General features: G+C 38.1%; 7 protein-coding genes across 7 annotated transcripts; 2 read left to right on the forward strand and 5 right to left on the reverse strand.

The window, feature by feature from the left end:
• Positions 1–28,507: 28,507 nt before the first annotated feature.
• On the reverse strand, positions 28,508–32,427 carry LOC111916003 (3-hydroxy-3-methylglutaryl coenzyme A reductase 2-A). Its single transcript, XM_023911636.3, has 4 exons — positions 31,381–32,427; positions 29,580–29,761; positions 29,158–29,504; positions 28,508–29,058 (listed from the first exon to the last, which is right to left on the reverse strand). Exons 1-4 carry the CDS (start codon positions 32,346–32,348, stop codon positions 28,816–28,818), a joined length of 1,740 nt encoding a protein of 579 aa, XP_023767404.1. The 5' UTR covers positions 32,349–32,427; the 3' UTR covers positions 28,508–28,815.
• Positions 32,428–34,145: 1,718 nt separating this feature from the next.
• LOC128132412 (glycerophosphodiester phosphodiesterase GDPD5-like) lies at positions 34,146–34,939 on the reverse strand. Its single transcript, XM_052768968.1, has 4 exons — positions 34,928–34,939; positions 34,623–34,817; positions 34,364–34,519; positions 34,146–34,265 (listed from the first exon to the last, which is right to left on the reverse strand). Exons 1-4 carry the CDS (start codon positions 34,937–34,939, stop codon positions 34,146–34,148), a joined length of 483 nt encoding a protein of 160 aa, XP_052624928.1.
• Positions 34,611–36,350, reverse strand: LOC111915951 (glycerophosphodiester phosphodiesterase GDPD6). Its single transcript, XM_052768969.1, has 7 exons — positions 36,282–36,350; positions 36,121–36,228; positions 35,895–36,032; positions 35,615–35,812; positions 35,335–35,518; positions 34,928–35,196; positions 34,611–34,817 (listed from the first exon to the last, which is right to left on the reverse strand). Exons 1-6 carry the CDS (start codon positions 36,348–36,350, stop codon positions 35,078–35,080), a joined length of 816 nt encoding a protein of 271 aa, XP_052624929.1. The 3' UTR covers positions 34,611–34,817; positions 34,928–35,077.
• Positions 36,351–38,313: 1,963 nt separating this feature from the next.
• Positions 38,314–47,086, reverse strand: LOC111915971 (probable plastid-lipid-associated protein 13, chloroplastic). Its single transcript, XM_023911601.3, has 5 exons — positions 47,069–47,086; positions 38,955–38,999; positions 38,645–38,861; positions 38,516–38,568; positions 38,314–38,432 (listed from the first exon to the last, which is right to left on the reverse strand). The coding sequence occupies exons 1-5, from the start codon at positions 47,084–47,086 to the stop codon at positions 38,340–38,342; spliced, it is 426 nt and encodes a 141-aa protein (XP_023767369.2). The 3' UTR covers positions 38,314–38,339.
• A 25,991-nt stretch (positions 47,087–73,077) lies between these two features.
• On the reverse strand, positions 73,078–74,406 carry LOC111915950 (uncharacterized). Its single transcript, XM_023911580.1, has 6 exons — positions 74,237–74,406; positions 73,962–74,153; positions 73,770–73,881; positions 73,691–73,702; positions 73,447–73,545; positions 73,078–73,170 (listed from the first exon to the last, which is right to left on the reverse strand). Exons 1-6 carry the CDS (start codon positions 74,404–74,406, stop codon positions 73,078–73,080), a joined length of 678 nt encoding a protein of 225 aa, XP_023767348.1.
• A 21,617-nt stretch (positions 74,407–96,023) lies between these two features.
• Positions 96,024–98,048, forward strand: LOC111915970 (citrate synthase, mitochondrial-like). Its single transcript, XM_023911600.2, has 8 exons — positions 96,024–96,287; positions 96,376–96,418; positions 96,603–96,666; positions 96,702–96,820; positions 96,931–97,062; positions 97,235–97,285; positions 97,555–97,838; positions 97,916–98,048. Exons 1-7 carry the CDS (start codon positions 96,226–96,228, stop codon positions 97,684–97,686), a joined length of 603 nt encoding a protein of 200 aa, XP_023767368.1. The 5' UTR covers positions 96,024–96,225; the 3' UTR covers positions 97,687–97,838; positions 97,916–98,048.
• Positions 98,049–110,698: 12,650 nt separating this feature from the next.
• Positions 110,699–112,825, forward strand: LOC111916002 (AT-hook motif nuclear-localized protein 10). Its single transcript, XM_023911635.3, has 4 exons — positions 110,699–111,407; positions 111,859–111,911; positions 112,000–112,131; positions 112,218–112,825. Exons 1-4 carry the CDS (start codon positions 111,011–111,013, stop codon positions 112,614–112,616), a joined length of 981 nt encoding a protein of 326 aa, XP_023767403.1. The 5' UTR covers positions 110,699–111,010; the 3' UTR covers positions 112,617–112,825.
• Positions 112,826–144,179: the final 31,354 nt, after the last annotated feature.

Below are 144,179 nucleotides of genomic sequence, written 5' to 3' on the forward strand. Positions count from 1 at the left end.
TTTGCTTGTTTTCCGCTTTACTTCATAACACTTAAAATTATATATATATATATATATATATATATATATATATATATATATATATATATATATATATATATATATATATATATATATATATATATATATATATATAGAGAGAGAGAGAGAGAGAGAGAGAGAGAGAGACATTAAAAATGAATTGGTTGGTACGGTGATACCATGATATTTAAAAATTCACACCGTTATGGTACTACGATTCAACTGGTACGAAACTATTGAACTAAACATCTTGACTGTCAAACATATTTCTACCAATGTTTTTGGTTCACTTGATAATGTATTGATTGATTTTTTTGTAGTATATATTTGGCATCCCTAGTTATTTATGTTTCGTGTCTTCTTTTGTCTTCTTTGGACAACATTGATTACGCTCTGGATGCCTAAATAATTTAAGCTTTTAACTTTGTCAAAATGAACATATTATAAACAATGAATATGAAAATTGTTACAATAGTCACCCAAATGTTGTTTTACATCGTTAAGTCTTATATGTAAAAATCATTTAAATTTTCAAATTCATGTCTTTTGTTATTATTTTATTGTTTCGATATTAATATTTTGGTTCTAAACAACGTTAGACATGACTTAACGGTACTGTCAAGTCTCATGTTTTTTCGAGTCGTGATAAGTCTCGCCGTTCGTAAGACGTGGCTTAAGGCGGAAATTTTGTATATAATTAATAATTTTATATATATTTTCTATTAATTTTCATATATATATATATATATATATATATATATATATATATATATATATATATATATATATATATATATATATATATATATATATATATATATATATGATTTAAGGTGACATTTTGTTAAAGATTATCAGTAAAACACAAACCTTAAAACCATAACGTGCGGTGACAAATTCATAACAAACTTTTTGAAACCTTCATAACAAACTTTTTGAAACCTTGATTAATATTATCCCAATATTCTTAAATGATATCGTTCCTCTTGAAAATTTTATAGTTACATAGCCCATGCTATCATTTTAAGGACCTTGTCCATGGTCCATCATTAAGTCTTGCCGTCTTGGGTCAGTAACGTTTTAGCTGGGCTTCTACAGAAAGCATTTTCTTGCTCACTTGTTGTCCTTCCATTAGATTTTAGAGTAAGAACCAACAGGTGCACAAATTGGACCAAGATTTTTTCGTATTCGAAAAATATTTGATTCGATTTTTGTTAAAATCCAACCTTGAACATCCAGATAGTCTATATTTGAACTGGAGGATATGAGCCGGTTGTAAAAAATTGGCAATTGGATATTTATTTCGGATTTTTATCTGGTTTTGAAAAATCCAGATATTTATTTGAGAAAAAAATCACATAATTTTCATACAATATCCTAATAAATACGACTTTAAATCCAATAATTTTCAACCAAAAGTCTGAAAAAACCTCGACCAAGAATAACCAAAATCCGATATTAGAAATTTAGTCATATCCGATCCGGATTTATCCGACTTTTGTGTACCTCTAGTTAGTTGTTTATTTAAAAAGTACCATATATTTCATTTATATATACAATCCAACTATACTACTATTTGATGAAAATACATCTTTCATTTATATAGTATGCAGATAGGTTAAGTAAGCCTTACGTAGTTACGTTGCTTGTTTTCTTCATTAGTGTTTTTGTCTTTTTAATTAATGTGACTAATCAAAAGTTCGGAAAAATATAGCCCTCAATACTATATCTGATATAATATTATTTCCAAGAGTGTTATGAAAAGTACTCCATTTATCTGAGAAAGTGAAAGCCCATTTTCATTTATTTTGAAGTTTCAATACTTCAAAATTCGTTTTCTTGTACCCTTGTCGGGTGATCATCTAATTTGTGATGCTAATAAATACATGATTGTTAAATATTTGTGTCTGATCATATAATTTGAAAAATATTTAAAGTATAATGTGAGTTTACCTATGTTTTCTTGCAATTGATGCATGCTTATGATCAATGACAATCCGGACATTCCTTACAATTTATTTGTTGTATTATTTCGAGTTTTGGGCAGAGCTTTGAAACGATTGCTAGAATCAAACCTATATGAGAGTTAACGAGACCAATTAAGGTTAGTGCCATTTAAAATCTAGCCTTTGTCATCAAGTTTAGTGTTGTAGTTGTCTTTTTGTTGTTCTTATATGATTTATTAATTATCATAATTATAATACATTTGTATAAAACTAATACACTTAGACATTTCATAAAACTAATAGACTTAGACATTTCTGTATTGATCTTTCTTTTGATGGAATTTTACTAACCGATCAAAAAAATAATTAATATTTTGAATATACGTCCAAGTCCAACTACCCTGTCAATTTTTCGTTAATAGGTAACATGTTATACAATTATATATATATATATATATATATATATATATATATATATATATATATATATATATATATATATATATATATATATATTGAAAGGCGAAGTTTATATTAAAAGAACGAGAAACAACGAATGGATAATCAACAATATACGAAAATAACAAAAGACACCAACATCGAGACATTACAAGTCTTGAACAGAGATAACCACTAAGAAAAATATACAACATCAAACTTTGGCAACGAACTTTGGATATATGTGCAACATCACCAGAATCCATGTCAACATCAAACTCTAATAATAAAAAACCAACTAGATTAGTCTTTTTCGGTTGAATTGAAACAACCGCACGTTGATGTAATATTATAGTTAGTAGTAACTAATGTAGCATTGAGTTTGATCATAATTGACATCTTACTTTGACCTTGAATCGAGACAAAATGATCTTAAAACATCACCCAATTGTTACAAGGCAACATAACATACAGTACCAATAGAAATCCTACAAAAATTCATGTCATTTAAATATGGCTATGGGTCATACGCGGCAACCAGTGTAAAATGTGTTCTTTACTTTAAAGAAAATCATTGTCATGATATTTATGAAACTTGTATAAGCATGTGGAGAAAATTTGTGTTCTTTTTAGCCTTGATTCGATCACATACAAAAATGGTTTGGATAAAACAAATTTGTGGCATTGTCTTCTTTACCATATAAACATGAAACGTGTCGCCAAACTTTAAGTGGATGAAATTTTGGAATCATTTCAACAGAAGTCTTATGATGAATGTGAATATTGTCTATTAGGAAATATGACAAAAGCACCATTCATAGAAAACTATGAGTGGAGCAATGATATGTTGAGACTAGTACACACTAGTGTATGTGGACCGTTTAGATAAACCACTAGACATGGTCAAAGATATGTTGTCACATTTGCAAATGATTTTAGACGGTATTTTAGGTTCCTCTAATTAAACATAAGCCTGAAATCTTCAAGATGTTGAATACATTCCAAAACGAAGTAGAGAATTAACTAAGTAAAAGGATTAAAATTCTATGGTCGATAGGAATGGTGAGTATCTTCGTCAAGAGTTAAAGGAATTATAGAATTGTCTCACAATTAACTCCACCCGGATCACTGCAACATGACAGTGTAGCAGAGATGAAAAAAATAACAATACTTTATATGGTTCGGTTCATGATGATTCACATTATGCTTCCAATCGATTTGTAGGAACGTGCCTTAGAAACTCCTAAAAGAGTCCTAAACCTTGTACCGATAAAGAAAATTTCCAAAATACCCTCTAAAATATGCAGTGGTAATAAACCATCACTAAAATATTTTAAAGTCTAGGGTTATGAGTTATACAATTCTTCATGAAGCTTAATACAAACTAGAACCCAAATCAAAGAAGTGTTGAATATCATAACATATCTTTTGGATAGTACTTTACTGAGCTTGTGAGAACAAGACCTCTGTCACTTGAAGAAAAATCTTCCTTGAAAGGAGTTTGTAACACCCAATTTCAGGTATGAGTTAAATTATTATTTTTGAGAAAACTTAATTGACCACGACGTAGTGAAGAGATCACCAAGACATGACATTTCTGCATGAAATGTCTGTTTCATTTAAGAAGCCACAACATGGTGATGTTGGATATGTAAAACCCTAATTTTTGGGCTCAAGGCCCTATTTAAAGGAAGTGATGGTTAGGGTTTCCCCCACCCTTAGCCTCCATCACCTCATAAAGTATTATTGAGCAAACCCTAGCCCCTTGCAAGTTTTGTGTCACAACCAGCATTTTTAGCTAGGAAATTCTACTCCCATGTGAACATCAACTATTGTAGGACTTGCACTGTAAGTGAATATCATGCTATAAGCTAACCTGAAATCATCCATTTGAATCCAAACTCTTGATTGAAGTTCAAAACCTAATACAATACATCTCATATGTTCAGCTAAGGGTTGAAAACCCTAAAAATCCCGGTTCAAGCTTTTTATGGACTAGGATCCTATTATTGGGCCTAACAGTAAACTTTCAATTGGGCTATTTTGGGCCAAGAAACCCGATTTGGGCTCGAACTGGACCCACATCCATGAAACTAAAGTATTTTAGGTCATGTGGGCCTATAATAACTCATTTTATCACTAATGGGCCATGATGGGCCGTGAATGGTTTCATAAGTCCTAATGGGTCGTAAACTATATTCATGGGCTTCATTGGGCCGTAAACCCTTTTACCTTATCACTATTGGGCCGTGAACCCTCATAAGGGCCCAATGGGCCGAAAACCATCAACATAGACCTCATAATATCGAAATCAAGCAAGTAAGACCCAAACTATTTCCTCTTTTCTTTTCTTCTCCTTTATCCTCGGCCCAACTATGTAAAAAAGGAGAAAGAAAGGGAGAGATAATAAGAGAATATAAACCATGACACCTCAATGTTGCATGGTGGTCATCCATGCACAATAACCACCATACAACAAGGTAAATCCCATGTATCTATGCAAGATTTTCTCTCTCCCTCTCCCCTCTTCAAACTCACGGCCATAAGGCCTCCCCACCATCACTCTTCACTTTCAAACTCCACATTTTCTCTCATCTTTTCCTCTAAAAACTCAAAGAAATCCTCTCATAATTCCCTTCCAAAAATCGTGAGTGTGTGTGGGTGTTCAAGAGTTCCACACCAAAGATCCCAACTTGGTAAGTTCTTGCTTAACTTTATGGTTTAACTTCAAGGTTACACTAAAAATCTCTTCTTAAACCACTCTCATTTCATGATCATATTCTTAAAACTCCTTAGAATTCGAAGATCTCCTCTCAAGAACACTTCAAAGGCCGAGATTTTCTCACTTTCTCACCAAAACCGAAATCATCAACCAAAGTGAGTTCATACCCCTCTATTTTCGATTTTTACTTTGTTTTGGGGGAGAATGCAAGTTTTTTGTGTAGATCTATGTGTGTATGCATGATTTTGTGTGCTTTTCTAGTTATATATGTGTTTATGTGGTAAAAACTTCATGAACTAAGAGGTCCACTAAAAAGATGATGATATCGGTATAACATAACACTCTTTTCAACATATCTCACAAGAAAAAGGTTTGAAATACATCAAGAATACTTGAATCTAAGAAAAACTTCATGAAAGGGACTAAAAATGAAAAAAAATGACAAAATAAATTTGTTTATGTAACTCTCGGCTAGTATGTGGTTCAAAAGGAAATTTTTGCTAAACAATGGCTAAACTCGACATTTGAAACCTTTTAGGGACTAAAAATGTAAATATTTTTATAAATGGGCCTCATTTGGGTTTCTCATGGTTTTGGGCCCAAAATGGTAATTTTTGGTCTTTTGTGGGTTAAATTGTCATTTTCAAGAAAGTTGTGTCAAGAATGTAAATTTTTTATAAAAAAAAAAGGGGGCCAAGATTGCAAAATTATGAGCATTTGGGCCAAAATATGAAATTTTCTATAAATGGGCCGAAAATGTATATTTTCACAAAAATCAAGCCAAAAATGATATTTTTGACAAAATTGAGTTAAAAAAGTTATTTTTACAAAAACTAGCCTTAAAATACAAGTTTTGTCCAAAATGGGGCCACAAATGTATTTTTACTAAATAGCTTAATGGGCCAAGAATACCAATTTTTACAAAAAGTGGGCTTTTTACGCTATTTTAGTAAATATTGAACTAATAATAGCAAAACAATAAAAAATGAGCTAATTTTATAATTTTCATGATATTGGGCCTTAGTGACCCATTTACATGCTTGATAGGTCCTGAATACTATTTATATGCTTAGTGGGCCTCATGACCCATTAACATGTGCGACGAACATTGGATACTATTTGCATACTAATTTGGGCCTATAAATACCTTACTTGTGAAATGGACCTTAGATCTCCTTTTACATATATTTTGGTCCCATGTTATATAATCTCGTTCCTTTTGGGCCTGAAAATGACTTACATGTTTAGTGAGCCTTAGTGGCTGCTTACATGGTTCATTGAGCCCGGAGTGAGTTTTATATGCTTCTCTTCGCGTAAAATTCGATTAAGGATCTAGTGAGATGTATCGATTGACACCTATTGTGTGTACGATCGTAGCTTGTGGTTACAACCAGAGTCTCTTGGAGGGAGAGCGGGGGTTTGTGTATAGATCTATACGGGGATGACACCCCACACCTGAGCTGTTCGCTACAGTTAGACTACATCAGTCTAGGGTGAACAAAATCCTTATTCTATTTTCCTTCGGCATTCAACAACGCCAAGACAGGCGAATTTGTCATTAATTAGCATGGTTCTAACGACTCACTTAGAAGAATTAATGTTATGAAATTTACGGGAGGCCATTCTCTTTTCTCTTTGGATTACTCATGAACATACTCACACTGGTACTCAACCTCGAGGGTTGGTATGGCAACATTCTCTTTTACAGACAACATAGGGTTGTCTGGGGATATTCTCTTCACTTACTTTTGGGATTCTACTAAACAAAAACAGACATGCATTAATACCAGATCGGACACAAACACACAAAACTATTTTAAGAAAATACAGGATTTTCTTGTGATTACAAAGTTATACAAATCATTTTCTCAAAACATGCTTATGAACTCACCAACATTTTTATGTTGACCTTTTCAAATTAACTTGTATTCTCAAGAAACCGCTGAAGCAGGTTGAGCTGAACAAACTAATGGATGTTTTGTATTATTTTGTTTCATCAGACTTTAATTATTTTGGCATGTAATATTCAAACACGATACTCGATGTAAACAATGAATGTTGTTATATTACATGTGTGGTGATGATGATGTTATGTTTTAATTATATACTTTGTGATGATACTTCAAGGATAAAGTCACGCACAAGCCCCCGGACGTTTCCGCCGTCTGGTTCGGGGGTGTGACAGATTGGTATCAGAGCATTGTTTATAGTGAACTGGCATATCTAATCATATAGGATATGCAACTCTAAATACATTGGGACTAAAACACTCTGAAAAAGATGCTACCTAAGCATGCATTAAAACTATAACACTAAAAGTCTCTGGAGGAAATTGAACACCGTGACTAAACCCAGACAGTTATGTAGTCATATTGGGGATAAATATAGCCTGATTAACTATATTTATTCAAAATATGACCAACGGCGTGGAGTTTGGTTTGGTCGCGATTGTTTTGTCTGGACTGTGCCGCGACATGGTAGTGGATTTTGACTAAATCAAGTAGAATGGCCACGTTGTGGCCATTGGTTGTGTAACGCTCGATTCCCAGGTAAATTCCTTAACACCTAAATATTTATTTTTTTGTGCATTATGTGTGTACATTGAGCGTAAATAAGGTACGCACGTTGTACCTTGTAAGTCTTGGACACAAAGTTAACCCTCCCAGTACGTTGGGCGTACCTAGAGTATGCAGGGCGTACTTGATCCAGATACTAAACCTAAATTTAAGGGTTTGGACCCTAATTAAACACATTATAACCCCCAAGAGCTCTTTTATGACCAGCCTCCTTCGTTCCAAAGCAGCTTCCACAAAACCTTAATCCATTTTTAGAGACAATTGAGCCTTGTGTGTGTTTTGGTAAGTGTTTGGTGCTTATTGAAGAAGAAGAGCTCATTGGAGGAGGGTTAGTTTGCTTGGAGCTTTAAGATACATAAATCTCTTCACCTTTGCAAGCTTCTGGAGGTATAAAACTTCAATCTTTATGATTCCTTAGCTTAGAGCTAGATTTGGGATTATGTTTGGTATGATTTGGTCCCTTGGTTTGGTTCTTGTGAGTATAAGTTACTCCAGATTGTATTGGTCATTCATTGGTATTTATGGAGTAGAATCATAAAAATGGGACCTTGATTGTTATGCTTCTTCCATGCAAGAGTTATGGTCCATTAGAGCATGTTTTGAAGTTAGGGTTTGGTTTTGGGCTTTATTAAGCCATGCAAAGGCATAAAGCCAGGAACTTAATGATCTTGGACTTTCTTTAGAACTAGATCTGTGATTTGGACATTTCGACTTAAGGAATTAAGTGCATAATATGATTTTTGGTCTTCAGGGGAGTATGCGGGGGGTAAATTCGAGTACGCTCAATGTAATATGTTTAGTCCCCGTCTTTTCCCTTGTTGATAGAACCTATACGTGGGGCGTAGTGTAACGCCCGTGTTTCTAGGCTAAGCATTAATTTAATGGTGTAATAGTTAGGGTCAACACTTATAACCTACTTTGAAATAATAAATAGGAATTATTTGAATATTATTGGATTTTATGTGCCTTATATTTAATTATAAGATATAATAAGTTAAGAATAAAAATAAGCGTCAAAAATAAAATAATATATAGGTCCAATATCTATGAAGAAAGTTGTAGTGGTCGGGACAAGGATTCCAAAGATATAAAGAATGCTGAAATCCGTGTTATAACGAAGAAGATATGACCTGTCGAAGTTTTGCGTCAAAACCGACACGACACTGGGAAACATAAAAATTTAGTTTATTATAAACTACTTTTTATCCTTAGGAGTCTAAATGAAAGTTGTAGTGTATGTCTCCACCTACGTGTGGATCTAAAGAACGTCGAAAACGGAGTTCGTATGCAAAAGTTATGGCCTTCCGAAGATGCAGCTGACAGATTTGACTGAACTCACGACGTGAGCATCAAAAATTCACGACGTGAGGAGTCAACAGACACTAATCGGAGCTAGAAAACACGTGTTAAGGCTATGGGATGACTCATGGAAGTTCACGACGTGAACCTATCATGTTCACGACGTGTATGTCCCCAGAACACCCTATAAATAGCGATCAAAGCTCATTCCATCCTTACACCAAATATTCCTTCTCTCTCTCGTTTTCTGAAGCCATTCCGCGTCCCGAGCTCGACAATCACGAGCTGTTGACCGTTTTTAGATTCTATCTACTCTCGCTACTAAGGTGAGTGCATAGTTACTTTCATCTTACACATAGATATAAAGTATTTTATATATTATGTGATCTATGTGCATATTATCTGTAGACTTGCTATCTATGCTGGATGAATGTTTTTATACAAGTTTTAAATGATTTAAATTGTATGTATTTTATATCTACAATAATGTTGGGGTAAAAGATGGGTAGATGTAATAAGACGATGTGTGATAAAATGATGAGAGGCCTCGATGTTGTTGTTGTTGATCCAGTCATCTAGCGGAGTATAGATAACAACCACGGACTCTTCTCGACAGTCCAGTGGAACGCTGGCAGGCTCGCAACCTGTAGGTGTTGTGAACGATGTGTTCATCGGTGTACTCCATCCCCCACATGGTTGCCTTTAGGACATTTATTGCTAAGGACATTTATTGTGGGTTGAAAACCCTATGTGCTCACCAGGCTCCCAAGCCTGGCCCACTCATTTTTATGTATTACAGGTAGTGGCGCTCGAGCATAGTTGTGATGTGTTAAGATGAGGGATTACGGATATAGGCTTGTAGATATGAAATAATGTAGTAAGGCTTATATTGTATTGTTTACACTTATGTACTGTATCGAACATGACATCCTGAGTCTTTTAATGAAATACATTTCTAAGGAAATGCTTTTGATAAATCTTTATCATATTATTGTTTTGGACAAATTCCGCAACTCTTTTATTAAAAGGTTACTCTGATTTTGAAATAAAGTGTAAACAAAACCGGTCTTTTCTGGCCGTGAATTTGGGAATGTCACACGTAGCCTGGTGGTACGCATGGCATACTCACCAAATGGAATTTTAGGCCTTGAACTCGTTATTAATGGGTTGGGTCATTGATGGGCCTTAGGTCATTATGGATTTGGGTCATGGTTGGATGGGCCGATTAAGAGGAGGGTGTAATGGTCTTTTACCCTTAGTATGTTAGATGATAATCTGTACCATTTAATATGGGTTATTACCTTGATTATTTATTAAGGTTAATTCTAGTTATGTTCAGTCTGAGGAGTCGCTGTAGCAGCAGCCCGAGAGTGTGATTTGTCTATCTTCGGACTGAGGTGAGACTCCTCACCATACTTATAGGTCAAAGGTACCAATTCTAGGCTACTAGATTATGTTGTAGGATAGTAGTGATCTTTGTGAAACTTACTGATATACTTACATGTGCTTGTTGTCTTCATGACTCTTGCTAGTATGATTATATGCTTAGCTGTAGGGGGTGAAATAGACTTGTACCAGTTGAAAGATATCGAAGGAGTCGGAAGGGACTCAAGGGTGAAATAGACATGTACTTGCTTTAGCATGATATGTACGGTATGTGGTATAGGGGAACTCACTAAGCTTTGTGCTTACGGTTTAAGTTTATGTTTCAGGTACTACTAGTTCGAAGGCGAAGGGCACAGCCTGATCGCAACACATCCAACCATGTCTCCACAATTTTTTTTGTGTGAATTTGGGATTTGTACTCTGATAAGTATTTTCACATTGACATACTTTGATGTTTGATTTGAGATATCAGTTGGATTTTTGTTGATTTAAAAATGAAATTTTTACTTATAACTTTTAAGTCATTACAAGTTGGTATCAGAGCATTGGTTTGAGGGATTCAGACACACTCTTTGGTGTGTCTGAACTCAAACTGAGGATTTGGTATAAAAAATTCGAAAAAAAGAAATGATTTCCTAAAGAAGATTCTACTAGAAAGAAGGGGTACGATGCATGCAATCGGTCGAGCTCAAATAAATATTCCAAAAATACCCATTCATGTTTATTTGATTTAGTATGTGAATATGTGAATATCATGCTAGATTAGGGCTAAGGATTTGTTCATGGTTTGTATGATAGGAGAGATTCCTTGTATGTTTACTATATGATGCTTGCTTTGTGCTATTAGGAACCACTACTAGTGATGGCTGACTATCAAGCACATATGCTAGCTTACGTGTTACAGAAATTAGATAATTTTAGAAGGTTAGGTTTAACTCTGTTGTGCAACTCTTGTTTGTGTCCAACTGTAACATTCGGTTCAAGTGACCAATGGTCAAGTTTAAATTTCAAGGTTTTAACCCTACTCACGATGTGAGGTATGTATGTCATATCGTGAGTAGGTTAGTGCAATCGTGCACCATCTTTTGGGCTTACAAAGTGAGGACATATGGCTCACGACGTACGCCCATCCTAAGGGGAAACCCTAATTTTTGGGGGTTTTACTCCGTATTTAAAGGAAGTGAAGGATATGTTTAGCCCACCCTCAGCCTCCTTGCACTCCCCTTTGAAACCTTAGCATCCATATTTGATCTAGAGCTTGTTGTGGTTATTTTTAGCTAAGGATAAGAAGAGGAAGAGCATCTAGCCCATCACTTATGCATTCAAGTCTATCCATCAAGAATTCTCACACCTTCTTGACCTTTTGTGAGTATCAAGTTCATTTCTTTATAAGTCCATAAGATTAGATCTAGGTCGTTATGCTTAATCTTTCATACATAATATGATGTAGTGGTTGAAATCCATAAAGTTGCCAACTTCATGGATCTATTGTGTCATAGTTGCTAGATCTAGAATATAATTGAGACATGCATGTCCAAAAAGCCATGATTTTTATGAGTTTTAGGACTCTTGCATGAGATTTGGTGTCGTTTCCTTTTTTTTCCCTAGTTAGTGTTTGGGACATGCATGTCCAAAAAGCCATGATTTTTATGATGTACTGAAGCAAATAAGAACTTTGAATCAGAGCGTTCTCACGATGTGAGCACAAGGGGTGTCACGACGAGAGGATGGTATTCCTCGACTGTTTTGACTTATTAAGTCACGACATGACCATTAGGGGTCACGACATGACTAATGATTTGTGGGAGTTTTGAGTGTGGATTGATTTTGACTTTTACCAACGTTTGACCACGTATCACCTAAGGGTATTTTGGGTATTTTGATTTGTATTTGAGATTGGCCATTATTGATAAATATGTAACCGGTAGAGCTGATATCCGGAGCAGTGTCCTATTCAACAATCTTTTTAGACTAAGAGGTGAGTTTGCCTTAATGTACTCGTAGGTCGAAGGAACCAATGTCGGCCCACTAGGTTATGTATCCTGGTATATAGGATGATGTTATTTTGGTTATATGATAGATTAGTAGATATGTATGATTACATGTATTTGTTGGATATGTGCTTATGCTTATCTGTTGTATATGTCAACATATTGTGGAGAGGTTGAGGCGGTCCTGCTTTGTGTTAAAGGCCAAGATACCTGAGGCGGTCCAGATAGGTTGTAGGCCCTACGAGGCGGTCCAATCATTCTGAAGGCTCGAAGAGCGCTCCGGGTAGGTTGGAGGCCCTGCGAGGTGGTCCAGTCAGGCTTAAGGATCATCTTTGCATGCTATTGTTTGTTATGTTGTGTGATGATATTTTGATGGTACTTTCAGTTTATTTTTTTTAGGTACTTTAGAGGATCATGGGAAAGTGAAGGCCTGATCGTGCATATCTTCCTGTTTTTATGAACATTGGATCTTTGGATAATCTGATTTTGATTAATACTTTTGAAGCAATGGTTTTAATTGTGGACACTTTATGGTTAATGGTTTGTTTGAAAAGTTAAAATTTATTATGATTTTTGGGATGTTAAAAGTTGGTATCAAAGCCTTGGTTTGAGAGAATTGGATAAATATCTGTGTGATTCCAAACTCAAACTAAGGAACTGCAAAAAAAAAAAAAAAAATTAATGGTTTTCAAAATTGTTTTCAAAAGTAACCAAGGAAGGATGAGATGTGTACGATCAACCGGACCAAGAAAGTATACCCCAAGTTACCCGCACTATTATTTAATATAATGTTTATGGTAGAACAACATGCTAGTGGTAGGCTAGGGATCCTCATGAATTGTATGATAGAATTGCTTGATGTATGATGTCTGATAGCCTAGGAATGCTTCTTATATGAAGTTGACATCATTACTATAGTCGCTTAGTGTATACATCATAGTTGTACATAACTAAGATTTTATTCAGTCAATTATTTTTGGTATGCTAATGTTTATGATTATGTTAGGTACTTTCTTAGTGAATTCCTTGCCCGCTCTTGTGCTATTTGACTCGGGTGTGAGTATGTCCTCTGTATTTTATACCTTCAGTAGAGGTTTTGATATGACTCTTGGAAAGTTAGATTGTTAGCTGCAGGTTTCTATCGCCAACAAACACAGGGTTTCTGCATCAAGTGTTTATCAGGGTTGCGTCTTGGAGATTTTTGGGGTGCCTTACCCAATTGATTTGATTTGGTCGATCTGACCAACATCGAGGCTGTGATGGAGTGGGAGATTCTAAGATCCTCTTCTTAGATTCAAAGTTCCCTTGGTTTAGCTGGTTTTTATCGGAGGTTTATCAAGAATTCTCCAAGATTGCAGTTCCATTGACAAGGTTGACAAAGAAGTCTATTACTTTCCGTTGTGGGCCTGAGCAACATGCGACGTTTCTGACTTTAAGGCAGAAGTTATACGAGGCTCCGATCTTGACCCTGCCATAGGGGTTGTGTGATAGCTTATGGTTTGAGGCAGCTAAAGCCTCATGAGAGGAATTACGCCACTCATGATTTAGAGTTGGGGGCAGTGGTTTTTGCCTTCAAGATTTGGCAACATTACTCGTCTGGGATTCGTTGTCTCATTTACACGGATCACAAAAGTTTGAGGTATCTGATGGATCAGCCAAATCTGAACATGAGGCGGCACAGGTGGCTTGATGTGGTAAAGGATTATGATTGTGAGTTCCTTTATCACCCGAGGAACGCCAACATGGTGGTTGATTCCTTTAGCCGCAAGGCGTCTGGTACTCCCATTAGGGATGCTTGTATGAGGATGACGGTGATTACCCCATTCTTATAGTAGATTCGAGAAACTAAGATTGAGGCTATGAAAGAGGAGCATCGGAAGAGTGAGCACATAATGGATCAGGTGTCCTCTTTTGATTATGATAGTCGAGGATTGTTGATTCTTCATCAAAGGGTTTGGGTTCCTTATTTCGGGGGTATGCGTCATATTTTGATGGAAGAGGCACATAAGTCAAAGCTTTCTATTTATCCAGGAGTAAAGAAGATGTATAGAGACATCCAGATCAATCATTGGTGGCCCTTCATGAAGTGGGTTGTAGTGTGATATGTGGAGAGGTGCTCGACTTGTAGGAAAGTCAAGGTCGCGCATCAGCACCCTCACGACAAGATGGAGTCGTTGGGTGTTCCCGTTTGGAAATGGGAGGAGATCACGATGGATTTTATCATAAAGTTATCGTGGATCGCACGAAGTGTGGATTGGATTTGGGTCATCGTGGATTTATTGACTAAGAGTGCGCATTTCATTCCTATTCAGGAGAGCATTTTCGTGGTGAAATTAGCGAATGTCTATATCTGGGAGGTTGTTACATGGAATGTTGTTCCAATCTCAATGGTTTCAGATCGGGATGTTTGATTCACTTCAGGTTTTGGAAGAGGCTCTATGAGGAGTTGGGTACTCATTTGCATTTCAACACAACTTTTCATCCATGGACCGATGGTTAGAGCGAGCAGACTATCCAGATCTTGGAGGATATGCTTCGGGCATGTATGTTGGATTCTAATGATAGTTGGGATACGTATCTCCCGTTGGATGAGTTTTCTTACAAAAACAGCTACCGTGACAGTATTAATCGACCTCATTTTGATATGCTCTACGAGAGCAAATGTCGAACCCTGATTTGCTGGGGTGAGGTTGGTCAGCGAGTTATGGGTAGCACAGAAGTGGTGCTCTGGACTATCGAATTGATCCAGTAGGTAAGCAGGAGATTGTAGACCACTCAAAGTCATCAGAAGAGTTACGCAGATAGATGTCGAACCAATCTGGAATTTTAGGTTGGGGATATGGTCCTCCTGAAGGTGTCACCTTGGAAAGATGTCAACAGGTTCGAAAAGTGGGGCAAGTTGGGCCCAGATATATCGATCATTTCAGGATTGGAGCCCGAGTGGGCAGGGTTGCTTATCGTTTGGAGCTATCAACAGAGCTGAGTCAGATTCACAACACTTTTCATGTCTCTCAACTATGGAAGTGTTTGGTTGATGATTCTGTAGAGGTTCCTTTAGAGGATATTCAGGTGGATGAGCACCTGCATTACATAGAGATACCGAGTGCGATCCTAGATAAAAAGATGAAGAATTTGAAAAATTGGTTTTTTGGTTTAGTGAAGGTGCATTGGTAGCTTAAAGTTGCCGACTTTATCAGTTAAGACCTCCCTAAGATTATGATTTATGAGTTGTACATTTAGTCTTTCGGTATTAAGAGCTTAAAAATGGAATTTGGCATCAGAGTAGTACGTTGGGTGTAACCCTGGGGTACGCATGGCATAATGTGTTTTCCCCCGTTTCATTCTTGGTGGTAACTTAGTACGCATGGCATAAAAAGAGATTACACATGGCGTACTCCCAGAAATACTCTTGGGCCATTTTGGGGCCTTAGGCCATATTTGCATGGGTCCAACTTGGAAATGGTAAAATGGACTTTTACCCTAGTAATTATTAATTAGGGTTGTTTTTGGTTATGTCCAGTGTGGGAACCTTTATAGTGGCAGCTCGAGTGTGTGACTTGTTATCGTCGGATTGAGGAGAGTCTTCTCGTAGTATTTGCAGGTCAAAGGCACCAATGTCGGCACATTGATTTATGTTTATATAATGCTAGCTATCTGTGTGAATCTTGCATATATTGTATGTGTTTGTATGTATATCGGGTGGGTCCTGATGAATGTGTTAGGCGGGGCCCATCACATGTTACAGACATATCTGTACCGGGCGAGACCCAATGCCAGGTAGGGCCCATTTTATGTATGGTATCTGGTATTTGAGGGAACTCGCTAGGCTTTGTGCTTATGGTTTATGTTTAATATGTTTTCAGGTACTTTTGGTTCGAAGGGGAAGGGCCCGACATGATCGCATATCATCCAACCGTGTTATGCATTTTATGATTTTGGATTGTACTTTGATAACTATTTCTATATTGACATACTTTCATGGTTTTGAAATGAATGGTTGATGGTTTTGGTTGATTTACAACAAAAATTTTCAGTTAGTATTTTGGGGACGTTACAAGTAGGTATCAAAGCCTTGGTTTGACGGATTCGGGCACACACTCAGGTGTGTCTGAACTCAAACTGAGGAATTGGTAAAAATAAAAAGATTTTCTAAAGGGTTTTTATGTATGAATTTTTTTTACCATGTATTTCAGGACGTTACAGAGTTGATATCCAAAGAGCCCGATTGATCATGAATAAATTCAATAGTTAACCAACAAAGAACTTGATGTTGGTACTTAGACTCAACAAGAGGTTATAGAACTTGTTGAGCCTCAACAAATAGTTGTTCGGGAACTTGACACACAAGCACCACCTATCCATAGGTCTAATAAAGTACGTATTGTACCAAAAAAATGTTTTTTTCTAAATTAAGATGAGTCTATGGTATATTATGGCAAGCCTACCAACTATTAGAAGATCAGGAAAAGCATAAAGTATGTTAACTAGGAATAGGAAATGAAAGTGAGAGGCAATCCATGCATTATAATAAAGTATTAGACCTGGTTTATTAGTCACGTGACTATAACGTAACCAAGAAAAATAGGTTTTCAAAAGAACACTAAAATGGAAAAGAAGTTACACGTATAGAAGCCTTCTTGTGGAAAAGGGTTACACATAAACTCATGTATGTACTTGGAGAAGGATGTAAAAACTACTTTCTTTTATGAAAGTTTAACCGAGGATGTGTTTATAGTACAATCCGATGAGTTTTGTACATCATAAGTAAAGTGTGTAAACTCCATAATCCATTTATGAATTTAATCATGCCTCTCATGAATGGAGACTTTGATTTAATCAAAGAGTTTGGTTTTAACTGAAGCAAAGGTGAATCATGTATATACCAAGGATAGTAGGAGCATTGTAGTCTTCTTTGTCTGTATGTGGATGAAATAATCCTCATGAGAAGCGAAGTCCCTACTTTTCAAAGTGTATGATCTTGGCTAAGGACATATTGTATGAGGAACATGGAAGAGTCTATGTACATTTTGGGTATCATGATATATATATATATATATATATATATATATATATATATATATATATATATATATATATATATATATATATATATATATATATATATATACGTTAGCTAGTCGATTGTTGGGATTAATTGGATAGGCAGGGATTAGTCAGAGGATTAAGCAGGGACCCTAAATCGCTAATTCATTGAATTTAAAAAAATAAATATGACAAAAATCATAACAAAGATCGTAAATAACCCTATTATCATAACAAAATAGGTTAATATGATCAATACAACACTAATAATTCTTCAAGTGTTTCTATTGACAAACAACTTATTCAAAATGTTAAATTTTTATCGTTAGCTACCGTTTCGCTCATTTTGTAGTCAAAGATTAGTCACTAGGCTTCTTCTATTCGATTGTGTGTTGCCTAGAGACTAATAGGAGATTAATCGGTACCTAGTCGAGATTTTAACAACATGGATATATATATATATATATATATATATATATATATATATATATATATATATATATATATATATATATATATATAAGTTGTTTAGTAATATTCATACATGATATCCTGAAGAGATTCAACATAAAGGACTCCAAAAGAAGATTATACTTATGTCTCATTATTTAAGATCAAGTTGAGATATGTGTCCTAGTTCTACTAAGAAATTGGATATTAGCTATGGGATCAATCATATATTCCATATTATGTACAAGCCCTGATGTGTTGTATGCCTCAAGCATGATGATTCGATATCTAGACAATACTAGGCTTGCAACCTGTAGGTGTTTGTGAACGATGTGTTCACCGATGTACTACATCCCCCTCGTGGTTGCCTTACAAACATATATGGTTGAGGAATACCCTTAGCAGTAAAGTCCATCCCGATGATGATCCTTAGGCTAGGTGTTTAGGGATGTAAAGTGAGGATAACAGGAACGCGTAATCAGGGTTATTATTGGTTGATGAAATAAATTTATTGTTGGTTGATGAAATTAATAGATTTTATTATTATGGGTTGAAAACCCTATATGCTCATCAGGCTCCCAAGCCTGACCCACTTAGCTTTCTGTATTACATGTAGTGGAAAAAGAGCATAGTTGGATGATGACGAGGGATTTTGGATTATAGGCCAGTAGATGTAAATAACTGTTGTAAGGCCTATATCGTATTGTTTATGCTTTTGGTCTGTATCGGAACATGACATCCCGAGGTTTTGTAATTTAATGAAAATACATTTCTTTAAGAAATGCTTTGATAAAATTTTATCATATTTTGTTTTGGGGACAAATTCCGCAATACCTTTTGAAAGATTACTCTAATTTTATTTTAAAAGCATAAACGAAATCGGTATTTTTTGGTCGTGAAAATAAGGATGTCACAGTTGGTATCAGAGCATTAGTTTAAGCAAACTAGGAATTTGTAGGATTACTAGACTTAAACTTAGAATGCTAAGTGATGATCGTGAGATAAGTGTCTGCCATATTTTAGACACGAGCACTAGTATATTTTAGGAAAGATGCCTAAAATGTTTTTATGTGCTAAATGCTATATGTTTGCCATATATGCCATTATTTGTTTGGATCTATGGTCTGTTGTCGACCAGATCTGGACACCTTATGTGTTCAGGATTCTAAGCGTATGACTACGACATTAGAACTAGCATTTGTAACACCGTAAAATTTCAAACAATTTTTCACATTTTAAAAACACTTTATTTCACAATATTATCAAACTCATTGTTTCATATATCCAAACATAAGTCAAATCCCAAGATCATAACATATATAAAACTCCGCGTGTGTGTGTATTGATCCTCACTAGTACCTAAAACACATAACACAAAACACTGTAAGCACGAAGCTTAGTGAGTTCCCCAAAATACCACACATAACACATACTATCCACTCGAGGCTATAACTTTGTGGGCCCCTGGGCCCTAACTCTGTGGACCCTCTGGTCCTAGCTCTGTGAACCTTCCGGTTCTAAATCTGATATACTCTGATATACACACAACATAAATCACATAGAAATAATATCGTGCAACACATCACATAAATAGCATACAATAACTCTGTCACATAACTCTAATTACCACTCAAAGTAAGGTATAGTGAGAAGACTCACCTCAGATATCTCAGATAATATCTCGCTCGCGTATACACTGATCTAGCCTCTGCCTAAAACATAAACAATCATCTCAATTAATACCGGCTCTCCAGGCTAGGCTAGACTCTCTCTCATGTCCTCTAAGAAGGCTAAAAGACTATTTTACCCTTCAAGCGGTCCACAAGTCCAATTGTTGACCAATCCCTAAAAGTCAACAAAAGTCAACGGTTAAACCTTGACCAGACTCGTCGAGTGCACAAATGTGACTCGGCGAGTCCATGTGTGTCCTTCACACTCCTGGTCCTCACTTAACTCACCGAGTCGACCCTCCACTCTTCAAATCATCACTAATTGTGAATCGCAGGACAACCAGTCCCAACTCATCGAGTTCGAATCTTGACTCGGCGAGTTCAGTCGTGAACTCAAGTCCTCTAGATCCCCTCTGACTCACCTAGTCATTTCCTCAACTCAGCGAGTCACCAACTGCGTGATTACGGGGAACCTACTCTTACTCGTCGAATCTGTTCTTGGACTCGGCGAGTTCATGCCATGCTCAAACTCAAATGACCTTCTGAGGTCAGATCTGTTCCTCTAATCCATAGATCTGACCTTCCCAAGCATGATAATCACGTAAAGTTCAGAACTTGGTGCTCATGCAAAGGCCTAAAAACTCTATTTGAAGAAAAAACCTCAAATATGACATCCTAAGCTCATGTCTCCCAATATCAATCATAAAGATCAAAGGGTTAAGGTCTCTGGACCTCTTTGGATCCAGATCCAAAGCCTTAATACGTGAGGGGACCAAATGCTCATCAAATCGAGCCTTTAAAGGATCTAGAAATCCCTAACTCCAAAGGTTAACACCAAAACTGAAGAAGGATCGAATCTATACCTCAAATATGAAGTCCCAGGCTCTGAAATCTACAGAATAGCACCCTCTTCAGCTCCCTCTTGCCTTGGTCACCTTCGTCTTGCAAGAGCACCAACACAAGGATCAAAAATGGCCTCTCCTTCATCACAAACGCTCTAGCTCTCTTAGGGTCTCTCTCTAGGGTCTGGTATCCGCAACTGAAGGCTATAAGGGCCTTTAAATAGGTCTCAAACCCGAGAATTAGGGCTTCACTTAACAGCGTGGACTCGCCGAGTCCACGAGTCGACTCGTCGAGTCCGGTCACTAATCCGGATAAGAACTCGCGATCCTACTCGGCAAGTCTAAGCATCAATTCGCGGAGTTCCTCCCCAAACTCAAAATAAATGAATAATATAATATACATGGGGATCCGGATGTTACAACATGTAACGTTTTGGAGTGATAAGGAGAATTTAAATATCTATCACAAAGAAAGATCAAAATGGCAAGAATCAGAAGTGGAGCTGGAAATGCAAATAGAAACCAACAACCTCAACCCCAAGTGATGGAGCAGGTGCCTATCGCAGAAGCTACACCAAAACCAATCACAATGGCTGGAGTACAAGCCATGATTCGGGCAATGATAGTTAAACAAAGGGAAGAAATGAGATAACTATTGTTGAACAACAGGAATGAACCTTCAATGCCTGTTGAACAACCTAAACTAAATGACGATTAATCAGAGGATGGAAATTACAGTAGATCTGTTGGTCAAACTGAATTGCTTGTGGTTAGAAGGAATAACCAAGACGACGGAGTCGAGAGAAATGGATACAAGTACAAAGACTTTATGACTTGCAAGCCGTTAACTTTCACTGGAAAGGAAGATCCTGTCAGAGTAATGGATTGGATCTCGGAGATGGAATTAGCCTTCATGACATGTGGTTTTCAAGGAAAGTTACAAATCATATTTGCAGTGCGTCAGCTCAGAGGTAGTGTTGTTCGCTGGTGGAACACTCTGGGGAAGACCCTAAGCCCTAATGAGCCACTACAACTGACTTAAGCAGAGTTCTTGGTGCATTTCAAGCGCAAGTACTGCTCGGCCCAAAATCTGCTTGAGCTAGAGAACCAATTTCTTACATTAAAAAAGGGAAGCATGTTCATCGATGGATACACCAATAACTTCACAGACAAAATAGAGTTTGCTTTGCGTATTGTCCCAGGCGAGCTTACAAAAATCGACAGGTACACAAAGGGACTTCCATGGGGGTATGCAGTGTCAGTGCGTCAGACACTTACTCTGGAGGCAGCTATTTGGCATGCCAAGTCTGTTGAAGAATTGATCAAAGGAAGAGTCGCCAACATGGTTGAAGTTGGCGAAAAGAGAAAGTTTGAAGGAAATTTAAGTTCCAACAAGAAGAGTAAGTTCTCAAAGTTTGGTTCGAGGATATTTGGAGGAGGAGCTGAAGCTAAATGGTGTGATAAATGTAAAAAGAAACATGTTGGGAAATGTGGCGAGGAGGTCACTTCTTATAAATGTGGAAAGCCTGGGCATTATGTCAATGAATGCACCTTCAATAAGAAAGTCTATTATGGGTGCAACGAAGAAGGGCACATTTTGAGGGACTGCCCGAAGAAGAAAGAGGCAGCAAGGCCCAATCTCTTGCCAAAGCCAAAAGCCAGAGCTTTCCAGATGACATTGGAAGCCAATAAGGATGCAACGGATGTTGCTTCAGGTACCTTTCTTGTAAATGGATTGCCTGCCAATTTATTGTTTGATTCCAGAGCGAATTACTCCTTTATATCACATAGTGGAGGACTAGCATTACCTATAGAAAAACTTGATGATGCCCTTATTGTAGAAGTTGCTAGTGACAAATTCATACATGTTAGTGATTGTATTAAGAATATTGTCATCGACTTGAACGAATATGAATTCCACGAGGAGCCGTTACCCATTGAGTTGAATGATTTCGACATCGTACTAGCGATGAATTAGCTTAGTGCCAATGATGTCGAGATGATGTGAAAGAAAAAGATAGTGAGGGTAAACCCGCCTGGAAAAGAGTCATTAATGGTGTACAGAGACAAGCGCAGAGTAAATTCTGGAATCATTTCCCTAATGAAGGCCAAAAAAATGTTTGTCTAAAGAATGCACCTCATACTTGGCGTTCGTGATAGATGCCAAGAAGGAGAAGAAGGAAATGCAAAGCATACCAGTGGTGTGTGACTATCCAGAAGTTTTTCCTGAAAATCTTGTTGGATTTCCCCCTGATAGACAAGTGGAGTTTTGAATAGACTTGTTACCAGGAACAACACCAATATCGAAAGCACCATACCGATTAGCACCGATAGAGATGAAGGAACTTATGACGCAACTTCAGGAATTGTTGGAAAACGGTTTCATTAGACCTAGTTCATCACCCTGGGGAGCTTTGGTGTTATTTGTAAATAAGAAAGACGGGAGCATGAGGATGTGCATAGATTACAGAGAGCTGAACAAGGCAACAATAAAGAACAAGTACCCATTGCCAATGATTGATGACCTGTTCGATCAGCTGCAAGGTTCGAGCTATTTCTCGAAGATCGATCATAGGTTAGGATATCATCAGATAAAGGTGAGAGAGCATGATATTGAGAAACTGCATTTAGAAAAAAGATATGGACACTATGAGTTCTTGGTTATGTCGTTTGGACTAACCAATGCTCCAGCAACATTCATGGATTTAATGAACAGGTTTGTAAACCATTCCTCGATAAATCCGTGATAGTGTTCATAGATGATATTTTGATTTATTCAAAAAGCAAGCAGGAGCATGACAATCATCTGCAAGAAGTGTTAGAAGTTCTGAAGAAGGAGAAGTTGTATGCAAAGCTCTCCAAATGTGATTTTTGGATTCAAGAAGTCCAATTTTTGGGTCATGTAGTTAACCAAGAAGGGATAATGGTTGACCCAGCTAAGATTGAAGCTATACTAAAGTGGGAACAACCAAAAAGTCCCACAGAGATTCGAAGCTTTCTGGGATTAGCCGGATATTATCGAATATTTATCCAAGGATTTTCTTTGATAGCTGCTCCATTAACAGCTTGACCCACAAAGGAGCTACTTATACTTGGGATGAGAAGCATAAGGAAGCATTTGAGAAGTTAAAGAAGAAGTTGTGTGAAGCACTGATTCTTTCTTTACCTGAAGGAGTTGAAGACTTCGCAGTTTATAGCGATGCATCTGGAGTTGGGTTAGGTTGTGTTCTGACCCAAAAGGATAAGGTGATAACATATGCATCGAGACAATTGAAAGAACATGAAAAGAACTACCCCACTCATGATTTGGAGTTGGTAGTGGTAGTATTTGCCCTAAAGATTTGGAGGCATTATCTTTTATGGCAAAAAGTGCAAACTTTTCACTAATCATAAGAGTCTTCAATATCTCTTTAATCAGAAGGAATTAAACATGAGACAATGATGCTGGCTAGAGTTGCTTAAGGATTACGACTGTGAAATACTTTACCACCCTGGTAAAGAAAATGTTGTAGCTGATGCTTTAAGCAGAAAAGTGAGCATTGAAAATAAAAGGCCAAGAGCATTAAAAATCGAAGTTGTCTCAACGATTGTGGAAAGCATCAAGAAAACTCAAGAAGAAGCTTTAAAGAAAAATGACCGAAAGGAAGAACATTTGGGCAAAATGTTAGTGTTCGATACAAACGGTCAAGGACAGAAGGTATTCCAAGATAGGATTTGGGTACCTAAGACGGGAGGAATAAGAGATCTTCTGATGGAGGAAGCTCACAAGACCATGTACTCGATTCATCCCGGCATCACGAAAATGTACAGGGTTTTGAAACCCTACTACTGGTGTACGACGATGAAGCTCGATGTTGCAAAACATGTGGCCGAGTGTGTGACATGTGTGAGAGTTAAGACACAACATCAGAAACCGTATGGGAGTTTAGAACCTTTACCTGTACCCATGGGTAAATAGGAAGATATCATCATGGATTTTGTGACTAAACTGCCAAAAATAAGAACGGTCACGACATGATTTGGGTGGTCGTTGATCGGTTTACTAAAAGTGCACACTTCATAGCAGCCAATGAAAAATGGTATATGGATAAACTTGCAAATGCTTACGTAAATGAGATAGTAAGACTTCACGGTGTTCCTTTAACGATTGTATCAGATCGTGATAGTCGTTTCACGCCAAGGTTTTGGAGAAGTATACAAGGGGAATTGGGTATGAAATTGTGTCTAAGTACATCCTACCATCCAAAAACCGATGGTCAGAATGAACGACCGATTCAAACATTGGAGGATGTGCTAAGAGCAAGTACCTTGGAATTCCAAGGTAACTGGGATGAACATTTACCTTTGGTAGAATTTTCCTACAATAATAGTTTCCACTCGAGCATCAAGATGAAATCTTATCAAGATTTGTATGGACACAAGTGTCAAACGCCATCATGTTGGCTTGAAGCTGGAGAAAAGCAGTTTATAGGACCCGAGATAGTCCATCAGACTGCTGAAAAGCTGAAAGTGATTAGGGAAAGGATGTTAGCAAATCAGGATCGTCAGAAGAGCTATGTTGACAAGAAAAGACAACCAATAACATTTGAAGTTGGAGATTCGGTTTTACTTAAAGTCTTGATGTGGAAGGGACTTATAAGATTTGGTAAGAGAGGAAAGTTGAGTCCAAGGTTTATTGGACCGTTTAAAGTTCTTCAGAAGATTGGGAACCAAGATTACAAGCTAGAACTACCAGAAGAACTAGATGGTATTCATAACACTTTCCACGTGTGTTATTTGAGGAAGTTCACGGGAGAAGTTCCCGACATAATTCCAATTTATGAATTAAGGTTAGATGAAACAAGAGGTTAATTGAAGAGCCAGAGGCAATCGTTGACCGTAAGACTAAGAAGTTGCGACGCAATATGGTCGATTTAGTGCTTGTGCGATGGAAACATACGAATGGGTCAAATCTCACCTAGGAAACGGAGAGTGACAAGATGAGTCGCTATCCACATTTGTTTGTTGATGTATGATTCCGGGGACGGAATCCTCCTAAAGGGGAGAGAATTGTAACGCCCATTTTCTAGGCTAGGCATTAATGATGATGTAATAGTCTAAGTCAACATTTGTAATTTGTTTTGAAGTAATAAAAATGAATTATTTGACTATCATGTGTTTTATACTTAATTATTATAATTTAATAAATTAAGGATAAAAATAAGCATAAAAAATAAATGTTAGATAAACCCGATATCTATGAATAAAGTTGTAGTGGTTGAAACAAGGATTCCGGAGATATAAAGAATACCGAAATCCGAGTTATAACGAAGAAGTTATGACCTGTCGAAGTTTCGCGACAGAACCAGCACAACGCTGTGTGACGTAAAAAGTGACTTTAAGATAAAGTTATTTTTAGCCTTAACGATCTAAATGAAAGTCGTAGTATACGTTAAACCGAGAACATGCATAAAAAGAATGTCCAAATCTGACTTCGTATGAGGAAGTTATGATTTTTCTAAGATTTGGCATTACAGTATGCAGCCCGGAACTCGAATTATAGATCGAGCGATTTTTAGCCGACACAACCTAAACGAGAATCGAATATCTTGTCGATAGTAGTTTAACAATAAAAAGACAGACGAAAACGGACGTCGAATGAATTTTTAACGGACTTTTCCTGTCCCGGCCTGTTAAAAATATAACTTTAAAAATAAAGTCAAAATTAGCCGACGGAGTCTAAACAAAAGTTGTAGAGCACGGAATCACATATGCGTGTATATAAAGAATGTCAAAAATGGAGTTCGTATGCAAAAGTTATGAATTTTTGAAGTTTGAAAAATCGAAGTACGCCAACGTACTCGAAAGCTAGGCCTTGGATTGTCCACGTCGCCCTTATCCTCGCATGCAACACGTATCTCACACCTTTGACACGTACGAAGCCACGTATCACGGTACCCCCAGTGTACGAAAGCGTACGCCCAACAAAGAGCCTTGCAAGGCAGTACGCCCCGCGTACCAGGAATTACGCCTAGCGTAATGAGGAGCTTCGGCATTCTATAAATGGGGTGCGAGGCTGCTCGAGCTATGTTTACAAATTTCACACTTTTACACCTTCTACTTTCTTTTTAGCCTATCCTAAACCCCCAAAGCCTAGGGTACCATCCTAGCACCCGAAGAAAGCCCGAAGCACCGAAGTCTCCGAGAAAAAGAGTTTTTCGAGTCAAAACTCTACCCGCGCAGAGCCCGATTTTTGAGCAAACCTCCCGATTTTATCGAAAAAGATTGTTTTAAGGGACGAAGTACTATCCAATCACCATCTTATCATGTGAGTGTGTAGTCACTTTCATCTTACGCATAGATATGATGTATTTTCTATAAAATACGTGTTATGTGTATATATATTGTTTGTTTATTTGAGATAGGTGTTGAATGGATGTTTTATATAGGTTTTAAACTGTATATGTATTTTTATCTACAAATATGTTGGGTAAAATATGGGTAGATGAAATAGTTGATATGTGATATAATGATGAGAGGTCTCGATGTTGTTGTTGCTTCAGTCATCTAGCAGAGTATAGATGACAACCACGGACCTTTCTAGACAGTTCAGTGGAACGCTAACATGCTCGCAACATGTAGGTGTTTGTGAACGATGTGTTCACCGGTGTACTCCATCCCCCTCATGGTTGCCTTACGAACATATATGGTTGAGGAATCCCCTTAGCAGTAAAGTCTATCCTGATGATGATCCTTAGGCTAGGTCCCTTGTGATAGGTGTTTAGGGACGTAAAGTGAGGATAACGGGAACGGGTAATCAAGGTTATTGTTGGTTGATGAAATTAATAAATTTATTTATTGTAGGTTGAAAACCCTATATGCTCATCAGGTTTTTACGCCTGATCCACTCAGATTTATGTATTACAGGTAGTGGAACAAGAGTATAGTTGGATGATGACGAAGAATTTTGGATTATAAGCCAGTAGATGTAAATAACTGTTGTAAGGCCTATAACATACTGTTTATGTTTTTGGTCTGTATCGGAACATGACATCCCGAGGTTTTGTAATATAATGAAAATACATTTCTTTTAAAAATGTTTTGATAAATTTTTATCATATTTTGTTTTGGGGACAAATTCCGCAATACCTTTTGAAATATTACTCTGATTTTATTTTAAAAGCATAAACGAAATCGGTATTTTTTGGCCGTGAAAATGAGGATGTCACAACAAGAGAGGAAGATGAGTGTGTAGCTAGGAGAGCTGCTACTTATGAACCTGATAACTTAAGCTAGCTGAAAAGTATCTAAAAAAATCTTTTCTTTTCGACCTATGGTTCAATCAAAGCAATGAATTGAGCAAGGAAGTAGGACCTTTTTACCTTGGTTGTGAGTTATTACTGACCCCTCTCTGTCTCTCCCCCGCGTTGTGAATGAAGTGAGTAATTTGTTGGTGCTCAGGTAGTGTTAACAAATGGTGGTGGGACTTAAAATATGATGGAGTTTTTTCAGTTGCTATCACGAAAAGATGGATTGATTATGATATACTTCCTTTTGTAGATTCTCATACCAAGTAGAATAGTTTTGTCCCTAGAAAATTGGATATTTTTGTTTGGCGTTTCTTTTAAACCGTCTCCCTATTAGAGAAATTAAAACTTGGACAAACGTGGTATTTTTAATTGGTTGGATGTTTATCTTACCGATTATGAAAATCCTAGAGCTATTTTTTTACTTCATTTATGGATATTCTTGTTCTACTAACAAGAAACTTCTTCTTGATGCAGTGGTGTGTACTACGATGTGGATTAATTGGCAGTTCAGAAACGATCGTCTTTTTGCTGCTAACAAGATAAGAAAGAGCGAAATTATGGATTCCGTCAAGGAATTTTCTTTTTATGGTTTTGTAACAGGAATAGTAAATGTTCTAAAAATTGGGTTTGTTGGTTGTATAACCCTCTTGACATTGTGTATTTTCTTTTATCTTTTTTTATTTGATTTTTTTTCTCTAGTGTCTATCTAGAGTCCTTCGTGATTTTGGTATTCTAAACAGCAATTTTCTTTTAGGTTCTTATAAACATTTTGTTTCAAGTTTTAACTTGACGCTATATATATATATCCAAAATAAGTAATCAACAAGAAACACAGACCACAAATGAAGAAGATAATGCAATAATTCACAACCAACATTGAAAACCAACACCATGCTACATATCTGTATATATAGCCCTGATCTCCTTCTCCCCGGGCAACACTATTACGGCCTCCATCACCACCGTCGTCACCTTTAATTATACACCTACGAGAAGAATGTTTCTCATGGCATGTTCATGAAAAACAAAACAATAATACTACGTATTCTTTGTTTTTCATCTCCAAATTAATCGCGTTTTGTGTGACAACTTTTATTACAAATTCTTGCAAATACAACATAAACCACAAAGAACATGAAGGACTAAGTGGCTAATTTGGTCATATCTCTGGTAGATCTATTGTATTTCATGTGGCTCTTGACAAGCTGCCCAGCTGCAATTGCCGACATCAAAGACAATTCCCCAGCAAGAACTGAGCCAGCTACTATGGTGGCTAACACCCTTGCGTTCGACCCTGGTTCTTCTTTGCTTGCACCTTTCACTCCCAATAGATTCAAGCATGCTGCCTGTGATGCCAACTGTGTCCCTCCTCCAACTGTCCCAACCTGAAATTTTCATTACAATTAGGGACATTCATAATTAAGCTCTCACACACACATTCGTATATAAAGTGCATGCATGCATACATGCATGCAAATGTATACCTCAATGGAAGGCATGGTGACAGAGACATGAAGGTCTTTGCCATCGTTAATGGCTTCCATCATAGTGATGCAGTGAGAACTCTCCACATTCTGAGCTGGGTCTTGACCGGTGGCTATATATATAGCCGAAACTATATTGCTAGCATGCGCATTGAACCCACCAAGTGCACCAGCCATGGCGGATCCTGTCAGATTCTTGACCATGTTCAACTCAACCAAACTAGCCACGGTCGTTTTCAGCACCTTCTTCACCACTTCTTCATTGATCACAGCCTCACAAACCACAGACTTGCCACGCCCTTCTATCCAGTTCACCGCTGCTGGTTTCTTGTCGGAGCAATAGTTTCCTATACATATGCCAAATTTAGTAAATATATGGAGACATGATCACATGAATACGTATTGAAAGAAAATTTGAATACCAGAAATTCCCATAACGTCCATGTCGGGGTAATCGGTCTGAAGGTAATCAAGAACATTTTGGACACCCTTTGAGACCATGTTCATCCCCATGGCATCACCAGTGATGCAGCAAAACCTAATATATAAGTTCTTGCCAGCAATCGCACATTTGATGCTTTGTAGTTTGCCGAATCTGCTAGATCTGTAAACAAGATGATGAAATTTTATTTTCTTTGTTTGTATTAGCAAGTTAAAATCTTATAAATAAGTTAGAGAAAAATATCCTTTTGTAATTGGTAAATGATAAATATTTAGCAATTACTCTAGGTTTTGACTAACTCATCATTTCTTTTCTTTTTTATGTGAAAAGAGACAACGTGTGATCACTAATTACTTACATGTTTTTCTTCAAAAAAAATGATGAACGTGAATTATTCGTGTCTTGTATATGCATGAATAATTTGACTAAATAGGAATATTTAAATAGTCGTAAAGCATATTGGATTTACTTTAAGAATAAAATATTACAATAATATGGATACAAGTTAAAGTACTGCAAATTGACTTGCTAAGTCAAGAAAACGCCACAGAGTACTAATGCTCACCTACTGACCCACCAACCCCTACTTTACACTCCACTCTATAGAATTTCTCATTTCTTATTATTTCAAGAAACAATAAATAAAACATATGATATGATTATGATTAACACTTTAAAATATGAGATATTAACTAAAAGAACCACACTTTAAATTAATATTAAAGAAAACAATCCTAATATTTTTTTTTTCTCAAATGTAACTGACTTTTTCGAAATTGATCATTTCAAATGTAATGTTTCTGATAAAAATTAAACTAACAAATCTAAAATCCGATTACAATTTTAAATTTTGAAAAATACTTCATCTTTTTTACCAAAATTTTTAAAAAAAATATAGCAAATAGGAAGTATATAGCATATACGATACAATGACTTGAAATTAATCATTTTATTGAAAATTACATTTTAGATATTAGTAAGAGTTTTTTGAAGAAAAAAGTTTATGCATACGAGAAAAATACACATTATATATAGTTTTAAAAACAAATCCCAAATTATCCATTTAAAACATATACAATCATTCAATGAATAAAATTCTTTATACCATTGTTAGATATCACATTGACATTCAATGGATTTAAAGTTTAATAATCATTAAACTTTTCAATAAGAAAAAAAAAATTTAATTCTTAAAAATTTACTATAAATTATATTTTATAATATTTTATTGAACTTTATAGAATTTAATACATTATAAAAAAAATTAATAGAATTATATGAATTGTAGAAAGATGATGTGTCAATTCATTGAACTATATAGATTTCAATGCATTATGGATGTTCTTATAACAAATTGGTTACTTTTTTCGAAACACAAAAAACTTGATTATTTGTGTTATTCTAATCATTTATAATTGTTGTTTAATCAATATCCCTTAAATTATTATATATCTATTAATACAGAATTAGGAAAACATGGTTTAATAAGCTTTCTTGCGTACATTTACTTAAATAATTATGTCTATAAGTTAAACTTGTCAAAATAGTCAATTATATCACTATTCTTAAAAACACAAATCATCAAAAGCTTTAAATGGAGATCATATAGTTAAAATAATATTAAGAATAACGTTGATATCAATCAAAATAAACGTCATCGATATCTTAAAACGATCGTATGATTAGAATTGAGGAGTAATACTAATATCTTTTTTTCTCTTAGAAAGCAAACCAATAAATAGATCAGTAAGGTAATCGTAAAGGAGAGAATGAATACTGACTTGTTAAATACGACAGCAAGAGTGTCGAAGTTCTCCGGATCCTCCAAGAAAAGCTTCAACTCCGCCGCCCTCTTGGCACTGCCGAACCTAACCACCGGCGCTCTGGTCATCCCGTCTCTCAGCAACATGCAGGTGGCACCACCCGACACATAGATAGCTTTGCATCCTCTGTTGGTGCTAGCCACCAAACACCCCTCCGTCGTCGCCATTGGCACAGAAAACTCTGCTCCATTAAGCAGCAATGGCCCTGCAATCCCCACCGGAATCTGAATATACCCCACCGGCATCTCGCAACACTGTCCTAATATGGACTCGTAATCAAACCCTTCAAGTGGCATCCCAGCTAAGGATTTTCCGGTGATCCTTTCAAGAGCTTCCCGCCGTACCACCGCCGCACGCTTGCAGTCACCCAAATTTGACTCAAGAGAGTAGGAAGGGATGGAACCCGCCACCACCTTCTTTATAATCTCCTCGTTCTCCTCCGAGTTGTACTCAAATGTCGGCGGTGGTTTCTTCCTCTCCACCTCCGTTTCTGTCGTGGGATTGGTTGGCGAAATGTGTGGAATCAACGCCTGCCCACATGGCTTCACAGGCTTATCTTCCTCCATGTTATCATCTTCGATTATCCATGATGCCGGAGAAGGGCGGAGAATGGATTTTATGAAGTCGAAACCGAAGAAGCCGAGGAGGTAGATGAAGGAGGCGAGGAGGGAGACTAAAGCAGCCATCTCCGAGAAGGTGACGACATGGAGAGGAGTGGAGGTTCTAATCTTCTCGCGCCAACGTTGAAGGAGGAAGTACATGACAGAGAAAAACATGGTGAAAAAAAGGCCATTTGTGAGGTAAAGTGGGAGTGGGAGGACGTCGGAAGCTTTTGCTTGGTCATTGTGCTTGAGGAATTCGCCGGAATCTTGTTGTTTTAAGGATCGTTGGAGGTGTCGCTTGACTGGACGCCGGCGAACGTCCATTTTTGCGGTGAAAAAGGCAAGGACGGAAGGTGCTGCAGCAGAAAATGGTTCGAGTAGAGATGGTGTGAGAGGAGAAGGAAAAGCATAGAAGGCTTTCTTATAGAGAAGGAAGAGTAGCGCCAGTGTACATCCACGACTCGTGTACCACGTGTAAACATTGGAACTATTACTTTTTTCTCTAAAACTTCAATAAAAATATAAATTAATGATTAAACGTTATAAATATTGTTGCATAATATATATATATATATATATATATATATATATATATATATATATATATATATATATATATATATATATATATATATATATATATAATAAGAGAAAAGTTATATAAAACTAATTATAGCTAAAGTTCTTTTTATTCTACCAAAACATATATAATTTTTTAAAAAGAAAAAACCAACACTATTTTTATTTTTATTTTCAAAAAATAATCAAAATATTAAGGTTGCGTTTAGTTACAGAAAAACAATTTTCATTTTCCGTTTTTTGTTTTCCCTTTTCGATTTTCATTTTTCATTGAAAAATTTAGAAAACGCGTTTAGTTAAACTTATTCATTTTTCATTTTCAGTTTTAGAAAATTAGAAAACGTGTTTAGATGTGTATTTTTCTATCGGTTTTCATTTTTAGAAAACGGTAGCGGTGGTAGGGTGTGGGTGGGGGCGGTGACGGTAGCGGGTCGACGGCAGTGGTTGTGATGACAGGCGATGGTGGTGGCGACGACAATTGTGTCAATGGGGGTGATGGCGGCGGCAGCGGTGGTGGTGGTGGTGGTGGTGATGGTGATGGTAGGTCGCTGATTGTCGTGGTGGTGTTGGGTGGGTGGAGGTGCGAGTGTGTGTTTGTGGGGGTAAGTGTAGGTTTGTGTGTGTGGGTGTGTGTGTCTGTGAGGGTGGGGGTAGGGGTACACTACAAGAAAAATCCTAAATAGCTACGGAAAATTACTATGCAATCAAAATCCGTTGCTATTTTACTACGGAATATACTACGGAACGACTTGTCGTAGCTATTTTGCTACAGAAATGGTTACGGAATTGCATTGTGTAGCTAAATCTTAAATAGCTACGTAAAGTTGTTACGGAATCTAAATTCATAGTTATTTTACTACAGAATATGTTACAAAATGGTTTGTTGTAACTAATTTGCTACGAAAATGGCTACGTAATTGCATTCCGTAGCTAAATCTTGAATAGTTGCTACGGAATTAAAATCCGTAGCTAGTTTACTACAAATAATGCTACAAGCTTTTTTGTTGTAGCTAGTTCTCTATGAAACCTGTTACAAAGTCCATGTATGTAGCTAGTTGGCTACATAATTGGCTACAAAATAAAAATCCGTAGCTAGTTAGCTATGGAATTAGGATCCATAGCTATTTTACTAGGAAAATTTGCTACAAAATAAAATTTTGTAGCCAATCTATTATGGAATTTGTTACAAAAAGATGAATTTACAAAATAGCTACGAAATCAAAATCCATAGGTATTTGGCTACGGAAAATTCCGTAGTCAAGTAGTTACGAAATATGTTTCCGTAGCAAAATATAGAAGATTATTTAAAAATATATATTAAAAATTCACAATTATCTTTGAAAACTCAACAACAAAATAAAATATTATTTTTAATTGTTTTGAAATTTTAGTTATAACATAATTTCTACATTATAAAAAAAAAAGAATTAAAATGTTTATTTTGATTTTTTAGTTAAAAAGGAATTATCAAAGGGAATTGCCGCATAAAATTTGTTTCAATAATGTTTCAGCTTGTTTGAATAACTTTTCATTAGGGGCAAATTAGTAAATCCAGTAACCCCAATTTACTTCCTCCCAAATTAGAGGTATTTTTGCTGAGTCCAAATTAGGGGAATTGTCGAACATGTACTTGTTTTCGTTGCGAAATGTGTATGGGTGCACCTGTGAGTACATTGAAGAGGTTAATTTTGACTTTTTCGAAATCAAACGGACAAAAATGTCCGTTTTTTCTGCAAACATAAACCCTAAAAACAACGCACCTGTAGATTATATGCGTGTGCTCTATCCACGAGATCAGTCGGCGTTTCGATGTAGTTATCTTTCACGGGAACAATTGTATCCTTCCATGGGCCAATTCCGATGACAAATTCCCTGATATAGTTGAAATAACGATCGGAAGTGATTTCCTGATACGTCTGAAAATGAAGACGATAGAAAACCGGGTTCATTATTCATTCTAGAGATGCACTAGGACCGGGTCGGGTCAATGGTCAAACATGGTGTGTCCTGGGTTCTTACGTCCACGTCATCAATGAGAAAAATCTTTGGTAGATCGGTTTTGTTGTGGATATGAACAAGTGATGATGGGGCAAACGACTGAATAAAACAAGGCTGTTTAAGCCATTCTTTTGACATATAAGAACCTTTATATCCATACTTCTTAAGAATTTCCACAAAAACATCTTCAAATCTTTTCCCTTTTGGCCATTTCACCTGTTAACAAAAATCAAAGTATTAACTTTAATTTCATGAACCCAATGTATTGTTTTAAGAATACGAAAATAAAATTAAAAAAATAATTAAGAATTTATATATAAACTCACATGTTGGTTCATCAATACAGGGTTTTTAATTTCAGGATATATTCCAACAATCCTCGGTGCATTTATTGCAATTTGAATGTACTCTTCGAAGGTTATAATGGGAAACTTACCTGTTTATGGGCATAACACAATGATATGTTAGAATAAAAACTATCTTTTTAAAGAATTTTGATTAAAAAATAAAGGTAGCGAACCATTATATTGCTGATCACGAAATGAAAACCTCTGTTTTGCCCTCAATGTTTTTAGTTCTTCTAATGTAAAATCAACTGCAAACACTCAAATAATTAGCATCCTAATTTATGTGTTATAGCATCCTACTTTCATTTCTTTTTATTATACTAAAAAAATCAATGAAAGTAGGTTGCTAATTTTAAGATAAAAATTGATGTTTTAAGGAAACATACATATGAACAATCCAGTCATGTTAGCTCCTTCAACTTCATAGGTTCTTTTTCTATCTGCAAACTGTATATGTTCTAAAACATCGGTTGTGTCATCAAGAATAACATCATGGTGACACATAAGAACATCATTTTTGCTAACTAAAATATCCGTTTCTATGAAGTCTGTTCCTTCTTCAATTGCCCTCTGTAGGAAAAAAAAATTACCCAAAAGTTATAATATAAAAATTGTAGTTAAAAACTTATAACTATATTTTTAAGATGTATGGTATAAAACATGTACCAAGTAAGAAGGAGCAGTTTCTTCTGGGAGTTCTCCATTTGAACCCCGATGTGCAACGTTAAATGGACGAAAAGTTTGTAGGGGCATTTTCGTCTTTTCATCGTGACTTGGAAGCGGGTAGAGTGGCCTTGAAGAACATCCGATAAAGAGTAGAAGAAAAGTAATGATGAGATCTGTACATGTACAGATCAAATTATTCTATTAAACTATATTTTTAGAGAAAAAGGAAATTACAAAATCTAATAAATAACTTTAATTTAAGAATCTATACAAAATGTACATTAGAGGCAGTGCCTCCGGGACAACAAGAAAGCAATATTAGACCAACTGAAAGAGATGGTGAGAGCCCCAACAATCTGCTTATTATGAATCCAAAAGTTGGCATAATTATGTACTGAGAAGCACATCCAAAGAGTATCTACAAATTACCAAACTACCCATGTTACTTAATTGCTAGAACAAAGAGTATCTACAAATGTTGTATAAAATCATAAAAATCGACAAACCGCATGGGTTGAATCTTGAGACAAGTTTGAACACCTTTTATATTTTTCAAGATAAACGTAAAAGTCTAGAAAGAAAGCATACCCAATTACATAAATTGCGTTATAATCCTTTCATTCCATAAAAAGAAATGAACTTTGACTATTCTAAAAAGAATGCATACCTCAATGCTGAACCATGCTGCATCCGCCCCGCCCAAAGGCCCAAACGGGACCACAACTAGCTTTGGCATTTTTATGACTCAGCGGTCCAACAAGCCATCCGTCAAGCTGCTGGTGATATGCGGTTGATGAACCCGGTTTCCTTGGTTGAAAATCACTCCGTGTGTAGAACAAACCTGGTTTGCTTCCGAATAATGAAGGATCCGTTCATATTTGGATGGGTGATGAAGATATACTTGTGCCTGTGACTAAGCTAAGTGATGATGATGATGATGATGGGCGAATTTTGACCTAATTCTGCATTCCTCATTCCTAAGTTCATATTTGAATAATGAAGGGTCGTTTTATTGCTGTTAATGTCGATCGTGACCTGCCGCTTTTTTAGTCGATCGTGACCTGTCGCCGTTGCTCTCGGAAAATTGGAAAATTGTCGATCTCAGAAAATTGGAACGTACTATTGTGCAGTATTCAATTGGCTAAACTTTTTCTCTTTACTCATTATTTTGACCTAATTCTACATTCCTCATTCCTCAGTTTCCCCCAATCTCCACTTATGCTGTTATCGATCGCTCTATAAGTAGATTTTTCTCGATCGTCTTTGTCCTACCAGGTAACATTCTTCTTTGTTCTTCTGTATTTATTAGCTGATAATTTCACCTTTTTTATGAATTTGTTTCGCTTTGATTATCCTTTTATTTCGCTTGATTCTATGATATCTATATACATATAAGCTTGATTGAGAGTTAAATTAGGGTTTACATTTTGAATTCTTAATAATCAGCCAAAATAATGAAAGTGCAACAGGATAAAAGATACAAGAACAGAGAGCTACAAATCATGCGTTTCCGTTCTTACCAATAAGTTTTGTTCCTCATATCCCATAACTGCATGCCAAAAACAAATGTAAATTGCAAGAATTAAGAGCTTAAAATATGGATATGCATAAACAAAGGCACAATTCATAATCATTACCCTTAGTTAAGGTGAATTATCACCCAGTTTTTCTCAAGTATTTTTGACTTGTGCAAAATGAACAATTTAATAGAGAACTCAATGAACATAATGGTTCCTAATGTAATGTACTCTAGTCTCTTAATAAAACCTTTGAAGTTGTAGTTGTAGAACATGAATGCAAGCCAAAAGCTCTTGATTCTCTTTTCTTAGAACACTTTGTTTCTCTGTTGCCTCTTTTATTACAGCTTATATTATTGGATTACAGCTTATGTTATACGTAAAAGTCGTTGGTCTTATAAAACTAGATGTTAACTTATATTATTGGATTATATAAGTGGGCAAGAGGCCTAGTTAACTGATTTAGGTTAGGGCTTGGCCAGAGAATGGTTAAAGAAAGGCTCTATTAATAGAGGTTCGGTCCTAGTTGAAGAATACGCAGACACTAGTTAACTAGAATTTAGAGGTCATGTGGCTTTTTACAAGTTTTCCCTCAAATATTTTTGACTTGTGCAAAATGAACAATTTAATAGAGAACTCAATGAACATAATGGTTCCTAATGTAATGTACTCTAGTCTCTTAATAATACCTTTGAAGTTGTAGTTGTAGAACATATTCTGCTAATATTGTAATGCATAACCTTAGCTTTGGTGTATGATATGATCCTTATACTTGCTCTCAAGGCTTGGAGTTGTTGGGAAGTACTTGTTGTATTTGCCAATCCATGAGAGCACTTCAGTTTTAGGCTTTTTAGTTACATAAATGGAAGAAATCTTTGATGGCTCAGTTGCATAAATGTTCCAACATAAGTCAATTCTAATGAAATATGTCAACGACCTACTAGTATAGGCTATAACTGTGTCAAACATCATAGCTTTTAACTTTTTATTTAGTGATTACTTGTTGCAGTTTAAGCTATTTTTACAAGAAAAAAAAGTAAATTTCAACCAAATTTATATCTATTTTTCACAAATTTCCATCTCAACGACTTGTACATACATTTTGTTAAACATAAAAAGTTTATGACCTAATAGTAATATTTGGTTTACAATACCACATATGTAAAGCATCATTATCCTTCATCCTTGCATTATTTATGTTGACTCGGTCAACTCTCATACTCTTGAATAGGATCAATAGGAGATTGATCCACATCCAATCTCGTAAGAACTTCCGGGACCCCACTTGTGTCTCTTAATATCTAAACAAACACAAACTCCATTATAAAAATCTTTCAAATATAATAATAATTACATTGCAAGTATATACATGCAAACAACTTACTAGAATCTCTTCATCAAGATAAGAAATCATAAGCATCCTCTGAAAAGCCCCATCTGAATCATTCATTCATTCATTCAATAAGACAACAACACATTCAGACTTATAAAAAGAAAAAGAAAGAAAACTGACTTAGGGGAAGTCTTAATCCACCAGAAACAACCTCTTTAATTGGAGATGGAAGTTGTTGCATGGTGTTAAGTGCTTGAGTTAAAGCCCCTTTTAGTTGTTCTGGAATTGTCCCTTCATCAACTGTTGGAGTTTCAAGGACTCCTTCTATATATTCTTCTTTTATTCTAAGTGGCCCTTCAACTGTTAACTTTGTGCTTATAATAAACTTGTTTTCTGTCTGCAGTGCATATTCATATTCATAAATCATATATTATATATTATATATAACATATAATATAGGATAATAATTTACAATAATATATTTTGTTACCGCATTCAGAAATTTCATATTTGCAGTAATCTTTGCATATCCATCCTTGCTTTTTGCCATGTTACACACTACATAGTGTTTTGGAACGATGATAATAAATCAATGATTACTCTGTAGTTGTAAGTAAATGGGTAAATTATCAAATTAAACCTCAAGACTTTCAGTTATGTCAGCTTTTGAGTTTTTATTGTTGTCTTATGTTTTTGTGATAGACTTTCCTGTTGAACCTGCCTTTTTTTTCACAAAGTAGACAACAAAAAGGCTGAAAGTCCAGTGGAGAGGCTTACTTGCAATCTTTGTTGGTAAGGATTTGTTAAATGCAGCCTGATATTGTGAAACTTGTTTTTAATTTTGTAATCTTCTTTTGCGAAGTTGTTTATCATAGTAGTTGTTGGATGCTATGAATCCTTGGGGTAAAATTTTCAAAGAGTTTCTTTTGACATGTGTCCTTTTTTATGTTTACCAGAGTTTTTTCATATGCATTTGGTGTGTGATCCGAGCTATTTTCTTAAGCTTGTGTGTATCTTTGTGTGAGAATGGGAGAGTAGAGCTTTTTGTGAAAGAAGAAAGTTTGCTTGTTGGAGAAATAGGAGAGATGATCAATGTATATAGGAATCCCTTAAAATCAAGTCAACATATAGAGTGATAAAATAACAGGCTTGTGGGAATTATTCAGAACATGAATGCATGCAAAAGTACATTGTTATTTTAAAATAAAAAGTCGTATGCTTAAATTTTCAGTAAGATATTTCAATGATATTTGTGAACCTAAAGATTTATAACTTCCTAAGTTTTTAAAATTTCAAGAAAGATGTCACAATTCTTATTAAGAGAAACATTGAAACGTAAGCAACATACAAATGTACGTTTCATAAACAAACTTACCGATGATGCAAAATTTGTTGGTAATATATCATCATCATCCCATACCACATTATCATTTGTTGGTACTGTATCTGCCCCAACATTTGTTTCACATGTTGGTACTATGGGTGCCACATCATGAACACATGAATCATCCACCCAATCATCCTTGCCTACATCATCTAACCAATCATCTGTATCTAGATCTGTCCAATCATCTACACCTGCATCTACTACATCATCTATACCTAGATACACAACAAATGGTAGTGAATCGGTTGAGGAAAATATTGGCATTCAACATCAAGGGTATTTACTTGGATCTACTGGACTGGATGGGCGTCTATATATTGGAGTGCGAGATAAGGAGTAAGTTAAAATACTTACATTTTTATCAACATTGAACTTCATGATTTTTACAATGTTGTTAATTTTTTCGTTTGTAGGTTATTTCCTTCGGGCCCATGATCTTCCACTATCTATGAATCCTTTGGTGAAAGAGCTGATTTAAACGGGTATAGTTGGGCAACTTTAAGTAACAAGACAAAACTCTTTTATTGGGACGAGTTTCATGTATGTATCTCGTTTATGCAATTATTAGGTACTCATTAACTAAAAAACTCATCTATATATTTTGTATTGTAGAAAAAGTGCCATTGGGATGATGCAAAAACTTCGTTAGTCCAAGCTTGTTGGGAAAATAAGGCAAAGGAAAGATATAGACAATATATCTACAATATAAGCTCAAAATGGAAAATGTCGACTCTAAAAAAAACAGTTAATATAACATCAGAAGTGTGGATATCCTGGACTGCAAGATGGAATACTTAAGACTTCAAGAAGAAATCAGAACAAAACAAAAAAAATAGGCGTAGATGTGTAGCTGATGGACAAGCCCTTTCTACACATACTGGTGGATCGGCTTCTCATTCCAAGATTGCTTCTGATTTAGTAAGTACTCATTTAATTTTATATTATATCAATCTACTTTCATTTAATTTTATCTAGTTCTATTTTGATTTTTATAAGGACTAAGCCTAAATGCATAAAATAGCAATCTACTTTCTTTTAGTTTTATATTATAGCATTCTAGTTCCATTTTTATATTTAAAAGGACTAAGCATAAATACATAAAATAGTAATGTACTTTCATTTAGTTGTATGTTATAGTTTTTCTAGTTCCATTTTGATTTTTAAGAGGACTAATCCTAAAAAGTATGTTATTTTATTTTTCATTTTTAAAGAGTGGAGTCTAAATGCAAAAAATAGCAATCTATTTTCATTTACTTTTGTATCATAACAATCTAGTTCCATTTTGATTTTTAAATGGGTTTAGCCTAAAAGTAAGTTGCTGTTTTTTCATTTTTAAATATCTAAGCCTAAATGTAAAAATAGCAATCTACTTTAATATTGATTTTTTTTGTATATATGTAGAAGAAGCTTTGGGGACATGATCCAGCACACCATGAACTATTCTTGTATACACACACTAAGAATCATAATGGAGTGACTTTTTTAGTTGACAAAGCTAAAAAAATTCATGTAAGTTTTATTTTTAATAATTTCATATAAGTTTTATTTTGATTTTTTGTATAAGTTTTATCTCAACACAATTATAAAATTATAGGATGATTTTATGGAAAAATGTGATCGGTTGGAAGCAATAGGAGAGGAAATTGATGAGGACAAACTATTTTATGATGTTGTTGGGGGACATGATCGAAAAAAGAGATTATATGGATTTGGCTCATATGGAAAGCGCATTCGTTCTAGTAAAGGATCTTCTGAAATGCATCGCGAACAATACGAGGATAATAATGCTGAGACAAAAGTCGAGATTGAGAATTTGAAGAAGTTAGTTGAGACGCAACGCGAAAAATATGAGGATATTCAACAAAAATATGAGGATGTTCAGCAAAAATATGAGGATGCTTAGAAAAAGAATGTGGAGTTTCAGCAGAAAAATGTGGATGTTCAAGCAAAGTTTGAACAACAACTCGCACAAGCAATGAATGTCATTAACACATTGAGTGAACAGGTCAAAAATTTTATTAATCAATGATAGAATATTATGTATTGAATAATGTTTTACGTTAAATTTGTAGCGAATTTTGATTTTGAAATATGTATCTTTTGATGTATTGGATATTTCTTTTAGTTTCTATAGAAATACTTTGTTATTTTTGGTTTTATATTAATTGTATTTTTGTAAATTGATATAATAAGTCAAATTAAATAACCGAATTTTATAGAAAAAATGGTATGGAACGATTGTTATGGAATTGACTACAAAAAGGTTGTTACAAAATTTGCTACGGAATGAATGGCTACGGAATTTGTTACGGAATGAATAGCTACGAAATTTGCTACGGAACAATTAGCTACGGAATTTGCTACGGACCAAATGGCTACGGAATTTGCTACGGACCAAATGGCTACGGAATTTACTACGGACCAAATGGCTACGGAATTTGCTACGGAACAATTAGCTACGGAATTTGCTATGGACCAAATGGCTACGGAATTTGCTACGGAACAAAATAAATACGGAATTTGCTACATAATTCATTATTACGGAATTGTGATGGAAGTGTGTTGTAGTTGAAATGCTACAGATAGATGTCATAGCAATGGCCATAGCAAAATTGCTACGGAACTATAATTTCGTAGTTAAACATTTTGCTACAAGAAATTTTACTATGGAATCTCATTGGCAAATTCCATAGCAACTTCCGTAGTTATTTAGGTTTAGCTACGGAATTACATCATTTTGCTACGGAATTTTTCCGTAGTTAAATCGAAATTTTCTTGTAGTGGTAGGTTTGGGTGGGTGTGGTGTTTGTGAGGTTGGGGTGGGGGTGGTGGTAGGTGTGGGTTTATATGTGTGTGGGTGTGTGTGTGTGGGGGGGGGGGGGGGGGGTATGTATGTGTGTGTGTGTGCGGGTGGGTGTGGGTGTGTGGGGGTAGGTATGTATGTGTGTGTGTTTGTGGGTTGGTGTGTGTGTGCGGGTGAGTGTGTGAGGGGTGGGTATGTATGTGTGTGTGTGTGGCGGGGGGGGGGGGGGGGGGTATGTATGTGTGTGTTTGTGTGTGTGGGTGGAGGTAGGTAGAGGTGGATGGGGTGAGAGTGCGTGTATGTTTATATTTTAGAAAAAATTTGGAATTAGAAAAATGTGGAAAACAATGATTATCAGTTTTCCAAAAAATTTCAACATCTTTGTAATTTTAGAAAACGGAAAATTTTCATTTTCTATGAAAAATTTAGAAAAATAGACGAACTAAACGCATTTTCAAAATTCTCATTTTTCTTGGAAATTTTTTTCCGGAAAACGGCCATTTTTTCCGCAATTAAACGCACCCTAAGTCAGTTTCCCAATTTTTCGTTGGGCACAATGCAAAATTTTATACCACAATGTGAGATGGTCAGTGGTTTAAAAACCGGTTCGAACCGGGAACCAAAGTTGAGGGCGGTTCGATTTAGACCGGTTTTATAACGATTTTCTGACCGGATTGAACCGGCCAGTTTTGAGAAAAACCGGTTCAACCGACTGATTTGAACCGGAATGGACCGGGTTGAACCGGACATTCTTAGATTTTTGTGTTTGTTTTGGGCTTCTTTGTTTGATTTTGACTTCTATAATGATTGTTTTATATGTTGTATTCTATTTATGTTTGTAATACTAAAAATATGACAACTTTTGTAATCAATGTATGTAGGATAATTAAAAACATATAAAAATATAGAATCGATTTGACCATCCGGTTGAACCGATTAAACTGATTGAACCAGAGAACGTCACCCGACCGATTCATTTAGAAAACCGTTTTTTAAAACATGGGCCTTTTGAAATGAGAACTTCGAAGAGGTCCTGCAAAATGCAATAGAAGGCATGAAAAAAAAAATTGTTTTGTCATTTTGTAGTAAGCACTGGAAAAATGAATACTACAAAATAGGGATTTCACATGGTATTGTAAAATCTTCAAAAAAAAACACTGCAAAATACGGGATTTTTGCCATTTTTAATTATATATTTTTGATAACTTTTGTCCATTTAAATTAACATATAATATTGTTTTTTTGTACTACTATAGTACTATATATGGTTGTTTGTAAAAATAGTTACTTCCCATGACACTACAAAATAGAGACGCTCTTGTGCTTTTAACTACATTTTTTTTTTGGAGAATCTTATACATGTAAGTGTGGATTGGGGTGTTTTTGCATGCATAAAACGATAGGTTTAGTTTTTTCAAACAGTTCAATTTTACAGTTTTTCATACATTACAGTTTCTGTGTTTTTTTTTTTTTTTTTTTTTTTTTTTTTTTTTTATTATTATTTTTTTTATCTCAAGTAGTCACTTGTATGGTTTTATTTGGAATAGTGCATTTTTGTAAACCGACTAAATCGTTATAGTCCACAAACACAAAAGTCACAAATAGTCCAATTTTATTATGAATAGCCCATTCTAGCTCACAAACACAAATAGCCCAATTTTACATGGACCAATCTAATATGCTAGGTAGCCACTAGACTAGATCTTTATAGGGGCTTGAATTCGATCAACAAAAAAAATTAGTTTGATGCTACGAATATTGAAAGAAGAGATTGGAAAGATATATAAGCCAAAAGCTTAGCTTGAATTAACCAAAAAGAAATCCTAAGACTTGAGGGTGGGGTGCACCAAAAAGAAATCCTAAGACTTGAGGGTGGGGTGCAGTAACATCTATGGTTTATCATGGTGGATTTGAGGAATGCTTCCATCCTACGGTTTGAGTTGCGGTTTAGATGCATGTGGCTTGTATAGGTGCACTTCCTTTCTCCTTTGAAACCTTGGAACCATTTAACTTTATTGTCTCTCCTCTTTTAAATGTCTTTCTTTTTTTACTTCATATATATATATATATATATATATATATATATATATATATATATATATATATATATATATATATATATATATATATATATATATATATATATATATATATATATATATATATATATATATATATATATATATATATATATATATTAGAAATATTTGAGGCCTGTGCTAAGCATGGCGCACGAAGAATAAATTGGATATTTCTTTAACCTTTATGTATATAGTATATTATGCTAATAACCAAAAAGTGATGGTACAGCTAAAAATAAATGGATGTTCAATGTAAAATGCATGAATTGAAAATGAAAATAGAAATATATTATTATACTAATTAACAAGTACATCAAAAGGTGATAGTTCTCCACCATTTGCCTCAAGTGTCTTGGATCAATTTTGTTGAATATAATATCACACCAAATCACAAAGGAATACTATTTTCAAATAAAGTGACAATGATTTCAACTATCTGAAAAAAAAAGCTCATGATTTACTTGCAAACTTTGAAGCAAATATGAGAGTAAAGTACAAAAATAGTCACCGTGCTTTCTGATTTTACCATGTTTAGTCCAAAAGTAAACCATTTTCCGTTTTGGTTTTTATTTCAAGGTTGTTTGTTGATTTTTTTTTTCTCTTGAACTTTCTGATTTTGGTCCTTATTTCAATGTTACATATAGTTTTGGTCCTTATTTTAAGTCTGAAGGGACCGAAATCGATACAAAACCCTAAAAGAATGACCAAAGTAACAAAAAGGTTTCAATTTTAGTCGAATGATGGTAAAAATCAAAAAGAGATTGGATCATTTTTGTAATTTACTGCAAGTATAACTACAGTTACCTTAACACCACAAATAGAGTATACAGTGTATACTTTAGGAAGCGCCTGAAGGCCATCAAAGGTCTATCATATTTTCCTGAATTTAGGGATGTCAAAAACTCCCGTGAGACCCCGTTCTTGTGGGGGCCCCGTCCCGTTTGGAAGATTTTTTTTTAAAAAATCGTGAGCGGGGGCGGGGGTGGGGGCAAGGTTAACCCCCGTTTTATTTTCGGGGGCGGGGGCGGGGGTAGGCAATCACGCCCCGAAACCCCCATGGGGACCCCGTTAATAAATTACACATATATTTACATATATTAATTATATAAATATAATAAACAATAACATGATTTTGAGTTTCCAAAATTCATCAAAAAACATGTTTTTAAGTTGTTAGTATAATTTTTTAAAATGCTATAACTTTTTTTATTTTTAATATGTAAAATTCTACTATAAATAATTATTTGTTACCTAAAACATAGCTTCTTTTAGCCTAAATAACAACTTCTTTTAGCCCAAAAAAAAGTAGCCCAAAATCAATCGGGGGCGGGGGAACGGGGACGGGGGCGGGGGTAATAAAGGGAATTCTGGGGCGGGGGCGGGTGTAGAAAGGCTGAACATTCTGGGGGTGGGGGCGGGGGCGTGGGAACGGGGAAATTTCGGGGGCGGAGGTGGGGGATGTACTCCCCGTTCCGTTTGCCCCCGTTGACATCCCTACCTGAATTAAATATTTGCTTTGATTTCATTCATCGTAATCATAATGATTTGGCAAGGCTTGGTGATTTTGTAATTGAAAATAAATGATGTGTGGAAATTTACGATTATGCAATAATTGAAAATGATATTAGCATAACTATTATCATAATTATACACATTCACTTGTGAACCACACAATTAAATTGATTCAAACACACACCCTAAACACCTATGTTTGAAATCAACAAGACAACAACTTACATTTCACCCTGCCCCATCATAAATATTATGGGGTTCTTCATTAATATATGGTCATATAATAGTTTTCCTAGGAGGCGTGAACAACATAATTAATAAGCAAAAATTTAATTGAAATAATATCAAATCCCTTTATTATTATGAATATCTTATCTTACAAAAACATTTTTCACAAGACCAACCCTTTACTGCTTATGAGAAGAAAATTTGATTTAAAGATGAATATCAATGAAAGACAATTAAATAATTAGATTCATAATCTAATAGGAAGACAAATAGGCATCGACTTAACGGTTGGTGTAGTCTAGTGTAATGATTTGACACCGCATGAAAGATATCAACATTGTTGGTGATTTGTTGTCATCAATATTATTTTTGTTGACCAAAGGTGATCTTAATAAATATTAAACAAGTAAGGAAGGTGTGGAGTACACATTTGTTTAAGTTTGATCAAGTTTTCAAAGTACACTGTCATTTAGGGGCGAAGCCCCTAAACGAACGGGGGTCCGGGGGCAGCGCCCCTGGGAGTAGGGTCCAAGGGGCAGAGCCCCTGGTTGGGGTCGAAAATTGTATTTTCAGAGAATTGACCATTGTTTGACCCTTATCCAAACTTCCATTTTATGTCAGTTTTTACAATTTATGACAGTTTGAAACTGTCATATGACAGTTTTCAGACAATGACCATAAATTCGGTTTTTGGTCTCATTTTCTGGTACAGACGAAATTATCATCAAAGCATTCTAAATTCTTGTCTCCCTAAGTCTTATCCGATTAAAGGATATTGGGAGTACCAACCAAATGCTTTAATCTGAAAGTGTTTTACACAATTCTCAGAATTCCAAGCCTTACTATACCCCAATTTCTAACAAACATCTTTCAACAAATTAACCCCTAATCAATTCAAAAATTTATAACTCAAATATCAACCAAGAAGAAACTAATCAGTTGTGATGTAGTTATATAAAGGATTGTCTACAGCCAATGAAAAAAAACTAATCAATTGAAAAGAATGCACCAATAATAATCTAATGAAACAAAGAAAAACCTTCACAAGGGAAATAATTATTAGAAATTGATTTAAATGAGAGCAAAATTGTTGAACCTGGATGGAAAGGGATCTTATAGACCTCTTCTCTGCTTCCGACCCTGTCTTAGAGTAGTTAAAGTCGGCGAGGAGATGAATTGCTGAGAAAGATAAAGTAAAATGTGGAAAAACAATAAGAATTAGAAAAAAATGGAGCGGAATTTTAGAAAGTGGAAGTCAGAGCTACCGCCTAAGGGTTTTATTCATGCACATGACCTGAAATGCCAACAGTTTGGTCCCAAACAAGTTATTGGACTTGGCAAAAAATTTAGATTTTTGAGGAAAAGATACAAAAGTTTACGTTATTCATCACATATCCATCTTACTGTCACACATTCCTCACCATTGAAGACAGATCCTCTGCTGGAGCTTTCTGAAGACATGTTGGGTTTTTTGTTTCGTTTTTTCAACACAGATCCATAAGTTAAATGAAGGAGTTGATTGTGGTTGGATAGAAAATGTAGGAGTTGATGAATGTGAAAATCAATTGCAAAGGCTTGGTGGTTCTTTCTGCCCGCCAAGTGTTTGATAAAATGCCTGAATGAGTTTTTCAAGTGTTGTTGCCAATTTTCGACTCAAGCTGATGTAGAGATTCTATCTGGTGTGGGTTCCATTGTGCATCACTTTTTCTTTTGGGTAAGTGCTTCTAATTTCAGGTCTCACCTTGAGGCTTAATTAAATTTTATTTGTTGGTTTATGGCGTCCTCTCAATCCTTTGAGAGCAGGACTTAGCTGTAACAACCGTCAATTTTCAGTCAAGTCAAAGTCAACGAAAGTCAACAAGTCAAACCGGTCCACTCATTTTGCCGTAAGTACTAGAGCTTATGATAAGTAACTCCTAAACAACTCTCTATTCTAACGAGAGATCCTAAATCAAAAAGTGCGTACACCTAGATCTCCTTAACCTTAAACTGAGGTACGTGGCGAGCCAAACCGATAAAACAATGTCGCATACTCATCGGGAGTATGCAAGATCCTTAAACAAGGCGTAACGGCCTTACGGACCCTGCATTGCAAAGCCGAACACTCAAAAAGGTCCCCAATGAAACCTCCCTCAATCGTTTTCACTTTATCTCTCTCTATGAGAGATCTCTCCCAAATCTCTCTAAGTATGTGAAATCTCTCCCACATATCTCTTTGTATGTGAAATCTCTCCAAGTATGTCAAATCTCTCCCAAATCTCTCTAAGTATGTGAAATCTCTCCCACATATCTCTTTGTATGTGAAATCTCTCCAAGTATGTCAAATCTCTCCCAAATCTCTCTAAGTATGTGAAATCTCTCCCACATATCTCTTTGTATGTGAAATCTCTCCAAGTATGTCAAATCTCTCCCAAATCTCTCTAAGTATGTGAAATCTCTCCCACATATCTCTTTGTATGTGAAATCTCTCCAAGTATGTCAAATCTCTCCCAAATCTCTCTAAGTATGTGAAATCTCTCCCACATATCTCTTTGTATGTGAAATCTCTCCAAGTATGTCAAATCTCTCCCAAAGCTCTCTAAGTATGTGAAATCTCTCCCACATATCTCTTTGTATGTGAAATCTCTCCAAGTATGTCAAATCTCTCCCAAATCTCTCTAAGTATGTGAAATCTCTCCCACATATCTCTTTGTATGTGAAATCTCTCCAAGTATGTCAAATCTCTCCCAAATCTCTCTAAGAACGAGGAATCTCTCTCAAATCTCTCTCGAAATCTCTCCCAACTTTCTATAATCACTCGGGGCATCCCGACCCTCGAATTTGGCGAAAACAGCCCAAAAACGGAAGTCTACGCGAAAAACGGACCTTAGGAACCGAAACCCCTCTTAGGAACCGAAACCCCTCTAAGGAACCGAAACCCCTCCTGATGAAGAAGGCTGCTGATCCGAACCGAAGGTACTGTTCACTAACCGAACCGAAGGTACTGTTCATTACTGTTCACTACAGTCCGTTCGGTTCTGCCATTCTCGCTTCTTAACTCCGAACCGAAGCTTCCCTGCTGACCCTTCGGACCGAGCCTTCGGACCGAGGCTTCGGACCGGACCCTCGCCCTTCGCCTTCGCTCCTTCTTCTGGCTCGCGCCTTCGTTTCCGACTCAGCATCAGCATGGACTGAGCCTCGGCCTAGGACCGAGAGGTCTCGCTGGAAGCTCAATTTCTCCCGGTTTTCGCATAGTTTTACGTTTAAAGCCCGTTTTTAATTATTTTAACGCGGGGTTTTCACCCAAAATCATATTTTAACATAATAAACCCTAAATATTCACAATTTAATCATATTTTCATAAAAAACTTTATTTAAATATTAAAAGCAAGTGGGTAAAGTACAAAGAGATGGAGTGTTGACTTTGCTTTACTTTATGACGCAAGCAACCCCCATACCCACTCCATGACAACCCATACTCCTCCCCACCATACCTTGTACCTTTTACCCCTTTTTACAAGCCATCCTCACGTTTTTGAGAGCTGGATAATCATCCTCTCTTCTCATTTTCTCTCATTTGCTCTCATTTCACAAGAAGATCAAACTCTTTTCTCTCTCACTTTCTCTCTCTAGAAATTCGAGATTCAAGGGCTGATCTTGAGTTTTTCCTCCACATTTGGTAAGCATAATCCATTTCCTTTATGATTATCTCAATTATTTCCACCCAAATCATGGGTATCTTACACAAACTCCATAATATTTGTGTTAGAGCTTCAAATCTTCAAGTGATTCTTCAAGTGTTCTTGGGTTGAACACTTCTCTTCTTCAACACTTACCTACTGAAAACACTTAAGGTGAGTTCATACCCCTACATTTTCACGTTTTCTCAAGTTTTTAGGGGGGGGAATACAAGTTAAAATACTTAGAACATAACTACATTTTCTAACAGCTTTCATCAGAAAAGTTTCACTCCATTCACGGACTGTTTTGGACATCTTAAATATTTTTGTTTTCAAAACTGTTTTAGGTGCATGTAGTTCCACTTCTTAGCTTTAAAATGACTACTTGCACATCTCCATACGATTTTTCTACAATTTATGGTGATTTTTACAAAACTGCCTATCATTTCAAACATCAATCCGGACCAGTCTGTGATTATGGACTTTTTCACCCAAGTTAGAGGTCATTAAAAATCATAATAAAAATTATGAACAAACTAGACTCATTTTCCAAACTCTCAGAAGTTACAGAACCTGATTTGGACATTTTATGATTTTTCTACAATTTTTCCAATATCAGTTACAGAAAAGGTTATTAACAGAAAAACATTATAAATTTCATTTCACCTTGTAACATGTTGAGCAAGGTATACATCGTTATGTAATTATGTGTAGTTGCAATATATGACAAATTTTATATCCTTACATAGACATACATTAGAAAACAAATGGAATTACACCTCCACAAGCAGGGGAAATATATAAATGACATTACGAGGCTATATCCATTATAAATATAAACATTGGTAAATTATGACAAGAAGGGCCTATGCTCACTACCCTTACAAACAATTGAGAAACTATAATAGGTATAGTTTAGGGTTACTTATATAACAAACACATTATTTAAGGTTTTACACATACAAAAGATTTATTGCCACTATGGACAATTTAGATAAACTATAATAAGTATAGTTAAGCCATTATACCCCCCCGTAAACGAACGCGTTAGCTATAATCGGTATAGTTATGGTAAATACATATTATAAACAAAGTAATAAACTATAATAGGTATAGTTTATGTTTCATCTACCCTAGGAACTTAATTACAAGAAAGGAATTCACCATCACTTTTGATAAGCTATTCATATGCATAGTTCAGGTTCCCTAATCCCTATCACTCCCCGGTGAACTATGATATGTATAGGTTACACTCACCATCACCACCACTTTTGATAAGCTATTCATATGCATAGTTCAGGTTCCCTAATCCCTATTACTCCCCGGTGAACTATGATATGTATAGGTTATATTCACAATAGATTTTCGTATGGTTAGACTTCAACTATAATCGTTGAGCGTATATGCTTGAGTCATACAAGAATTTAGTCTGGATTGGCTTAGAATTGGTGGTGCCCGCCTCATCTCCTGTTCCTCGTTGGGTTGTGGACCTAGGGCGGACCCACTACATTCGACGTTTTATCTAACTTAAATCTTCTATAACTTATATATGCTGGACGATTATAGAGGAAATCTACGGGTCAATCTAGGGTTCATCAACACATCATATAGGAATATTCTGTTTACACCTAACTAAGAAAATATTGGATTTTCTGGATACATATCCTATCGCCTTTAAAAAGGAAAACGGTTTCTACTCCAAACAAAACACTTATGAACTCACCAACTTAATTGTTGACACTTTTCAAAACTACTTGTATTCTCAGGAAATCAGTGAAACAGGAAAACTTCAGCGCTTTGAGGATGGGACGTTAAACCGTCAACAATTTATTTTTATTTTTATCATCACAATGTAATTGATTTTGAAACATGTAAACATATACTTTGGTGTAACTTTTTCAATTATATTTATGATGGTTGTATTTACTTTGAGCACTATTATACATGTTGTTGTGATACTGTACATGAAGTCCTCCACCCCTGGACGTTTCCGCCATCCTTGGTTTGGGGGTGTGACATTGGCCGTGTCCTTTTTGGGGGTTTCAATGTTGCCCAAGTGGTATTGTTGGAAGTAAAGGGATTTCCCGTATGATATCTCATCTCAAGAGCTTACACCTCCATACAGATGAACGCAGAGCTATGTTACGGGAGGTTATTACTTCTGACATTAGATTGTTTATGTCTGTGGCAGCAACTTTGAAGGAGTTTGGTCAATGGATATGTGGGGATTTCATGAAGCTTCATGCCCTGAGTCGTTCATGTCACCACCTGGGTGGCTTGATTAAATTTATTGATGAGGCTGATGACATGAGCATGCATATCGTTGGGATTCCAAAGCCGCTACCCAATGAACCGGAAGCCTACCTCAATGATGGGTTGGTGATGGATGCTTAACTACTTGATCGTGTTTTTAAGCTGCCTATCACCACTGTCAAAAGCATCCCTCATAACTGTCGTATGGCTTTCTCTCAGGCTTTGAAAGCAGCCCTTTCCAAAGTAGTTGCTCATCCCGCATCCGTTGGAGCGTGGGTTGCTCTATTAATTCTTCCTAGGTGTACTCTTCAGGTACTCAGGCCCAAGAATAGGCAAGAAAGTAGGTCTGGCAACAGGAAGTCTTTGCAACATCGTAATATCTTGAGCGCTTTAGCTACTTGGGGGATTGAAGACGGTATCACCAAGCTAGTTAAAAACTTAGTTGGCAATGCAAGACTGGAGCAACAAGATAAAAAAGAAGAGTACATTCAGGAGAAAAGAACTCCGGGCAGCACCATTTCCAGACAATGTCTTCGTAAGGTTGTCGATGGACATTTTACAGCAGCAGTGAAAGTTTTATGTTCTTCGGGGGTTGCTCCATTTGGGGGTGATACCACGAAGGCATCGGAGGATAAGCATCCATACAAGCTACCGCCTTCCATGCCCAACACCATATTTTCAGAACCTCCCCTAGTAGTGGATGTTGACAATGTCCTTGGGGGAATTAAACCCTTCCCTAAAGGTACCTCGTGTGGGAGGGACTGGTTGAGAGCTCAACACATTTTAGATGCCCTTTGTGGAGAAGGTTCGGCTATAGCCAAAGACCTCCTGCGTGCTATTACTTCTGTGGTTAATCTATGGCTAGGGGGAAGATGCCCTGCGAGCTTGGTGGAATTTGTTGCCTCTGCTCCTCTTATGCCGCTCTTAAAACCTGACAAGGGAATACGACCTATTGCAGTAGGTACTATATGGAGACGTTTGGTTTCCAAGTTGGCCATGAAAGGGGTTGGTAAAGAAATGGCCAAATATCTCAATGATTTTCAGTTCGGATTCGGGGTGTCGGGTGGCGTTGAGGCCATTTTATATAGCGCCAATAGGTTGTTGAGTGAGTGCCACGATGACAAATCTCTCTCCATGCTTACTGTGACATCCCCAAAATCTCGGCCAAAAAAGACCGATTTCATTTATGCTTTTTAAAACATTTTCAGAGTAAATCCCTTTGATTTTAAAAGAGATGCGGAATTTGTTCCCAAAAACAAAACATGATAAAATAGATATTTATCAAAACATTTCATATAGAAATATGATTTCATTTCATGATCAAAAGTCGGGATGTCATGTTCCGATATAGATCATAAAGCATAAATGATGATATTACAAGTCGTTCAACAAATATATACATATGCAGACTTGTAAACAAAAATGACTTGATGATTCGCCCATCTTAAGCTCTTGCGTCACTTCCTGTAATACAATTAAACTGAGTGGGTCAGGCTTGGGAGCCTGGTGAGCATATAGGGTTTTCAAACCCACAATAATTATATTTAATTTCATCAATCAACAATAAACCCGATTACCCATTCCCGTTATCCTCACCTTACGTTCCTAAAAATAACGTCTATTATAAGGAACTTATTTCAGGATTTTCATCGGGATAGACATTATTGCAGAGGGGCTTCCTCGACAATAAGTGTCCTATAGGCAACCATGTGGGGGATAGAGTACACCGGTGAACACGTCGTTCACAACACCTACAGGTAATGAGCCTGCTAGTGTTCCACAGGACAGTCTAGAATAGTCCGTGGTCGTCATCCATACTCTGCTGAATGACTAGAATAACACCAATAACACCGAGGCCTCTCATCTGTTTATTTCACACCAATTATCTACCCATGTTCTACCCAACATATTAGTAGATAAAAATATACATTTTTATACATTGTTTAAAAACTTGTATAACATGCTTTAATCAATACATATTCCACATAACAGATGAGGCATACACACATAACACGTATTTCATAGAGAATATACATTCACACATATAACCACAAAATATATACACGTAGCACGTATTTTATATTAAATACTTCATAATATTGCGTTGGAGAGAAAATAACTACACACTCACTTGATTAGAAGATGATTCGACAGCACTACGGCTTATAGAAGTAGCGTCTCTCCGTAGATCTGGAAGATCTTCACAAAAACCGGCTCCTCGCGGGCAGGGCTTCGGCTCGGGAATAACGCTCTTCGGGATTCTCGGGGCTTCGGATCTCGCTTCGGGGCTCGGGAATGATACCGGGGCTTCGGGGTACAATCGGCACGCAAAACGAGGCAAAGGACTAGAGAGAATGCTGAAATTTGCAAAGGAAACTCGGCTGCTTCGGATCTCCTTTTATAGGTGCTGAACCCTCGCACGTACGCGGGGCGTACGAGGCTACGCGGGGCGTACGCCTCGGTGGTCGTCAGCGCTTACGTCATCGGTCCATCTACGTCATTGCATACGACTCACTACTCCATAGAACTCGAGTGCCCTACGCTGTACGCGGGGCGTACAGCAGTACGCGCTGCGTACTTCGGATAGACCGCCTCATCCTTCTTCGGATAATATCGGAGATAAAAATAAATATTAAATATTTATTAAAATTCAAAAATTCATATCTCCTTCATACGAACTCCGTTTTCGACGTTCTTTATATCCACGCGAAGGTGAGACTACGCTCTACAACTTTTATTTAGACTCCGTCGGCTAATTTGAATTTTATTTTTATTAATTATTTTTAGAAGGCTCGGACAGGTAAACTTTGTTATAAAATCATAACTTCTTCGTTCGACGTCCGTTCTCGCCTATTGTTTCATCGCTTCGCTACTAACAACGAGATCTTCGATTCTCATGTAGATTGTTTCGGCTAAAAACCGCTCGATCTCAAATCGAGTATTCGGGCTGCATACCGCTACGTCAAAACTTAAAAAAATCATAACTTCCTCATACGAAGTCAGATTTGGGCGTTCCTTTTATGCACGCTCTCGGTTTAACGAAATCTACGACTTTCTTTTAGACCGCTAAGGCTAAATATCACTCTAACTTAAATTCATATTTTACGTCACTCGGCGTCGTGCCGGTTCTGCCGCGAAACTTCGACAGGTCATAACTTCTTCGTTATAACTCGGATTTTGGCATTCCTTATATCTCCGGAATCCTTGTTTCAACCACTACAACTTTATGCAAAGATATCGGGCTTATCTTACACTTTAATTTTGACGCTTTATTTTATTCTTAATTTAATTACATCACATAATTAAGCAAATAAACACATAACTCACATAATTCACAAATTCACAAATAATACATTTTATTATTTCAAATTGGGGTTACAAAGGTTAACCTAGACTATTACATTGCTAAAAATGGCAATCCCAGAAACACGGGCGTTACAATTCTCTCCACCTTAGAATGATTCCGTCCCCGGAATCACACACCAGCAAACAAATGCGGATAGCGACTCATCATGTCACTCTCCGTCTCCCAGGTGAGATTCGGCCCATTCGTGTGTTTCCATTGGACAAGCACTAACTCAACCATCTTACGTCGCAATTTCTTAGTCTTTCGGTCAACGATTGCCTCCGGTTCCTCAATCAACCTTTTGTTCTCATCGATCCTCAACTCCGAAAGTGGAATTATGTCGGGAACTTCTCCCGTGAAATTCCTCAAATAACACACATGGAAAGTGTTATGAATTCCATTCAGTTCTTCTGGTAGTTCGAGCTTGTAAGCTTGGTTCCCAATCCTCTGAAGAACTTTAAACGGTCCAATAAAGCTTGGACTTAACTTTCCCCTTTTACCAAATCTTATAAGTCCCTTCCACGGCGAGACTTTAAGTAAAACCGAATCTCCAACTTCAAAAGTCATCGGTCTTCGCTTTTTGTCAGCATAACTCTTTTGACGGTCCTGAGCTGCTAACATTCTTTCCCTAATTAATTTCAACTTTTCAGCCGTTTGATGGACTATCTCCGGTCCCATAAACTGCTTTTCCCCAGCCTCAAGCCAACAAGACGGCGTACGACACTTCTGTCCATACAATGCTTGATAAGGTGCCATCTTTATGCTCGAGTGAAAACTATTATTATAGGAAAATTCTACCAAAGGTAAATGTTCATCCCAATTACCTAGGAATTCCAAGGTACACGCTCTCAGCATATCTTCAAGTGTTTGTATCGTTCTTTCACTCTGACCATCAGTCTGCGGATGGTAAGCTGTACTTAAACACAACTTGGTACCCAATTCCTCTTGTAGACTTTTCCAAAACCTTGAGGTGAAACGACTATCACGATCCGACACAATCGTTAACGGAACACCGTGAAGCCTCACAATTTCCTTTACGTAAGAATTCGCAAGCTTTTCCATAGACCATTTTTCATTGGCTGCTATGAAATGCGCACTCTTAGTGAATCGATCAACGACCACCCAAATCATGTCGTGACCATTCTTTGTCCTGGGCAGTTTAGTGACAAAATCCATAGCAATGTCTTCCCATTTACCCATAGGCACAGGTAAAGGTTCTAAACTCCCATATGGTTTCTGATGTTGTGCCTTGACTCTTGCACAGGTCACACACTCGGCCACATACTTCGCAATGTCGAGCTTCATCGTCGGCCACCAATAATAGGGTTTCAGGTCCCTATACATTTTTGTGCTACCGGGATGAATCGAGTACATGGTTTTGTGAGCTTCTTCCATCAGAAGATCTCTGACTCCTCCTGTCTTAGGTATCCAAATCCAATCTTGGAACACCTTCAGTCCGTGACTGTTTACACCGAACACCAACGTTTTGCCCAAACGTTCCTCCTTCCGGTCATTTTTCTCAGAAGCTTCGCTTTGAGCTTTCTTTATACTTTCCAAAATAGTCGAGACAACTTCAATTCTCAACGCTCTTGGCCTTTTCTTTTCAAGATTGACCTTCCGACTGAGAGCATCAGCAACAATATTGGCCTTACCGGGGTGGTAAAGTATCTCACAGTCGTAGTCCTTAAGTAATTCCAGCCAGCGTCGTTGCCTCATATTCAATTCTTTCTGACTAAAGAGATATTGGAGACTCTTATGATCAGTGAAAAGTTTGCACTTCGTGCCATAGAGGTAATGCCTCCATATTTTCAGTGCGAAAACTACCGCTGCCAACTCTAAATCATGAGTCGGGTAGTTCTTTTCATGCTCTTTCAATTGTCGAGACGCATATGCGATCACCTTATCTCTTTGGGTTAAAACACAGCCCAATCCAACCCCAGACGCATCGCTATAAACAGCGAAGTCTTCAACCCCATCGGGTAGAGAAAGTATCGGTGCCTCGCATAGTTTCTTCTTTAGTCTCTTGAATGCTTCTTTATGCTTATCACTCCAAGCATAAGTAGCTCCTTTGTGGGTCAAAGCTGTTAATGGACTAGCGATCGAAGAAAATCCTTGGATAAACCTTCGGTAATATCCGGCTAATCCTAAGAAGCTTTAGATCTCCGTGGGACTTTTCGGTTGTTCCCACTTCATCACAGCTTCGATCTTCGCTGGATCAACCATTATCCCTTCTTGGTTGACCACGTGACCCAAAAATTGGACTTCACGAATCCAGAAATCACATTTGGAGAATTTCGCATACAACTTCTCCTTCTTCAAGACTTCCAAAACTTCTTGCAAGTGTCTGCCATGCTCCTCTTGGCTTTTTGAATAAATCAGAATGTCATCTATGAACACTATCACAGATTTATCAAGGAACGGATTACAAACTCTGTTCATTAAATCCATGAATGCTTGGAGTATTGGTTAGTCCAAACGACATAACCAAAAACTCATAGTGTCCATATCGCGTTCTGAATGCAGTCTTCTCTATATCCTGCTCTCTTACTTTCAGCTGATGATATCCTGACCTCAGGTCGATCTTTGAAAAATAACTGGAACCTTGTAGTTGATCGAATAGGTCATCAATCCTTGGCAATGGATATCTATTCTTTATTGTTGCCTTATTCAGCTCTCGGTAATCAATGCACATCCTCATGCTTCCATCTTTCTTCTTTACGAATAACACCGGAGCTCCCCAGGGTGATGAACTAGGTCTAATGAAACCTTTGTCCAATAACTCCTGAAGTTGCATCATTAGCTCCTTCATCTCCGTCGGTGCTAATCGATAAGGTGCTTTTGCAATTGGCGTTGTTCTGGGCAACAAGTCGATACGAAATTCTACTTGTCGATCGGGCGGTAATCCAGGAAGATCTTCGGGAAATACTTCCGGATAATCACACACAACAGGAATATTTTGCATCACCTTCTTTTCCTTCTTAGCGTCGATCACGAATGCTAAGTATGATGTACACCCCTTGGTCAAACGTTTTCTGGCTTTCATTAGAGAAATGATCCCAGAATTTACTCTGCGTTTATCTACGTACACCATAAACGATTCCTTCCCAGGTGGATTCACTTTCACTATTTTCTTCTTGCATAAAATTCCAGCGTTGGCGCTAAGCCAATCCATTCCCAAAACGATGTCGAAACCGTTAAGTTCGATAGGCAATAATTCCTCGTGGAACTTATTCCCATTCAGATCAATTAAGATGTTTTTCATACGATGGCTAACAGGTACAAACTTGCCACTAGCAACTTCGACTAATAAAGCATTATCTAGTCTATCAACGGGAAAAACTAGTTTTCTACCAAATTCATGCGATATAAAGGAGTAGTTGGCTCCAGAATCAAATAAAATTTGGGCAGGCAATTTGTTAACGAGAAAGGTACCTGAAGCGACATCAGCTTCATCTTTAGCAGCTTCCAGTGTCATCTGGAATGCTCTCGCCTTTGGCTTTGGCGGAATGTTGGGTCTTGCTGCTTCCTTCTTTTTCGGACAATCCCTTGAGATGTGCCCCTCCTCACCACAAACATAACAAACATTCTTGGTGAAGGTGCAGTCATTGGCATAATGCCCTAGCTTTCCACATTTGAAGCATGTGGTTTCCCCGCCACACTTCCCATGATGCTTTTTCTTACACTTGTCGCACCATTTCGCCTCTACCTTTCCTCCACTTCCTCTCGAACTAGACTTCGAGAATTTACTTTTCTTGCTGGACCCTGAAAATCCATCGATTTTCCTTTTCTCGCCAACCTCTGACCTTTCCAGACCTTTTTCCCTGATCTGAGTCTCAACATTTCTAGCAGCCCAGATGGCGGCTTTCAATGTGGTTGCTTGCTTAACCATTGGACCATAGTCCGCTGGTAGTCCAAGGGCAAACTTGTTGACCTTAGAGAGTTCTGTAGGCACCAAATATGGGATAAACTTCATCTTTTCCGTGAAACTTGTAGCATATTCAGTAACGCTCAATTTCCCTTTCTTCAAATTCTGAAATTCATTACTGATTTCCAGAAGGTTCTGCTCGGAGCAGTATTGTATTTTTAGTTGTTCCACAAAGTCTTCCCAAGACATTTTGCTTGCTTCTCCCTTGGGCATAGAGTCAGCTAACAGCTTCCACCAACTCAACACGCCAGATTTTAGCAGAGGGATCGCAAGAGCGGTCTTCTGCCTGTTGCTGCATTCGCAACTTTCAAACATAGTCTCCATTTCGGAGACCCAGTCCATAACTTGCACCGGCGTCGGGCTTCCGGATAGACATGGTGGTTTGGATGCCATGAAATCCTTATACTTGCACCCACGACCATCATTTCCTCCATACTGGTTATTGCGTCTAACCACTGGTTGTTCGTCTTGACCAATGATTCCACTAAAGTTTTCTCCTTCAGATTGCCCTCCATTCTCCTCGGGCTCTTCCGCTTGAATTGACGGTTCTTCACGATTCTGCCTAAGCAGGCGTCTTGTTTCTTCCATCTGACGATCCAACATCATTTGAATCATCATTTGTACACCAGCCATTGTTATCGGCTCAGGTGCATCAGCTACGACAGATACTTGTTGAATTACAGGCGGTTGATTCCTGTTTTCATCAGCATTTCCAACTCCGCTTCTTGTTCTCACCATTTTTGATCTACACACCGCATAATTTCACCTTATTACTCCAAACGATTACATGCTAGTTCTAATATCGTATACACACGCTTAGAATCCTAAACACATAAACCTTCAGATCCGGTTGGCAACAAACCGTAGATCCGAACAAACAATAGCATATATGGCAACATATAACATTTAGCACATAAAAGCATTTTAGGCAACTTTCCTAAAATAAACTAGTGCTCGTGTCTAAAATTTATCAGACACACATCTCACAATCTCCATTTAGCATCTTAAGTTTAAGTCTAGAAATCCTAAAAATTCCTAGTTCGCTTAAACTAATGCTCTGATACCAACTGTGACATCCCCAAAATCTCGACCAAAAAAGACCGATTTCATTTATGCTTTTTAAAACATTTTCAGAGTAAATCCCTTTGATTTTAAAAGAGATGCGGAATTTGTTCCCAAAAACAAAACATGATAAAATAGATATTTATCAAAACATTTCATATAGAAATATGATTTCATTTCATGATCAAAAGTCGGGATGTCATGTTCCGATATAGATCATAAAGCATAAATGATGATATTACAAGTCGTTCAACAAATATATACATATGCAGACTTGTAAACAAAAATGACTTGATGATTCGCCCATCTTAAGCTCTTGCGCCACTTCCTGTAATACAATTAAACTGAGTGGGTCAGGCTTGGGAGCCTGGTGAGCATATAGGGTTTTCAAACCCACAATAATTATATTTAATTTCATCAATCAACAATAAACCCGATTACCCATTCCCGTTATCCTCACCTTACGTTCCTAAAAATAACGTCTATTATAAGGAACTTATTTCAGGATTTTCATCGGGACGGACATTACTGCAGAGGGGCTTCCTCGACAATAAGTGTCCTATAGGCAACCATGTGGGGGATAGAGTACACCGGTGAACACGTCGTTCACAACACCTACAGGTAATGAGCCTGCTAGTGTTCCACAGGACAGTCTAGAATAGTCCGTGGTCGTCATCCATACTCTGCTGAATGACTAGAATAACACCAATAACACCGAGGCCTCTCATCTGTTTATTTCACACCAATTATCTACTCATGTTCTACCCAACATATTAGTAGATAAAAATATACATTTTTATACATTGTTTAAAAACTTGTATAACATGCTTTAATCAATACATATTCCACATAACAGATGAGACATACACACATAACACGTATTTCATAGAGAATATACATTCACACATATAACCACAAAATATATACACGTAGCACGTATTTTATATTAAATACTTCATAATATTGCGTTGGAGAGAAAATAACTACACACTCACTTGATTAGAAGATGATTCGACAGCACTACGGCTTATAGAAGTAGCGTCTCTCCGTAGATCTGGAAGATCTTCACAAAAACCGGCTCCTCGCGGGCAGGGCTTCGGCTCGGGAATAACGCTCTTCGGGATTCTCGGGGCTTCGGATCTCGCTTCGGGGCTCGGGAATGATACCGGGGCTTCGGGGTACAATCGGCACGCAAAACGAGGCAAAGGACTAGAGAGAATGCTGAAATTTGCAAAGGAAACTCGGCTGCTTCAGATCTCCTTTTATAGGTGCTGAACCCTCGCACGTACGCGGGGCGTACGCCTCGGTGGTCGTCAACGCTTACGTCATCGGTCCATCTACATCATTGCATACGACTCACTACTCCATAGAACTCGAGTGCCCTACGCTGTACACGGGGCGTACAGCAGTACGCGCTGCGTACTTCGGATAGACCGCCTCATCCTTCTTCGGATAATATCGGAGATAAAAATAAATATTAAATATTTATTAAACTTCAAAAATTCATATCTCCTTCATACGAACTCCGTTTTCGACGTTCTTTATATCCACGCGAAGGTGAGACTACGCTCTACAACTTTCATTTAGACTCCGTCGGCTAATTTTGACTTTTATTTTTATTAATTATTTTTAGAAGGCTCGGACAGGTAAACTTTGTTATAAAATCATAACTTCTTCGTCCGACGTCCGTTCTCGCCTATTGTTTCATCGCTTCGCTACTAACAACGAGATCTTCGATTCTCATTTAGATTGTTTCGGCTAAAAACCGTTCGATCTCAAATCGAGTATTCGGGCTGCATACCGCTACGTCAAAACTTAAAAAAATCATAACTTCCTCATACGAAGTCAGATTTGGGCGTTCCTTTTATGCACGCTCTCGGTTTAACGAAATCGACGACTTTCTTTTAGACCGCTAAGGCTAAATATCGCTCTAACTTAAATTCATATTTTACGTCACTCGGCGTCGTGCCGGTTCTGCCGCGAAACTTCGACAGGTCATAACTTATTCGTTATAACTCGGATTTTGGCATTCCTTATATCTCCGGAATCCTTGTTTCAACCACTACAACTTTATGCAAAGATATCGGGCTTATCTTACACTTTAATTTTGACGCTTTATTTTATTCTTAATTTAATTACATCACATAATTAAGCAAATAAACACATAACTCACATAATTCACAAATTCACAAATAATACATTTTATTATTTCAAATTGGGGTTACAAAGGTTAACCTAGACTATTACATTGCTAAAAATGGCAATCCCAGAAACACGGGCGTTACACTTACCGTGGACTTCTTTAATGCCTTTAACCTTGTTGACAGATCCGCATTACTTCATGAGGTCAGATTGAGGTGTCTGTCTATTTCCTTGTGGGTACAATTCATATATGGTCAAGTAGCAAGGTTATATCTTGGCAACACACATATCAGGTCTTCTACTGGGGTTCAACAAGGAGACCCTTTAGGACCACTTCTCTTTGCCATTGTGTTGCACCCGCTCTTGCATAAGATTAGAGACAATTGCAAGCTTCTTCTCCATGCATGGTACTTGGATGATAACACACTTATCGGAGTTTCAGAGGAGGTGGCCAAAGCATTGGACATCATTACGGTGACTAGCCCAAAATTGGGCCTTCAGCTGAATATCAAGAAAACCGAGCTCTTTTGGCCCTCGTGTGATGGTAGGAAGTTACGGCAGGTACTATTTCCGATGGACATCGGGAGGCCGCCTTTGGAGGTGAAAGTTCTTAGGGGAGCTGTTAGTAGAGATGCTAGTTTCATTCGCAACCTAGCCATAAAGAGAGTCGAAAACGCTTTGAATTTGATGTGCCTTCTTCCACAATTGTCTGACCCCCAGAGTGAGCTCCTTCTTCTTCGGTCTTGTATGGGTATTGCTAAGCTTTTCTTTGGGTTGAGGACGTGCCAAACCGCTCACATGGAGGAGGCGGAAATATTCTTTGACAATGGATTGCGCGGGGCGATTGAGGACATTGTGGTATGTGGGGGCCCTTTCTATGGTGACACACAATGGCGAATTGCTTCCTTACCCATTAGGTTTGGGGTTTGGGTTTATACTCGGCATTAGAGGCTACATCCTATGCTTTTGTTGCCTCAAGGGCCCAATCTTGGGTATTGCAAGACCACATCTTACGGGATAGCGGTATATATGGTATGGATTCTGATTATGATTGTGCCTTGGCATCCCTTCGCAACAAGCTTCCATATTTTGACCTTAAAAATTTTACTACTAAAGACACCGCCCCCCCTAAATCCCAGAATACACTGGCGAGTGCCTTTTTTTGTAAAATTGTCCAAGATATGGAAGTGCATTTCGACATGACGGCGAGGCAGAAAGCGGTTTTTTAGTGCTTACGTGCACCATATGCTCAAGATTTTCTTATGTCTATCCTTATAGATGGGTTTGGCCAACACATATCTCCCTTGGAGTATCGTACTATTCTCAAATATTGACTCATGATTCCCATTTTCCCAGCTGACGAGATATGTCATGTGTGTCGCAAGGCATGTTTGGACTCTTTTGGAAAGCATGCAGTTCACTGTAAAGAACTCCTGGGGTTCAAATACAGGCATGATATGGTTAGGGATGTTTTGTTTGACATATTTAAGCGTGTCAGGGTTTCCGCTAAGAAAGAGGCACCTGTTAATTTCTTGACTGACCCGACAGAAGGAAGGTCAACCCTTAGACAGGCTGACATTTTGATTTTTGGATGGGACGGAGGGAAAAATGCATGTGTGGATCTTATAGGGGTATCCCCTCTCGTGGGCCTGAGGGCTGGGGGTTTCACAGTGGGACATGCTACTTTAAAAGCAGCCACAGGCAAAGTCACCAAACATGAGAGATCGTGCCTGGAAAATCAACACGTGTTCATACCATTTGCATTTGATACGTTTGGTTCCCTCGCACCGGATGTGGTAGAGCTTCTTAAAAGAGTACAACGAATCATGCATAGTAATGTTATATCCCATAGATCTTCGGATTTAGTCTTTAAAAGAATTAGTTTTACCATTGAAAAAGGCTTAGCGGCACAACTTGTTGCTCGTTTGTCATCTCACTCATTGTACGATGACAAGTAATTTCTAATAGATAAAAAAAATTGTCATTCAACCATAATGTTGAAACTAAAAATCCTAATTAGGGGAAATTAGGGCAAAAAAATCAAATGAAAAAACTATAAAATGAAATGTGGAATAAAAATTAGATTAAAATTACCACAAAATTACATGTGGGAAAATAAATTAGAATGTGACATGTGGAAAAAAGATCTTTATTTATTAGGAAGGATAAGAAAAGAAACTTGGATTCATTACTTAATAACAATGGATTTACAACTTAATAATAATGAATTCACAACTTAATAGTTGTTAAAACATATATTAACATTAGTAAACAACATAAGAAGTATTAAAACATCAAATTCATAGTATAACATAAGAAAAAACAATCAAATAAAAATTGAAATACATGATGCAAATATGGTGTTGTTTCACTAAAGATCAGAGAAAAAAAAGATGGAGGTGAGTTGACGGTGCTTCAGTGGAGCGGCAAGGCAATAGTTGTGGTGACAGTTAACATCGATCTCAGATCTAGCCTGTCAATCTAGTCGGAGCTCATAGATCTAGAGGCCTAAATCATAGATCCATAAGCGAAAATCATAGATCTAACATTAGAGATCGTAGATTTGGACTGAACCACTTCAGATCTGATGAAAACAAAGGATTTTGGAGGTTGATGACATACATAGACGGTTGGTAGAGGAGGTGGTGGATCAGATCTTAACATATATGGTAGTCTTTCATGGAGACCGAGATTTAAAAAATGGAGGCAAGATGAAGATATGTTACTGGAGCTCACAGATCTGAACATTAGTGGTGGCAAAAATCATAGATCTCACCGTGCGTTGGAGCCAGTAGTGTTGGATTAGTGTCTAAGTCCATAACTATTTTCGTATGTACTTGACCCGATGGTGCATGGTCCTTTTGGGTTGCCTTCACCAAAGCAACTTGATAGGATGAATTATGGAGAGGAAGGATTAAATATGATTTATTAATATATTATGAGAATAATATATTAAAGGAGAAATCATATTGTTTAATTAATATTAGTCAAGAATTAATTGGTAATTAGTTTTGTGACTAAAAGAGATTAATTAAACTTAAAGGACTGGAATTGTAATTATAAGATAATTGTAATTTGGGCCATGGATTGCCTTGTATTAAGGAGTGGACGAATTCTATGGGGAAGCCCATAAGGAAATCGTCCAAGGCCTTAATTAAATGAGTCCATGGGTTGCTTAGGGCTTAAGCATCCAAATTAGGGTTTCCTTGTTAGATAACCCTAATAGCCTCCTATATATATAGATCCCTTATGACCTAAAAACGTGGACAAGCAACCTTCTAGGGTTTCACACGTTTTTGGGTAGCCTCCATCCTCTCTCCTCTTCATCCTCTTGCTTATGGTGTTTGTGAACCATTAGAGGAGTGACATTTGTGACTCTAGGCTTTCTAAAGTCAATACAAGGAGATTTGGGATTGTTATTGCTACATAACAATCAAGGTAACATCTTAAACCTATTCTTATGTTAATATGATTACTTGTATGCTAGAATTAGGGTTTATAGTCTTGGATAACTTGCATGTACAATAGAGAAACCTAGATCCAAGCATTAGGGTTTGTATGAGCACATAGGATGTTCTTAGGACCAAAACCCATCAAGTAGATCTAGCATAGTGGGTCAAAGGAGGAGGAGTTGGTGGAGTAGATCTGATATAGTGGTGGAACCATCGTTGGACAACGGAAAATGAACCATAAAATCTAGATCTAGACTTGAAATGCATCAAATACACCAGATATGATGCACATTTGGTGGTGTTTCACCAAAAAGACGAAGAGAAAAATATGGTGCCAAACTATGATGATGATGATGGCCAGAAGCGATTTCGGTCAATAGCAGTAGAGAAGGTCTATGGTGGCGGCGCCGGTAGGTAGCAGCAATGGTGGTAGTTGATGATGATAGTGATGGGTTTTGATCAAAACATACAATCAGATGTGTTCATGCAACCCTCATTGAAGATCTACGTTTTCTCTAATGAACATACATTAATGAACAACAAAGTATAAACCCTAGATCTATGGATAATAATCTAAAATCACAAAAGAAGGGTTATGATTCATACCTTTAATATTGTTATTGTAAACAATCTTGAATCCTTGCTTGAAAGACCTTTGGTAGCAAGTGCCACAAGTGTCGTGCCTCTAATGGTTCACAAACAAACTCAATCAACCAAGGAAAACTATAGAGAGAGTAATAGAAGAGAAATTTCGATCCTTAGGCTCTTAGAAGAGTCATAACCGAAATATAACCCTAAAGAGGGTTTATATAGGTACTAGGAAGGTATTGGATATGGCAGGTGTATCTAAGTTAACCTTAATCCCTTAACTTCCTCTCTAACGCATCCAAGGCACCCTCAGAGCCCAAGGAAACCCTAGAGATGATCTAGATTTCGTCCCCCCCCCCCTTTAGGGAGGTTCTAGAATTGTCCAATGCTCAAATATTGAACACTATCACCTTTAGTCCATGTAGTTTTAATTAACTCATTTAATCCTAAAATTAATTTCAAATTAATTTCTGATTAAATATTAATTAAATAATATGATTTCTAATTAATATATTATTTCCATAATACATTAATAAATCATTTATTTTGATTTCTAATTAATTTATTAACCAAGTAATAAATTAATAAATCATTATTCTCTCTGTAACAGTCATCCTATTCAATTCCCAGGTTTAAAGGCAACCCAAAAGGACTGTGCTACTATCAATTCAAGTTTATACCAATTATAGTTATGAGCTTAGACACCTAATCCAACAGATATATGGATGGTTTGTGTTTGAGCTTTTGAAGGTGAGTGAGAGTCTTCAGATGCAAGAAAAATGTAACACTTGAATCTTGACATATTCATTATTGCCCCCCTTGTGTATTTATAAGTTGCATTTTAGTCCTGGTGTAGTACGCGGGATGTACCATATGGTACGTTTGGCGTATAAGCTGTGAAGCGAGTACGCGGGGCATACCACATGGTACGCTTAGCGTACTCATGCGAGGCCATGTTGGGATTACGGACACGTACATTGGGCGTACATCTATGTACGCGGGGCGTACAAGTGATTTAATGAAAACCCTGATTTCGGGGTTGGACACTATATAAACACATTTACAGATCATGAAACCCTCATTTCTCAACGTCTACTATCCTTATAGCCTTATACACAAAACCCTAAACCTCTCATTTGTGTTTTGAACTCATTGTGTACATCTTGGTATGTTTTAGTTCCTATTCCAGAAGGAGTTTCGTTCAAGGTTGTGGATCAAGGAAGAGCTTGTGGATCCAGATGCTCTACTTCATTTCCAGCTTGTATGAGAAAAAAATCTATGACCTTTCCCATTAGAAGTTTAGACAGGTCCGGTCTAGACGGTGGGCAACTCGGGCGGTCGCCTAGGGCCCATGTCTCTAAGGGGCCCAAAATTCCTAGAATATATGGTATATATAGAGAGAGAGAAAAAAAAATCAACTTATCTAAAAATTCTAGGAAAAATATTTTACTTTAAATTAGTTGTTTTTGTAATGTTGTGGCCATATTTTTGCGTTTAAATTTTAATAGTAAATTTTATAATGGTTTGTCTATTTTCAACTTTAGGGGCCCATTTATTTTTTGCCCTGGGCCCACTATATCTTTGGACCGGCCCTATTTAGATCAAGTTTATATGAGTTTTGGACCCTTTTTGAACCCGTGAATGAGATCTAGTAGTTTGATACCACTCCAAGAGCTATAAGTTGCCACTCTTGGTGTTTCTAAGGTTGAAAGTCCATAAAGTTGGCACCTTTAGGGTTTAGAATCACCCATGCATGAGATTATGTCCATTTAGTGAAAGTAAAGTGCTATATCTTGATGTTGGGTCCTTTTGGGGCATGCAAAGTCACCAAGTCAGTAAGTTTATGGTTCTAGATGCTTATTAGGGTTTAGATCTGTGGTTTGGACTCTTGGTCTTAAGCATTAAGAGCTTAAAGTGGGGTTTGGCTTAATGGGTGAGTACGTTGAGCGTACAAGTCTATACACACAGCGTACAAGCCATTTTGCGTGTATGCTTAGCGTATAGCTGAGTACGTCCCACGTACTCAGTCTGTTGGGTTTTATATTTTGGGCTTCAAGATTGGGCCTTTCTTTTGGGCTTAGGCGTTCGGATTCTTGTTGGGCCATCCGAGTGAAAGTGTTTTGGACCAATAGAATGGGTGGGCTTTAGGGTAAGGCCCATGTAAGGGTTGAAGGCCCAATTTGGAAAATTGGGCCATATGTGGGCCTTGGATGATTAACTGTTTTTTGGGCCTTTCGGATTGTGAGTTTGGGCCTTTGTCTTGGACCAAACTAGGTGAGGGGTAAATGGTCTTTTTACCCCAAGTATGGATTTTTGGATATAGATTGGAACCCAAATATTAATTGGGTGTAATTTTGTATTGATAGCTCGGGGATTCGTCGGACCAGCAACCATGGATTTTCAGTGAGATTCAGCAGTCGAGGTGAGTTTCCTCACTTGTTTAGCAGGTCTAAGGCACCAATGTCGGCTTATTGGTTATGTTAGGATGCTAGGAGTCTTCATGAACCTTGCATGTTTTATGAGCTGCTATGTATACTGAGCGGGGCTCGATGTCGGGCGAGGCCCGATGACTGAATTATTTAGTTTTTGTAATATGTAGTTGTATTCGTGAGATAGTTAGAGGGAATTAGTGGAAGTTCCTTCTGCAGCTGATGGCGGAGAGTGGTATGGAGTTTTCCCAAGGAAAATCTAGGATGAGATCTAGTGCTGGGAGCCTTAGCTATGAGGAAAACTCTATGGATATAAAGTAACCTGGTTAAGTCAAGGCAATTCTTGAGGAAAGTACGGATATATGTGGAGGTAGTATAGGCTCGTACTACTGGAAGAAGAGGATCTGTACTCGATTTAAGGAGAGTTGCGATGAAGCCAGGGAGCTTGTGGAGTTTATGATTCCCCTATATATATATATATATATATATATATATATATATATATATCGATGTGTATTCTGATGGTTTATATGGTCTATTTTCAGTATCGTGACATTGAGAGGCAGACTTGTTGGCAGTTCTGGTGCTGGTGAGGGTTCAGGCTCATGGTGTGGAGCTGGGCAGCTCGATAAGCAAACTAAGGAGTTCATCTCGTCTGAGATTACTCATTGTATTCTTGATCAGACTCATGTGATATTCGGCACAGTCAAGGAGGGTATTCTAGAGGTTTTGTATGAGAAACTGAGCTCATTTTGTTTTGAAATGATGGCACTAGTAGGAGCATGTTCTTTGACATTCAATGAGTTTCGGGTATGTGGAGCTCCGGAATATCATGGGGAGAAGGACCCCATAGCAAGCAGGCGGTGGTTAGAAATTGTTGCTAACGCCTTCCGCACCAGTCGTAGCCCCAAGGGGGACATCGTCAGACTAGCTTCCTGCCTTTTGAAGGACAGGGCATGAGACTGGTGGGAGGAGGTAGGACGTGCAGTGGGTGATGATGTTGTTGACATGATGTCATGGGGTGATATCTCGACCAGGTTTCGAGCTGAGTTTGCACCGGTGATTGAGGTGCATTAGATGGCGCGATACTTTCAGGATCTCTGCCAGACTATGGAGACGGTGGTTGAGATCACCGCGATGTTTCGGGAGAGGGCGCTTCTGGTTCATCAGTATGTGGCAGATGAGGAGATGAAGAAGGAAAGATATCATGAGATGTTGAGTAGTGACATTCGGCAGTTTGTGATCCGATCCAGCTACAAGATGTTGGAGGATATGATAGTGTGAGCTAGGGAGAGGGAGATTGATCTGGAGATGGAGAAGAAGAGGAAGTCAGATTCTATACCGAGTGTTGAGAGTTCGGGAAAGAGGCCCAAGGTATCTTAGTCTAGATCGAGAGGCCACTAAGGTCAAAGCCGCTGTGGTAAGTGCCGCAAGGCACACGAGGGACCGTGCATGGTTGGTGGTTCTGGCTGCTTCAAGTGCGACCGGACGGGTCATTATAGCAGGGATTGTACTGCTACCACCACCCAGGGATTTGATCTGATTTTCTTTCATTGCAATCGAAGGGGCCATAAGAACGCCCATTGTCCGAGTTTCGTTGCAGCAGGACCGGTGTCAACACTCGCCCTGCAACTCTTTGGATTACTGATGGACGCCATAGTCAGGCATACACACCTGTTGTGAAGAGCAAGGCTTTCTAATTGACGGCCAAGGAGGCACGTGCAGCTCCTGACATGGTGATGGGTATGTATCTTCTCCTTATCTCTTTATTCATATTGAATTGCTTGCTTATATTTATGTGTTTTATTTTAGGATCGTTCCTTATGAATGGTATTTCAACATTTGTATTGTTTGATTCAGGGGCTACCCGATCCTTTGTATCATTCGCACTTAGAAAGAGATTTGTTGGAGCTCCAGGGGAGCAGGATTATTGTCTTCATGTTGAGATTGCTGATGGTAGGTCTGTTTGGGTTGGGAGAGTTCATCGGGGTTGTACTCATCAATTGTTCTATGAGTAGTATTCGGTGGATTTGGTTCCTATTCTGTTGTGTGGGAACAAGGTTATTGTGCGCATGGATTGGTCGAGCCCTAATGGGGGTAGTGATCAATTGTGAGCAGCAATTGGTTCGGGTTCTTCTTCCAAGTAGGGGAGAGTTAGTGGTTCATGGGGAGAGATCTCAGTGTGGGCTGATTTTGTATTCAGCGGCGAGGGCCAGACGTTATTTCTAGCAGGGTTGTTCTGGTTATGTTGCTTATGTCATGGATACCCGGGATAAGGGTAAGGTGACCATGGATGATGTGCCGATCTTGCAGGATTACCCTGATATATTCCCAGAGGAGTTGTGTGGAATGCCTCTGGAGAGACAGGTTCAATTTAGGATTGATCTGGTTTTAGGTGCGGCTTCGATAGCCAAAGCACTATATCGGTTGGCTCCTCCTAAGATGTAGGGGTTGTCTACAAAGCTGCAGGAGCTGTTAGACAAGGGATTTATTCGATCGAACACTTCACCTTGGGGAGCACCAATTTTGTTTGTAAAGAAGAAGGATGGGTCTCATCGTATGTGTATTAACTATCTGGAGCTGAATAAGGTACTGGTGAAGAATCGTTATCCACTCCTGAGGATTGATGATCTTTTTGACCATCTTCAGGGTTCATCTTGGTTCTCCAAGATTGATTTGCGATAAGGTTATCATCAGATGCAGGTCTGGGATGAGGATGTGCAGAAGACCGCTCTCTGGACTTGTTATGGTCATTACGAGTTCGTGGTGATGCCTTTTCGGCTCACCAATGCTCCAACCGTGTTCATGGATCTCATGAACCACGTGTGCAGACCGATATTGGATCTGTCTGTGATAGTATTCATTGATGATATCTTGGTTTATTCCAAGACTTAGGAGCAGCATGAGGAGCACTTGAGGAAAGTGCGAGAGACATTGAGGAGGGAGATACTTTTCGCAAAGCTCTCCAAGTGTGAGTTCTAGTTGTGTGAGGTGTAGTTTCTGGAGCACCTTGTCAGCTAGAATGGTATTTTGATCGATTCGGCCAAGTTTGAGGTCGTGATGCAGTGGGAGGTTCCGAGATCTCCATCTGAGATTCGTAGTTTTCACTACTAGAAAAACAGCTTTTTACGACGCGCAATGTGTGTCGTAAAACACTTAGACGACGCGCAAATGCGCGTCAAGAAAGGCCCTGTCATAACGGAAGCGACGCGCATTTGCGCGTCGTCTGTTTACGACGCGCAGTTATGACGCGCAGTGCGTATCAAGAAAGGCCTGTCATAAATAAAGACGACACACGTGTTTATGAAACGTAATGTGTATCAAGAAAGGCCCTGTTATAAAGGCAGACGAAACGCCATTGCGTGTCGTAATGTTACGACGCGCCTTTACTACTCGCAATGCGTATCATTAAATCTACTATCATTTGCATGTCATAAATTCCAGCTGCCAGTTATATACCCCTGTACGACGTGCATTTACGACACACATTTACAACGTGAATACACATAATAAAAGACAAATATATATATACCAAAACATTCATTTTCATCTAAACGTCAAACAACTTACCTAACAACATTACATACATGTCAAGTTACCTTAAGTAATTACTAAAAGTTAGCAAAAAACATGTACATGTGTGTCAAAAGACTACCTAGCATTACAACACATGTCAAAAGACCATACCTAGCATTTCATTGTTAACCATAACATTGTTTTGCGGATACATTGTCAAAATACCATAATCATCGATAAATGAAGCCTGTAACAAACTCGGACCATTCTTCACGTATCTCATCGATATCATTAGTTGTGTACTCAACTTTGCCATCCCCGATCTGTGAAAAATTTTGCATATTGTTTTTATTAATAAAAATTAGCATATTAACGTATTTTGTACCAGTAAGTTGCTATATTTAACAAATAAGAATAAAATGTAAATTATTTTTTCTTAATAGGGCATTATACTTTCAAATGAATGAAAGCACATTTTATTTTTGCATGTAACCTAATATTTCAATTATAATTGTGAGAGTAGGATGCCATAAAATGATCCTTTTTCAATTCCGTTCGTATTAAATTATAGTAATGAAAGTAGAATGTTATATCCTTACATTGTCTTTGACCAACACTTCAATTCCTTCTTCCACCATCTCCTTCATGAACCTTAGCATGTAGTAGCCACATTCGGTACCTCCAGGCTGAACTGGACACTACACAATTACATGTAAAATGGTCATTGCAATTGATCCAAAAAATAAAGTTAAAACTACAATTTCAATAAGGAATTAAGTGCTGACCGTAACATTAACCCAATTTAGTTTAACCCTTTTGTTGGATCCACTTTGTGTAGCGTACAGAACCATTGACCTATAAAAAACATCAACAAATAGGTGTTTATTGTATTCACATCAAATGATTTGATAATTTATATTACTTGTGAATGAACAATTTGCTTCAACTGCATATTGAAATTGGCAGAACTTAAGGAATCTAGATAATAGCAAGTATCCGATTTCATGTCGAGTACACCCAATACCCAATGTCTTCTACAAAAACCACAAACAAAATTAAGTCAAATAATTAACATAATTGCAGTCATTTTCAAAATAAAATGTCAAAATCAAACCCAGGATTGTAGGGCATAAAGATGATTTCATTGCCCTTTCTTTTAGACAACCAATCTGCTAAACCTCTGCTTGCATCGTCAATATTCTTAGATTTCCCTTTACGCGTACTTGGTGAAATTAATGTCGGGTTCACAAAGCAAATTCCATGATCTCTTTCTGGGGAGCCATACTTCATTTTTTTAAACAATACCCTGTTATCATACAAACACTAAATTCATTAAACAAATTTTCTTTTAAGACACAATGATATTTAAATTAAATTTCTTGCACTTACATCATATAAGACACAATAACAACACCAGTCAGCTCATCCATTGTAAGAACTGCTTCAAAATCATCCCAATTTAAGTACGTGTAACTATCGTACCCAAAAAGACCGTTCTCACTCTGCACTTTTATAGAATCAACCTTTGTAACTTGTCCATCAACCATCATTTCAGTCATTTTCAAAATACTACTCTTCTCAATCCTTATCCTTGTCTTCATGTGTGCTCTGGTCCACCTTGTTTGCAAGGTCACATTTTGTTTCTCTTTCTTTTTAATCTTCTTTTTCTAATCCATTCCCTTCTTCCATATCATCCACTTCTTCCACATCACATGGCTCTTTTTGTTCATGATCAACCATTTTTCCTGTCCCCTTTTCTTTCTTATTACTTCCTATTTCTTCTTTTAAAGGTGTTGCACCTTGCTTCACGGGTGTTGCGTGTTTCTTCACTGGTGTTGTGTGTTTCTTCACTAGTGTCACAAGTTTCCCCACCACTTTTCCATACAAAAATTATCAAAAATATAGAATGAAACAAGATTCATTTACTGAAGCTGAAAAAGAATTCACTCAAATATCAGAAAAAATAAGAAAACCAAGGGAAAATCTGTGAAAACTTTGTATGTTTTAAATCTGTGAAAATTACCAGGTCAGAGCATCGAATAACTAAGTGTCTTGGCCAACTTAACATGTGTCCCAGTGCATCTTTGACCTTCACAATGAACTCCTCTTCAAGTGGAATGGGTATTAAAGTTTCTCCTTGAAAAATTGTTTCCATCATAACTTCAATGTTTTCATCTGTTACATAAACGAAAAAAATAATTAAGATCCAATCTTCTAAAAAATGAAAATATATAAATAGTAATAATGCAAATATTTTTCAAAATACCCGATGCACTATACTTCATTATGGTTCCTTTAGCGACTACATTTGCAGCAAATTCAACCGCAAGAAGACATGAATTATCCTACCAAAATATAGTATGTTAGTTTGTAGAAAAGAAAATTCTTTAAATATATTTTTCATAATTGTCTTCAAGGACTTACAAGTGATTCATCCCGTGGTTCTTTTTCAACATCTTCAATGACGCCCTCTACTTGGCAACTTGCGGCTTCAGAAACATTAAGTACACCTCTTTTTAGTTTCTCCAAGTCATCTTCAAGTTTGTTGATTCGTTTATCTACCCTCTCGTTCTCAATGTCCAAGTAATACTTAACATTCTTGGGTAAATAAAAGTATTGTTGTGACGTTATAAATTTACCCATCCCTCGTACACGCCCACGTTGTTACTGAGTACCCAAGGCCTCTGTAAGCACATCATGTGTTCCACATGTAACCTCTCCAAAGCTTCCAGATTTCTGCAGCTCATCCTGTAAAAAAATTAGGACAAATGTTAGAAAATAAAATGGGACAAATGTTATTTTTTTATATATATTTGGCATTCAATGAAACTTACAATTTTATCAACAATCATCTTGACATCTGATTCGTATCCTCCTGTCTTCAACTCTCATGCTTTTTTCCACAACAGTGTCCTATCAATCTCCTCTTCCGTCTTGCCGGTTTCTTGCATCTAAATTATCAAGAATAAAAAAGTCAATTAACATAAATATATACAAATAAAATAATCAATACTTAGTGGGAATCATACGATGTCATTAATGAGTCCGGCATATCCTTTTCTGCTCAAATGATGATTGTATTTATGATGTGCACGAGTATTTTTAGCTTTTGTACTTTTCTCCTACATTAAAAACATTAAAATTGTAACTACAAACTTTTAACTTTCCATTTTTTTGTAATTCTATGGGATATAAATGCATATAAGAAAAGTTTAACCAACCTCCCACTTTTTTGAAACTTTATGGGATACAAAAACTTTCAAGTCTTCTTTCTTTATAAACGGATAATCTTTCGGAGGTTTGAATAGATTTACCTTGGGATCTTTACTTTGGTTCTTAATGAACTTGGCATATAGATAATGCTTGAAGTTTCTCCATTTCTTCCCGATCGATTGGAGAGTTTGCTTCCGGCTCTTTGAGTCAACTACAAACTTTTCCTGAAACATAAAAAAAGGGTTGGTTAAAAAACAAATCTAAACAGGGACAAAAACAGAAACAACGACAAAAACAGGTAATAACAAGAAGAAACAGAGACTTACCAAAACATATTGCCATAACCCTTCCTTTACTTATTCACTAACTTCCAGCCAAGACGCGTAGGTTATGGGAACCATTGTTCTTGCAACCAAACCCTTAAAAGTAGACAGTTTTGTGGCTTCCTTTCCAACCGGGACACCTTTTTTATTGTAAGTTATTACAAGTTCCACTTTATTAGCTTTTGCCTTATATATCAGTCCTCTTTGTTTGGATTCTTCATCGTGATCAGAAGCTGAATCCGATTCCATGTCACAAAAATACAACCTATTTCAACAAAGATTCAAATAAAATTAAGTACATTGTTAATTGTTGCAGTTGGAAAAAAAATTAATCACATTCAAAATCTGAAATATAAACATACCAAAACTTTATTATTCTGAAAAAAAATATTTAAACTAATATGCCCTTGCCATCCGGGCGCGTACACAAAAAATCATCATCAAGGTCTAATAAAGCGGAGTCTTGTGTTAAATCAAAAGTAGCATCAAATTCCAACATATCATCAGTTTCATCACTTGATCCATTGTAACGCCCCAAAATACGGGCCAAAATTTTCATTTTTAATTAAGTGATTTGCAAAACGTTTGTAACAAAATATCATTCGACCATATCATTTAATAAAACATGTCTCGTGTCTGTAAACCAAAACGTAAATCATAATAATATCAGAGTACAAATCCCAGAATGTCTCAAAGTGCGGAAAAACAAGAGCGTGTGTGTGATATGCCGCTACCGCGCCAGCTCCTTCCCCTTGGCTGAAGAGGTACCTGAAACAACAACTAAAAACCGTAAGCACGAAGCTTAGTGAGTTCCCCCACTGTACCACATACCATATAACCACATATCATACATATATTTTCAGGCATATCTGGGTGCCTGACCTACCCCTTCGGTCCTCTCGACCGAATATTAGCTAGCATATCTGGGTGCTGGCCTCCCCTTCGGTCCTCTCGATCGAATACTAACTAGCATATCTGGGTGCTGGTCTCCCTTTCGGTACTCTCGACCGGATGCTGGGGACTATTTCACCCCCTACTACTACTACCATATAACACATATCACATAATCTATCTAGCATGGCTGGGCATGACTGCCCCTTCGGCCCTATCGACCGGTAAACCGGGGACTATCTCCCATATTGTCACTAGCACATAACATCATATCATACTAGCACATAAACATAACACAGGTAGTAGCAATCCTAGATGAATATCACAGAGACAATCATCTAATCATACAACTACTACTGGTGGGACGACATTGTAGTCGTAGACCCACTGCTACTAGAAGGTAACTCACCTCGAAAGTAGCTGCTGAAAGTCTGGTTGCTAAGCGCCTGACTGCTGAACCGGTAATCCTCCGGCAATAAATCATGAACATAGATTAGACACTCATAAATACCCTTAGGTCAAATGACTGACCCTCCCCTGGTCCAAGGTCAACTCCTTAGTCAAAGTCAACTTCCAGTTGACTGCACTCGCCGAGTCATGGCATACACTCGTCGAGTCCTTCTCCTACTAACCCGGTCCTACTCGACAAGTCCTTCTTCCAACTTACCGAGTCACCCTTAACTCACTACTTGGTACAATTGAACCGACTCACGACTCGACTCACCGAGTCCAAGAACAACTCGTCGAGTCCTCACGAGCAGATCTCCTGCTCGCTTCCAAATCCTCACCAAAGCATCTTTTTTTTTTGAGGATTTGGGTTTCTGGGACTATTGCTACACGCTAAATTGCTAATTCCGCGTGCAGATACGAAGGGTTGGACCTCCAACACTTAAACCCCTCTCACTCAGTAACAGTTCATCTGACTCGCCGAGTTTGAAGAACAACTCGTCGAGTACCAGGCAATCTTCATAGGACTCGCTGAGTTGTTCATCCAACTCGTCGAGTCTAAGGGCATCTTCATAGAACTCGCCGAGTCCCTTGACCCATTTCCCATATAGACCAAATATGAGACAAGCAACGCTTCAAAACCATAGATCTATGTTCCTAGGGCATGCTTATCACGTAAAGTTGCAAACTTTACGTGCATGCATGGCCCTACAAGCTCCAAAAGGCAAATCCAAGCTTTTTATGAGGTCATACACTCAATGGGGACCTCAATCACTCCAACCACAGAAACTTTATACTTCTAATACGTCCATAATGTCTAGATCTGAAGTCCTTTCGGATCATTAAGCACAAACACAAGGAGTATGGTGTTTTAGGGCTTGAAAACCACCATTTTAGGGACAAAAGGGAATCTAAAGAACTAGTGATCATGGTAGGGGCTTTTCTATCTGAATGGAAGCCTCTTGCAGTGTAGATTACGGATCTACCTCCCCTCCTTACACACTACAACCTCTTTCTTCTTCTTCTATGCTCCAAACCTTCTTCACAAAGCCAAAATCACTCTCAAGAACAAAATGGGGGCTAGGGTTTCTCTCTTCAGCTCTCTAGAAGTGTTAGGGACAAATGAGGCCAAGTTAGAGCATTTAAATAGGGTGAAAACACCCGGATTAGGGTTTTTTCCCAAACAGGGTCTACTCACCGAGTCCGAGAACCGACTCGCCGACTCCAAAGTTCAGTCCCCGCGTCTTATTCCGCTCCTACTCAGCGAGTTGGTCCATCAACTCACCGAGTCCAAGGCAAAAATGCATTATTTTAAAAATGTTAATTACAAGGAATATGTACCGGGAACCGGTGCTACAAATCTCCCCCACTTATCTTAAACTCCGTCCTTGAAGTCTGCTGCTCGATCCTAAAACAACTTGGGGTAGTGCTCCATCATCTCTTCCACCGGCTCCGAAGTCCACTCCGATCCCTTCTGGTGCTGCCACTGCACCTTCACGAGTTCCACCCTTTTGTTCCTCTGATCCTTCGACTTCCTGTCGAGGATTGCCACAGGTTGCTCGATGTAATTCAGGCTGTCATCGACCTGAATATCCTCCAAAGGCACCACTACCGAGTTGTCCACCACACACTTCCGCAACTGAGAGACGTGGAAAGTGCTATGGATCTGGCTGAGTTCGGCTGGCAGGTCCAACCTATACGCCACCTTGCCCACCCGGGCTACAACCCTGAATGGCCCGATGTACCTTGGGCCTAGCTTTCCTCGCGTTCTGAATCGGATGACGCCTTTCCATGGCGACACCTTCAGAAGAATCATATCCCCGACTTGGAATTCCAAGTCTGAATGACGCTTGTCGGCATAACTTTTCTGCCGACTCTGAGCAGTCTGAAGCCTGCTCCGGACCTGCTGAATCTTCTCTGTCGTCTGGAGCACCACTTCGGTGCTTCCCATGACCCTTTGGCTAACCTCTCCCCAACATATCGGGGTCCTGCATCTCCGTCCGTACAACATCTCGAAGGGAGGACGGTCAATACTCGCGTGGTAGCTATTGTTGTATGAGAACTCAGCTAAAGGAAGATAGGTATCCCAACTACCACCGAAATCTAGCACGCATGCCCGCAACATATCCTTAAGAGTCTGGATGGTCCACTCACTCTGACCGTCCGTCTGCGGGTGAAAGACAGTGCTAAAATGCAGACGAGTGCGCAACTCATCATGAAACTTCTTCCAAAACCTGGAAGTAAAACACTTCTCCGTCTGAAATCACTGATACTGGCACCCCGTGTCGCGCCACTATCTCCCTGATATAGATGTCGGCCAACTTCTCGGCCGAGATGCTCTCTTGAATCGGGATAAAATGGGCGCTCTTGGTCAATCGATCCACGATGACCCATATAGAATCCACTCCTCGCGCGGTCCTGGGAAGCTTCGTGATAAAATCCATCGTAATATCTTCCCATTTCTACAACGGGTTATCTAACGGATGCATATTGTCATGCGGTCTCTGATGCTCGGCATTGACCTTCCTGCAGGTCAAGCACCGCTCGACGTACCAAGCCACATCCCGCTTCATGCAGGGCCACCAATAGTCCAGACGAAGATCCTTATACATCTTCGTCGCCCCGAGATGAATGGAGAATCGGGATTTGTGTGCCTCCTCCATCATGATCTGGCGCATGCCTCCGAGGTTTGGCACCCACACCCTACGGTGTAATGTCAATAATCCCCTGCTGTCATAGTCGAAGGAGGAAACCTGACCCACTATGCGCTCACTCTTCCGATGTTCCTCCTTCAGGGCCTCCTGCTGGGCCTCCCGAATCCGCTCTAAAAGCGGAGTCACCACTGTCATTCGCATGCAAATATTCCTGATCGGCACCGCCTTGCGGCTAAGCACATCGGCCACCACATTGGCCTTCCCCGGGTGGTAAAGGATCTCACAATCATAATCCTTCACCACATCAAGCCACCGATGCTGCCTCATGTTCAAATTCGGCTGATCCATGAGGCACCTAAAACTCTTGTGGTCCGTGTAAATGGTACACCGAACCCCGTAGAGGTAATGTCGCCAAATCTTAAGGGCGAAGACCACCGCCCCCAACTCTAAATCATGCGTCGGGTAGTTCGCCTCGTGAGGCTTCAGCTGCCTCGAAGCGTAGGCAATGACGTGCCCTCTCTGCATCAGTACCGCACCCAACCCCGAAATAGACGCGTCACAATATACCATAAAATCCTCTACGCCCTCTGGCAGGGCTAAGATTGGCGCCTCGCACAATCTCTGTCTCAGAACCTCGAACGCTGCCTGCTGCTCAGGCCCCCATCGAAAGACCACGACTTTCTTAGTCAACCGTGTTAGGGGTACGACTATCTTGGAGAATTCCTGAATGATTCTCCGATAGCAGCCCGCTAAACCCAGGAAACTCCGAATCTCAGATGGAGACTTCGGAACCTCCCATCTCATCACAACCTCTATCTTGGTCGGGTCAACCAGTATACCGTTCTGGTTGACATGGTGCCCAAGGAATTGCACCTCGCGCAACCAAAAGTCGCACTTGGAGAACTTGGCGTACAAGCTCTCCCTCCTCAGGGTCTCCAAAACCTCTCTCAGATGCTCCTCGTGCTCCTCCTGCGTCTTGGAATAAACCAAGATGTCATCAATGAAAACTATCACAGACCAATCCAACATCGGTCTGCACACGCGGTTCATGAGGTCCATGAACGCGGCAGGAGCATTGGTGAGCCCAAACGGCATCATCACGAACTCATAATGGCCATAACGCGTCCGAAACGCGGTCTTCTGCACATCCTCCTCTCTGACCCTCATCTGGTGGTAACCTGAACGCAAATCGATCTTGGAGAACCAAGATGCTCCCTGTAACTGGTCAAAGAGGTCATTAATCCTCGGGAGTGGGTAACGGTTCTTCACCGTTACCTTGTTCAGCTCCCGATAATCTATACACATCCGATGCGACCCGTCCTTCTTCTTCACAAACAGAATCGGGGATCCACTGGGTGAACTGCGTGGTCTAATGAATCCCTTGTCTAACAGCTCCTGCAGCTGCGTAGACAACTCCTGCATCTCGGGAGGAGCCAACCGGTACGGTGCCTTGGCTATCGGAGCCGCACCAGGGACTAGGTCAATCCTGAACTCTACCTGTCGTTCCGGAGGTATTCCAGGAAGCTCCTCCTGGAACACATCAGCTTAGTCTCGCACCACTGGAACCTCGCTCACTGTCGCCTTACCCGCCTCCCGGGTATCCATAACATACGCGACATATCCCGCGCAACCCTGTTGAAAGTAGCGCCTAGATCTCGCTGCTGAACATACTGTGGGTCCACGCTGTGGCCTCTCGCCGTGGATCACCAACTCTCCCCCACTTGGGGTCCTGATCCACACCAGCTGCTGTGCGCAATCTATCACCGCCCCATTAGGGCTCAACCAATCCATGCCTATGATCACCTTGTTCCCACGCAACGGAATGGGAACCAAATCCACCAAATAGCGCTCCTCAAACAACCTTAGAACACAGTCCCTGAACACTGCTGATGCTCGCACCGATCGATCATCGGCAATCTCTACCTTTAGAGGGCAATCTAACATGCCTGAAGACTCAGTAAACTTCTTGCTAAGCGCAAGAGAAACAAACGATCGGGTGGCACCCGAGTCAAACAACACCTGAATTGGGATATCGTTCACATGGAACGATCTTAATGCATAAACACAAAGCACATATCAATATCATAACATCATATAAATAAAATAGAGGAAAAGAATCATACCCGTCAGCACATCGGGTGCGGCGCGTGCCTCCTCGGTAGTCAGCTGAAACACCCGGCTCCTCACCACTGGAGCCTCTACCTTGCCCTGCCGCCATCAGTGATCCACAGGGTCGCTGGAGATGGCGCCTTCACTGGCGCCGATGCTGCTGTCAACTGGGGGCAATTGGCCTTCTTGTGGTCCCTCTGGTTGCAATGGAAACATAGCAACTCAGACGTCTGTATCACAGGTGCACGGGCGGTACAATCCCTGCTGAAGTGCCCTGACTTGCCATACTTATAGCAGCCTGGCGATCCTAACTTGCACGCTCCCTCGTGCGTCTTGCTGCATTTTCTGCAGTGGCCCCGCCCCTGTTGGCCTTTCGGCCCCACATCTGGTCCCTTGGGCTTCTTCCTCGAATCGCCCATAACATGCCCCTCCTCCGCCTTCCCCTTCCGGATGTGCTCCAAATCTATCTCCCTCTCCATTGCCCTGACAATCATAGAGTCCAGGGTAGGGCAAGCTGAAAAACTGACATGCTCCCGAATATCAGCTCGTAGCATGTCATGATAACGGGTCCTCCTCATATCCTCATCACCCGCATACTGGGGCACCAACAACGCCCTCTCCCGGAACTTGGCGGTGATCTCCACCATAGTCTCTGTCGTCTGTCTCATGTCTAAAAACTCCCTGGCCAGCTGTTGAAGCTCGACAGCCGGCACAAACTCTGCCATGAACCTGGTCACAAAGTCCGACCAGGTCATAGCCTCAATAGTCGAGGCTCCCAAAGAGTCACCGACGGACTCCCACCAATCTCTACCTCGGTCTCTCAAACATCCTGCTGCAAATCTCACCTTCGACCCCTCGGGGCAGAAGCTAGTCAACTGTGCAGATTCAATGTCTGCAATCCATTGCCTGGTAGCTATGGGGTCCTTCGCCCCGTGAAAATCTGGCGCACCATTGCCCCTGAAGTCCTTAAAGGACAGTGTGCGAGATCCTGACTGGCCAGATGCCATGTCACTCCTGAATTCCCTGAGGCGGTCCTCCATCAGCTCGACTATCCCTTCCTTGATCGACCCGAAAATGATGGGGGTCGACTCAAGGATGCCCCTGGTGATCTCTGATGCGATGAACTCGCGTAGCCTCTCATCTACTGGCTCGGATCCTGATCCCGAACCCGATCCCTCTCCAGAACTGCCACCCGCTGGCCTCTGACGTAGTACCACCATTCTGCAATACACACAGACAACCATTAGTGATATTGATACCTCTAAAGGGATCACATCTGTTTCAAGTTCCCTAGTCTTGTCTCGGCCTTCCTTAGTTCAGGTACGGATCCTCTGCTTTCAGTAGTACGGGCCCATACTACTTTCCACATCTATCCGTACCTTCTTTAAGGACTGCCTCGACTCCACCAGATCCCTTTCACTACTACTAATCACTGTTATTCCCATTCTAGGCTTGCCCTAGGGAAAATCTCTGACTCCACCCAAACCGGTCCTCAGATGCTGAAGGCTTCCTTGTAATGCCAATTAGCCATTACCTGAATACCATCACATGTGATGAGGCTCAGATAATCCTTCGAGTAACATACTCGTCCCTACAACGGTTAGACTCAAACAAGAGTTGCGCAATAGGGCCAAATCCAGCACTCTGAGATTATTCAACCCTAATCATATGTGACGTGATGTATTCACCTAATGAGTAACTCCCATCACTCATAGTCCTACTAAGAATAAAGCAAGCAGCATTCGGACGCAGGAAAACTACTCAAGCAAATCTGTCCTCATTGTGAGAAGCTGAACTAGCATATAATGCTACGCTCATACTACCAGGCATAACCTAAATAGGTTGTCCTACTACTGTCTACTCATTACTAGCATGCAATTCTCATAAGCTGAAGCACATAAAGCAGGCACATAAGGCATCACTCCTAGATCCTTAGTCCTATTCTAGCATGTTGTTCTACTGAAACTGTTAAACATAACATAAACTTGTATGGGTACTTTGGGGAATACTTACTTGAGCTTGGCCGGTCGCGCACATCACACACATCGTTCTTTCTTAAAACTCTTTACTTAATCCTTTATAAAACTTTTTCTTTTTCGAAATTCCTTAATCCCTCGATTTGAGTTCAGACACCCCCGAAGGTGTGTCCAAATCCCTCAAACCAGGGCTCTGATACCAACTTGTAACGCCCCAAAATACGGGCCAAAATTTTCATTTTTAATTAAGTGATTTGCAAAACGTTTGTAACAAAATATCATTTAATAAAACATGTCTCGTGTCTGTAAACCAAAACGTAAATCATAATAATATCAGAGTACAAATCCCAGAATGTCTCATAGTGCGTAAAAACAAGAACGTGTGTGTAATATGCCGCTACCGCGCCAGCTCCTTCCCCTTGGCTGAAGATGTACCTGAAACAACAACTAAAAACCGTAAGCACGAAGCTTAGTGATTTCCCCCACTGTACCACATACCATATAACCACATATCATACATATATTGTCAGGCATATCTGGGTGCCCGACCTACCCCTTCGGTCCTCTCGACCGGATATTAGCTAGCATATCTAGGTGCTGGCCTCCCCTTCGGTCCTCTCGACCGGATACTAACTAGCATATCTGGGTGCTGGTCTCCCCTTCGGTCCTCTCGAACGGATGATGGGGACTATTTCACCCCCTACTACTACCATATAACACATATCACATAATCTATCTAGCATGGTTGGGCATGACTGCCTGTCACACCCCCAAACCAAGGATGGCAAAAACGTCTGGGGGTGGAGGACTTCATGTACAGTATCACAACAACGTGTATAATAGTGCTCAAAGTAAATACGACCATCATAAATATAATTGAAAAAGTTACACCAAAGTATATATTTACATGTTCCAAAATCAATTACATTATGATGACAAAAATAAATTGTTGACGGTTTAACGTCCCATCCTCAAAGCGCTGAAGTTTTCCTGTTTCACTGATTTCCTGAGAATACAAGCAGTTTTGAAAAAGTGTCAACAATTAAGTTGGTGAGTTCATAAGAGTTTTGTTTGAAGTAGAAACCGTTTTCCTTGTAAAATCGATAGAGTTTGATTTCCAGAAAATCCAATATTTTCTTAGTTAAGTGTGAACAGACTATTCCTATATGATGCGTTAATGAACCCTGGAATGACCCGTAGATTTCCCCTATAATCGTCCAACGTATATAAGTTATATAAGATTTAAGTTAGATAAAACGTTGAATATAGTGGGTCTGCCCTAGGTCCACAACCCAACAAGGAACAGGAGATGAGGCGGGCCCCACCAATTCTAATCCAATCGAGACCAAATTCTTATTCGACTCTAGCATATACGCTCAACAATTATAGTTGAAGTCTAACAATTCTAGATGAAATATAATAACTATTTTGTGAGAACCCGGTACTTTGGAATGTACCCCATTTATATGAAAACCCGGTACTTTGGAATGTACCCCACTTATATGAAAACCCAGTACTTTGGAATGTACCCCATTTATATGAAAACCCGGTACTTTGGAATGTACCCCACTTATATGAAAACCTGGTACTTTGGAATGTACCCCATTTATATGAAAACCCGGTACTTTGGAATGTACCCCACTCATATGAAAACCCGGTACTTTGGAATGTACCCCATTTATATGAAAACCCGGTACTTTGGAATGTACCCCATTTCGTGTGAAAACCTTTTGTAATATAAATGATCATAAACTATACCTATTAGAGTTTATCAAAATGTTTGAAATGTATATGCAACCTAACTATACTTATTATAGTTTAGTATGTTTATTTGCGGTGTATAAGAACCCTTTCTATGTAAGTCAAATGTATAGTACAATATAGCTATGTTTATCTTGCTTTGTTTTGTACTAATGGTTATGATGGAGGATTCTTATAAATTCAGTAAGTAATTTCCTATTATATAAATATATCATTACAATAAATACATGTAATATATGAAGTCATCAAAGATTTAACACTTTGCTCAACATGTTACAAAGTGTTTTGAAAGTTAGAAGCTGTTAACTAACTCTTAAACTTTCTGCACTGTTTTAGAAAAATCATAGAAAAATCATACGAAGTCGAAAACTAGATCCGTAAATTCTGAGAGTTCCTAAATTGTGTCTAGTTTTCTCATAATTTTTATCATGATTTTTGGAAGCCTTTAACTTGTATTAAAATTCTCATATTCACAGACTGTTCCGGATTTGTGTATGAAAAGACATGCTGTTTTGTAAAAATCACCATAAATTGTAGAAAAATCGTGTGGAGATGTGCAAGTAGTCATTTTAAAGATAAGAAGTGGAACTACTTGAACCTAGAACAGTTTTGAAAACTAAAATGTTTAAGTTGTCCAAAACAGTCCGTGAATGGAGTTGAACTTTTCTGATGAAGGCTGTTAGAAAAGTTTAGTTACGTTCTTGGTGTTTTAACTTGTATCCGCCCCCCCCCCTCCTAAAAACTTGAGAAAACGTGAAAATGTAGGGGTATGAACTCACCTTGAGTGATTTCAGAAGATGGATGTTGGAGAGAAGAAGTGTTCAACTCAAGAACACTTGAAGAATCACTTGACGGTTCGAAGATCTAACAAGAATGTGATGATGTTTGTGTAAGAAATCAATGATTTGAGTAGAATGAGGTGTAATATTCACAAGGAGGATGAATTATACTTACCAAGAGAAGAATAAAGCTTGAAAATTAGCCTTAGAGTCTTGAAATAGAGAGAAAAAGTTTGAGAGAAAAGTTGTGTTTGATTTTTGGTGAAATGAGAGCAAGTGAAAGAAATGAGGAGAGAGGTTGAGTGTCCAGCTCTCAAAAACGTGGGGATGGCTTGTGAGTGAGGTAAAAAGGACAAGGAAGTGACAAGGTATGGTGGGGAGGAGTGTGGGTTAGTCATGGAGTAGGTATGGTGGTTGCTTGTGTCATAAAATAAAGGAAAGTCAACATTCCATCTCTTGTACTTCACCCACTCTTTTGGATAAGGTTTTATCCTTAAAAACATGATAATTTAATAATTATGGGTCCTTATATGTTAAAATAAAGTTTTGGATGAAAATCCCGCATTAAAACAATTAAAAACGAAGCTAAAATGAAGTCGTAGTCGAAAACCGGAAAGAAAATGGCTAACAACGAAGCTTCTCGGAAGGGGGCCGAAGGTTCGGTCCCTTCTGATGTTGGGTCCGAAGCGAAAGGAAGCGAGGGTCAGCAGGAAGCGAAGGGTCAGAAGCGAGATAGACCGAAGTGAACAGTACCTTCGGGTTCGGTTCCAGGAGCATTCGGGTTCGGGTGTGCATGCGAGGTTCGGGCCCGAGAGGACCCTTCGGGTTCGGTTCTCAACAGGTTCGGGTTCGGCTCAGGAGGGTTCGGTCCCTAAGAGGACTTTCGGCCCTAAGAGGGGTTTCGGGTCCTTAAGAGGGGTTTCGGGTCCTTAAGCCTATTTTGTCCGTTTTTGACCCGTTTAAGGGTCGAAATGACCCGAATGACTTCAAAAAGTTACGGAAACTTTTGAGAGAGATTTGAGAGAGATTTCACATTCTTGGAGAGATTTCACATACAAAGAGATATTTGTGAGAGATTTCACATACTTAGAGAGATTTGGGAGAGATTTGACATTCTTGGAGAGATTTCACATACAAAGAGATATTTGGGAGAGATTCCTCATACTTGGAGAGATTTGGGAGAGATTCTAGATAAGAAGAGATAGAGTGAAAACGATTGAGAGCGGTTTTGTGTGTGACAAATGTGAGTGTCCGGCTTCGCAATGCAAGGTCCGTAAACCCTGTTAAGCCTTGTTTAAGGATCTTACACACTCCCGATGAGTATGCAACATTGTTTTATCGGTTTGGTTCGTCACTTACCACAATTTTAGGTTAAGGAGATCTAGATGTACGTACTTTTTGATTTATGATCTCTCATTAGAATAGCGAGTTGTTTAGTAATTACATAACGTAAGCCCTACTACACAAGGGTTAGTTGAGTTGACCGGTTTGACTTGTTGACTTTAATTGACTTTGAATTGACTAGAATTTGACGGTTGTCACACCGCCCCTTCGGCCCTATCGACCGGTAAACCGGGGACTATCTCCCCTACTGTCACTAGCACATAACATCATATCAAACTAGCACATAAACATAACACAGGTAGTAGCAACCCTAGATGAATATCACAGAGAGAATCATCTAATCATACAACTCCTACTGGTGGGCCGGCATTGTGGCCGTAGACCCACTGCTACTGGAAGGTAACTCACCTTGAAAGTAGCTACTGAAAGTCTGCTTGCTGAGCGCCTGGCTGCTGAACCGGTAATCCTCCAGCTATAAATCATGAACATAGATTAGACACTCATAAATACCCTTAGGTCAAATGACTGACCCTCCCCTGGTCCAAGGTCAACTCCTTGGTCAAAGTCAACTTCCAGTTGACTGGACTCGCCAAGTCATGGCATAGACTCGCCGAGTCCTTCTCCTACTAACCCGGTCCTACTTGACAAGTCCTTCTTCCCACTCACTGAGTCACCCTTAACTCACTACTTGGGACGATTTAACCGACTCGCCGAGTCCAAGAACAACTCACCGAGTCCCCACGAGCAGATCTCCTGCTCGCTTCCAAATCCTCACCAGAGCATCTTTTTTTTGAGGATTTGGTTTTCTGGGACTATTGCTACACACTAAATTGCTAATTCCGTGTGCAGATATGAAGGGTTGGACCTCCAATACTTAAACCCCTCTTACTCAGTAACAGTTCATCTGACTTGCTGAGTTTGAAGAACAACTCGTCGAGTACCACGCAATCTTCATAGGACTCGTCGAGTTGTTCATCCAACTCGCCGAGTCTAAGGCCATCTTCATAGAACTCACCGAGTTCCACTTTGGGACTCTCCGAGTCCCTTGACCTATTTCCCATATAGACCAAATCTGAGACATGCAACGCTTCAAAACCATAGATCTATGTTCCTAGGGCATTCTTATCACATAAAGTTGCAAACTTTACGTGCATGCATGGCCCTACAAGCTCCAAAAGGCAAATCCAAGCTTTTTATGAGGTCATACACTCAATGGGGACCTCAATCACTCCAACCACAAAAACTTTATACTTCTAATACGTCCATAATGTCTAGATCTGAAGTCCTTTCGGATCATTAAGCACAAACACAAGGAGTATGGTGTTTTAGGGCTTGAAAACCACCATTTTAGGGACAAAAGGGAATCTAAAGAACTAGGGATCAAGGTAGGGGATTTTCTACCTGAATGGAAGCCTCTTGCAGTGTAGATTCCGGATCTACCTCCCCTCCTTGCACACTACAAACTCTTTCTTCTTCTTCTAAGCTCCAAACCTTCTTCACAAAGCCAAAATCACTCTCAAGAACAAAATGGGGGCTAGGGTTTCACTCTTCAGCTCTCTGGAAGTGTTAGGGACAAAGGAGGCCAAGTTAGAGCGTTTAAATAGGGTGCAAACACTCGGATTAGGGTTTTTGCCCAAACAGGGTCTACTCGCCGAGTCCGAGAACCGACTCGCCGACTCCAAAGTTCAGTCCCCGCGTCTTATCTCGCTCCTACTCGGCGAGTTGGTCCATCAACTCGCCGAGTCCAAGGCAAAAATGCATTATTTTAAAAATGTTAATTACAAGGAGTACGTACCGGGAACCAGGTGCTACATCCATACTTGTACATCCTATGTGGTGTGAATCCAACAACATGCAAATTCTCATATTGTTGTTCTTGAACATAAAAAACCTGTCTGGATTGACTAGCTAATACGAAGGGTTCAGACTTTTGACCAAGCCTATCAAAGTTAACTACCGTGAATCCTAAATCATCCTTTTTTACTCCATGACTATCAACCCAATCACACATGAATACAGGAACCGTAAATATGCAATAATCAAGATCCCATATCTCCTTTATATGACCGAAGTAAGTAACAGCACCATACACAGGATTAGAGTCTTTTGCACTAGCAATCTGCATAGTATATGCAACTAAAGATACTCCATTGCATTGAGTTGTTCTAGAGTCATATCGAGATGTTGTATGAAAATGATACTCATTTATGGGAAAACCCCTATATTTACTAATAGCAAAATTAGGCCCTTTGGCCAACCAACGAACATCATCACAAATATCTTTCCCGTTAGCCAAACGTTTTCCAACCTAATAGAAAAATATCTAATTAATGTAATTAAAACAAAATAATTAAAATTATAGGAATTCTAACAATCTTATTTTAAAAACAAACCTCTTTCTTAAACCAACTAATAAATGTTCGACTATGTTGGCTCTGCAACCATGTACTCTTGTGAGCGTGACGGGGGTTTAGATCCTTCAATTCCAACATATGTTGCCTGAAGTGTGTTACAAGTTAGAAGAATGTTTTATATGATAGATAATGGTATAAGAGTATACAGTTTCATGTAATTCTTACTCTATATATGGCTCCACAACAACAGTGTTTCGTAATACATAAAGATGAGCTTGATCAAGTAACTGAGCATCTACAACATCGATTGTAGCCTTTGATAAAGGCTTGCCGCTGCGGATTCTTTCATCAACACGTTCATGAGGATTGCCAATTGATTTCGTGTTTTTTAAGTAGTATGAAAAAAATTCTAAGGCCTCCTCCGCCACACACTACTAGAAAAACAGCCTTTTACGACGTGCGAACCACGACACGCATTGATTTATGTTATGCAAAAGAGAGTAACGTTAAAATAGTGTCATCTCTTCAAAAAATTTAAGGATTTACGTTACCCATTATTGCGTGCCCTTAAAATAGTGTCTAAAGAAAAAAAATAAAAACACGGAGGGCGCTTTATCTTAAATGCGCGTCATCTATACCTGTCGCTTTGTAATTTTAATAATGAAACATGCGTTTAAACGGGCGAAACGAAATCCCCAAAATTTTGAAAACCCGCCTTCTACCTTTTTTCTATCTTTTTTTCAATCGACTCTCCCCTCTCGGTTCATCTCTCTCCTCTCCCATCCGCTTCTCCGCTACTCCTGACCTCCTTCCTATCGGTCTCATCAAACATCTCGTTTTGACCATTGGTCCTTCCCCATTGATCATTGGATCAAAATCACCGATTATTGAATCGATTGTGATTTTTCTTTTTAGGGTTTTTTTTTTCAGAAGAGACTGGAGATCCTATACTATCATAAAGATCGGAGCTTTTTGATGATGATAAATCGGACCCATCCACACTCATTCTACTATCTACTGAAGTTGATCTTCTTTCATTCTGCTGATATTCTTAGAAAAGAACCAGAGCACGAAACTTGCGTGTGAATGGGTTCTTGTAATGCTTATCTTGTAGACCTTCATGTTGGGTGCAATATGTCTCTGGAGAACAAAACAGGGATGGATATGTCGGGTATACGGGTCAAACCCGTGAGTGGACTTGTAGTTGTTGACTACTTTGCTCCAGGATATTTTGTATGTGCTATTTTGATAGCTAACTTAGCTCATGTTGGGTATGAAGAGAAGAACATGTACATGGCTGCATATGACTGGAGGCTCTCATTTCAAAATACAGAGATACGTAACATGGATTTCTTTCATGTGTGATTCCTTTTACTTTCTCATTCTCATATGGATTAAGACATGGGATTTTATGATGTTCAGGTAAGAGACCAATCATTGAGCAAGATCAAGAGCAATATAGAAGTGATGGTTGCTACAAATGATGGGAATAAGGCAGTTGTGATTCCACACTCAATGGGTGTTATTTACTTTTTTCATTTCATGAAATGGGTGGAAGAACCAGCCCTGATGGGTGGTGGTGGTAGACCAGATTGGTGTGCTAAACACATAAAGGCAGTGATGAACATTGGTGGACCTTTCTTAGGTGTCCTAAAAGCTGTAGTTGGCCTTTTTTCTGCTGAGGCCAATGATATTGCATCTGCAAGGTTTATATTTTTTTTACATTATCTCTCTCTCTCTCTCTCTCTTTCTCTCTCTCTCCCACACACACACATGGTTATAGATACTGAATCTTTTAGGGGAACTGTGTGTTTCTTGGTTTTCTGCATTTGTGTGCATGCCTACAATGTGTTTGTAGAAATGTTTAACAGGTTGTGGTGAACACATGACAGACCATTGAAAGAAGAATATACGTGGACTCTACTCTTTATGATGGTACTCCATGGACCGCTTTCTTGCTCCTGAAATTTTTTCCAAGTGACTGGCAACAAGACTGATCTTAACACCTCTGCTGGCATTATTTAAGCTTGTGACCCTGTTTCTGCAAACTTTAGGTACCATTTATAGTACTCCAATCTCATTATCTTGATATATAAATCCATATTTAACATATTGTTGAAATCGATAATGATAGGGATACAACCTTTTTACGTGGAAGTGCTGGAGTTTGTGCTCTTGGTGCTGTTGTGTCAAAGTACCAAGAAAAATACACAACACAGATGATAGGGATACAACCTTTTAATCATTTTCCTTTATTTATTCCATTATGTTAGTTCGACCTCATATTCTTCTGTTCTTCGTCTTTTTTCTTCCGGATTATCAACTCTAGCCCTATACTGTGTTTTATTTAAATGGAGAACCATCCTTACTGTAGATGATGTTGCGAATCAGGGAAGATTATGGTTGAATGTCCAGGTGATTATTACTTTGTAGATTAATAGAAAGGGTTAATGGCATAGGCAACAAATTATCTGAAATTTACTCATTCAGTGATCAAGATTATAATTGTGTTTTGTTTCATTGTTGGTTTGCTAACCTCCCTTCTACTTATACTTTTGCAGCATGATGCATTTTTCAGGCAACACAATTTGATTATGAGAAATTTTGTGACCAATTGATAGGAATTAGATAGTTAAATACTTAAATGGGTAAAAGGGTAATTCCTAAATAGAGTTTGTTAGAGGTTTGATAATAAATAGAATGTAGGATTGCATTGTTAGGCAGTGAGAAATATCTTAGATTGGTGTTAGTCTCTAGAGTGAGATTGGCTCATTGGCTAGGCCTTTGAGAGAGGGATTCATCCCTGGGCAATCATCCTGTTAGGATATTGTGTTCTCTATCTTGTTTCATTCAATCATCAATTTTAATTCTAGTTTTCTCTATCAATCATCCATTGTTTGTTTACTCTGTTTCAAATTCTCATCATTGGTCCGACCTACCACGACCTGCCTTTGTTCACCATGTTCGATATCAATGAGTTTCACACAATTATGGCTCGTGAACGGGAAGAAGAAATAGCATTCCGAAAAGCGATGTTTACTTGGATGAAACAACAGGATCCTAATTTTTTCTCGGATATTAGCAATTTTCCAGATTCGATCGTGCAGTTACTAGAACCGGTGGTTGCTGATGCTTCTAGGGATACACATGGCAAGGTTAGCGGTTTACAATCTGAGATTGACAATCCGATGTGTTCTATTGGTGCTACTCCTCCTTCACGTGATGTTCCAGTTGCACCGATGGTCGTCCCACCTTCAATTGAGGAATTCTCGACTCTAACGGGGATTTCCCACCAGGGAACGTCGTCGATTGGTGAGCAATTGGAAACCATAAAGCAAACCTATTCACGATCTGATTCTTTAGATGAACTTGCCAATAGCGTAGAGGAAACGTTTCATCCGTCGTCCGGTAGTCTATCCCGGACTTATTTCCGTCCTCAGCAAAGTATTGGGCTAAGCCCAGTTGGTGATTTAGATCAGGTCCATCAGGAATCATCTATGTTGGACAGGATGGACAGTAATGGGTCGAAGGTGTCTAGGGCCGTTGATATGAATCAGGCGATACAAGTCAAGCTGCCCAAATCTTACCCTAATCAATGTTTCTCTGTGTTTCCTTCATCAGAAACTTCTCTAGTATTTCGGCAAGATCGAGGGGTATGCCCGCCTACCAGAACGGAATGGGAAGAGAGACGTAAAAAGGAAATATGTCGTTGGCGTGGGAATGAGACGACTCACAATTTCTTGGAAGGAATACATCATGTGTTATTACTGGGGAATGTTGCGGAGGAGGATGAACATTGTTCGATGAAAGAAGACCGTTGTCCTACTAAGACATGTGCTGCTTTGGAATTCTGTGGGGTTTCCATTGAGATCACTTTGAGAGGTAAAATGCTAAACCTAGAAGCACGAATCATTGATATTTCAAAAGTAATAGTCGAAGATAAAGATGTTATTTTTAATTTTATGTCTCAACAACCAGTGAATTCTCTTTCATTCTGTTTGGTGTTGATTCCGTTGAAACTGAGGGCAATAAATGGTTGTATTCATGCAAATGTTGTTAAGGGTGCTCCAGTGTAGCATCCATATCCTACAAAGTTATGTATAGCCTTGGAATTGGTTGGGGTGACATTTGATTCTCCTTTAGAGGGAATGATTTCAAAGGCGGAGGGAGTAATTTCAGATACACCTGAGATCTTTGACATCAACAGTAAAATGGGGAAGGGTCACAACCATTTCAACAAGATAATAATAGGAGTAGGCACTTCGGAATTCAGGATTGAAGGGTTGATCTATGATACGGGTCAGTTGGACATAACAGTGAAGGTGATAGGGATCAAGTTGTTAGGGGTAATGATTCACTATTGGGATAATTGGGAAAGGCAATTTGTATACAATGGAGTAAAAAGAAATCTTCAAGGGTTGTATACTCTGCCAATATCTCCGACCTCTCTTCCTTATGGGTTATCCTTTATAGACAAATTCCTATTAATGTTTGTTTCCATGCACAATCATCAAGACATAATTGCTAAGGGACCTTTTCAAAATATGGAGAAAGTGAGAACTATAATGTACAAGCTGGACTTCTCTTCCTTCTTCAAGATGCACTTGCTTATTTTTTTAAGGCTTAAAAAAGCAATGAGATATTTCTTTGCACAGATGTTGCTATCAGAACCGAAATTAAGTGCTTCGGATTGGAGGATTCCCATAATTTTTCTTATTTCCTGTTTGATCATTCACCTATGGGAACAAGTTGATGGGTGGTTAACTTGGTGGAAAGGGCGACCGACTGAAGAGGCTACAAGGGAGGAAACATCGGTAAGGACAAATCAGGGGCGCATGTTGTGTATCAAGGAGTTTTCCATTCATCTGCAAGGATTGGTCCGGGTTCCGGTGCATCATAAAAAATTAATATCTCCTTGGCAGCAAGTCTTGAGGTCAAGACTTTGTTGAAGGGGGGAGTAGTGATAGGAATTAGATAGTTAAATACTTAAAGGGGTAAAAGGGTAATTCCTAAATAGAGTTTGTTAGAGGTTTGCTAATAAATAGAATGTAGGATTGCATTGTTAGGCAGCGAGAAATATCTTAGATTGGTGTTAGTCTCTAGAGTGAGATTGGCTCATTGGCTAGGCCTTTGAGAGAGGGATTCATCCCTGGGCAATCATCCTATCAGGATATTGTGTTCTCTATCTTGTTTCATTCAATCATCATTTCAATTCCAGTTTTCTCTATCAATCATCCATTGTTTGTTTACTCTGTTTCAATTCCTCATCACCAATGCTTCTAAAGGAAATCTTGTTAAGTACATATCATCACCAGAGGTGGAATTTCTAAAAAGTATCATGACAACATTCAAATCAACCACCACAAAACTAATTTTCAGATTTCTACAAGTTTGAGGACTCTCTTTCATTGATTGCTCAACTTCCAGCTGTAGCTACATATATACATCATAGGTATGTCTATGTGTATATCTAATTAAATCCCATTTCTACATAATTTCATATTGAAAAATGAAATTTTGACTTGCTATGCTTGGATTTGGTAGTCCAGCCATGCAAGAGCTTATGAGGCTTTATGTCACTATCCATACGTAAGAATATGATTTATGATTATTTACTTGTTTATATATATGTTTTTGAATTTATGTTTAAGGATTATAAAATCTTGATTTATTGTAGTGACCATGAAGGTGGAAATGTGAGTGCTCATACCAGACATCTTGTAAGTTCCAAAGATAAAATGCACTTTCATTTACTTGTTTGTTATAGAATCTTACTATATACTTGAAAATTTTACCTAGTTATAGCAATGTCATCCAAGTACAAAGCAATTTTCACTTCTATAATTTGGTAGATTTCCAAATGCAATAAGTAATTATAGGATATGTTTTTGATGGTTATTTTAGGTTGCTAGTGCTCTATCGGATCCATACCTCTCATTTGCTGCAGCATTAAATGGTCTCATAAAAGGTAACTTATTTTCTTTTTCAGTTTTGAATAGCAAGATTGTTTTTTTCCTTTGGTGCAGGAGGTTTTGCTGTGGATAAAGTCAGTGGTGGATGAAGAGTACATAACCAAGGATAAATTGCAAGACTATGTTTGGAAAACCTTGAATAGTGGGAAGGTAATGTGTAACACGTATTAAAAATCCTTTGTGGAAGTTTTTAAATAAATTTTATTGAAACTTGGTTACCATAATCATGAGAAAATTAATTGATGGCATTGAAAACATAGGTTGTTCCAGGATTTGGGCATGGAGTTTTAAGGAAAACAGATCCTAGATACATGTGTCAAAGAGAATTTGCATTGAAGCATTTGCCTGATGATCCTCTTTTCCAGCTGTTTAGCACATTTTTGGCTTTGTTTGTTACTTGGGATCGGACAAGCTTTTTGATGACAAGGATGAAGAGGGCATTTATGTCTTTTTCACATACAAGAGATCAATAGTGAGTCCATGTCCCACCTTTTTGGGTTGAACAAAAAGTTTCAATTTTTGATACCAATTTTGCTAACTTTTTTTTCTTCCTAATTTGATTAGGTTTCAAATCTTTATGAAGTGGTGCCTCCGATCCTAACAGAACTTGGCAAGGTAACTGCTATTTATTGATTTCTATATGTTGTTCGTTTTATTATTTGTCAAGGAGGAAACATAACATCTTTTTGTTATTCTCCTTGACAAATAATAAAACAAGCAACCGAGAGAAGATCCACACATGGCCATAGCCAGATTGGAATCATGAATATTGAATAAAGCTATATAAAATATGGTTTATTTTAATGTAATTTGACAGACTGAATCCGGAGTAGTTAATTTTAATCCTTGAGTTATATCTGGAGTGTTGTGTGTTGTTTTTGTAGGTGAAAAACCCTTGGCCCAATGTTGATGCTCACAGTAGGGTGTTGCTTAACACAAAACTGCAATCAATCAAGGTTCTCATTTGCAAGAGAGGAGGATCAAGGATCCAATTTCAAATTCACTCAAAGTTTTAGTGATTTTAGGCAAAATCTCAATCATCAGAACATGAACATGAACATGAAGCGTGATTATGTCAGCAACACAGATGAGAATGGTTTCTTTGCTTTTAATTTTGAGGAATCTGACAATCGTAGTGCTGGCAATTATTCTTCCAATAAGATTTCAAGTAATGTCTCTAGACTCTAATCATTCTTATCATGTATGATTGAGTCTCACTACTTATAATATATGTTTTTTTGGCAGTTTCAAGATCCCAAATCTCTGCACCTCCTGGATTTATGGGGCCCACCAGAGCACCACCTCCAGGGTTCACCTCTAATGAGACGGTAGAACAGACATATGATAACTTATCTGATATGTTACCATATATTCTTTTATCTTTCTCCTGTACATATATATATATATATATATATATATATATATATATATATATATATATATATATATAGCTGGGAATCATATGTTTGAGAGTATTTCTATAATGAGAAAAATGCATCAGCATCAAGCGGCAGTGGCTCCTGTATATAACAGTGATGGTGAGCTTGAGTTGATGGATATATACATGCTATGCAAACAAACTAAACCATAAAATTATTATTTCACCAAACTGCTCTTCTTCCTGTAACTACATATCTGGTATGATTTAACTATTAAATTAAAGTATACATATTTAATATAGACAAATACATTTATGAAGAAAATGTTAAAAACACAGAATGTACAAGTCAAAATAGATGGAAATGGACATGTCCCGACGATAAACTCCCTGAAGTGGCTACTTTATCCCTGAAGTGGCTACAAGTTATGAAACTAATTGCTTGATGTCCTGCAATTGCAATTATGGTAAATTAAATCTTGATGTTTCATTTTTCCTATAATTATTAAATATAAAATCTTTCACTGCCTTCTATGACAAAAACTCTTGATAATCTCGGTTTAGACATTCAATAGACTGTTGTCGGTTGTTTCAATGGCTTTTTGGTTGCATTTTTAAAAGCTGAGGTACATTTACTTTATTTCATTTGGATTTTATTTATTAATCGCTATTGTAATTTGTTTTTGTGTGTGTTCTCGTGGCACAATTGCAGATCACATGTTTTATTAAGGTGAAATAAGCAGGGAAGAGTGGTGTAATCAATGGAAGAGGTAACTAATCACATGATTTGTTTCTCTTCAACAATGGAAGTACTTGGAATAACACTTTAATTGACATATTAGGAGTGAAAGACATGTCTTTGTATAGAAACTACATATGAACACAGGACATTATTGGGATTCAATATGTTTATGAGGCAATAAAGGTCAAACACTATGTCTGATGTGTGTAGTGGGCAGTTTTGAAATTATATTCAGAACATGGCTACATTTTAGATAAGGAATTGCATGCTCTTCTTCCTCCATCCATATCCAATGGAATTCGAGTTATTCCACCTCCACATGGTGCAGATTCTACATGGTATGGGGAAAAGCTTTTTAGCAATGTACCCCACAGGAGCTTTAGTTATTGGTTAAAATATTCACATCATTTTATCAATTTAGCCACTGAAATATGTATATATATATATATATATATATATATATATATATATATATATATATATATATATTATAAGTTATAACAATACTTTAATCATTTAAGTGTTCACTAATTTTTTTTAAACAGAATCAAGCAACTTTGAGATCATTTGTTTTGGATGTTCTTTTGGAGATAACAAAATTATGTGACCTTTATCTCATGGAAATTGTCTTAGATGATGAAGGTGAGGTATTATAATTTATATCTTTACTTATATTGTGGGTCCCATTTAAATACCAATCAAGAATAATCATAAATTTGGTAATTATTAATTTTTTTGTTATCTTGTTGGCTAATTGATACTATTATTTGTTGCAGAAAAAGATTTTAATTGCATTAAAAATGCTGGGATTTTTACATCGAGTGATTTTTACATCATTGTTTGATATGTATATGTGCTTGTGTGTAGGCTGGTGTCAAAAAGCTTGCAGATGCTTACTTTTCCCTCATTTGACCACTCACATTTGGCATAAGTATTTTCAACTAATATTCCTTGTTTGGTTCTTCAATTAATTATATTAGAATATTAATTTTTTGACTTTTATTTGATCAAGTCACAAGAATTATCGGAGGGTTCATTAGTCTTAATGAATTATGAAAGGCAAGATGCAACTCTACTTAGTTGGAATTTGATGTTTATCATCTTTGTGTATATCTTTTAATTTTGTATAGCATTACTTTGCAGGTGTCCCTTAATACACAATGTAGTATTAGGTTATATAGTTAGGGAAAACCTCTTAATAACAATGTACAATTAGACCCCTTTAATATCAATGTATTACAATTTTTTGACATGATGTTATTGGATGAAATTGATTGTTTTGGTATATATTTGTTTACATATTTTTGTATTATGCGTAAATGAGTATCATAAAGATGCGTCGTAAATGGTTACCGAAGTTTATGACACGCAAATGCGTGTCATCTTCATTTATGACATGGGCTTCCTTGATACGCATTGCATGTCATAAACACGCGCGTCGTAAGGTTACGACATGCAAATGCGTGTCGTATTCCTTTATGACAGGGCCTTCCTTGATACGCATTGCGTGTCATAACTGCGCGTCGTAAATGCGTGTCATAAATGAGCGTCGTAAATGCGCGTCGTAAATAGACGACGCGTAAAAGCGTGTCGTCTTTTGTTATGACAGGGCCTTCCTTGACACGCATTTGCGCGTCGTCTGAGCATTTTACGACACACATTGCGCGTCGTAAAAGCCTGTTTTTCTAGTAGTGACATAACACTCTGCAATGCAACCCTCGGGTCGATGATGATTTCTTACATACCCTTTAAGTGTTTTCATGTATCTCTCAAATGGATACATCCACCTAAAATGAAACGGGCCACACAACCTCACCTCTCTAACTAAATGCACCATCAAGTGAGTCATGACATCGAAAAATAAAGGAGGAAAGTACTTCTCTAACAAACATAATGTTAATACGATGTCACTTTGCAACTTGCCTAGCTTACTAACATCAACAACTTTACTATACAACTCATTGAAAAAATGACACAGGCTTAGGATTTTTCTCCGAACCTTCACATCTAACACCCATTTGATTGCAAAAGGGAGAAGTTGTTGCATTAGTACATGACAATCCTTAGACTTCAAACCATTCATCTTTGAAACATCATCCGACATGAGATTTTTGAAATCAGAGCAATACCCATAAGGAACTTTTATGTTATATAGGTTATCATAAAATAGATGTTTCTATGCGGAATTCAATGTGTACTTGGCATGCGGAAGCCAATGGCGATCCCTTTTTGGTTGAGGTCGTAATTCAGTCTTAATGCCCAACGCTTCAAGATCTTGTCGTGCTTTTAATCCATCCTTTGTCTTGTGAGGAAAATTCAACGCTGTCCCATAAACACTCTCGATCACATTTTTTCTTTGTGCATGAGATATAACTGATGGCGAACAGGCAACTTCTTCCAATATTCAAGTTAAAAAAAATCGACTTTTTATGCCAAAATTTAGATCTCTCGTCGATACTTTCTTTTTTCTTCTTTGAATTTTCCTTCTTTGGCGTTTCCTTCTTTGACCCTCCCTTCTTTGACTTTATCCTCTTTAACTTTATGTTCTTTGGAACCTTCTTTTCCTTTATCTTCTTACCCCATGTAGTCTCAAATCCCGCTAGATAGTCACAAATATCTTCACCTGATGATGGTTGTGGCATAAAAACGTGCTCATGTTGATTGTTGAAATGTTTTTTTCTTTTACGAAAAGGATGTTCAAGTGGTAGGAATCTTCTATGCCCAAGGAAGCATACTTTTTTGGACTTTGGCAACCATTGTGAACAAGTATTCTTTGAACATATTGGACAAGCATAATAACCTTTGGTAACACATCCCGAAAGATTACCATATGCGGGAAAGTCACTTATAGTCCAAAGTAATATTGCTCTTAGATTGAAGTATTCATAAGAATCAAAAGTCTTAACGCCAGTTTCCCACAAGAGTTTCAGATCTTCTATCAATGGTGCCAAGTAGACATCAATATTGTTACCAGGTTGGTTTGGCCCGGATATCAACAGAGTGAACATCATGAATTTTCTTGACATACACAAATAAGGGGGTAGATTATATGTTATTAGGATAACCGGCCAACAACTATTCTTGGAACTTAATGACTTGTGAGGATTGATACCATCAGCAGACAAGGCTAATCTAAGATTTCGTTTTTCTTGTCCGAATTCTTTCCACGTGTTATCAACAAGCTTCTAAGAAGGGGTATCGCGAGGATGAGTAAGCTTCCCGTTATTGACCCGACCTTGTGCATGCCAAGTTAAGTCATGTGCAATTTGTGGTATTGAAAACATTCTTCTAAATCTAGGGATGATAGGAAAATAGCACAAAACTTTTGAAGGTACGTTTTTGGTATTCTTCTTCCAATGAGAAGTGCCACAAGTTGGACATTGAGAAGCATCTTTATGTTCTTTCCAGAATAGAATACAATCATTTTCATATGCATGAATCTTCTCATATTGTAGACCTACTCCTTTTAGCAACTTCTTGGACTCATATATCGAACTAGGGATGGTATTGTTTGATGGTAAGGTGTCTTTTAGGACAGACAACAAAACATCAAAACCAGCATCAGACCATCCAAACTCACCCTTCAAATGTTGGAATTTCAATAATCCACTAAGTGAATTATACTTTGACCCTACATAAAGTGGCTTATCACATTCTTCAAGAAGTGATTTCAACGAATCAGGTTCTTCGTCTACATATTTGAAGGCATCATGTAGCATATCCTTTGTATAAATAGCATCAGGAGGAATGGAATTGTTAGGGCATCTAGAATCACTCTTGGGTTGTTTTTCTCAATGGAAAGACCAAATCTTCTAATTCTCAGTGAATCCATGGGCAAACAAATGATAACGGACATTGTCAATTGAGTGGTGACACAAATTGATGCAATTTACACAAGGGCATGGAATAACATCTAACTTTGGATTATTAGTTTGTGCAAACTCTAGAAAAGCATTCACACCTTCATCATATGCATTTGATAATCTACTAGAGGAAATCCATGATTTATCCATTAACATTTGTTTCCAACCTACATAATTATTTACCATTTAAAGCAATAATGATTATGCATGTTTAAGGACAAAAACTGTGCAAAAGCAAAACTGTACATGGGCCAAAACTGTACATGAACAAAAAACTATACAGGAGCCAATCTTGACAAAAAAATTGTTCAGGGGCCAATCAGATGTCAAATACATGTTCAGGGGCCAATCCTTTACAAAATTTTATATTTGTATTTGTTATGCAGGGACAAAAAAGCTGTATAGTGGCCAAAACTAATGCAGGGACCAAAACTGTACAGGGGCAAAACTGAAGCAGGGACAAAAAATTTTATATTTGTATTTATTGTAGTTTCGGATTGCATATTGTTCATATTACTTTTTCAGAATGTTATTAGGGGTAGTTTAGTCTTTTTGTAGCATCTTATTATGTGTATCTGTTTCTTTATACTATTAAAAATTTGAATATGAGCTTGTTTGAATATTTTTATATGTTTGTTATAAAATTTTATGAGCTTTTACAGAAATTTGAAAGTTAGAAATAATGTTAAATTTTGAAAATGAACTTTTACAAAAATCTAAAAGTTAGAAATTTTGAATATGAGTTTGTTTGAATATCTTTATACTATCTGCTCTTGCTGTATAAGTACTATAAATGTTTCAAGAACATAATTATGCTACTTGTTTGTCATCTTTCAAGAACATATATGTAGTTTGAGGATTCATGTCCACAATATTTAAAGTGAGAGATACTTTTAACCATTTTACTTGGCTTTAGCTTTCTTGCAAAAAGCCTAACAGAGTTGAAGTCAACCAAAGCATATCAGAAATGGGCTAAACAGGTGTCCAACACAAAACCACCTGCAAACCCGTTACTTCATAATTTATGTGTGTGACTTTTTTACCCTTGGGTGGTCAATCTGTTTAAAATTAGCTTTATTTTTCAATATGTAATTATCTAACTGTAATATTTTCTTTAATAAATATAGATTGCTCCAAGCCCAATCTTACAAATATAAATACATGCATTTGATATTTGGTTTGACGTAGTTTTAAACAGTTTGGGTGATGCAACATTAAACATTCAGATAATGCCTCTTATCAACAAATTTAACATTCATCTACAACACACAATTCTTTTTTTTTTCTTTTCTGGACTAAAATCCATAATATGTTAAATGATCATTTTATTTATTGTATCTCTATTATTAAAAATAAAAATCAAGCAAGGTGTCTATATGGTTAATTATTGATTTGCGCTTGATTCAAATGTACTAGAAGCACACTCCTATAAGGATAGTTATTTTAGAAAACTTTTGAGTTATAAATACCAGATGACAATGATTAAAATTGTTGAAAGGTATAAACAAGACAACGGTAATTTGGTCAACTACATGTTAATTAGCAGTCTTTATTAGGAATTATGGTATTGGCTTTAATCCATTAGTATGAACCAACGTGTTATTTTAGAATGGGTATTAATGAACGTTGTGTTGGTTAGATAGAAAGTAACTGCCATACTTAGGTATTAACTGTCAGTTGACAGTTACATTCTAAACATGTATAAATATTTATGTTTGATGTTGATTGTGATTAATACTGCATAAGAACTTCTCCTATCTCCTATCATTCTTCTTCAATGTCTTTCTCCAACACAAATCAAGACAGATATGGAAAAAACACTCCAATAGCTGCTTCTAGTAGCTAGAGATTTTTTTTGGACAACAAAGACTTTATTAGAAAAGATCACCAGCGGGAAGCTGGAAACAATGTACAAACAAAGAAACTTAAACGTACAAAACAAAACATAGAAAGACCACCCAAGGGTAAAATTGTCACAAACATAAAGTTATCACCATAGGAGAAGTGAGTCATACAATTCTTTTACATTCTAAAAGTTTGTTGTATTGTGTTTCTCATTCTGTTAATTATTATTAAAATATTAACAGATTGAAGAAAGTGTCGAATGATCTATATGCTATAATTTCACAAAGACAAAGTGAGAGAAAAGGGCGTTTGGATTCGATGTTTTCATATCTAGTTAGTAAATATGGTGGAGGGCAACCAAGTGAAGAAGAATTTGAAGCTGCAAGGGAAAAGCTTGAAAAACGTAAGGGTAATAGAAAGTCTAAACAAAATAAGTAAAGTTTTTAAGAGCTCTAGCCTCTAGTGTGCATGTGTGGAACTCAATGGCATTTTCGTGATTTGTAAGATAGTTGTTTGGTCTGGTATATTGTAGATTTTACTTATTTCTTGATTGTTAATTATGTACAATTATTTTTGTTTTGTTACAAAGTTTTCTTCGTCTCTTTAAATGCTAGAGGAAATCCATGATTTATCCATTAACATTTGTTTCCAACCTACATAATTATTTACCATTTAAAGCAATAATGATTAAGCATGTTTAGGGACAAAAACTGTGCAAAAGCAAAACTGTACAGGGACAAAAAACTATACAGGAGCCAATCTTGAAAAAAAAAAACTGTTCAGGGGCCAATCCTTTACAAAATTTTATATTTGTATTTGTTGTGCAGGGACAAAAAAACTGTACAGGGACAAAAATGAAGCAGGGACCAAAACTGTGCAAAAACAAAACTGTATAGGGTATCAATTACTTTTTCAGCATCCGTTTATTTTTATTTATTTATTAATTTAGTTAATTACTTTTTTTAGCATGTTATTAGTATAAATCAATGTTTTCTTTTTATTGTAGTTCTGGATTGCATGTTGTTCATATTACCTTTTGAACATGTTATTAGGGGTAGTTTAATCTTGTGTTTAGTTCAGGATTGCATGTTGTTCATATTACTTTTTCAGCATGTTATTAGGGGTAGTTTAGTCTTTTGTTTAGTTCAGGATTGCATGTTGTTCATATTACTTTTTTAGCATGTTATTAGGGATAGTTTAGTCTTTTTTTAGCATGTTATTATGTGTATCTGTTTCTTTATACTATTAAAATTTTGAATATGAGCTTGTTTGAATATTTTTATACGTTTGTTATAAAATTTTATGAGCTTTTACAGAATTTTGAAAGTTAGAAATACTGTTAAAATTTTGAATATGACTTTTACAGAAATCCGAAAGTTAGAAATTTTGAATATGAACTTTTACAGAACTTTTGTAGCGAGGGTAAGTTCTAAATGGAAAACAACTTTGGGAGTTGATAGAAGGCCTAGAAGCCAACAATCTACTATACTACAAACATCTATTGATAGGTATCTGATTATTTTATATCTTTTTCTAAAACAAAAGAGCATTTTATTTAACATGACTACTTAGAAGAAGAATTATGATTTGATGGTTTTGTTGATGCATTTACAAATTAAAATTACAGGTTACATTGGTTCAGTTTCTTTCTTTGATAATGTGTTAGAAGTAGTTAAAAAGCTTCGATCCATCAATCCTACACTTACATATGGTAAGTTATGAAGGATGTGTTTTCTTTTTGAGACTTGTGAATACCAGATATTGGGAAAAAGAAGATTCTGGTGGGAAGGGTAGTTTTAGTTTTTCCAACTTTTACTTACTTGTATTGTTATTTGTTGTGTTAAAGTTATGTTGATTTAGTGATAAGTTGCTTGGGACTCCACTGGACAAATGATATTCCTGGTGCAATGATACAGGTAATGATACTTATGTGAAAAGACGATTATGTCCTTCTCAATAGCAGCCTACAAGAACTAATGTACTGATAATTGGTTACTTGCTTTATATGTGTGACAGAGTAGGTTGGCATTGAAACCTGATGGCTGGTTTTTAGCAGCTGTTTTTGGTGGAGAAACACTAAAGTTAGTTATATTTTTTATTTTCTTGCAAAATGGAAGTTTACACAAGATGAAACCATGAAAAGAGCAGCTATAATCGACAATCGGAGGAGAAAACCCAACTAAGTGCAAGCATATACATGAAGAGAAAACCCAACTAAGAGCATCGGTTTTCTTGAAATGTTACCTTGTGTTCAAATTGAGAAGCTTCAGAAGGTGAGAAACCCTTGAATGTGTTCAATTTATCATCGATTTCATGGATACCAGGCACTTCTTCCCCTCATTCTGCTCTTTCTCTTCTGTCAGTTGATTCTAGCAAATAAAGATGAAAGTTAGTTCTCTGGCCAACTGGGGAAGTTTCAGCAGGAACACCAAGCTCAAGTAACTTCTCCAATACCTTAGTCGGACCTAGGGCACGTAAAATTGAATAGTCTCCAACGATGGCAGGAGAGCCCAAGCTCGTCGGCGATGCGAAGTCAGCCGAAAGAGAAGGAACCTAACATCATCGGAGGGGAAGTCGCCGGAAGAGAAGAAACCTAACGTTGTCTGCAAGGCGAGTCGATGATCGATTGTAGAGAGAGAGTATGCATTGAGTGATGATCAGAGTGTTTTGATCTTTGTTGAAAATCCCTAGATATTTTTAGCGGATACCTCGATTTTCGAAACACGAGCGCGTCTCATTAAAATTAAAAGGAGGCGGTTATAGAGGACGCACGTTTAATGGAAAGCGCCCTCTGTGTGTTTGATTTTTTTCTGTAGACAACTAATCTAAAGGCACGCAATAATGCGTGACATATATGCTTAAATTTTTTGAAGAGAGGACACCATTTTAAGGTCACTTCCATTTGCGTAACATAAATCACGGAGCGTCGTGGATTGCACGTCGTAAAAGGATATCTTTCTAGTAGTGTTTCTTGGTTTGGCGGGTTATTATCGGAGATTCATTCAGAATTTCTCTAAGATAGCAATTCCTTTGACCCGACTGACAAATAAGATGGTTACTTTTCGTTGGGGGCATGAGCAGCAGGCAACTTTTGAGGCAACGGTTATGTGAGGCACCGATTCTGACCCTACCGAAGGGTGTTGATGATTTTTTAGTTTATTGTGATGCTTCGATCACTGGATTGGGAGAGATGTTGATACAAATGGGTCGCGTGATTGCCTACTCTTCGAGGCAGCTGAAGCCTCAAGAGGCGAATTATCCGACGCATGATTTGGAGTTGGGGGTCATGGTTTTCGCCCTCAAGATTTGGTGGAATTACCTTTATGGGGTTCGTTGTACTATTTACACATATCACAAGAGCCTGAGGTACTTGATGGACCCACCGAATATGAATATGAGACAACGTCGATGGTTGGATGTTACGAAGGATTATGATTACAAGATCCTTTATCACCTAGGGAAGGCCAATGTAGTGGTAGATGCTCTCAGCAGCAAGGCGGTCACGACTCCGATCTGAGACATATGTTTGAGGATAACCGTGATTACTTCATTTTTGGAGCTGATTCGTGAGGAACAGGTCGAGGCTATGAAGGAAGAGCACCGAAAGAGCGAGCGTATTGTAAGTCAGGTGGCTTCCTTCGATTATGATAGACGATAGCCGTGGATTGTTGACCTTGCATCGGCGAGTTTGGGTTTCATATTGGGGCGATGTGCGTCAGATTCTGATGGAGGAGGCTTACAAGTCGAGGTTATCCATTCATCCTAGGGTGATAAAGATGTATAGAGATCTTCGTCCTGATTATTGGTGGCCCTACATGAAGCGGGATGTGGCATGGTATGTGGAGCGGTGCTTGACCTGCAGGAAGGTCAAGGCCGAACATCAGTGACCTCACGGCAAGATATAGCCATTGGAGATTCCTGTGTGGAAATGGGAGGACACCATGAATTTTATCACGAAGCTTCCCAGGACTGCATATGTATGTATGTATGTCTATATATATATATATATATATATATATATATATATATATATATATATATATATCACTGTTGTAAAAATCCCGAATAAGTCCCGATTAATCTCCGATAAATCCCTAGGCGCTACTCGACCGATTAGAAGGTGCCTAGCGATTAATCCCTACATTCATAATGAGTGAAACATTATAAAACAATGAAATTTTAACATTTTGAAAAACTTTTATTTCAATGGACACTATTTGATGCATGATTATTGTTGTATTAATCATATTAACCTATTTTGTTATTATATTAGTGGTATTTACGATCTTTGATATGATATTAGTCATATTTAATTTTTTTAAATTCAAAAAATTAGCAATTAATGGTCCCGATATATCTCCCCCTAGTCGATTAATCCCTTGCCCCAGTTCACCAACTAGCTAACGTCGAGCGTTTTTTACAACCTTGATATATATATATATATATATATATATATATATATATACATATATATATATATATATATATATATATATATATATATATATATATATATATATATATATATATATATTGTATGTGTGTAGTGGGCGGGGCCCGATGTCAGGCGGGGACTAAGAATAACAAATCTGTATACTGAGTTGGTCTCGATGTCGAGCGGGGCCCGAAGAAGGGCGGCGACCCAATATGTAATTTATTGTGTATGGTATGGGGTAATTTGGGGAACTCACTAAGCTTTGTGCTTATAGTTTTCAATTTTTGTTTCAGATACTTCTGGTTCCAAGGAGAAGAACTCGAAATGATTGTATGACACACACCATATAATTCCGCTTTTGTAATTTGCTCTGATTTGAGATGGTGTTTGATACACTTATTTTGTTGGTTTATACCGATTATGATTTTGGAATACTGTTTTTTATTAAATTAAAAATGAATTTTTGAGTCATATTTTGGGACGTTATAAAAAATGACTCAGATCTTATTTTGTAATTTAAGTTTTCATTTTGATGTTAAGTTAAAAATTAAAGGTTCTTAGGTTCTTAACCTTTAGGGGATCTCATTTGATTTTATATATATATATATATATATATATATGGGTTAAGAACCATAATTATGGGTTCTTTAAAGAACCAATTTTTTTTTTTTAATTTCTAGACTTTATTCTTTATCGAAAAAAGAAATCTAAAAATATCTAAATTCATATGTTAACATTGTGAATGTGAAAAATATTTTTCGGATTCACGTTGTGAATTTTCGAAGATTCACATCGTGAATGTGACGTAAAAAAAATTGAATTTTATATTATTGGAAAAAGGATAAAAAGTTATGAATTTCTGTATTTTTAGTTTTTTTTTTTTGATAAAAAGTAAATTCTAAAAGTTGAAAAAAAGATTGGTTTCTTGGTTCCTTGGTTAATTATGGTTCTCTATTGAACTTCACCCTATATATATATATATATATATTATATATATATATATATATATATATATATATATATATATATATATATATATATATATATATATATATATTACCAAAATATGTAGATTCAATATGTATGAGTATTAAGCAAACTATATTTATTTTCCAGTGGTTGATTTGAAATACTTGATGTTATTCTTATTTTTTATAATCCTATCAAGTTATATAATTTTGTATATTAATCTAATTATAATACAAATAACCAATTTTGAAAAAGGAAATTATGACATGTTTGTGAATAAATCATTTATTAACTTTTAATATTACAAATATTATAACAATATCATTCGGAAACCACAAGAAAACTATATTTATTTTCCTGTGGTTGATTTGAAATACTTGATCTTATTCTTATTTTTTATAATCCTATCAAGTTATAATATTATATATCAATCTAATTATAATACAAATAACCAATTTTGAAAAAGGAAATTATGCCATGTTTGTTAAAGTTATCAAATCATATATATATTTGTGAATAAATCATTTATTAACTTTTAATATTACAAATATTATAACAATATCATTCGGAATCCACAAGAAAGTTTTTAATATATATATATATATATATATATATATATATATATATATATATATATATATATATATATATATATATATATATATATATAATAAATTTTATTATAAGCAATTAAATGTTTCTTGACCGTATGCCACATCACTGTTCTGGTTGGAATATATAATTGACTATCACGGCGTGTGTGTAAAGAAACCCTAGAAATATTACTTTCTTAATTAACAATCTCACAAATTTTTTATTTTAATTTTTTGTTAAACCCTTTTAAATTAATTTTTTCTTATTATCAACAATTCAACGAATGAAAATTTTGTGAATTGTGATAATTTTCTCTTTTTTATTTACCTCAAAGGCTCAAATTCATTCAAATTTCAGTAGATTTTCAGTAATACAAAAGAAATTTTCGAAGTAGATGTTGAGATCATGAAGAGAATCTGAATGTGTAAACATCGATTGATCTCTTAAATTTTAGGGTTTTGCAGTTGAATCACAGGGTTTATTAGTTTGAATTTATATCAGAGACGAAGGCATCATGTCATACGAAGCATCAACGATGAACAACATCCGATTAACATATAACGCCGACGGAACGCCGTCATATACACATATGGTGCAACCTACGTCGTCGTCACCAACGCCTGATTACAACAACCCTAACGGCATCAACGACGGAGGCGGAGATTCTGGTGAAAACAATCACGCGTTAGCAGTTACGACAGGGATCAACGTCAATGGAAACGATGTAGTGAAGCGGAAGAGAGGAAGGCCGAGAAAGTACGCGCCTGATGGCTCTACGCCTCCGGCGGCGGCACTGCATGGTCCAGCAGCAGGACAATCCGGTGACTTCTCGTCTCCGGCACCTTCTTCAGGGAAGAGACCAAGGGGTAGACCTCCGGGTTCTGGAAATAAACAGCAGCCTGCTGCTTCAGGTACATTGCTATATGCTTATATATACATGCCGATTCAGATCATAATCATACGTAAATACAATTCTTTATTCATTGTTTTCATCAACACGTTATTTCACGTTTTGCATATTATATTACCCTTTCAGGTCTTTATTTTATTAGCTTTGTGATTAAGTTAATAGATTTTGATGAAATCATGAATGTGCACATATTAAAATAACATCAGAGAGGATGATGCTACACTAAATTTTTCACATTTTCTTTGTTTTTTTCCTCCATATTCTTCTTTAGCTTTATCACTTTCCAACATTATCAAAAGAGGAAAAGGTAAACCAGAGATTTTTAAGCACTATCTTCCAAATTAAGCACCTTTTCGTTTCAATTCCCTAATTATATTCTTAATTCAAGATTAAAGACTATTGAAAGGTGAAATCTCCATGATTATTCAACAAGAGTCAAATCATACTTTCAGGTTTACCTGGAGCAGGATTCATGCCACATATTCTTGATGTGAAATCTGGAGAGGTACTTACTACTTACATCTATGATCCTTTTTTTCTTTCTTCATTATAATTCATTCATAGAAATTATCTTTAATGTTTTTTGTATACAGGATGTATTAGCAAAACTTGTATGGTTTTCTCAAAACAGCACAAGAGCTCTATGCATTCTATCAGCAAGTGGTTCAATATCAAACATCACACTTCAACAGACAGCAACATCTGGTGGCACAGTTACCTATGAGGTCTGTCAGTGTCACCATCAAAACTCCAAAGGTCATTTAAGTAATTTCATTCAAAGTTGAAACTCATCTTTACTTCAATATTACAGGGAAGATTTGAGATCTTGTCGCTTTCTGGTTCATTCATGGCGTCTGAAAGTGAAGATGGTCAACGGAGTAGAACCGGTGGGTTAAGTGTGGCGTTATCTGGGCCAGATGGGCGGGTGTTGGGCGGCAACGTGGCGGGGCTTCTGACTGCCGCCACGCCAGTTCAGGTGATTGTTGGAAGTTTTATTCCGGCGAGTCAGAGACAGGTGAAAGGAGGAAAAGGTAATACTAATAATAATAATGAAGCTGAAGTTGTGAATGCTCCGGCGAACCACCCTGTGTCGGGGGGGAGTTTGAGTTTGAGTGAGTCTTCTGGTGGTGGGCTGGGGAGCCCAGTTGGAGTTGGACAGAGTAATAATAGCAATCCACAAGGTATGGGTAATAATATGGGTTGGAGATAGATTAGATAAGATAGGTTGCTTTTTTTTTGTTTTCCGGTTATACCCTTCATTTCGTTCACATTCTTAAGTTATTTTAAACATGTTTTCCTTAGTTTCATGAGAGTATGCGTCAAGGGTAAGATTGTAAAAGATTGGATTTTTGTGCGACTTAATATTTTTGAGGTTTTGCTTAAATTCATGTTTAATGATTATTGTGTTCTTGTTTTGTATGTTGAATATGTTCTTGCTTATTAAACATTTAACTAAATTCGTAGTTTACTGATTTTCTAGCTAGATGATATATCGCGATCGAAATCCCTAAAATATTTATAAACCCTAAGCCCTTTATGCGTATTTTGATGTTTATCAAAACTTATGTTTTGATTACTATTAAGATTTTGGACATCAATGTGGTTGTATATCCTCTTAAACAAACGCATAGTTTTCCTTGGATTATGATTCAAAACAATCTAACTTAACTAGAAACTCTAACATTTTGTGATATGTTAAATTACATCATGGTGGTAATAATGAGGCAACTGAGATCTCTATTGCCAAAGAGATCAAGGTGAGAGTGTTTAGTGCTTGTATAGAGCTTTTTAGGAGAATATGTTTTTGTTCATTGTTGGATATTTCGATAAACTATGAAGACCCACTTATGATCCATCTAAGCTACGTACTTACAAGTCTGAGTAACGCCATTCACGATATATATAGATGTAAGAAACTTTTACTTTTTCTAAGGTCATACACGATAGGGATGTGAAATTGAGAGGGCCACTGCATGGATGATGATTTACGTGTGTGTGGAGGATTATCTTTATGTTTCTCGAAATAGAGGTGATTCTTACTTAATTAGTTTATTATGTTATTTATTATATTAATTAATTAACTAGTTAATCACTTTTTAATCATTAAGAACGACATATCTCACAGTTGGTTGCATGGTTGATAGACATTGGCATGCATTTTAATGGTGTTGAGGAGGATCTTCTCCCGCAGTTACCGTCTCCAAAACAAGAGTCGTTGAGATGCAAAGTCGATAGGCTGTCCCTATCGTTACCATCGACACCATATACACCATCAACTATTTATCTGAGTAGCGGTTTGCAACCTTAAATAGTTGATGAAAATCATAAATAATATTACTGGTATGGGTATGGTAAATATTTAAATGAGGACCCATATCATACATATTTATCATTTGTAAGGGTTATGTACTTGGCAAAAAAAACATAAATAAATACATGGTTTATTTTGATAGAATGGTTGTAGACTTGGCAAACATAATTAAATTAGAGGAATACCTATGCTTTGCATAATAATATATTTATATATATAATAGCAAACATATATCATTATAAATATTTAGGTTAATGTCATTAACCGTACTTATAAGATAATATATATAGTTAACACTTATACAAATCAAATAAAATAATATGAATGATATTTGTGGCAATTAATTTAATATTAATAAATGAAAAGTCAATTAGTTAAAACCTATTAAATTGTTTAATATTCATAGTTTATACTATATTAATTTAAATATTTATTAATTATAAGTTATAAGTTAAAAATCTCTTGAGTGCTTGTGATTCTTTTTGGTTGTTTAGACAAACCTTTTTTTAGGTTTATTTGACATTTTAATTATGTTTCATTTTTCATACTATATTTAAATTAACAAAGTAGGTATATTACATTCCAACATTAAAAAGATAATATTTTACATTTAGTTCAAATAAATGTATTACGTATTTTAATTTGAATTTTTAAGTTTTAATATTGAAATTAGAATAATAAATGAGTTTAATGTATTAATGAAAAAGAGTTGAAATTTTTTGAAAGTTTCTAATGAATATTGTTAAAGCAAAATAATATCCATAATCTACTTTGTTTTTAATATGCATCATTTTTTATTTCAGTTTTGATTTATTCCATGGATTTCGGGTTTGATATTCAAAGTAAAAATATGAAGTCCTTTTCAATATTTGTTTGCATCGTTTTAAAAGAATCGGTTATAGCTTTCTTGAAAAAAAAAATTCGATTTCATAAAGAATTTTATAAGTAGTAGATTAATCATAATTATTATTTATAACATTATATAAGTAATAAGTTCTCTTGATTTTAATGTAGCATTTCCATTTAGATTTTATATTTAATATTATATTACTTTTTTAACTATTTTTATAAGTAGTAATGGAACAAAAAATTTCATTTATTTGATATTTTAATCTATTTTTCTACTTTAAAACTATATCTAAATTAACAATATAACTATATCATATTCTAGAATTAAAAACAAAATGTTTATATCCAGTTTTAAAAAATGAATTAAGTATTTTAATTTTATTATTTTACTTTTAATACTGAAATTAGAATAATAAATGAGCTTAAAGTATTAACAAAAAATAAGTTGGAAAATATTTTAGACTTTCAAATGAATATTGTTAAAGAAAAATGTTATTTATAATAAATTTTTTTTTTCATATGTTCCATTTTTTTTTATTTTAGTTCAGATTCAGTACAGATCTCTAATATAATATTTAAAGTCAAATTGTAAATCTTTTTTTAATATTTTTTACGTAGCTTTAAAAGAATCGATCATATAGTTTTCTTAAAAAACCTAACTTTTTAAACTATTGTATAAGTAATGGGTTTTTCATCATTATTATTTATAACGTCTAAAACACTACCAAATGCAAAAGCTACAAGAAAAACGTATTGTCTGACATATTTTACATAGTTCATTTACTTAGTAAATAAAAGACAAAACTATAAGATTGGTCTATGTGGTATTCAAAAAACTTTGGATGGGGTCCGAAAACTTTTCCATTTGCATAGAAGGTCCAAAATCAAAGTTTTTCTGTGTTTTTAGTCCATAGTAAACTTGAAATTATATTTTTACCCTTTTAATTTCTTTACTTCTTTTTATTTTTGTTTTGATGCCTTGTTAATTTAAAAATAAAAGAAACATCAATGATCTCTCTCTCTCTCTCTCTCTCTCTCTCCATACAGACGATGTACTCCTGACTATCAAAGATTCTTTATATCACTCTTCAAATTCCTAAATTCATTTTGCTCTTGTTGAAGCCCATTTACTTTCATTCCCTAAAACCTGCACGTGTTTCGCTTCACCATTTTTTGATCTGTAGTACACCGCTGCAGGCGGTGGCGACGACCTTTCATCTCCAGTGCTCAACCTTGCCGATCAAAAGAAATGATATTCATTTGGAATTCCGGCTCCGACTATTACCTCAACTCCCCTGCATCAACATCGGTACGAAAATTTGATTTATATTGATCAATACAAATAACTAGATGGTTCTTATCTTCCAACTGTTTATCCTTATTCTACGGCTGGTTGATGAAAAGAGTGAAGAAAGAGCAACTATTAATCTCCATTACCATAGTGTACCAAAAGTGGTGGAGAAACAAGATGAATTGGTGGAGTATGAGGTTCATGTGGTGGATAAATAAGTTGTTGACAATCAACAAACGCCTTTCCGATTCAAACATAGAGATCCACTTTAAACCACTTTTTTGATTCAAACATAGAGATCCAATTTCACTACAGTTACTCGATCGAATGAAGATCTATTCAAAACAGGAATCAAATGATTTAGCTTCAAAGTTGAAAGAATGGGGAATTGAATGATGTAAGAAGAAATGGACATGATAGATTACTTAGTAAAGTTGAAACCCATGAACCTAAAGTATGGTTGATGCCTACCAAGTGTTTGATCTTTTGTCTAAATGCTCTTTCCATGTTGTTACATTTCTAGTCACCTGGAAGCTCCCATGGATCGAACATGTAGAGTTGAATTTCAGTGATGCGTGTCGGTATATTTTGATAGGTATGTTCATGAGTGCTTATCATGTGTCTGGATTAGATGTGTGGATATGGAATTTTGATTAAGAAAAAAGAGATGAAGAAGATGAAGTGTTATTGGGTGAAAAGAAAAAGAATGTGGGTACATGGTGGAGAGAGAGAGAGAGAGAGAGAGAAAGAGAAAGAGAAAGAAAGAAAGAAAGAAGGGGGGTAACGGTAGGGGTGGAGTGGGGTCTATCTTTTTTGTTTTTTTATTTTTATTTCATAAAGTATTAAAGTAAATAAGAAAGGAAATACAAAACTGAAATTAAAAGGGTAAATCTGTAATTTCAAATTGTTTAGGATCAAAAACCCAGAAAAACCATGATTTGGGACCTTTGGTGCAAGCCGAAATTTTTTTGGACTCCATCAAAAGATTTTTGCAAACCATAAGGACAAAATTTACAATTTTGTCTTTATAAAACTATTAAAGGCCCATAAACACAAGTACAATTTTTTGCTATCAAAAACCAAACTTGAGGGTTTAAAAAACAATATTTTTTTATTCATTTTGTAAACTTTTGGCATAACGTCAAACACTTTAATATAAATAAAATATATTAGTATAATATTTTTAAATAAAAATAAAAATATGTAATTATTTTTCAACACTTTAATATAAATAAAACATATTAGTATAATATTTTTAAATAAAAATAAAAATATGTAATTATTTTACAACTGATTGGAATCTCATAACTTACACGAAAAGAAACATATAATTAACCTAAATCTTTTCATGTCATTCGAAAAGAGTATAAATAGTTCATATTTATTAGATTCAAGAGAACTTTAAAATCTAGTTTATCAGTTTGCCTTTTTGTTTTATTGGTTGTTTTTTTATAAGTATCTAAAAATGAATATATATATATATATATATATATATATATATATATATATATATATATATATATATATATATATATATATATATATATATATATATATATATATATATATATATAAAATTTTAGCCTAACACTAGTCTTCAATCAACACATTAAGTGTAATAGTTTTATAGGGAATAAAAAATAACAAACAACGTTCATAAATTATATAAACATGTTACATCTCTATTACAGTTTATATATTTTAGAAGACTTTGGTAAAATGGATAATATATAAAAATGAACAACATAAATATGCCAAGAAAATAATAACAATAATACCAATACAATTGTGGAAAACTTCGATATAAAACTTGTAAAAAGTAACATAAATATCAATTTCTCAAAGCATAATTTATTTTTTGAGAATATAATCATTCTCACAAAATATATGTAGGTGCATTTTTTAGAATTGTTAATTCTCAAAGAATTGTTAAGAATGATAATGAGATAGAATGCATATAAACAATAAAATGAATGAAAATGGCAATAATTTATCATAATCACATTATAAAAAGAAACCTATATCTTAAGTAATTCTAAAAAAATACGAGAAAATAAAAACTAAGGAAATAAGAATTATAAATAGATGAGCACTCTTGATGTACATAAGGTCGACATTTTTTAAGAATAATTTAATATTCTTGAAAAAAAAAATTCTTAAAGAATACCACATAAAATTAAGAAAAAGAATTTAATCTACCCTTCCTCTTCCTTCCATAAGTTCAGTCATCCTCTTTTTAAATAAAAATTAATTCTTGAAGATACAAATATTCTTGAGGAATAATTTGTTCATTGACGTTGGTTTCACATTTTTTTTTGTAATTTGGATAATATAACTCAACCCTTTTTCCATAATGACTTACATGTTTGATCCTCCTCTTAAGATCGTCTTTGTGCTGTTTTGAATCCACACCAAACATGTGTCTGCGTATGATAGCATCAAAAATAAATTTGCACTCATCTTCCTCAATTGAACGCGGTTGTAGGGTTAAAGGTCAACAACAAACTAAATGAGCATGGACCTGGTCAAATTCAAAAGCAACCACAAAAAAATGTTAACACAGTCAAGAACTCAAGATTGCCCAAATTTATAAAAGAAAATTTCCACGTTACTTATAAATGTTTATAATCATGATCGAAATATCCTTCATTTACCAAATAAATCATTTAATTTGTCAAAAAAAAAACTAGAAGAAAGTTGATATACATTATTCTAATCCAATCAAACACATGTTGTCTTACAACAACTTATAAATTCTTATTTCTTAATATCTTCAAATAGTCTAAACCCACAACCTTATCACATTTTTTAATTAACTCTAACAAAAAATCGTCACTTGAAAAGGAAAATCAAGAACATAGTAATCTACATCCTAATTCTTAATTGAGGGTTGTCTTATCGGTAAAACGATAAACATCAAAGGAAAAAGTGATGGTTGCATAAGCTTAACGATATTAAGATTGTAAGGAGAGACAGAGGAAAGAGGGCATACCAGTCGATCAACTCCTTCATGAGGTTTTGTGTTGTTGATTATTTTCCAGCAAGCGGCACTGATTCAACCAGAGAGAGACAGAACGATAGAGAGATCGGGGAAAGATGAAAAGAGATCACATGATCCATACTCAAATCTATAGGTGTGGAAGGTAGTATTGGGCCCGTACTACTGGAAGCACAGGATCCATACTCAAATCGAGGAGAATTTCAGAGATTTTAAGGACTGGTTAGGGAAGATAGCATGGTTGGATACCATGGTTCGAGACAGTGGTTCCGTATCTATTGATCTTTTGGCTTGGACCGCTCAGGCGAGGATGGGTTTTGTGTTGTTCAGGCCCATGTGGCGATATTGATGTGAGATGAGTGGTTCAAACCCAGATGAGTATATTGTTTGGAAGTCTCGAGGGTTTTATTAAAGGTCGTGCCTCAGCCCTCGAGACACGGGAAGTGATGGATATGATCAGTTCAGAAATTGCATCTGGGATTTGAATGGCAGATTGTCAGATTAGATTGTCATTATCCGTGGCAAGGATCTTTCCCTTCAGCTTTTCCGATTTTGAAGGAGTGGACAGGCTTGTGACCTCCTAACTTAGGTTGGATTCTTAGCTTGAGGTCAATTGGTCGCGGTAGTCGGCAACAATATGTCAACGCCAGTGTGCGTAAGTGTAACATCCAGATTCTTAGGTATATCATTGTAAGAGTAAATTTTGATATTTATGGAGCAACTCGACGAGTTGTGAGTCCAACTCGTCGAGTAGAGTCGAGTTATTCACGTGGGTTTAATGAACTGACTCGACGAGTCAGTGTTCCGACTCGTCGAGTTGGTGATGTGTGAGGAAACCCTAAATTCCTGGGGTTGAGACCTATTTAAGGGGACTTATAACCTCAAATGCGCCTCACCAGCTGCCCAACTCTCCTGTGTGAAACCCTTAGCGGCCATTGAAGATAAGAGAGAGTGCTTGAGCTAATATCAAGTGTTTTTGGTGAATCTTTGGAAGGAAAAAAGTGAGAAACAAGCAAGGAATGAGATCAGGCTGTGGGATCTAGCATTTCTTCACGTGGAGCTTCTGTAGAAGGTATAAAGCCTACACCTTTCTCATCTTATTAGTTGGATCTCATGATTATGGAAGTTAGGGTTTTTTCTACCTTTTGTTGGGACAATAAGTGCATGGAGTCTATTAGGAGGCCTAGACTTAAGATCTGGACTTTGTGAGGTCTAGAGAGTCCAAAGATTATAGCTTTATTCAACCATATAAGAGTTATTGTGGTCAAGCATCTTTGTTAGAGTTATATTGGCATTTAAAGCATCATATGCCATGCATGGACATAAAGCTCATGACTTTATGTGATAATCGAGCCCTGAGAACGTAGATCTAGATTTTAGGAAGGTTTTTTGCCTTGAAATAATCTGAATGAAAAATGAGTCTTAATGGACTCACCGAGTCGATGAGCTGACTCGACGAGTCGGTTAGGATTTGTCCCGATGTGCTTGATAATACGATAACTCGGCGAGTTGGGGGTCAACTCAACGGGCTAAGCTGGACCTTCACGAGACTTTCGAGGAAACGAGTGGACTTGAGGAGTCACATAGGTGCACTCGGCTAGTCGGGTCAAACATGGACTGTTGACTCGAGTTGATTTTTGTTGACTTTAGGGTTTGGTCAAACATAAGTAATGGAGACCATGGAGGGGTAAAATGGTGTTTTACCCACTTCAAGAGTTAGAAAGAGGAAGAATAACCTTTGGTTTACTTAGATTCGAGAATCGAGTATTTATTGAGATAACTACCCTATGTGTTAGGCGGCGGCTAGTTCGAGATTCAAGTGTGAGGATGATTGCTTGTTGGCAAAGTGAGTCTTCTCACTATACTTACCATGAGTGGTATCTTTGTGTGACTGAGATGTCTTATGTATTTATATTGAGTACTGAGATATCCTGCATTATGTCTATGTGATTTACGTTGTGTTTTATTCTGTGCTTACTGAGTTAGGACCGAAAGGTCCACCCGAGTTATGGAACCGGAGGGTCCCACTGAGACACATTGACCGGAGGGTCTTACTATGTTATAGCCTCGAGTGGCTAATGAGCTGTATGTGGTATTTTGGGGGGCTCACTAAGCTTCATGCTTACCGTGTTATGTGTTATGTGTTTCAGGTTTTCTCATGATCGCGGGAAGGCACCGGCTTGATTGTATACACCAGTGAAAGAGTTATGTTTTTGAGGATCCTGGATTTTAATTAAACAATTATGGAGTTGCGAGTTGTAAATTAAATAAATGAGATTTTTGTGAAATGTGTTATGATAATTATGTGATTTTAAATGAAAAAATTTCTTTGAAAATTTTCGGTGTTACAAGTTGGTATCAGAGCCTTTGTTTGAGGGATTCGGATACACCTTCGGGAATGTCTGGACTCAAACTGAGGATTTGAGAAAAAATTTCAAATGAAATGATTTTTTCCTAAAAGAGCAAGAGTTTCTAAGAGAAAACGAGAAGGAGCAGTGTGTACAATCAGCCAGAGCCCGAACGGTGATTTCCCAATATACCCTTACTTATTTATGTTTTGAGTTATTATTGAGATATTAGTGATGCATGCTAGGATATAGGCTAGGTATTGATGGGTTTTGAGCATTCTAACACTCCTATGGTGTACATGCAACCCTAGAAACCTTGGATCTATGTTTGACTAAGATACATGCAAGTAATTATTTTTCCAAGGTTCTTATCCTATCTAGCATGGCATGGGGAACTTGTATCAAATAAAGCTAGTATAATTACTTACCTTGTAGTTGTAGTTGATTGCTTGGAGTTTTAGAGCCTAGCACCAATAGTGTGGATGCCTCAAATGGAAATCACAAATCACCACAAACTTTGGAACTTTGAGAGAATAGTAACAACCTTCTTGAAGTCGGCCCTCTTAGTATACTCACTACAACTAGTGTGATTTCAAGAACCAAAGCCTCCTTTATATAGTGTGGTGGATTAGGGTTACATCCATGTAAACCCTAATACCCATGTCTTTTTATTTCCATGAGATCCATGGGTTAAAGCTCCATGGAGTATCCTTGGACTTTCCATGCAAGCCTAGCCCATTCCAAATAAGGATTAGCCCACACTATATAAATACAAGAGCCCATATTTAATTAGTCATACTTTTGATCTCTAAATTAATCCTAGAATAATTATAGATCAACACTAATTAAATAATATGATTTTATATTAATATATTATAACTTATAATATATTAATAAATCATAACTTATACTATTCTCAAAAGATTATCCATAAATTGTTCGGGTGAAGTGCAACCCAAATGGACCATGCCGAGTCGGGTCAAGTACATACTAAATATGGTTATGGACTTAGACACTATATCCAACAGTCTCCCACTTGGATAAGTCTAACAACTATAGTTGCAAGTATGACTTCAGGAACCGATCAGCAATCGTAGCTCTTTAAACTCTGTTGAACTATGAAGCACCATTTTAGATAAGTGATCATATAATCCTCTATTCTAGATATCAGCCGGACAAATACATGGAACATGGTCTTGCTTATTGTCCAACATTTGTTTCCCGATTCCTGATTTGTTTGACATAGAACTTAACTGAACACATCAATTTAGTTCTGACCGGGCCCGGTACATAGGTCAAAACAAAATCATCGAGGGGCCCAGATATCGATTCTAATCCTAGAAGGAACAAATAAACTTTGACTCATATGTTTGCTCTACTACTTGTTAAATTACACACAAAAGCATGGTTTATAACATCAAGTTACCAATGCGTTTTCGTGCAATCAATGCATAACCAACTCATAGGTAACAAATCATATCTCTAGGTTTGAAGACTTATATGATATTACCGTCTCACGATCACTCGAGATAAATTCCATGAAGTGATACAAGTGAGCATGGGTTGAATCCAATATTCAGAACTTTTGAGCACTCATGAGTGTTGTAGTCCCGCTTTGTCTAACATCTTAGACCTCTACAAGCCAACTCATGACAATCTTGATTCATATCTACTTCCAACATATGACCGACTGTGGACAGTTTAAATAATATGATATAAACTATAACATAATTATTCTGGAAGTCAAAACATGCAAAAAAGAAATAATAGTAAACGATTGACAAGAGATAGCAACACTTTACTCATAAATAACAGCTTTTATTTATCATCAAATGTCAATTACATTTTACAAATTTCAAGATTATCTAACTACTAAAACTAATATCATCCTTCAGCCCTATGCTCCGAGCATGCTGTGTAACAACTCAAATTTTCAAACAAATTTTCCAATTTAAAAATATATTTATTTCCATTCATAACAAGGCATAAATAATTTAAGTATTATATTAGATACAGATAGTCCAAATCCCAAGATCATAAAAACAATCTTCAGTGTGTATCGATCACGCCGGCGCCTTCCCACGGTCCTCGCTAGTACCTGAAACACATACATAACCACTGTAAGCATAAATGCTTAGTGAGTCCCCCAATATACACTTACGCACATACGCCTTTCCAGGCCCTGACCTTCCGGTCCTCAATACAACGCCTTCCGGCCCACAACATAATCGCCTTCCGGCCCATAACATATTGCCTTCCGGCCCACATAACATACATAGCACACATATAACAAATAACTTACCACGTATAGCATACATATCACATATCATACCTGACCTTCCGGTCACAAAGTCAAAACCCTTCCGGGTACAGTGTAGTGAGAAGACTCACCTCGAAAATGTTGAAAGCTAGCAACTCCTAAAATCACTCGTGCACAATCCGACGAGTTACAACCTTCCTATAACATCACATATCTCTCATTAACACTTATATCTTCTAAGTATGACTATCCCTAAGGAGTCAGACTTAGGTCAACTTTGGTCAACGGTCAACGGTCAACTCGACCGGACTCGGCGAGTGCCATGGCGACTCGGCGAGTCTAGACGTCCTCCAACTCTCTGAGATTCCCTATCTACTCGTCGAGTATCCTCCTCGACCCGACGAGTTACTCCTGGAAGAATCGCGGGGCCACCCCGACTCCACTCGCCGAGTCTGAAGAACAACTCGGCGAGTCCCAGTAAATCTTCAAGCTACTCGCCAAGTCTGAAGAACAACTCGGCGAGTCCATGCCATGCAGGCGAGCAACTGCTTCCTAAATTACGTATGGTCCCGAGATATACAATCATGGGACTTTCTGGACTTCTAAACCTCTTATTACTGGGGTATAAACGTCTGGGTAATAACATAATAACCCATCTAATCACTAAGTGGGTTTCATAAACCCTAGATTCGTATACACATCAAAATATAGAAATGGTCCGAGTATTACCTGAAAACGCACTCTCTGTGTTCCCCAAACCTCAGGACTCGATCCTCTTTGATATTCCTTTGGCCAAATTCTTCTTCTTCTTGCCTAATAAGTTCCTCCAAGTTCCAATAGCTTTCTCTCCTGCTCTAGACGTCCACAACGATTAGGGTTCTTCTCAATCGACCAAAAGACGGAAAATGACGGCCTAAGAGGCGTTATACGATCCAAAACCGAACGGTTAGGGTTTCTGCTGAACAGCGTCGACTCGCCGAGTCCATATCTAGACTCGTCGAGTCCAGTCGCGAACCCGCGACCAAGTCTGCGATCCTACTCGGCGAGTCTAGGCTCCAACTCGCCGAGTCCCCTCTTAAATCACCCCCACAAACATAATTTAATAATACCTGTGATTCCGGGCTGTTACAACTCTCCCCCACTTGGATTAGACTTCGCCCTCGAAGTCTCACTCTGAAAATAGTTCCGGATGCTGCTCCCGCATCTCACGTTCCGGCTCCCAAGTCATTTCCGACCCCTTACGGTGTTGCCACTGAACCAACACCAGAGGTACTTCCCTGTTCCTCAGAACCTTGATCTTCCGATCCCTGATGGCCACTGGTCTCTCAGCATAATTCAGGCTCGCATCCACCAGAATATCCTCCAATGGAACCACTGCCGACTCATCGGTGATGCACTTCCTCAATTGCGACACATGAAAAGTGTCGTGGATCTGTCCCAACTCCGCTGGCAACTCCAACCGATAGGCTACCCGGCCTACCCTTGCGATCACACGAAATGGCCCAATATACCGGGGCCCCAACTTGCCCCTCTTCCTGAATCGAATCACTCCTTTCCAAGGAGAGACCTTCAGGAGAACGAAGTCGCCGACCTGAAATTCAAGCTCGGATCGGCGCCTGTCTGCATAACTCTTCTGCCGGCTCTGGGCGGTCAATAACCTTTGCCTCACTTGCTGAATCTGCTTTCTCGTCTGGAGCACGATCTCCGTGCTGCCCATCACTCTCTGTCCCACATCTCCCCAGCAAATGGGGGTCCGACACCTCCTACCATACAACAGCTCAAAAGGTGGCATACCAATGCTCGAGTGATGGCTGTTGTTGTAGGAAAACTCTGCTAAGGGTAAATATGCATCCCAGCTACCCCCGAAGTCTAACACACACGCCCGGAGCATGTCCTCCAGCGTCTGAATCGTCCGCTCGCTCTGACCGTCTGTCTGGGGATGGTATGCGGTACTAAAATGCAATTTAGTACCCAGCTCCTCATGGAATTTCTTCCAGAACCTGGAAGTGAAGCGCACATCACGGTCTGAAACAATCGAGATCGGCACTCCATGCCGAGATACCACTTCTCTCACATATATCTCCGCCAACTTCTCCGCTGAAGAACTCTCGCTGATGGCAAGGAAATGTGCACTCTTCGTCAACCTATCCACAATCACCCAAATTGCGTCAACTCCCCTAGCAGTCCTCGACAATTTGGTGATGAAATCCATAGTGATCTGTTCCCACTTCCACTCGGGGATCTCCAATGGCTGTAGCTTGCCATGCGGTCTCTGGTGCTCGGCCTTAACCCTACGGCAGGTCAAGCACCTCTCAACGAACCATGCCACATCCCTCTTCATACAGGGCCACCAATACTCTTTCCTCAAATCCAAATACATCTTCGTGGCACCGAGATGGATCGAGAATTTCGATCTATGAGCCTCTTCCATCAAAGTAATACGCGCACCGCCCACAAACGGTACCCAAATCCGACCCTGAAACGTCATAAGCCCTCGTCCATCCTTAACGAACTCTGAAATTAGCCCCACAACCCGCTCCTTCTTCTGCATCTCTGGTAGCACAGCCTCGGCCTGTGCCCCACGAATAGCATCCAACACTGGAGTCATCACAGTCAGTCTCAAGCATACGTCTCGCAATGGAGTGCTCTCCGCCCTGCGGCTCAATGCATCGGCTACCACATTAGCCTTGCCTGGGTGGTACAGGATCTCACAATCATAATCCTTGACCACATCCAACCACCTCCTCTGACGCATATTTAGGTTGGGCTGATCCATCAAAAACTTCAAACTCTTATGGTCCGTGTATATCGTACATCGAACCCCATACAAGTAGTGACGCCAAATCTTGAGAGCGAACACTACTGCCCCCAACTCTAAATCATACGTGGGATATCTCGCCTCATGAGGCTTCAGCTGCCTCGACGCATAAGCTATCACATGACCCCTCTGCATCAACACTGCACCCAGTCCCGAAATCGATGCGTCGCAATATACCACAAAATCTTCCATCCCTTCTGGGAGAGCTAATACCGGGGCTTCGCACAACCTCTGGCGAAGTGTCTCAAAGGAGGTCTGCTGCTCGGGCCCCCATGAGAATGCAACACCCTTCCGGGTCAATCTGGTGAGTGGCACTGCGATCTTGGAGAAATCCTTGATGAATCTCCGATAATACCCTGCCAACCCAAGGAAACTCCTGATCTCAGAGAGTGACTTCGGCACCTCCCAACTCATCACTGCCTCAACCTTGGCCGGATCGACCAATATCCCTTTCTGATTAACCACATGTCCTAGGAATTGGACCTCCCGCAACCAGAAGTCACATTTGGAGAACTTTGCATAAAGCTTCTCCGACCTCAATACCTCAAGGACCTCCCTCAAATGCTCCTCATGCTGCTCTCTATATCTAGAATACACCAGAATGTCGTCGATAAATACAATCACTGATCGATCCAACATCGGTCTGCATACCCTGTTCATGAGATCCATGAACACAGCCGGGGCATTGGTGAGCCCGAAAGGCATCACCACAAACTCATAATGCCCATATCGCGTCCTAAACGCTGTCTTCTAGACATCCTCATCCCGCACTCTCACCTGATGGTACCCTGACCTTAGATCGATCTTGGAAAACCAAGACGCTCCCTGCAACTGATCGAATAAATCATCGATCCTCGGTAACGGGTAACGGTTTTTGACCGTCAACTTGTTCAACTCCCGGTAATCAATGCACATCCGGTGTGAACCATCCTTCTTCTTGACGAACAGAATAGGTGCTCCCCACGGCGAGCTACTCGGTCGAATGAATCCCTTCCCCAACAACTCCTGGAGCTGCGAGGACAACTCTTGCATCTCTGGAGGTGCAAGACGATAAGGCACCTTAGCAATAGGCGCGACCCCCGGAACCAGATCGATACCAAACTCTACTTGCCTCACAGGAGGTACTCCCGGCAGCTCCTCGGGAAAAACATCTGAAAACTCACGCACCACGGGGACCTCCTCAACTGACTTCGGTCTCTCGGGAACCTCCCGCGTATCCATCACATACGCCACAAAACCCATACAGCCCTGCTGTAGACACTTCCTCGCCCTAGCGGCCGAACAGAAAGCTGATCCCGAACGGGTACCCTCGCCGTACACCGAAAGAACTCCCCCACTATGGTCTCGTATGGTCACCAACTGACGCTCATAGTCGATGACAGTGCCGAATCGGCTCAACCAGTCCATGCCTACGATGACACAGACATCACCCATCGCAATAGGAATCAGGTCAATCGGGAATTCAACCCCGAAAATCTCTAGCACGCATCCCCGAAGAACCTCCGTGGCACAAATCACTTTCTCGTCAGCTATAGAAACCCTCAAAGGTCGACTCAACGACTCACGACTAGCGCTGATATGCTGACTAAATGCTAAGGACACAAAGGACCTACTCGCACCCGAGTCAAATAACACTAAGGCAGGCACAGAGTTCACAAGGAAGGTACCTACGTATATAATAACATAAGCATAACATCTCGACATTAAAATAAATACATGAATTACAACATACCTGCCACGACATCGGGCGCAGCGCGGACCTCCTCCGCAGTCAGCTGAAAGGCTCTCCCACGAGCCCTCGGGGCCTCGACCTTCACCGGTCGAGCCTCAGTAGTCCTGGCAATAGGTGCAGATCCCTGACGAAGCTGCGGACACTCGGCCTTCCGATGGCCGGTCTGGTTGCAATGAAAGCAAACCATAAACCCCTTGGGGCACTCCCTAGCAATGTGCCCCTCCTTGTCGCACTTGTAGCAAGCACCGGCTCGACACACCCCATCGTGACCCTTGCCGCACTTTCCGCAAGTGCGGCTCTTCGGACCTCCCGTCCTCGAATCGGCGGACTTGATCCGCTTGGCTGCCGGCTAAGACTGAGCCGGCCGCCGGTCTGCCTGCTGAGACTCGGCCTCCTCCCTAGCCTAAGTCTCCAACTCGATCTCATGCTTCCTGGCATTCGCCTGAAGCTCCGTAAAAGTATGATAGGTGGAGTTCGCCACAAACTCCCGGATATCCCTCCTCAAGGCACCCAAGTACCGGCTCATCCGAGCCTGCTTTGTGGACACCAGCTCGGGGCAAAACATCGCCCTCTCATGAAACTTCCGCGTGATCGCCGCCACCGAATCAGTACCCTGCTTGAGGGTTAAGAACTCCTGAACCAATCGTTCCCGCTCCACCGGGGGAACGTACTCATCCCTGAACATGGCAGTAAACCCCTCCCATGTCACCGCTGTAGTCTCTGCCAAAGTGAAGTTCGCCGTCACGAACTTCCACCAGTCCTTCGCTCCCAGACGGAGCTGGTTCAAAGCGAACCGTACCCTCAGGTGCTCCGGGCATGAACAAGTGTAGAAGCACCCCTCTATGTCCGCGATCCACCTCATCGCCGCAATCGGATCCTGCGTCCCATCGAACTCCGGTGGCTTCGTGTTGCTGAACTCTCGGAACAGCAACGAGTCACCCCCCTGTGGCCTAGCAGCGGCCACAGCTGTGGTAGCTGCAGCGGTTGCAGCCTCAGTCAACGCGGCGTACCGCTCATCGAATGTCTCCATTAGGGTGGTCTTAATAGACCCAAACATCTCCGGGGTCTCAGCCCGGATCGCCGCCGCCACCTCCTCGTGAATCATCTGACGAATATCCTCGTCACTCACACCGCTCGTACTCGCTCCGTGGCGTGGTCTAACCATGATGTCTCTGAAATACAACATAAAACTATCAGAGACTCCATCAAGTGTAATCGCACTCGATAACGCAACCCTACTCAGTCTCCGATATCCAGGGATTCTTACTTGGGTCTCCCACTGACCCGGTGTCTTCGGTAGTACGGGCCCAATACTACCGACCACACCGCATCAGCATTCATCCCAAGTCTTCCTCCCCAAACCCCGGATAGTGAGTACTCTACTTCTGATATGCACTATCTACCCGCATACTAGCAAAGCATCTCATATCGGCAAACTTCCCTAGACTAAGGCATCACAAATCAGGCCACTCTAGTCCTATCATGAATACCCAGTCTTCTAGCATTCATAACAATTTACATCATATAACATTGTAAGGTATTTTGGGGATCTTTACCGTTCGGGCGCTGACTGATCGTACACACTGCTTCTTTCGTGCTTACCACAAAACCATTTACAAAAGTTTATGCCTTTATTTAAAAGTTTTCCTCAAATCCTCGGTTTGAGTTCAGTTACTCCCGAAGGTGCACCCGAATCCCTCAAACCTGGCTCTGATACCAATTGTAACAACTCAAATTTTCAAACAAATTTTCCATTTTAAGAATATATTTATTTCCATTCATAACAAGGCATAAATAATTTAAGTATTATATTAGATACAGATAGTCCAAATCCCAAGATCATAAAAACAATCTTCAGTGTGTATCGATCACGCCGGCGCCTTCCCACGGTCCTCGCTAGTACCTGAAACACATACATAACCACTGTAAGCATAAATGCCTAGTGAGTCCCCCAATATACACTTACGCACATACGCCTTTCCAGGCCCTGACCTTCCGGTCCTCAATACAACGCCTTCCGGCCCACAACATAATCGCCTTCCGGCCCATAACATATTGCCTTCCGGCCCACATAACATACATAGCACACATATAACAAATAACTTACCACGTATAGCATACATATCACATATCATACCTGACCTTCCGGTCACAAAGTCAAAACCCTTCCGGGTACAGTGTAGTGAAAAGACTCACCTCGAAAATGCTGAAAGCTAGCAACTCCTAAAATCACTCGTGCACAATCCGACGAGTTACAACCTTCCTATAACATCACATATCTCTCATTAACACTTATATCTTCTAAGTATGACTATCCCTAAGGAGTCAGACTTAGGTCAACTCTGGTCAACGGTCAACGGTCAACTCGACCGGACTCGGCGAGTGCCATGGCGACTCGGCGAGTCTAGACGTCCTCCAACTCTCTGAGATTCCCTATCTACTCGTCGAGTATCCTCCTCGACCCGACGAGTTACTCCTGGAAGAATCGCGGGGCCACCCCGACTCCACTCGCCGAGTCTGAAGAACAACTCGGCGAGTCCCAATAAATCTTCAAGCTACTCGCCGAGTCTGAAGAACAACTCGGCGAGTCCATGCCATGCAGGCGAGCAACTGCTTCCTAAATTACGTATGGTCCCGAGATATACAATCATGGGACTTTCTGGACTTCTAAACCTCTTATTACTGGGGTATAAACGTCTGGGTAATAACATAATAACCCATCTAATCACTAAGTGGGTTTCATAAACCCTAGATTCGTATACACATCAAAATACAGAAATGGTCCGAGTATTACCTGAAAACGCACTCTCTGTGTCCCCCAAACCTCAGGACTCGATCCTCTTTGATATTCCTTTGGCCAAATTCTTCTTCTTCTTGCCTAATAAGTTCCTCCAAGTTCCAATAGCTTTCTCTCCTGCTCTAGACGTCCACAACGATTAGGGTTCTTCTCAATCGACCAAAAGACGGAAAATGACGGCCTAAGAGGCGTTATATACGATCCAAAACCAAACGGTTAGGGTTTCTGCTGAACAGAGTCGACTCGCCGAGTCCATATCTGGACTCGTCGAGTCCAGTCGCGAACCCGCGACCAAGTCTGCGATCCTACTCGGCGAGTCTAGGCTCCAACTCGCCGAGTCCCCTCTTAAATCACCCCCAAAAATATAATTTAATAATACCTGCGATTCCGGGCTGTTACATGCTGGAGATGCTTAACCCGAGTCAGTCCCTTCGTGAGGGGATCTGCTGGGTTCTCATCTGATGATACCCTCTTTGCCACGAGGATTCCTTCTTCTATTCGATGTCTGATGAAGTGATATTTTCTGTCAATGTGTTTGGATCTCCCATGATCTCTTGGTTCCTTGGCTAAGGCAACCACACTATTGTTGTCACAGAAAATCTCCATTGGCTCCTTTATAGCTGGTACAAATCCAAGGTCTTCGATGAAGTTCTTTAGCCATATAGCCTCTTTTGCTGCCTCGCTTGCTGCTATATACTATGATTCACAAGTGGAATCAGCCATTGTCTCCTGCTTGGAACTTTTCCAAGTAATTGCCCCTCCGTTTAGGGTAAAGACCCAGCCCAACTGAGAGCGGAAATTATCCATGTCGGTCGGAAAGCTAGCATCACTATACCCTACAACTCTCAAGTCATCACTCCCACCAAGGGTAAGGACCCAGTCCTTAGTCCTTCACAGGTACTTGAGAATATTCTTTACTGTTGTCCACTGAGCCTTGCCAAGATTCCCCTGATATCTACTGACCATGCTCAAAGCAAAGGCAACATCGGGGCGAGTACAAGTCAAAGCATACATGATCGATCCTACAACAAAAGCATATGGTACTCGACTCATCTCAGCTATCTCATCCTCTGTACTCGGTCTCTGAGTTTTACTCAGTATGACATTACACTGGATAGGTAACTCACCTTTCTTGGAGTTATGCATGTTGAATCTTTTCAACACTTTGTCTACACAGGTGCTTTGACTAAGTCCAATTAGTCTTTTACTCCTGTTTCTCAAAATCCTTATCCCTAGGATATAGGCAGCTTCTCCAAGGTCCTTCATAGCGAAACACTTTCCAAGCCAGGACTTTACTTCCTGCAGGGTTAGGATGTCATTTCCTATGAGTAGTATGTCATCCACATACAGTACCAAAAAGCTGACTATACTCCCACTAGCCTTGACATAGACACAAGATTCATCTTCACTCCTTGAATAACCAAATTCTTTGACTTTCTCATCGAAGAAAAGATTTCATCTGCAAGGTGCCTGTTTCAATCCATAAATGGATTTCTCGAGCTTACACACTCTATTGGGGTACTCTGTACTGACAAAACCCTCGGGCTAAATCATGTAAACATCTTCAGCCAGCTTTCCATTAAGGAAAGCAGTTTTGACATCCATTTTCCATATTTCATAGTCATGAAATGAAACAATGGATAACAGAACCCTAATAGACTTAATCTTGGCCACTGGTGAAAAGGTCTCATCATAATCAACTCCCGGAGTTTGAAAATAACCCTTTGCGACCAGTCGTGCCTTATAAGTGTGTACATTACCATCCATGTCGGTCTTCTTCTTGAAGATCCATTTGCACCCAACTATCTTACGATCAGGTACATTGTCAACCAAGTTCCAAACTTGATTGTCATACATGGACTGTATCTCGCTATCCATAGCCTCTTTCCATTTAGCAGCCTCAGGTCTAGCCATGGCTTTTGTGTAGTTGTTAGGCTCATCTAGATTTACCAGTGTGTTATCACTGATAAGTGTTTCACCTTCTGCAGTAATATGGAAACCATAATAATGCTCAGGTGCATTCCTAACTATGGTGGAACGCCTTAGAGGTATTGATTCTTCAGTCGGCTCAACAGGAGTTTCCTCCTCAGGTTGAGGTCTAGTGTTTGAGGTTCCTTCACCACTTGACTCTTGAATTTCTTCAAGGTCAATTTGCCTCCCACTGTCTCCTTGGCTTATGAATTCTCTCTCTCGAAAGAATCCTCTTCTTGCTACAAAGACCACATTATTACTGGGTCTGTAGAAGATGTAACCAAAGGATTTCTGTAGGTAGCCAATGAAAATACACATGTCACTTCGGGGTTCGAGCTTATCGTGAGTCTCGCGTCTCAAGAATGCCTCGCAACCCCAAATCTTGATGTGGTCTAGATTGGGAACTTTTCCAGTCCACACCTTGTGAGGTGTTTTGGCAACCTTCTTTGTAGGGACTAGATTAAGGATATGGGCGGCGGTCTCTAAGGCATACCCCCAAAATGAGATTGGTAGTGAAGCTTGACTCATCATGGAACGAACCATGTCCAACAAGGTCCGATTACGCCTCTCAGCTACACCATTCAACTGAGGTGTCCTAGGAGGTGTCAATTGTGAGACAATCCCACATTCCTTAAGATAGTCAAGGAACTCAGTACTAAGATACTCACCACCACGATCGGATCGAAGCATCTTAATGTTCCTGCCCAACTGATTCTCCACTTCTTGCTTAAACTCTTTGAATTTCTCAAAGGTTTCTGACTTATGTTTGATTAAGTAGACATATCCATATATACTAAAATCATCAGTAAAAGTCACATAGAAGCGATTAGCATCTCTTGTGGAAGTTTGGAAGGGTCCACACACATTTGTGTGTATGAGGTCCAACAAACCTTCACCCCTAGCACAAGTGTCAGTAAAAGGTGACTTTGTCATTTTACCAAGCAAACAAGATTCACAACTATCATCCGACTTTAGGTCAAATGACTCCAATACTCCATCCTTTTGGAGTTGGCCTATGCGTTTCTTGCTTACATGTCCAAGACGACAATGCCATGAAGATGCTTTATCTAAGCTAGTTGAAGAGTCAATACACAATACATTATTTCCTAGATTATCTACAGCAGATACAGTTTTATACACACCATCACAAGGTAATGCTTTAAAATAAAGAACATTATTAAAGAAAGCATCAATACTACCATTATTATTATCAAAATAAAAGGTAAAACCTTGTTTATACAATGCATGGAAGGAAATAACATTTCTTTCCATTTCTGGCGAATAATAACATTTATTCAAATCTAATGTAAACCCACTATTTAGCACTAAGGAATAAACTCCTATCTTGGTGATAGGTGAAACTATCCTGTTTCCCATGATCAAGTTTATCTTTCCCTGCTCCACATTCTCACTTCTTCTTAGTCCCTGCAAATCACAACATATGTGAATACCACAACCTGTATCAAGGACCCAAGACTTAGAATGAGGTGAGTTATTAGACAATATAGTGTATATACCTGCATGGTTGGGTTTTACTTTCCCATGCTTCAAATCTTGCTGGTACTTTGGGCGGTTTCGCTTCCAGTGCAACTTTTCATGGCAATAGAAGCATTCAGCCTCATTAGGGTTAGCAGAAGGAATGACAAAACCTTTCTTGGTTTTTCTTGAAGAGGAGCCTTCAAGGGTCTTACCCTTGGTACCCTTAGAAGGGTTCTTTCTCTTATTCCCTTTGCCATGCCCGATTGCCAAGACATTGGCCGCAGTTGGAGTAGGAGTAGGAGTAGTAACAACCGACTTACCCTTTAGACCACTTTCGTCGGTCATCAAGAGTCCTTGAAGTTTGCTGAGGGTGACTTCTTCCTTGTTTATGTGATATGTCATGCGGAATTGATCATAACACGATGATAAGGAGTGCAAAATGATGTATGTTGCTAACTCCTCAGGGAAGTTCACATTTAGCTTCAGTAAACGATCCACATACCTTTGCATTTTCTGCATGTGGCCTGTGATGGGTTCACCATCCTTCATTCGGGTTGTTATCATGGAGGAGATTATTTCATATCGCTCTTGACGAGCACTTTGATGGTAGCGGTCCATCAAGTCCTGGTGCATCTCAAAAGGATAATAGTCCTCATAGGACTTTTGGAGCTTGGCTGTCATGGTGGCCATCATGATGCATGCCACTTTTGTAGCATCTCTTTCATGTACCTCATATTCAACAAGCTCTTCAGGAGCAGCAATTCGCTCGGGTACCTTCAGCTCCTTGTCGAGAGCATATTCTTTATTCTCATACCGAGTGACCATCCTGATGTTTCTGATCCAATTTGTAAAGTTGGACCCATCAAAGATGACTCTCCCACAAAGATTCATGAGAGAGAAAGAGCTAGTAGGGTTTGAGCCAGAAGCATTGTTATTGGAAGACATCTGAAAAGAAGAGGGAATATATTATATTGGATATAAAGATAGTCCTTAATAAAACACCCAAATGTAATATTAAGGCTAGGACCCAACACAATATCTTATAACTTAGAAGCGGGATGCTGTAATCTAAGCTATAAGATATTTGAAGGTAGGTGAATGACGATTCACCAATTTCCACCATGAAAAACGAAATATTTAATTAGGTTTTAATTGGTTTTTGAAACTCCTAGATTCTTTGAGATTCATTGAACTTTCTTCAATGGCATGTTTCAATCTCGAGTGTGCCCTTCAAGTTTAGTGACTGGGATGCCGAGGATCACAAAACAAGGTTTGAAGTAACCATGCAAATTACTTGGTATCCTTAATGTATTACCCCTCAATCGATGTGCCGGTTAACCACACATGCTCCATCGATATTATGATAAACATTAAGTCACCCTTTACCTACCTTGTTAAGTTCAGGTTAGTGTGCCAGTTAACCACACACGCTCCACTAATGACTTAAACAAAGTGTAAAGTGTAATTTCATGGATTAGCACCTTATTCACATTTTCCTAAAGTAACTAAGATTGGCAATTTAATTTAAGCATTTAGTTACTTTATAATTAGCATTATTCTTTTAATGAGAATTTATAAGTCCTTGTCCTACCCGTTTGGCTAACGACCCTCCACCAATCAAGGAAGTGGTGGGTGAAAGTGGACACCCATTAAGTTGCCATTTTATAGGAAACAACCGTATACCCCCCTTATAAACCGGCTTCGTGAATGAGGCGTACTAGCGGTAAGACGACTTGATCTTATACATATATATATATATATATATATATATATATATATATATATATATATATATATATATATATATATATATATAATTAACTTATAATATTATAAAATATAAGGGTTGAATTTTATCTTTTAAAATTCTAAGGTTGGAACTAAAGTTTTAATCATGACTTTACTTGTTCCAAAACTTGAGGGCAAGTTTTGTAAACTTTGAAAACTTTTCATTTCTTATAACTTATGAATTTAATTGAGTATTAACAATGAAGACTCTTTATTTTTCTAACTCTTGTGTTCTTTTAATGGTTTTTATTAAAGTGTGACCTTTGGTTTTTCCATAACTTGAGGACAAGTTATGGACTCCATTAAAACACATAATGACCATGAATTAAACTACCAAATAGGTTACAAACAATTCCTATGATCATCTAATCTTCATAAGTTCAAGAACATGAATATGAACATTTCAAGAATCATTAATTACTCATAAAACTTGAAATTTTGATAATAGCCATTGTAAATGGATCAACATAAACATTACACCATCTAAAACAAGTTTTCTAACAACAAAACAGTTTAGGGTAATGTTTCTAGTCCATTTCCAGCAGCAAAACTCGAAAAACTGGACACTGCAGCCTCTACTCGTCGAGTGCATGAATAGACTCGATGAGTAGCATGCATTTCCTCATGGACTCGTCGAGTCCCCCCATGGACTCGCCGAGTTCATATGTGCAGTGAACAAAAAAAATCGATTTTCAAGCTATTTGCATCAAGTATCAAGTAAACAAGCCTAGGCTCTGATACCACTAATGGGTTTTGAGCATTCTAAAAATCCTATGGTGTACATGCAACCCTAGAAACCTTGGATCTATTTTTGACTAAGATACATGAAAATAATTATTTTTCCAAGGTTCTTATCCTATCTAGCATTGCATGGGGAACTTGAATCAAATAAAGCTAGTAGAATTACTTACCTTGTAGTTGTAGTTGATTGCTTGGAGTTTTAGAGCCTAGCACCAATAGTGTGGATGCCTCAAATGGAAATCACAAATCACCACAAACTTTGGAACTTTGAGAGAATAGTAACAACCTTCTTGAAGTCGGCCCTCTTAGTATACTCACTACAACTAGTGTGATTTCAAGAACCAAAGCCTCCTTTATATAGTGTGGTGGATTAGGGTTACATCCATGTAAACCCTAATACCCATGTCTTTTCATTTCCATGAGATCCATGGGTTAAAGCTCCATGGAGTATCCATGGACTTTCCATGTAAGCCTAGCCCATTCCAAATAAGCATTAGCCCACACTATATAAATACAAGAGCCCATATTTAATTAGTCATACTTTTGATCTCTAAATTAATCCTAGATTAATTATAATCAAAACTAATTAAATAATATGATTTTATACTAATATATTATAACTTATAATATATTAATAAATCATAACTTATACTATTCTCAAAAGATTATCCATAAATTGTTCGGGTGAAGTGCAACCCAAATGGACCATGCCGGGTCGGGTAAACTACATACCAAATATAGTTATGGATTTAGACACTATATCCAATAGGTATTTCATATTTTAGGGCTAGAGTTGCCTGATTTGTGATGCCTTAGCCTAGGAATTTTGCTTTCTATGATGTGCTTTGAGTACGTATGGAGTAAGAGCATCCAATAGGAATTTTTCAAAGATAGAGCTTTGAGTAGAGGAGTAATCTAGGAGAGATACCTAGATGATAATTAGAGGAGCCTACTGAGAGAGTAGTTAGATACCTGTAACGGGTAGAGCTGCCTGAGGTTGGTGACACCTTTTGAGTACGAGTAGAGCAAATAGAGTTGTAACCTAGAGTGGTTTTACATGTCGGTGGAGATTATTCGATGCCCGAATGCTTCTTACTTCGTGCTTTGTGGGACTCTCGATGATGGGAGTCAGCTACTAAGTGAATATGATGATATTTAGGAGGTAGATGGTTGGAATCATAAGGAGTTTTTTTAGCAACTGATGGCAGAAAAGTGGGAGAACCTAGGAAGAGCCTAGGAAGTGGCCTTATTCAGATGAGTACGCTGATAGATGAGAGTATTCGCTGGGGAGCGACCAGGTTTAAGGATATTGGTGATCGACAAGGTTGAGCAGCTACTTAAGAAATCTGGGACAATCCGTGTAGAAAGTATGGGTAGATGTGGCAGGTAGTATGGGCCCGTACTACTGAAAGTAGAGGACCCGTACTCGAAACAGAGTGAATTCCAGAGGTTCTAAGTAGTAGATTGAGAGGAGATCATATGGTTCAGGTACCATGATTCGTAGCAGATTGAGAGGATATAACATGGTTCGGGTACCATGATTCATAGCAGATTAAGAGAAGATAACATCGTTCAGGTACCTTGATTCGTAGTAGATTGAGAGGAGATAACATGGTTTGGGTACCATGATTTGTAGCAGATTGAGAGGAGATAACAAGGTTCAGGAACCATGATTCGTAGCAGATTGAGAGGAGATAACATGGTTCGGGTACCATGATTCATAGCAGATTGAGAGGAGATAACATGGTTCAGGTACCATGATTCATAGCAGATTGAGAGGAGATAACATGGTTCGGGTTCCATGATTCGTAGCATATTGAGAGGAGATAACATGGTTCGGGTACCATGATTCGTAGCAGATTGAGAGGAGATAACATGGTTCGGGTACCATGATTCATAGCAGATTGAGAGGAGATAACATGGTTCGGGTACCATGATTCCTACCAGATTGAGAGGAGATAACATGGTTCGAGTACCATGATTTGTGGCAGTTAGTGCTTCTGGTTTTACCAGTTATCCCCTTGTGTTTGATTAGATTGAGATCAGATGTGATAGAGTGTGGGGCCTGAGGGCCCTGTTGAACGAGTTTCAATGGAGCATACCTTAAGAAGGAAATCAAGTTAGTTTCTGAGAGATTTTCGATGAGATGCCAGTTGGAGTCGCAAGACTTAGGGACAAGTAGAGATGATGCTTATTGGGGGATCGCGGTTTGCGTTGAGCAATTGATCGGTAGATGAGACGTCACCTTCTATGACAAGAGTTGCATTGTCCCCGTTGTTGGGAGAAGCAAAGGAGATAACGAGTTCCCAGTTTCAGAGTTTAGAGGTAAACCCCGTGGGGTAGCATAGGGTTGCAACCTTTTCGCCAAAGTATTTGAGTAGTATGTTTACTGTGAGGTGTTTTTATACCACGAGAGATTCATTAGTAGGAATAAGATGGAAGAGAACAAGGAGGTGCCTTATTGAGGGAGGCATACTTTTGGTAGCAGTTCCAGGTGATCAAGAGGAGCATATCGGGGCAGTGGCCCTCGTTGTTCACGTTGTGTATCGATTGTGAGAGTGAGGTCTCTTGCTTTTATGATGATTCCCGCGGTGGGAGGTTGGTCGAGGAATCAGTGACGAGGTGCATGATAGTGTATTATTTTGAGATTGAGATTCAGGTTTATTCGAAACAGTTGGGGTATCAGGCGGTGTGTCAGTCTGAGGCTTCGAGATGACTGGAGACAATCGCGTTGGGAAGATTCTAAGATTTTTTTTTGAGTTGCGGGATATTTGGAGTTGGTTGGTTTCCATTGGGAAGATCATTGAATGATTACGTGGTACATTCCAAGAGTCAAGTGTGATGTACCGGGTAAAACAGTCTGGAGTAGATTGTTGGTATGCCAATTGGTGATGGTTCGAACCCTGAGTAGGGGAGAACTGGGTATATTTAATGGGAGGATCAATGATTCGTTCAAGTTTGGGTAGAGAGCTAGTTATTGAGATCTATGGTGCGGACACATGAGACTTGGGTTATTGGTGTATGAGGCAAGATGCAAGGAGGGATTGTTGGATAAGGTGTCTAAGTCCATAACTATTTCTGGTATGTACTTGACTCGACCCGGCATGGTCCATTTGGGTTGCATGGCACCATGCAATTTGATAGACTAAATGAGAGAAATAACACTTGTGGATTATTAATATATTATAAGTTCTAATATATTAATAATATTATTTAATTAGTTTGATCAAGAATTAATTTAGAATTAATTAAGTGATCAAAAGATAACTAATTAAATATATGGGTTGATTATGTAAATCATCCATAACTTGTATAGTGGGCTAAGAGGCTCCATGGATTATCAAGTTGGGTTCCACCCATAGGATGCTCCATGGATGCTCCATGGGAGTTACAAACCCATGGGTCATGGAAATGAAGAGTCATGACACATTAGGGTTTACATGGTGTAACCCTAGATGTGTCAACACTATATAAAGAACATATTCTCCACCAAAATCGGCTACACATAAGAAACAAGAGGGCTAGGCCGATTTTTAGAAGTGTGTATTCTCTATAAAGTCATTCCAAAAGCATTTGGTGTTGTGTGAAGCATTTGAGGCATCACACTTGGGGTGCTAGGATCACAAGGTTTCAAGGATCATAAGCAACAACAAGGTAAGTTATTCTATCTTTCATTCAAGTTAAAATTTGTTCCCCATGTATGCTAGATAGGAATATAACCTTGGAATTCAACTTTGCATGATAATTAGACAAACATAGATCCAAGGTTATTAGGGTTGCATGTACACTTAGGAAGTGTTAGAATGCTCAAAACCCATCAGTGGTATCAGAGCCTAGGCTTGTTTGTTGATTTTTTGTGCAAACTGTTGAAAAAAAATCGTTTTTTTGTTTTCTGCTCGTATGAACTTGCCGAGTCCATGGGGAGACTCGATGAGTCCATGAACAAATGCAAGCTACTCGTCGAGTCTGTTCTTGCACTCGACGAGTAGAGGCTGCAGTTTTCAGAAATTCGACTTTTGTGGCTGGAAATGGACTAGAAACATTACCCTAAACTGTTTTGGTACCTGAAAACTTGTTTTAGATGGAGTAATGTTTATGCTAATCCATTTGCAATGGCAATAATCAAAATTAAAAAGTTTTTAAGTGTAATTTTTTATTCTTGAAATGTTCATATTCATGTTCTTGAACTTATGAAGATTAGATGATCATAGGAATTGCTTGTAACATTCATGGTAGTTTAATTCATGATCATAAAGTGTTTTAATGGAGTCCATAACTTGTCCTCAATTTATGGAAAAACCAAAAGTCACAGTTTTATTAAAGCCATTAAAAGAACACTAGAGTTATAAAAATGAAGAGTCTTCATTTTTATTACTCAATTAAATTCATAAGTTATAAGAAATGAAAAGTTTTGAAAGTTTACAAAACTTGCCCTCAAGTTTTGGAACAAGTAAAGTCTTGATTAAAACTTTAGTTCCAACCCTTAGAATTTTAAAAGTTAATATTCAACCCTTATACTTTATAATATTATAAGTTAATAATATATATATATATATATATATATATATATATATATATATATATATATATATATATATATATATATATATATATATATATATATAGATCAAGTCGTCTTACCGCTAGTACGTCTCATTCAAGAAGCCGGTCTATAAGGGGGGTAAAAGGTTGTTGCCTATAAAATGGCAACTTAATGGGTGTCCACTCTCACCCACCACTTCCTTGATCGGTGGAGGGTCGTTAGCCGAACGGGTAAGACAAGGATTTATAAATTCTCATTAAAAGTATGATGAATATTATAAAGTAACTAAATGCTTTTATTAAAATTCCCTATCTTAGTTACTTTAGGAAAAATGTGAATAAGGTGCTAATCCATGAAATTACACTTTACACTTTGTTTAAGTCGTTGGTGGAGCGTGTGTGGTTAACCGGCACACCAACTTGGACTTAACAAGGTAGGTAAAGGGTGACTTAAGGTTTATCATAGTATCGGTGGAGCGTGTGTGGTTTATCGGCACATCGATTGAGTGATAAACTTTAAGGGTATCAAATGATTTGCATGGTTACTTCACACCTCGTTTTGTGATCCTCGGTATCCCATTCACAAAACATGGAGGGCACACTCGAGATTGAAACATGCCTTTGAAATTTTCATTGAATCTCAAAAGAATCTAGGAATTTCTAAGAACCAATTAAAAAACCTAATATTTATATTTCATTTTTCATGGTGGAAATTGGTGAATCGTCATTCACCTACCTTTCAAATATGTTATAGCTTGGATTACGACATACCTCTTCTAAGTTATAATATATTGTTGTAACACCCGGTGTCCCAAGTATGATATTTGTTCCTTCATTTTTGGGTTTTGTGGGGGAACTTGGCGAGTTGGCGTCTAGACTCGTCGAGTATGGTCGCGAATTGGTACGCGAGTTCACAGCTGGACTCAGCGAGTTCTCGAATGGACTCGGCGATTCTACGCTATTTAATGAAACCCTAATTTCCAGGGTTTGAGCCCTATTTAAAGGGCCTTATGGCCGTCATTTGCGGCCACCACCCCCAGAGAGAAAACCTAAAGAGATCTTGAGTGTTTTGGGAGAGAGAGGAGGCCATTGTTAACCTTTGAAGCTTTGTTTGGCAAGGAAAAGGAGGTTCTAGCCAAGAGGAAGCAAGGGAGGTGGACATACTTCGAATTTGGAGCTCAGAGCATCACATTTGAGGTAATATTTTGGCTCCTCTTCAGTTGTTATGATGATCATGTAGATTTAGGGTTTCTTGGACCCTTTATTGGCTAGATTTGATGTCCAATTCGTCCCTATTTGTGTTGAGGCTTTAAATCAGGATCCATAGAGGTCCAGAGAAGCTTTATTCCTCAACTTTATGAAGATCAATGGGGGTTTTGACCTTGGGATATGATAAATGGGGCTAAAACATCATATAGGAGCAAATAGATGTTTGTGCATCAAGGTTTGGACTTTACGTGATTATCATGCTGGGGGAGGCCAGATCTATGATTGTATGGAACATATCTGATCTCAGAATTTGTTTTGAGGTTGTGCATGGCATGAACTCGCCGAGTCTAAAGAACAGACTCGGCGAGTAGCATGAAGGTTGCCCGTAAACACTCAGTGAGTGGACTTGTCGAGTTGAGGGAATGACTCGGTGAGTCAGGGAGAGTCGGGGGGGGGGGGGGGGCTGAGTTCAAGTTGGAACTCGCCGAGTTGTTCTTGAGACTCGGCGAGTTGAGTCGTGGTGGCCCCGCGACTCATGCCAGGTGGACCTCGTCGAGTAAGGGAAGTACTCAGCGTGCCAAGAGAGGATCTAAGAGAGTCAGTGGACACGTGTAGACTCGCCGAGTCACCCTAGTGCACTCGCCGAGTCGGGTCAAAGTTGACCGTTGACCTTGTTGACTTTTAGGGTTGAGTACAGTTGTATTTATGGGAGTATTACTTTATGTGATTAGGCGGAGGCAAGATCACACTTCTTCCGAGTCAGATATTTACCGAGGCATCGAGGTGAGTCTTCTCACTATACATTACCTAGAGTGGTATGTTGTGTGGACCAGAGGGTCTTATATGCTATGTATGAGATTATGTGCTATGTGTTATATGTATGTTGTATGATGTTATAGACTGGACCGAAGGGTCCAACGATATAGACCGGGCCGGAGGGCCCAACGAGCTATGACCGGACCAGAGGGTCTAACGAGCTACGGGACTGGAGGGTCCCGCTGAGACACATCGACTGGAGGGTCGTATTATGGCCTTGAGTGGCGTATGTGTTGTATGCGGTATTTTGGGGAACTCACTAGGAATTATGCTTACAGTTGTTGTGTTATGTGTTTCAGGTACTAGTGATGAGCGCGGGAAGGCGCCGGCATGATTCGTACACACACACATATTGGAGTTTTGTAGAGATTCTGGGGAGATACTTTGTGATAATAACATTTGATACAATGTGTTTGACTTATTTATGAATGAATGAATGTTTAAAAAATGAAAAATTATTTTGAAAATTTGCGTCGTTACAAGTTTGTATCAGAGCCTTGGTTTGAGGGATTCAGATGCATCTTCGGGCGTATCTGAACTCAAACTGAGGATTTGAGAAAATTTTTGCTAATGAAGTAAAACTTTTGAAAAGAGTAAAAAGAGTTTTGAGACAAACAGAGCAGAGCCGTGTGTACGATCAGCCAGCTCCCGAACAGTGAATCCCCCAAAAGTACCCTTACATTATGTGTTATGATATATGTTATGTTATGCATGCTAGAATAGGCTAGGTATACATATTAGGACTAGAGTGGCCTGATTTGTGATGCCTTAGCCTAGGAGATTTCTGCTGCTGAGATGCTTGAGAGCGAGTAGATAGCAGTTA

Source organism: Lactuca sativa, chromosome 2 (assembly GCF_002870075.4).
Source record: "Lactuca sativa cultivar Salinas chromosome 2, Lsat_Salinas_v11, whole genome shotgun sequence".
Classification (NCBI taxonomy): domain Eukaryota; kingdom Viridiplantae; phylum Streptophyta; class Magnoliopsida; order Asterales; family Asteraceae; genus Lactuca; species Lactuca sativa.

Coding starts and splice junctions, on each gene's coding strand:
- LOC111915951 (XM_052768969.1), bottom strand. CDS start 36,350: ATGCCAAAGCTAGTTGTGGTCCCGTTTGGGCCTTTGGGCGGGGCGGAT. Junction 36,229..36,281: donor CAGCATGGTTCAGCATTGAG/GTATGCATTCTT, acceptor ATGGAATGAAAG/GATTATAACGCAATTTATGT. Junction 36,033..36,120: donor CTCAAGATTCAACCCATGCG/GTTTGTCGATTT, acceptor GGTAATTTGTAG/ATACTCTTTGGATGTGCTTC.
- LOC111915970 (XM_023911600.2), top strand. CDS start 96,226: ATGCTTGGATTTGGTAGTCCAGCCATGCAAGAGCTTATGAGGCTTTAT. Junction 96,667..96,701: donor ATTAAATGGTCTCATAAAAG/GTAACTTATTTT, acceptor TTGAATAGCAAG/ATTGTTTTTTTCCTTTGGTG. Junction 97,286..97,554: donor TCCTAACAGAACTTGGCAAG/GTAACTGCTATT, acceptor TTGTTTTTGTAG/GTGAAAAACCCTTGGCCCAA.
- LOC111916002 (XM_023911635.3), top strand. CDS start 111,011: ATGTCATACGAAGCATCAACGATGAACAACATCCGATTAACATATAAC. Junction 111,408..111,858: donor ACAGCAGCCTGCTGCTTCAG/GTACATTGCTAT, acceptor TCATACTTTCAG/GTTTACCTGGAGCAGGATTC. Junction 112,132..112,217: donor GTGGCACAGTTACCTATGAG/GTCTGTCAGTGT, acceptor TCAATATTACAG/GGAAGATTTGAGATCTTGTC.
- LOC111916003 (XM_023911636.3), bottom strand. CDS start 32,348: ATGGACGTTCGCCGGCGTCCAGTCAAGCGACACCTCCAACGATCCTTA. Junction 29,762..31,380: donor CTTGCTGTCGTATTTAACAA/GTCAGTATTCAT, acceptor TCTTGTTTACAG/ATCTAGCAGATTCGGCAAAC. Junction 29,505..29,579: donor GGACGTTATGGGAATTTCTG/GTATTCAAATTT, acceptor GCATATGTATAG/GAAACTATTGCTCCGACAAG.
- LOC111915971 (XM_023911601.3), bottom strand. Junction 38,569..38,644: donor TGGATTAAGACTTCCCCTAA/GTCAGTTTTCTT, acceptor TGAATGATTCAG/ATGGGGCTTTTCAGAGGATG. Junction 38,433..38,515: donor ATCTTGATGAAGAGATTCTA/GTAAGTTGTTTG, acceptor GTGTTTGTTTAG/ATATTAAGAGACACAAGTGG.
- LOC128132412 (XM_052768968.1), bottom strand. Junction 34,520..34,622: donor TTCTCATTGATGACGTGGAC/GTAAGAACCCAG, acceptor CTTCATTTTCAG/ACGTATCAGGAAATCACTTC. Junction 34,266..34,363: donor CACACGCATATAATCTACAG/GTGCGTTGTTTT, acceptor ATGTACTCACAG/GTGCACCCATACACATTTCG.
- LOC111915950 (XM_023911580.1), bottom strand. CDS start 74,406: ATGACTGAAATGATGGTTGATGGACAAGTTACAAAGGTTGATTCTATA. Junction 73,882..73,961: donor TTTATGCCCTACAATCCTGG/GTTTGATTTTGA, acceptor TGGTTTTTGTAG/AAGACATTGGGTATTGGGTG. Junction 73,171..73,446: donor AAGTGTTGGTCAAAGACAAT/GTAAGGATATAA, acceptor AATTTTTCACAG/ATCGGGGATGGCAAAGTTGA.